This window comes from Atractosteus spatula, chromosome 2 (assembly GCF_055471065.1).
Source record: "Atractosteus spatula isolate fAtrSpa1 chromosome 2, fAtrSpa1.hap1, whole genome shotgun sequence".
Classification (NCBI taxonomy): domain Eukaryota; kingdom Metazoa; phylum Chordata; class Actinopteri; order Semionotiformes; family Lepisosteidae; genus Atractosteus; species Atractosteus spatula.
This window is the reverse complement of record NC_142707.1, coordinates 998,388-1,139,665: the sequence shown is the minus strand read 5'-3', so window position 1 is coordinate 1,139,665 and position 141,278 is coordinate 998,388. Positions and strand designations below refer to the sequence as shown.

At 50.1% G+C, this 141,278-nt stretch overlaps 4 protein-coding genes across 5 annotated transcripts; 1 reads left to right on the top strand and 3 right to left on the bottom strand.

Moving 5' to 3' along the window:
- The first annotated feature begins 25,367 nt into the window (after window positions 1–25,367).
- sema3gb (sema domain, immunoglobulin domain (Ig), short basic domain, secreted, (semaphorin) 3Gb) lies at window positions 25,368–75,373 on the top strand. The gene is made up of 18 exons (XM_088937965.1): window positions 25,368–25,697; window positions 46,050–46,177; window positions 60,619–60,779; window positions 61,479–61,541; window positions 61,928–62,047; window positions 62,929–63,022; window positions 63,937–64,056; window positions 64,486–64,625; window positions 64,707–64,821; window positions 65,167–65,236; window positions 65,357–65,501; window positions 66,742–66,964; window positions 67,476–67,564; window positions 67,951–67,992; window positions 68,767–68,924; window positions 69,061–69,128; window positions 69,291–69,424; window positions 69,556–75,373. The coding sequence occupies exons 2-18, from the start codon at window positions 46,081–46,083 to the stop codon at window positions 69,931–69,933; spliced, it is 2,217 nt and encodes a 738-aa protein (XP_088794091.1). The 5' UTR covers window positions 25,368–25,697; window positions 46,050–46,080; the 3' UTR covers window positions 69,934–75,373.
- Window positions 75,374–75,399: 26 nt separating this feature from the next.
- On the bottom strand, window positions 75,400–80,238 carry LOC148838932 (uncharacterized). The gene is made up of 7 exons (XM_088938011.1): window positions 79,725–80,238; window positions 78,558–78,585; window positions 78,173–78,333; window positions 77,090–77,164; window positions 76,556–76,673; window positions 76,016–76,112; window positions 75,400–75,548 (listed from the first exon to the last, which is right to left on the bottom strand). Exons 1-7 carry the CDS (start codon window positions 79,791–79,793, stop codon window positions 75,494–75,496), a joined length of 603 nt encoding a protein of 200 aa, XP_088794137.1. The 5' UTR covers window positions 79,794–80,238; the 3' UTR covers window positions 75,400–75,493.
- Window positions 80,239–81,508: 1,270 nt separating this feature from the next.
- On the bottom strand, window positions 81,509–92,588 carry LOC148838931 (interleukin-17 receptor D-like). The gene is made up of 13 exons (XM_088937976.1): window positions 91,941–92,588; window positions 90,798–90,864; window positions 89,922–90,080; window positions 87,073–87,191; window positions 86,300–86,423; window positions 85,847–85,882; window positions 85,578–85,622; window positions 85,192–85,337; window positions 84,974–85,051; window positions 83,682–83,742; window positions 83,290–83,394; window positions 82,407–82,594; window positions 81,509–82,046 (listed from the first exon to the last, which is right to left on the bottom strand). The coding sequence occupies exons 1-13, from the start codon at window positions 92,040–92,042 to the stop codon at window positions 81,525–81,527; spliced, it is 1,752 nt and encodes a 583-aa protein (XP_088794102.1). The 5' UTR covers window positions 92,043–92,588; the 3' UTR covers window positions 81,509–81,524.
- A 1,738-nt stretch (window positions 92,589–94,326) lies between these two features.
- On the bottom strand, window positions 94,327–132,221 carry foxp3a (forkhead box P3a). Of its 2 annotated transcripts, none has more exons than XM_088937989.1 (13): window positions 132,096–132,221; window positions 104,218–104,381; window positions 103,432–103,512; window positions 101,870–101,984; window positions 101,231–101,453; window positions 100,690–100,794; window positions 99,702–99,789; window positions 98,582–98,656; window positions 97,968–98,118; window positions 97,335–97,411; window positions 96,563–96,664; window positions 95,841–95,962; window positions 94,327–95,186 (listed from the first exon to the last, which is right to left on the bottom strand). In XM_088937989.1, exons 2-13 carry the CDS (start codon window positions 104,377–104,379, stop codon window positions 95,114–95,116), a joined length of 1,374 nt encoding a protein of 457 aa, XP_088794115.1. In that variant the 5' UTR covers window positions 104,380–104,381; window positions 132,096–132,221; the 3' UTR covers window positions 94,327–95,113. The 2 variants fall into 2 exon arrangements, with proteins under 2 accessions (XP_088794115.1, XP_088794124.1); XM_088937998.1 differs by having other exon boundaries at window positions 97,968–98,064.
- Window positions 132,222–141,278: the final 9,057 nt, after the last annotated feature.

The following is a 141,278-nucleotide window of genomic DNA, read 5'->3' as shown; positions in this document are numbered from 1 at the left end:
TTCACTGCCCTTGTAGGAGCATAGGAACAGTTACAAATGCAGGACCCGCTCAGCCAGTCTGGCCCTATTAGAAGTTTGCAGTTAATGGATCCAAAGATCTCAATCAGCTTCTTCCTGAAAGCACCAAAGGTATCGGCTTCAGCCACATAGCTGGGTACTTTTGTTCCACACTCCCACAACCCTTTGTGCAAAGAAGTGCCTCCAATCTCGTCATAAACAGCACTTGTGGCACCTGTTGTTTCCACCTGTGTGCCCTGGTTTGTGTTTCTCTGTTCATTCTGAAGAGGCCTACTGGGCTGAGGGTAATCAACGCCTTTGTGGACGATGGTGAACATTTTCCTGCCCCCAGATTGCTGTGTACTGTGCTCCAGCATCAGGTCCTCTCTGGAGCCAGGTGCGTGTAGCAGCCACTCCTCTGTAATATTTCATCTTAAAGCCGTCTGCCCCAGCGAGCACAGCGCACAGTCTGGAAATAAGAGCACTGCGCTGTCAAGACAAGAGCACGAGTCTGGCTGTGCTGCACAGCTCTGTGTTCAGATCGAATGCAGTTTTAATTGAGATTGTTGCCTTACAAATTACACACCTGCTCGGGGAGCAGGCTGCAGCTCTCACAGCGCCCCGCTCCATAAATCAGGCCCCCCTCTCCGGCTCCGAGCCAGTTCCAGCAGCAGGTCGAGACAAGCCCCCAGCTGATAGTTTGAGGTTGCAGAGCAAAGCTGGAGAAGTTCGGAGAAGCTGTCTGAGTGCTGCAGCCTGTTTCCTTTTTTTTAAGGGCTTCAGGATTCCATCACGACAGGAAGAAAAACAGATTTCCCACACGTCTGTCACGCAAGGCTGCAGAGCGCTGACTTTATTTCAAGACGCACTCGTTCTGCGACGTCCCTTCGGTCACTTCAAAGCACCAGCTCTCCTGGAGGAGCTGCAGCACATGGCAGCTCTGCAGCAGCAGGGGAACTCGACACCACACCGCTGGCCTTCAGCAGGTGGCCTTGCAAGGTTAATTTTGAAAAAGGTGTGAAAATGTGGCAAAAGGGACAGCAGATACAGTGACTGCAGTGCCTAAAACTATTACATTTCAACAGCTTTAACAGCGTACAGTATTTGTATGGGTTTTTCAAAAGCACGTATATTTATCCAGAACTTTAAGGGTCAGATTGGTCGCTCGTTTATGTGAAGAGGCCTAAATATCAGCAAAACCTGTCAAGAAGACTTATAAAGTAAACAATGCAAAGTTACAGACTGCATCAATATTCAGTCCCCTAAACCAGATCTTACTGGCAGCCCAGACATTGCTGCTGTCAGGATTTCTGAACAGGCCTGTATTAGCTTTGCACAGTGATGTGGTGTAGTTTTGTCTGTTCTGCCTGGCAAAATGGCTCCAGTTTGGACAAGTCAGCTGGGGTCTGAGATTGACTGCAATCGTCAGGCCTTGCTGTACATTTTCTGCTGGGTTCAAGTCAGGTCCTTGACTGGGACACTCAAGGCCATTCAAGACTGTTCGCTCTCTTCTTGCTCGCTGTCCTGCTGAAATGGGAGTTTTCCCCTCGGTTGTGACGAGCTTCCCTGTCCCGGGTGAGAAGCAGCCCCGCCCAGCAGCTGCCAGTAGGGGGCGCTCACACTGGGTGACGCGCTGGGCTGGGCTGGGGCCCGATGCAACTTTCTGCCTTACCTGACTGTAAAAGATTCTGCCACAAGACTGCAGGACGTAAGATGTAAGATGATTCTGGCAACTCGGCCATACAGACCATCTCTGTGGTAGGGGCGGGGATATTGTTGATATGTGAACAGTGACTCTCGTCTCACACATAGAGCATTGTAGATGTTTCAGAGTCACCGTTTGATCTGATCTAGGAGGTGTCTGGGTGGTATGATACACATTCCAGTTATTATGGACGTCACCTCACCCCAAGGCATGAGTAACCTTAGCCTGATCAATGTCTTCCTCCCTTCTTGGTCTTCCTGCTTGGATTGTCATGTTACTAGTTGATCTGCAGCTTGACATTCAGAATCAGACAGCTTACAGAGAAAGGTGTGTTTCTTTTTAAGTCTAGTCCAAGCCTCTTTGATTACAAACAGAGACCATCACGCTAATTTCATGACCTTCCAAGTCATTTGTTTGCATCTGAACCAATTTAGGATTGCTGTAGCAAAGAGTACTGATACAATCAGGGATCTTCTAATTTTCTTTAAAATCTAACTTATTTTCATGCTACCATTGTTTTTTTTAGCTTTATCGGTTTGGAGTAGCCTGTGCAGATTCTAATTCTCTCGCCCTGTTTAAGAAGTGTCGTGCCTGCAAGCTGAGACAATAGCAGGATTCGAACAGCTGGTGGTGGAGGGGATACTGCTTCTGAAAGGCTCTGAACACACGATGGAAAAGAATGGATTCATACTTTGCAGCTAAACCAGTTATAAGAGAATGTAGAAGAGAAGGGAAACCTCTAAAATCGAGAGGCTAAAAAGGAGTGGCATGTCCGTTCGAGAAGACAGTTTTGTGGAAAGCTACGGCCAGCAGTCTGGAATCGCTTAGTGAAACCAGAGTTTCTGACCAGAGGTGGCGCTAGCTTCCTACCGGTTTTTCCTTTCAGGGTGGGGTTCTGTGGCAGTGTAGGTCTGCGAGTCTGGATGGACTTGAAAGTTTTCTGTTTTGGAATGTGGGTCCCTTTCTCGGATTTTAGGCTTTTCCGAGGGGGAGGTTTTAATGGATGAGGTGACCTCAGATCCCCAGGCGCTTACAGCAGAACGGCCCCAGCTACTGGCCAGCTGCCCAGGTGTGGAAGTTCCTGTTCCTCTGCAGTGTAAACGGAGGATTGCCTGTTAGAAGAGCCCCAGGAAGGATCACTACAGCCTGAGATCCACAGGCTGTGGTTAACAGACCAGAGCAGCTAACAGTGATACTCCCCACTGTCTGAAGGGTGAATACCTGACGCTAGAGAAAGGTGTGTGACAAAGGAAACGTACTGCATACTGCAGGGAAACATACGGTAGCAAGATCCAGAGACAGAAAGGCAAAGAGCAGAAGTTTTGACAACTTTTAAACCCCTTCTGTACGTCTGTGGAGGCTCAGCAGAAAGCAGCTGTCAGAAGGGTTTGTGTATAAAAGAATGTAATTGAACCAGCATGGAAGGAGTTCTTCTGAAACTAGTGCTGCAAGTGGAATGCAGAGCTCTTATCTGTGTTTGATGGAGTCTGTGTGCACTCCCCATTCAGCTGGTATGAGCATCGAGCCCCTTTGCCGAATAGGCCAGTGGATTTATTATCTTTGGAGTGGATCCCAGGCATTTTTATTCACCTTGTAAATACCCCACTCTCCCAATCACGGTCCCCACTGGAGAGCTGCAGTGCTGGAGGAAACGTCTGCGCTATGTGGTGTTTTATTTTGTGTGTTTATTTTTAAAAAAATGCACACTTTGGCTTCATGCACATATAAGGACAGCATCTGTGTAACTGGTCCCCGGTCAACCCAAAAATGTTTTTTCTTCCTTTAAAAAAATGTAAAACTGGCTCTTCCTCTCTGTGAAGGGGAGATGTTCCGCTGATGCCTTGTCTGCTCTGCAGACGCTCAAGAGCCCTGACATCGGACTCTGAACGGCATCTCACAGCGCTCTGTCCCCTGGCTTCACTGTGCAACAGCTGTTGCAGCTGGGCCTTTGCTGCAAAGAGCTTGGACTTCCTGATTGCGATGAAAGGCGCTATATAGATGAGGACTGCTAATGAGATCATTCCCAGCCACTGTTACGCAGCGGGAAATGTTAAGGGAAATGACTGTTAAGGGATGTACAATAGCAGACTTCTCCTTGAATACTGGTATTTAAAACCAAGCCAGAGTTTAGAAGGTCCTCCTGGGGCTCTATGTCGTTCCAGAGCACAGTAAGGAAGTGCTTCCCAGTGCCTGTGTCCTCTGGCTCGGGCCTCACCGGCACGGACACAGGGGCCAGAGGTCAGAGGTCAGCTGCCTCAGCTCAAGGCCACCGAGACGGGGGGTCAGTGGCTTGGCTTTGCAGCCACAGCTCGAGAGCTTGGATTAACACAGGTGCCAAAGAGCCCGCTCCTGTATCACACCGCACCTCAGCCCATTCTGCAGCGAGATGAAGAAGGAGGGACCTCAGCAGTGGACAGGCAGCCTGGCTGATCATTTTCATTACCGCTGATGAAAACACTCCAGTCTTATCAGTCACAAGAGAGCAACAAATACCACTTGTATTTCTCTTGGAGAGCTGCCTGATTTCTGAGACAACACAAGTCAACAAGGTTTACAAAGAACAGAACCTAATGAGAGAGGGCCTTGTTTGCTTATTACAGGATTTTAGAACAGATACGATTCGACAACAGAGGCTCAGGCTCTTTGAAGCTCAGCTGTTTCCTGTCCTCTTGTTTACCTGCCATTCCAGTCCTCTCCTTTCCTGCTTCACAGACCTTCTGTTTTCATCAGCTGGAAGCTAAGAGCTTGCTGATAACCCAGCACAGCCAGAAAAAAACAAACCTCACCAGCTTTCAGCACCACATTTACTGAGACTGTCCTATGGTAGAGGTGTTTGTTACAGTGACCGCTGCTGGCCAGAGTGGTCACTAGTGTAGTGTCACTAATGTAGTTTAGCGTCATGGGTTGGAATGCCAGCCCAATTTGAGAAGTAACTCAGACTTCATAGAGATTATATGTTTAAAAAGAGCATATTAAAGTTGTATGTAGAACACTGTCAGTTGTTACCTTTTGAAAATTGTAGGTTTTTACAACCCTGTGTGTACTGCTCTTTCTGCTGGAGCTGTTGTGATATTTTCTTCAGGCGTAAAAACACACAACATGCAAAGACTAGTAAAAGTTTAGTCTCATTAGTGAGTAAAGTGCGGCAAATTTGAATCCGTAAAAGCACTGAAAACATCGAGTGGACTTCAGTAGTTCGACACTGAGGACAATCTATTTTGATCTCACACAGTTCCTCGATGAAGAGGAGTTTTAGATGCTTCCAGTGCTGTGGTGTCGCTCAGTGTCCTTCAGTAACACGAGACACACACCTGTACCCTCCTCACCCTGCTGCCTGGACAGGTAACCCTCTCGTGAGCAGGCAATGGGAAACATGCACCTGAAAATGAACAGTGTCTTTCTGTGGGGGGGACTCTTCTCTGCTTCTCTGCAGGAAAACACCTGTTCCTCTTCCCTAGGGTGAACCAGGGCCTGTGCAGAAGGGTCAGGCTTTGGGATTCATCAGCCTCTCTGCCCTTCGAGCTCGAGAAAATCCTAGCAATTCCCACTCTGCTTGAGTTTCTTTCGGGAGCTTCTGTGGGATGGAACACAGCACATTACATTGAGAAGTGTCCGAGTGTTCAGACTCCTCAAAGGCATCAACGGATCAACCCAAAGGAAGTTTTCAGGCTCTGGGGTCCCTGAAAAAATGATCTATGAAGAAGAGCATTAAGAGTGGAAAGTGGGAGGCAGTGCATGGCAGTGCACAAACCATCCAGCCAAGTTCCCGAAGCCAGCATTCCAGAGGCCTTGGAGAAGCAGCTGGATGACATCCTGAGGCTGATTAGCTTTGGACAGCCGAAGAAGTGCACTGGGTCAAGAGAGCCCCTGTTACCCACAGCTGTCTCAGCATTGTCACAGAAAGATGGCTATTGCTCTGCAGCGAAGATTTCCTGAAAATCTACAAGTAGAACCGTCTTCAGAAGCACTGAACCAGAAGCAGGTCGCAGTTTTCTGAAGCCACGAGCCCGTTGTCCAGTCACTCTCTGGCTTCAGAGAAACTCCAGTATGAGGAAGAAGTTACCCAAGACTTCACACTCCTCCCTTGTCCCAAGGAGTTATAAACAGAGGAGACACGGTGTTGATGATCTTTCAGTGGGCTGCCAGGCATTTGTTGCTGTACAAAGATTTTTTTACTTTTTCCAAGTGATGTAATAAAAATGATCAATACGCGACCTGTGCCCTTCTGATCTAAACAAGAGGTTTCTAATCAGTGGTGATGAAGTCTTGAAGTCCGGCACCCCCCCCCCTCCATGTGGTTTCTGCATAGATACACTGAGAAAAAGTGCACAGCTGGCACGAAGCCGTTATATTGCACCAGTGTGCACAAAAAATGCAGAAATGTTTTGCCAATGAAGAGACAGACCAAAATATGCAGCGTTCTTCAGTTTGCTGCTCTGGGTGAGACGTATTTAGACTCATTTTGATTTAAAACATGTGAAAATAGGCCCACCATACGCCCCTGCTGTAACATGATTGTACACAATCGGTTCGCTGAGCTGGACACAGGGCTGGTTTGAACGCTGATGCTTTCTTTATCTTTGGGATGGATTTGGAGTCGAGCTCACAGGAAGGTTTGGGTTCGACCCTCAGGGCTACACCTGGTTATCTCCTAGTCTGGAACAAAGCTATCCTGTCTCCCTCTAACAAAGAAGAATCCAAATACGGCTCCATCTGGCCAAAGTTGTTTCCCTTACCGCTTGTCATATTTCACTTTTCCCAGTGCTGCGGCTCGATCCAAGACACCAGGAGAAATGGAGGAAGGGTGTAAGAATGGGGGTAAGCAGAGAGACATGTGCAGGCGTACAGCCACTAAGATAAGGCAGCCCCAGCTCCGTGATCAGATCGTGCTTTCCCCAAACCCGAAGTGGCAACTTTTCAGCCAGAGAATGAGATCTTTTCATTGAGAGCCATCCATCTTCTGGCATAGCTCTGTCAAATCCCCAGGCGATGGGACTAATTAGGAAAAGCATTTATCTCCCGCTCTCATGTGCTCTCCTCCCCTCTCTCGTCACCTCTCCCAGCTCTCTCTCTCTCCCAGGGTCTGTGCTCCGGGATGGAATTCTTCGGCTTTGTTGCAGGATTGTAAAACGGCTCTGGCACATAGAGCCTGTGTTAATCATTAAACCACAACTACTCTTTCCCCCAAGAGGCAAACGGGTTTGATTTAACAGGGGGCACTTGCAGACATCACAGAATGCTTGGATAGAAAGAGAGACGTGCAGGATCTGAGACCGGGGAAGACATTTCAAAGCTCTACAATTCATCTGGAATATGATGCTGACCTACCGCATCGCACTTGCCTTCGCTGCAAGCGTCTCAAGGAGGAGAGATTTTCAGTGTCTCGGAGAAAACACAGACATGCTAAAGCAGCTTGTTCTCTTTAATCCGAGAGACGGGAGGTTATAGCGTGGTGTGTCTGAAGGATTCAGACATCCTCAAAGGTTCTGTCAGATGATCTGAGGAACTACGTCAAGATCATTGGTGCCAAAATGGAGTGGCAAGTGAAAATGGAGAGGCAGCCCCTTACAGAGTCGTGAGGGGGTCTCATATTAACTGCCTGGCTGTGTTGTCTCACTCTCTGGGGTCCAGCAAGAAACACATGGGTGGCATTCTGAGATCAATTAGCGACGTGCAATCGAATTAGCATGACAGTCTGAGCAGCCCTTGGCAGTCCCTGGCCTTTCCCATGTCCTCATGGTCATGGAATGGCAGTGCACGCAGGGACTCCTGCTCCAGCTCGGTATAAAATCCCTGTGGGATGAGTTTCCAAGCCCACCCATGATCAGTACCATCTTCGCCTTTTCTTATTCTGCGGAGCTAACGGTTGCATTTAGGTTTCAAACCTGCTCTGGCGGAAGGGGCAGCAAACATTGGCCTTTACCATTTTATTTCTATGTAATGTCGGTTTCCTGACATGATCTTCTTTCCGGAAGATCGCGGCATCAGTGACCTGACGCAGTCGCTGCGCTCCGGAGGAGGCACTCCTGTGATCATGCCGCCAGGAAGGCTACCCACCATGCCTCAGCGCCGTCCCGGGGCACTGAAGAGCCAAAGACCCCTCTTCTCCATAGACCCCGTCTGGACACCTGTGTTCCTCCGTTTCCTGAGCGGGAAGAAATGTTCCAGCAGGGCCAGCCCGGAGTCTTGGATCCGAGTCCTGGAGCACGTTTCGCTCTGAAGATGTCATTGTCTTCTTCTTAGGAAAGACAGGATGTTTTTCTGCAAGGGGTGGGATTGCTTGCCCCCCTTGTGTCTTCCGTGCTGTTCCTACGCACCTCCCCCCCCCCCTGCTTGGATGGCAAACTTGTATTTTTTGAGACCCCCCCGAATTACATGGGGTCTTTGCTTGTCCCTTTGAAATTCCAGATACCGGCCGGTTAAGACCTTACTGATGAGTCCCAGTCCCTGATGCTCCTGGGCAGGTCTGCCGGCGCAGGTGAGGAGCCGGACTGCGGTGTCGCAGACGTCGGGCTCGTCTTTCAGCCCCACAGGAGGCGCTGCGCAGTCGCGCGCCCGCCAACACACGGAGCCCCCGCCGCTGCTCTTCCTCTGTCACTCGTCATGTTGTCAAAATCTCTTCCCACTTTTTTCCAGCTCAAAACAGCAATGAAAAACAAACGCTCTCCCGTGGTCCCGGAGTGAGATCGCCTGGGCCTGTGGCTTCAGAGCCGGGGAAACTCCTGAGCGCGGTGCTGACAGACACCCGACCCGGCCGAGCTGCGCTGGGAGGGCGGTTTCTCTCTCTTGATCAAAGGCGTCACCATGGCAGTTTCAGGCAGGAGCCGATCTCAGCACGTCCCGGGCTCTCCCAGCCCTCTGCTGCTCCATATCACACTGCAGCCCTGCTGGCTCACCTTCACCCCCCTTTATAAATACTTTCTTTCAGACTTGCTGAGTAAACGATACAATCTGAACTCCTGTGCTGTAAATCTGCAGGTGGTTAATGGGATTTTCTGTGAGACGTGGTTTGTTTTCAGTGCTTTATTTAAATTAACTTTTATTTAGCTGATAGTGTTATCCAGAGTGACCTACACCTGTATCCATTTACCCTGTCAGGCATTTCACTAGTGCAACCAGAGTGACACCCCTTGGCCAAGAGTGGCACAGCCCTGCTTGGGATTTGAACCTGAAGCCCCCTGTTATGAGCCCAGAGCTATCCTCTATGCTCTGTACCGCTGCCTGGATGATGAGAAGTAGTTTATCTCAACTCTTATACTGACATCTCAAATCAACTATCATTTTTTCTAAGTAACTGAAATGTACAGTGTTTTTAGAGGCTGAAAATGGTGATAAAGGCCTTCAGTAAGCAGTTTATTAAAGTTTATTAAAGGGCTTTCTGAACTGACTGAGAGGAAAACCAGCTGCCCTCCAGGAGTGGTTTGGGAAGCCCAGTTTAAGGACTAAAGAACTCATTCGGCTGATCTGGCTTGTTCAGGCTCTCTGTGGCTAATCATTCTTGGAATCCTGGAATGACACTCGGACGTTTCTAGCAGAATCCCAGTGGACCAGCTTCAACCAGTTGGCTGGGCAGTTTGTTCTAGACACCCACATACAGTAGGGAGGGATAAAGATTCGAACACAGCAGAGGACTGAAATCTGAAAGCAACTTTGCCTTTTTTTTCCTCCGTCTCTGCCACACTCAGAGGTGAACTCAGAGCCACGCACACGCACACGGACACACCTGACAGTGTGTGTGAAGGTGACCGGGCGAGATCTCATTGGCCGGAGGATGTCTGTGAGCAGGCTGGGCGCGTTTGAACATTGCAATCGGACCTGTTTCTGGGCTGAGTGACTGGCCTGCTGCACTTCTTTCTGCCAAGAACACAGCACTGATTTCTTTCATGTGAAACAACAGTTTGAATGTATTTTCCTTCATAAATATGGAAAACAACAAGAAACAAATTAAGATAGCATAATTGAAACAATACTTCAGAGACAGTCGCCAAGGGGATTTTGGAACGTGATGCGCTAGCTAACTAGAACAGTCTGCTTGTGTTTGTTAGATTTTGCTTTTCCGCGCCAGAAAAATTGTATAAAGTGCTCATTAAATGCCTCCCAGAAATGCAAAGCAGATTCCTTTTTCTCTTTCGTAGCAGAGCAATTAGCAAAAGCTCGTTAACTGGATGCGTTTCTTTCTCTTCAGGAGTCAGTGTGTTCCGTCCCTGGGTGGGTGTTTGTTACGGTTCAGTTATTTGAACAGCTGCAGGAGCCTGTGAAGGGGCAGGGAGGTGCCTCTCTGAGCCCCATTACCTGCAGTTTGAAAGGTCACAATGAGCAGAAGGACAGAGGAGCCGTGCAGCCCAGCTACCCCATCTGGTAGTTCACAGTTACTCGATCCCAGGATCTCATCCTACTGGTTCTTGAAAGAAACCAGGGTACTTGTTTTGTGTAAAAAGGTGCCTGGGCTTAAATGCACTTCCCTCTGCTTCATGTTTCACTGTTGGTTCTGGACTCGCTGTCTTTCGTCTGGACCGGAGAAGGAGGAGACGGGGGGTAGAGGGTCAGGCCTGGGCAGCAAGCGGGGCTGCAAGCAGGGCAGGACACACTGAGCCGTCCAAAAGCACCGGGCAGCTAAGTCAAAGCTGCTGCTCTTGCTTTACAGTCAAGCGATTGGTCAGTCTTGTCAACATGAGACTGACCAATGAGAAGTATAATACAATGTTTAATTTTTAGGTAATTCCACGTTTGCATCAGATCACATTTGGAACAAAACATACTTTGAGTTCAACCCAGTCATTTCAAGGGGCCATGAGTACTGGGACACATTCGTTTTGAGTACCGTCAGTGTATCAGGTCTCATGTCCCTTCAAGGCAATAACTGCCTGAGGTCTGCTCTTCGTGTGATCCCTGGAGGAGCTGTACTGTAGATGCCTTGCCTGTTCTGGCTTTGCTTTCACTTCATTTTGTTTTCAGCGTGGAAAATGCTGCTTCCTCGGATTGAAATCTACCGGTTTAGCTTGTCAAGTTAAAGGCTTTCCACATTTTTCTGCTGACGAGCGCCTTGCTTGGGCTGGCCTGTGTGTTGGGTCAGTGTCCTGCAGGGTGGGGGACCCCCAGGTGGGTAAGGGAGCATTTTTCCTCTGCAGTCGTTACATTATCACTAATGAGCAGTGAGACCATTTCAGAGTCATCGATTTACCACCAAAATACATTCTATTATATATTATTCATTATATGGTACTTATAATTCATATAAAACTAATAATCATAATTACTAATTGTTTCTCCAATAAGCAACAATTTTGGCTTTGCTGTCCCTGTACTTCTGGAGGGGCTGTAGCTCTGACACTGATTTACACAAAGAGTTGTGGGTGTCTTGGGATCTGACTAGCTAACCATGATGTTAAAATTAATAGAACAGGCAGTTAGCTTGCTGGAGGGCGATTGTATTACACATCCACAGCAAAGCAAAAAACCATTTGTATTACTCACAGCCCCTTCTTCAAGCAGAGAAACCCCAGAGCCTCCCTTGTGTCCCAGTAATTGTGGGAATTATGTTTTAAATGGGAGGTTCTAGATTGTCTTCCTTTCAGTCAATGATTAAAAGATGCACCCGGTCCACCCTTCAGGGCCGGTGATAAATACAGGACGCTTGAGGTTTGCGATTTTTTCTCTTTGTTAAAGTAGGATTTGTTTTTGTCCCAGAATCGCACGAGATTAAAAACCAGATCTCCCAGCAGAGCGGACGGCATGACCACACAAGCGCTCTCCTCGATCCCTGGCCCATCTCTTCTTCACTCTCCCCCCAGGACGGTGGGCTCTGGCCACAGCCTCAGGCCCCACCTCTGCTCTCCTCTTTCCTCACTGCCAGTGCTGGCCTCTCCTACAGTGTTGAAATTCAGGGCTCGTCACTCTGAAAGCACTCATGGCTCCAGGCTTTCCTGAAGCAGATGTGCGCCGTGCTGTGTGTCCCTAATCAGTTCCATGGCAAGGAGCTGAGGTTCAAAGTTAAAAGCCGTATTTGGCATTCTTCCTCTCGGCTGATAAGGTGATATGCCTAAGCCAAGTGGATCCATCTTTGACTTTTGCAACGCCGCGCCTAGTTTAAAGGAGTAGTGCTCTTTTAATTTGTTGAATTGGACTTTAATTAGTTGAATTCTTACAGGGTGCGCTCTCTGCCAGGTGTTGTGTAAAACACTACTGTTCCCAATCAGGCTGTTGCAAGTCAGGCTAAATAACTACTCCAGTAAAAAAGTGACTTCTTACTGCTGAGTGAAAGGAAGTATATACAGTAGAGTAAGTGAGGCACAGTCCTCTGAGGTTGAACTTCAGAGACACAGTGCAACCCTGATTGCTTGCCTGGTACATTTCTTTGGGTGAATTGGGTGATACAGGTGATGCTCAGTAGAACATTTTGTCTCTGGAGAAAAAAAACAGCCACCTGAGACAGCTTTTGTGCTAGTTGCTACTGTCACCTGTGCAGAAGTTTGTTTTGTGACTGAGGTGTGATAAACGAGCTGCTCTCATTCTGCTTATAGTCTTTACGCCTCGCTGTGAGTCTTTGAAGAGCTCCCCAGGGAGCTCTCTGCTGACTGTCTCCCCAGAATAAACCGATTGTACCCCCCCACTAGCATTAATAAGACAGTTCTGGGTTTAGACCGCTCACTCTCCAAAAGTCCTCTTCAGGTGCTTTGTGTTAGTTTGCAGTAGGAAGGCGGCTCAGGAAATGCGAATCAGGAGTTGGAGGAGTGTGGGAAAACAGACCTGAGGGTTACTGTCTGAGGCTCTACTTCCAGTATGACTCCAAAAAAAATCTGAGTAAATTGAGGTTTTTTAAGATCAACCCCGATATCCACTCGGATATTATCTCTAACCCCCAAATTAACCAAAAGCTTATGTGCAAATTTATCTGGGCACACAGTTTAGGGTTCACAGCCGCAGAAGCTGGGAAGGGAGGGGGGAGAAAAGGATACGAGTTGAACTGGCCCTCAAGCCCATACTGCAAGTTCAGTTCACATGCTGAAAACGAGGCGCAGAATCAGAGCCATACTCAAGAACAAAGACAAGAACACCACCCAGAAGCACAAAAATATACAACCATAATTGTGCGACTCCAGTCCTGGTTTTAAATTGATTTCTGGGATTGTTGCGGATGATGATTAACATAGCAAACAGTTAATTTTAACTTGGCTGTTTAGAATTTGCAGCCCAGTATTTCTACATTAAAAATAATAAGTAGGATTCATATCCAACTAGAGAAAATCCCAAGATGTCCTCAACTATTTCCCAAAATTGGGCTCTTTGAGGTTACTCTCCAGTCCTGGAGTGATGTGGAGAGGCTCATAAAGAAGCCACAGCTGTCAGTTTACCTTCAGCGCTTAGGAAAATCAGGGGAACACGTCAATTTCATGATGGAACTGACTGTCCTCCCCCTTCACCCACAATTCGCAGGTCACAGACGGAGTGGGAGCTGAGTCACCAGGGACAGAGGAAACTCTGGGCATGCCTGCAGGTTCACTGAAACGTCACTCCAGATGTCAAACCAGTTGCAAATTGAATGAAAAATCTCATGACAGTTCAAACACACAGTGAAGCAGGTGTGCAAAGAGCTGGAAAGTCTCAGCGCTTTCTCCATTAATGGAGTGATTAACGAGTGTCTGGTTCTGGGTGTTTGAGCTGGAGACCAGTAACTGCTTTGGCAGTGGTTCCAGAACCTCTGCAGGTCCAGAGCCCCTCCACTGCGGGACCAGGCTGGCTCAGTGGGCCGGGCCGCAGTGTTCAGCGTGGCTTTGTTCCGGAGTTTTACTATTTTCTTTTACCAAGAGACCACAGGCAGGTTTTCCGGCACTATCAGTTTGCAGTGGGAGATTTTCTGTTTCAGAATTTTCTAGTTTTCAGGATGTGATGACAGGTTTTTTTTTTGCACCGTCTTTCAGGAAGATAAGCCACCTCCAGTCTGGAGGGTCTTTTGGCTCGGCCACAAACGAGCTTTCCTCCCGAACACAGCGAGAAGCTTCACTCGAGCCTCTGTCCGCACCAGGAGAGACTGGCAGGGTGTCTGCTGTCAGGACACTTCACCCCACACTCCACACACACTCCACACCTCACACTGCACACACTCCACACTCCACACCTCAGCCCCCACACTACACACACACCACACTACACACACCCCACATTGCACACACACTCCACACCCCACACTGTACACACCCCACACTGCACACACACTCCGCACACACTCCACACTCCACACCTCACACTACACACACACCCCTCACCCCCACACTACACACACAGCTCACTACACACACCCCTCACCCCCACATTACACACACAGCTCACTCCTCACACACACGCCTCATAAAGACACCTGTATGGCCTATATAATCATATACAACTGCAGACAGAAATACTCGCACTTTGCTCTTCACTCGGCTGCCCATTTTAAGAAATAATATTTGTTCAACTTTATTTGCCAGCGGTGCCTCTGAACACTAACACTCAGGCCCGCTAGTAGTTAAGGTGTTCTAATTAAACGCTAAGGTGTTCTAACTGGATCTCCCAGACACGAGCGCTGGCACTGAGTCTTGTCACAGCCTCTTGCAGTTCTCCCGGGAGCAGCTGTGTGGTTTATGAAAGGTGTGAGCTGTGCGTGTGATTTCCAGAGTAAATAAGAACCTCTCGTGTCTTTCCAGTGCGGTCTTTCAAACCGAATCCCTCTTCTCTCGGCACGTTTCAGGGTTTGATTTATAGAGCTACATGACAGGAGGGGAGTTCTTTCAGGGACTCATTTCAACATTATGGTAGCCCTGTCTGGGCCTGTCTGAAATGCCTGGCCTTGGGCTGTGTGTGTGTGTCTAGAGCGCTGGGCGCACGTGTATGTGGCCCTGATTGTTGAGCCTTGCGTTAGAAAGGCAGGTTGTTTGTCGCTTGTGCAATTGTACCATTGTGGCAATCAAATGGCAACTTCCTGTCTTTATTGTGTTTATATATAGAACATACTGTCCATATAGTGTAAAGTGCGATTGTTCACTGACATGGCAGAGAGATCCTCACGCACTGAGCTGATGCAGTGCAATGTGTCTTCGTCTCAGAGCTGCATGACCCCACTTACACTCCACGGGGTGTTGTAGACGTCACGTGTGGTTCAAATCTCCTCGCAGGAATAGATAGATAGATAATACTTTATTAATCCCGTAGGGAAATTGATGTGAATGAGGGGAGCTGTCTTATTCTTCTGGTTCTTCAGTGCAGAGGACCTCAGACAGTCACAGTGACTCGGCACCCACATCCTGACCGTGCAGTTCGTACCTGGCAGACTGGATCAGTCGCCCTTGAAAACGTCAGAAAGGTTACAAATGATTCGAGGCCATTTGAGCCATCAAGCTTGTTTGCCAGTTGCCAGCTTGCTCCCAGGATTTCATCTAGCTATTTCCTGAAAGACGCCAGGGCACCGGCTTCAACAACACGGCTGGGCTGCTTGTTCCACACCCCCACTACCCTTTGTTTAAAAACGTGCCTCCCGTTGTGCCTCCCGTGTTAAATTCACTTGCCTGCAGTTTCCACGGGTGACCCCTTGTCCTTGATTCACTGCTCATTCTGAAGAAGTCTGCTGCGACGACTTTGTTGATGCCATTTTTGAATACTTGTATCTCCCTGATTAAAAGCTTGGCTGGGCAGAGCCGGCGACCTGCTCTCTTCATCACACAGCGGACAGGCAGCTGAGGTCCCATTGCACAGCAGCCAGCTCCAGCTCCATCATCTTCTACAGACTGAACTCACACGGCCAAGAGGATCTGTCTGCGTGTCGATTCAGAATACACCATATATCTATTCCACACGATCCCGCAAATGTATTCTTGTTAAGAAAACGAGCTCTTAAAACGCCAGTGCCTGGTGATCTCCATTGCTCACAGAAGCAAACAGACCATCAACACTGTAGGTGACCAATGGTTTCTTGTGCTCTTGAGCTATTGCATGGAAGTCTAGTAGTGCGCATGTTTCGTTGAAACACTGAGATGATTGCTTTTAAAGGAGCAAATAGACTTTTATTAGGGCTGCCAGCTGGGCTCAGATTACCCAGACACCTTCAGCCCAGGCAGAAACACACAAGCTGATGTTAATTATCACTAAGCACTAAAACACTATTGAAAATCATATTGTTCTATGAAAAAAAAGGCAACGACTTTTGAGAGCACAGAGAGATTAGCCCTGTGCAGAACCCTCTCCACTTTTCCAAAGTGAATAATATAACAACAGCCCTGTCACCCTGCAGCTCACAGCTGGCAGCCCACTGGAGCTCAGCAGTGTGAGTCTGGCCAGTACCTGGAAAAACTAAGGCTGCTGCTGGAAGAGGTGTTCCTCTCAGTAGGTGGTGCTCACCCTGCAGTCTCTGTGGGTCCTAATGCTCAGTATAGTGATGGGGACACTGTACTGTAAAAAGGCCCAGGTGAGATGTAAAACCAAGGTCCTGACAATCTGTGGTCATTAAAAATCCCAGGGTGTTCCTCAAAAAGAGTAGGGGTGTAACCCTGGTGTCCTGGACAAATATCCCTCTGGTCCTTACCAATCATGGCCTCCTAATAACCCCCATCTCTGAACTGGCTTCATCACACTGCTCTCCTCCCCACTGAGAGCTGGTGTGTGGGGAGCGAACTTGAGCATCACCCAGGTGGGGGTACACACTGGTGGGGGTGGAGAAGATCCCCATTACCTGTAAAGAGCTCTGAGTGGAGTGTCCAGATAAGCAATTATTATTATTATAAACTAAAAAACCAAGACTCTCAATATGTCTTTAATTTGTGTTTTCCAGTGCTTACACACTCTCTCTTACTAGATCTGCCTTGTTCGGCGCTCTTGAGGAGCAGGAAGCCCTGAACCTCGCGCCGGCCCTGATCCCGGACGGCTGCGCCTGCACGCTGGGTCGCAGACTCCTCTCGGGCCCGGCGACCTTCTCCAGCCGGAGCCGGACGCTGTTCCGCTGTGCACCGGGTATTTCAGAGCTGCGCAAAACCGCCTCTCGACGACAGCAAGGTTAGTGTTAGAGAAACCTGCGCCTCTTAAACCAAACCTCAGTTTTACCTGGGGATTCTATGACGCAGCACGCAAAGGAGCACAATAAGACGTGAACTGTAGACGTGTTTAAATTGTCCTGGAGCTGTAAAAGAAGGAACGAGCAGACTCATGGCCTGCAGGAATGAAGCTCCTGTGACTGAGGTGACTAGCAGAGCGGCCGGCAGGGGCAGCTGGAGCTCTTGGCTCCGGGTGCGAGAACGCCGTAGGCGTAGGAAGCCGTCCTGATTCGGCAAGTTGCCAGATAGAGCCGCCTCTGCCGAAACGAGCTGGCAGCCTTTCCTACGTGCTTCCTGGAAACCTGTCCTTTGGAGATTTCCTAGCGCGGCGCCAGCTATCTCTAGTCTGACGCCCCCGAGCCTCGGCCTCTCCCCCGGTAACCGGCGGTCCATCTGCGCGCTTCCCGCCGGCCCTCCCTGCTTCCCCACGAGCTCTACTCCGAGGGCGCGCTGCCTTAATTGCTGATTACAATTTTGTAGCGAGAACAAGGTGCTTTTCTTCACTCTAGCTGTGGGCCACGAAGGGCTATCATTTCTGCAGCCCGCCTACGCGTATAACTACACGGTGACCCTGGAGTCAGCGGCAGCCTTATCATTAGCCGATGAGCAGGCTGTAAGGGTGCCAGCTGACAGAGAAGCAAGTCTCCATCCCCCAGTGCGCCAGCCTGCTTCACCCCCAGTCCTCCTCCTGCACTGACACACATCTCTGCCTGCTTCCACCACTGACACAAGATTTGCGGTGCCACAAATGTGGTTTTGTGTGTTTTGTAATTGTTCAGATAGCTGAAGGACCTCAATTCATGTTTGGTATTTTGTGGGGGGTTTCTTGTAGACAATACCACAGACTCTGCATTTCACCATGTGGACAAGAAAGAAGCCCTGGTGTGTGGGATAAGTTTAAATGGTTAGCAGCATATAATAATAATAACAACAACTTTATTTTTATATTGCACTTTTGAGAGTGGCTTCTCAGTGCTTTACAGTAAGAAAAAACACACAGTGAGAGGAGAGAGCAGGATTACACCATTGCAATTAGAGTTTGGAGTTTAAAAGACGCAAAGGGGCAGACTCAGAGCCAGTTAAATGAAAGCCCTTCTAAAGAAGAAGGTTTTGAGTCTGGACTCGAAAGAACTCAGGGAAAGTGACTCTCTGATATTCTTGGGGATCAAATTCCAGATCTCTGGGGCGCAGCAGGAGAAGCCCTGTCACCCACAGAGTGTAGACGGACTTGGGGGACAGACAGGAGACCAGAATTAGAGGCTGTGAGGTGGGGAGCAGGACAATAGTAACTCAGATGGGTCCTGAGGTGCCGCATCATGCAGAGCCTCATAGCTGAGCATCAGGATTTTGAAGTCCACACAGAATCTGATGGCAGGTTTTCTGTGCCACTCACAGAGCGAGTCTTTATCCTCATTCCAGAAGCTGCCGGCTACAGGACTGTGTACGGAGCTCTCCCAGGACTGATCCACTCATGTCCCGGAGCAACTCCTGAAAAAAGAGTCTCACTCAAACAGAGGTGGAACTGCTCTGTCGCGTCTCCCGCTGTCCCCAGCCCTGGGAAGAGGCTCATTTCCTGCGGCCCCGCCCTCGTTAGTCAGAGCATCCGAGGGTCAGGCTGGGATGATCCAAGTGGTGTGGATGTCATCAGCCTGGCCACAGCCCAGCAGCTCGGAGCACACAGCCCTCCCTCCCTGGCGCCCAAGCCAGTGAGCGCAAAGACAGGGGGGAAAGAAAGTGTTTCGATATGGTCTCTGTAGGATAGAGCCTTCTCTGCAAACATACGTGTTCTTCAATGCTTTCTTAAATATCTAATCAATATCTCATAGATTGATTATTATTTTATTTTGTATTATGGACGGAGCCCTTACAATGCACTTGCACATTGTTACTCTCAGAATCATGTTCTGATACCATGTTTTTTACTCATTTTATTTGGAGTGGGTTGCACTGCTTGCTGATTAAATTGCCCCTTGGGGAGGAATTAAGTATTTTGAACTTAACTGAATTTAGCTGAATACACCTTACCACAGTCAGTTCCAAACTTTACTCCCAGGATTTTGGTGGGCACCTGCAGTACTTTGCTTTACGGAGGTCTTTGTGATTTCATGTGTAACACAGCCCAGGGTCTCCTCGCGCACTCCTGTCCTCTCCCTGCTGGGACAGACCAGTACGGGATGAGCTACAGTGCTCTGTCCCCCAGGCCCATCGCAACGCTTAGAAAAATAATCAGACGTGTTGAGTAAGCTGCCGTTCGTGGTTGCTAATTCTGTAATGCTCATTTTTAACACAGTAACTAAAACACATTTAGCTGCGGCTCCTGTATCTACGCTCAGTTGTTAACACCTGCGTTTCCTGTGCCTGTGTGAATCAGGGGGCTTCTGTGAGCGGCTCCTCTAAACCAGTGCAGGTCTGGGCCTGGGTGGGAGACAGGGGCTCACCGGTGGGCTGTCGATGGGCGCGCAGGGGTGCAGCAGGGGTGCAGCAGGGTCCATCACGTCAGTGCTCGACCCAGGTGCCTGGCAGGGCGGCGCGTTGCCCCAGCTGCAGGAGAGGGGGTGGCAGCTGGGAGTGGTCTGCGTGGTGTTCCTGTCAGGTTGGCGCGGATGACAGCGGTGTCGGCGCGGGGCCGGGGCGAGGAAGGGCGGCTGAGCGCGGGATGTGTCTCACTTCCTCCGATGGGAAGACGGTGACGTGTCCCCTCCCCCACAGTGAGAACAAAGGTGACTGGAGCGCGTGCCAATGTGCAGCCTTTACCCACGGAACACCAGGTACCCCTGCTGCTCCGTCAACAGGATGTCCTGCCCCAGAGCTGGCAGGACAATACTGGGTCCAAAAATATCCCCGCCGAATCCCCGACAAGTCCATCGCCTTTATTTTTTCCTCTTCCTGTGCAAGAACTGATGCACTCTTTACAGTAAACTGTGACATTATTGAACATCGTGTTTGGTGTTGCTGTGGAGTTCTATAAATATATATCTGTATTCCCTTCTCTCCCATAGCTTACTCCTGTGCCCTGTGCCATAAGTGTCAGTGCTCTGTACAGGCCCTGCGTGACACACGGGGCAGCTCTGTCCTGGTTCTGCTGCTCTGGTGGCTGTGCAGCACAAAGCTGGAGACGGGGATATTTTTTGCAGGACGGAAGCTCGCCCCATTCTGGGACCCCAAGCCCCCGCAGAGCGCGGCTGCTGACGCGGCTGCCCTTCCCAGCATGCCCCTGCGCAGCGGCAGGGGGCCGAGGTCCTGATAGGTGCTGGCGTGCCAGTGTGACCTTTAGACAATGAGCAGCGTGACAGCCTGGGAATGTGACCGGAGCTCCGAGGAGCACGGCAGGACTTTCTCCTGACACTGTCGCTGGCTCCGGCCCCCCTCCTCTCTCGCGCAGCACCACAGCGCTGGACTTTGTGGAATCCGTGGAATTCTCTGCCGGTTTCTGAGACTTCTCACATTCTCGCCCTCGGCTGCCTTTCCCAGCGAGGGCCCAGTCCTCCTTCAGCCTCAAGCCTGCAGCTCCTTGCCTTCCTCACTGTAGCCCAGCACTCTCCTAGCAAACTTTGCTCACTGGCTTCCACTGCCTTTTCTTACTTAAAAAAAGGAAAACGTTTCAAATGAAAGTGGCACGTTGAAACATGTATTCCAAATCTCCACCTTTCTGCACCTTCGCAGGCTCAGGAGCTGTCCTGCTGCTGACATCTAACACACACTGTACCTGTGGTGTACAGTATGTCATTCTCTTTGCTCTGGGGGACAGAGAAGGCTGTCAGTTTTAGAAGATCTTCATTCTCATCGCTGGCACTTGTGTGGGCTAATATTGCAGCAGTCTGTGCTGAATCTCTTTCCTTCGCAATGGGAGCGTCCTCTCCTCAGACCATAAGAGCAGTTGCAAGTGAGAGGAGCTCTTCAGTCCCTCCAGCCTGTCTGGTAGTTCACAGTTAATAGATCCCAGGATCTCATCCAGCTGTGTCTTGAAAGAATCCAGGGTATCGGCTTCAACAGCATGGCGGGGCAGCTTGTTCCACACTCCAACAGCCCTTTATGCGAAGAAGGGGCTCCTGCCCTTGGTTTTAAATGAGCATCCATGTAGTTTCCACTAATTTCAGTGATGGTTCCTCAGTCCCCCTGATCAGGCTCTTGCTTTCTGTGCAGCAGTCTTTGGTTATAAATGCGTTTCTGTGTCATTTTCACTTGTGTCCTCTGGTCTGTGTTTAACTGCCAGTTCTGAAGGACTCCACTGGGCTGAATTGCTGGTCCACTGGGTTGGCTTTTTGAATACTTGCCCAGGGTTCCCTCAGTCTTCTGTCTTCTAAACTAAGGAGGTTCAGTAAAGAGCCCGTCGGTGCAGGACATTCCTTTGTGCCTGTGAATATACCTAGTTGCTTCTCTCTGGACTGGTTCCAGAGATTCTCATCTGTGCTCCTTTTCCAGTTCTGCCACAACTGACCAAGACATCTTCAAGGGTGGGCTGAGCGCTGTCAGAGGAGGGCGGCGTGGGACGGCTGCATCGCAGCAGGAGAATGATAGAGGCGTGTTTCACATCAGTGTGTTGCTTGTGGAATTTGTGCTGCTGTGGGGCTTTTGGCTGAGGTGGCTGATTTTGGGGAGCCCCTGCGGCTTGTGTGGGTGTGAGATCCCCTGCCCAGCTCTCTCTCACACAGGGGCTGGTGTCAAGGGGAGTCCGTCAAAATGTGTAAAAATGACCATAGGCCCCACCTCTGCGCCCACGCTGCCCTCTCACCATTGTCCCCACTCTGTGTGCCCGCCCAGACACGTGAGAAGACAAAGGGACGAAACAGGCCGAGCACTAACCCGCTTTCGAGCGGCGCTGTCGCTCGGGAGGGAAGGATAAAAGTGGCCCTGCCTTTGCAAACCCATGGGTGGTGGTGGGGCTGGGGGGGGGGGCGTGGGCAGGCAGGAGGGCTGCGGGCCTCTGTGCTGCTTCACAAGGGCTGTTGGACGCCTCCACACAATTAAATCAGGAAGTGGGAAGATGCAGAGACTGAACTGGGAGATTCTGCAGATCTGAGCCTCATTGTCCAGCTCTTTTCAAACCTTCCTCCTACTTTAATCGAGACAGAGCTGGAAGAAGTCAGTCCAGGAGCTCCTGTCAGCCCTGCACAACACAACATGATGGATATGGTGGTGGTATTTCTGCAGCCTTTTTTAATAAGTAGGCTTATTGGAAAGATAAGGCATGCAAATCTTAAAGGCGCAGATACAGTGTAATCCTCAGTCCTGTGCTTAATTCTTTCCCATCCTGTTGTGCTTTTCATTGGTTATTCCCTGATGTTCTCTGTACTTATGCAGCTACTTGACATGCTGCCTAAGTAATCCCGCGGAAACGGAATAAATCTGTGAAAATCAACGTTGCAGGGCAGGGAAAAAAACTGGGTCTAGTTTATCCCTTGCATTCTCATCTCCAAACCCCTCCCTTGCACAGAGCTTAACAGATGTTTTACAAATGTCACCAGCTAGTAAGTTCCTCTTTGGTAATTATTATACACAGTCGAAGAGCCATGAGGCAGCAGTGTTAACCACCCAAAGGGCACTGGGTTCTGTCGATGTGTTTTCAGGTGTTGTTTTCCAGCTGATGATTGTGACTTAAGTGTTCAGCATCAGCTCTGGTCTGCCTGTAAGAGACAAAGCACACCTGAGACCCACCTACTGTACATCTGAGACTCCTAATGGTCCGCAAGCTCTGTAGCTGTCACAGCTCTGTCCTTGGGAGCTCACTTCTACAGTATATTAGGCTCAAAACTTTTTTGGAATTACATAAAGTTTTCATAAAGATACTATTTATATCAGTGGAAGGCGAATCTAAGCCTGGTAGCACTGAGCTGATCTCTTTTTAAATGAACACGAGAGAGTGACTCATCTGCTCAGCTCTTGAGGACTATATGGATATGATGGGCTTACCGGTAAACCTGACTTTATCTCCCAGGAATATTAATGCTGCTCATTCCGCTGTATTAATATTTCATGAGAGGCGTGTCAGATCTCACGGAGCCCCAGTGGGTAGAATGATGCCAGCCGGGGGGGTAATGGCTTTTTAATGTTGCAGAAAGCAGGAGTGCACACAGTGAGGAAGCAGGAGCTCACAGCCATCACCTGCAGTGTCTCGTCTGTCTCTTAGGGCAGCTGTGCTGTGGGGGGAGTGTGTGAGTACAAGGGTCAATTTGGACGACCTGTCTTCTGCTGTTTCCAAGCTGCAAATTCAAAGAGGCTCCATCTACATTTGCCCTGCTGGGGGGTTTTGGGGTGACTGTGCACTGGGTGGGCAGGGCATTGGGGTGCTGTGGAGCTCTCTTCTGCACAGGCTTCTTAGACTCAAGCTCAGCTGCGGTTGGCACAGGGAGTCCAGCCAGGCCAGATTAAAGTAAAGGCCTTCAGCTTCAGCCATCCCACCATCTCAGTGTGTGTGGCCCTTTGGACCTCCACGAGGGACGGCAGCCGTAGATCCAAGATAAGGTTCTTCGGATGAAAGTGTGAAGAATGACTAATTACTCTATTGTGATGAGACATGGTTCCCGTGTGAGCACCCATATTCAATACACTGTAAATGGAAAGGAAAAAATGCACAGTGTGGCGAGAAGCAGTGCAAACAGAAACGAGCTTCACAAGATGTCTGGAAGACGTGCATCAGGCAAATTCGTGTCGCACCGTGTTCTGGTGAAGCCCACTGGGGACACTGATCTGCTCTGACACCTGCGCAGCGCTGTGCTTGTCGGTGAATGTGTTGTTGATCGCTACTGTGGACTCTCAGCCCTCTCTGCCAGATTCCAGGGCGCAGAGACAGAACTCTGGGATAAGGCCACCTGGAAGGAGCGGTCCCCACTTGAAATGATTAAATTAATGTGCTTCTAAACGTCTACCCTGTTATGAAGCTTGATCGTGGAAGGAAAAGGCATAGACAAGCAATCTGTCTTCTGAGGGGGTTGCAGGTCGCTGAAGTGTCCATAGTGAGATAAGTAGGCTCCATTTTAGATTCATGGCACATAAAAAAAATCTTCCTTAACCTGCCCATTATGCAGCTACTGCTCTTGGGTTCTGTGCTGGTTTGTGTTTTCGGTGCCTCTCGGTGTGCTCCAGCGAGGCAGCCTGGCTGTGGGCCTGTCCCATTCTTCAGAGGTCAGGCTCTCCGCTTCGAAAGGAAAGCCCGTCTGGTCTCGTGAGCCCCCGAGACTCGCATCTGTTGCGATGGCCATGAGCCCCCGAGTCCGATCTGCCTCCTCCCCTCCCCAGGTCGGAATTTTCTGTGTCCAAAGCCCGGTGCAAGCAGTTCAGGGACATGAGAAAGGACGAAATCGAGAGCAGGACTTCAAGACCATCTCGCTCACACTTGCTAGTAAACTGAAGATTTTTCCCATCTCTTTGTTTTTAAAGGTCCAGTAGAATCATCTCTGGCAGAATGCTGGGGCTCGTTGCTCCAGGCACCCACCACTCTTTGTGTAGGGAGGAGCTTTCTGTTTTCAGTCCCAAACAGACTACCTCTCAATTTCCAGTTTTTCCCCTGGTTAAGCAGACAGACACGGGCAATTTGCCCATCTTTTACCCACAAGGAGAAAAAAGGGCCCAGACGTTCATATTTGGCAGAAGAACTGAGTTTGTATAATTGCAGGATTGCTGTTAGGCACAGAACTAACAGAGCTAATATTAGGATTGGAGTGCCTCAGTATGCTCAGGCACACAGTAAGGGTTCCCACAGAGACCTGTGAAACTTCCGACCCACAGACATGTTCTAAATGTGGGGAAGGTGTGCTTGTGTGGCAAGGCTGGTCTGTGTAGCTGGCGACATCATTGATGTGGTCTCTGCAGGTTCTGAGCCACCCCACACCAGTGCGCTGGTCTGTGCTGTCCGGGGTCTGACCACAGCTCCTCCCTGCTCTCCCTCTGCTCCCTTCCTCTGGGCCGGTGGCTTCGGAGAACCGTTCTGTTTGCCCCTGCCAGGTGCAGAGCATCAGATGATAAACTCTGCCTCCCGCCTCCAACGTGTGGCTTGGGGGTCTTCCAAAGAAAAGACGGCCCGTGTGCTTTCTGGGCGCAGAGCAAAGCTGCAGACCCGCTGGACTGGCTCCGCGGATGCCAGGAGAAACAGTGCGATTTCGAAAACAAGAGGAATCCAAGCTGTTCCTCGTGACAGATCCTGTTCCTGTTTTGCGCCGCTCTGGGGCTGAGATCAGGGTCGGACTGCGGCCGGCCCGGCCAGTTGCAGTTGCAGTTGCAGTTCATTTTCTTTCCTCTTCCTTTGTTTTCAAATTCGCACCTCTTGGGATCCGCAAGTCCTGGCGCGAAGCTGGGCTGCCAAGACAATCCGGTACACGGGGTTTCACAGCGAGTCGATCTCGCCCGGCAGCGAGGTAGTTAACCGAAACACGTCGGGATTGCTTGGGCAGAGAGAGAGAGACTGGGAGAGCGAGTGAGAGGGAGAGAGAGGGAGGGAGACAGGGAGAGAGAGGGGGCTTTAACTCTGCGCTGTCGACACCTGTCGGCACTTGACTGCACAGACTCGTGCTGCGGCGGACTCCTTCGTGCGGAGTTCAGGTGGTTTTCCGTTCCGGCGTTCAAAACCCTTTCGGCTTGATTGACATCCCTCGGGGACAGGAGCCCTCTCCCCCTGACGCCCGCTGGCAAGTTTCCACTCGGGGAAGAAGAAAGAGATTCCTGCTCGGTGGAAAGTCAGAGACCTTGGCGGACCGGGAAACGGGGTTTGCTGTCCGGCGTGGAGCTCCGTGGTCATTCCTGCTCGCTTCCACCCAGGACGGGTTTAAGGATTAAGGGAGAGACTGGTAATATTTCATCACGGCGGGGGAGGAGGACGCAGAAGAACATGCAAGTGTTGCGTGAGGAGCGCTGGAGAGGAATGTGAAACTTTTTTTTTTCCACCTGGGTTCAAAGTAAGCAAAGTTTATCTCCGCCGGCGGAGCACGATCAGTAACGCGCCACAGGTATGTCGCTGTTAATCCTCTCTTTCCCCTGTAGCCTGGTAATCCTCTCCGGTGCGGCGTGTCTGTGGGTTTGTGCGAAGAGACGAGTTGGCTCCGGTCTCAGCCGGGCAGCCTTCGAAGGTCCGGGCTGCGCTCGGACCGCGGTCCCGACGGAAGAGCGAGTCGCCCGGACCGTGTCGCGCCGCGGAAAGTGACCCACCGCTCGGCCTCGATCCCAGCGCCTTTCTTACTGGGACTGTGTGCGAGTTTCGTCGTGGGCAGAACGGGGTTTTATTCCTTTCACGCGTTCGGTACATGACAACGCTTACATCAGTTGGTTTTTTTTTTTACATGGGGACGGCATTTTTATTCCTGGCGTGCGCTGTACAGAGGATTGTTAAAACGTGCGATTTCTCGAAGTGTGGATCTAACGAGATCTGTTTGCGATCTGTCAGAGATCTGTCCAAGTGTAGAGCGAGTTAGTGTCATCTTCACCCAGATCAGCGGACAGCAGCAGTTCAGCGGTTTCTGCTTGATGAATTACTGTTCATAACCACCGTACGAACCCGCGAAGACATGTCATATATCAGGCTTTTAATATTTATAATTCATACAGAATCTTCTATCGCTGATGAGGTGCTTATCCATAATGTAGACATTCAAACGCAAACTGGAACTCCTTGATTTGGCTCCCGGAACCACCCTCCTGACAGCGAGAGTATAATCCGCCAGGTATCGCAGAATTAGTTTTAGCAGCACTAACGGTCGTACCTAAAGCGTCCTTTAGAAATCGGCAGCGTACAGGCGTTTATTTAAGAGCAAACTTAACGAGCTCACATTGAAAACCGCTGCAGCACGGGGTAACTGACCCCTTTTACAAACCTAAGGGACACGAGTGGCATGACTCGATATTAAATCGCTCAACTCATAATTACAATACTTCCTTAACGTTGCTAAATTCTCGTAACGTAGCAGCCTAGTGGTCATACACTGACAGATGATGCTGAGTACATGACATGTTAAGTTTTAGTACATTTTAAACACTGGCTCCGGGCTGTAAATACGCTAATTTCGCCAAAGGCTCCCTCAGCCACCAGCAGCGCGGAGAGGACTTGTTAGTAATTACGCAGCTAGTTTGACAGTTCAAGTCGGGATCTGCCTGCTTCTGCCTGCTTTCGCCGTGTGCCTGGCCCGAAAATGTTTTGCAAAATGTCACGATAAATACGGACAATAATCGCTTTATTCAATGGAATAGAGACGGGCTGCCTGGTCTTTGAAATCCGATGCCTGCCCACACCAGCACACAAAATGGTTCGGAAGCCTTTGTCTCGGAGCCATTGTTGCCGACGAGTCTGCTTCACACGTAGCTCTGGAGCTGTTTGAGGGATTCTGTCTGTCCTCGCTTCGGCTCGCAGGCAAGTCGTTTAGGTTGTTTAGCGTTCACGTCGTCCTGCAGCTGCGTGCGAGTCGCAGAGCTGGCTGGCCGGGACTCCAGCAGCCTGCGCGTCCACCTGGACGCAAAGTTTTAGTCCGTGGGCCGGTAAACGGGAGGGAACGCGCAGTCGCCCAGACTTCAAAGCCGAGGAGGCCCGGTCCGTCCGTGTTCCCAAGTCGAGCTGGAGTCTTCCTGGGAATTCGCGCGGGAAGTCTCTTTGAAGACGCGGGGTGCTGGAGTGGGAGGCAGCCGTGGTGCCGGTGCTGAACTTGCTCGCTCGCCGGGCGCTGCTGGAGGCCGGCCTGCGAACCGCTGGGGAGAGAAGGGAGGCGGGGGGGGGGGGGGGAGCGCACTTTGCACAGGACACAGTCTACCTTCTATTCGAAAACACTAGACGCGTTTCCAGAATGCCTGACTCCCAGAAGGGGAGAGGAGCTCCAGTAAACGGAGAACAGGCAATCAGGCGTTCAAAAGCCCTCAGCCAGACACTCGCCAGCTTAGACGAGACCCCGGACTCCCGCTCCAGCAGGCTACAGTTGGCGCTTTCTCCTGTCTCTCCGGTTAATTCCTGCATCCATACCGTGTCGCACAAGGGGACATACTGTATTACACACAGCACAGCACAGGGAACAGAGACCAAGAACAGATCGGCTTGCAATCGCGCGGAACAGGGTGAATGTGCTGGCTCACACGCAGCATGTACCGCCCGGGCCCCAGTCAGAAAGTCAGAAAGAACTGCTTGCTGGTGATCGGACCGGCAGCGGGGGGCTCAGCGCATCGAGCAGAGTCGTGAGTCTCAGCCCCACAGCGCTAGCCTCTGCCAGCACGCCCCGTCACCGCTGCTCCTCAGGCTGTCGGTGATGTTTCCGCAGCCCTGTTGCAGGGCTCTGCTGTACTGGAGGTACACGTCCATTTTGCACGGAGACTGCAGAGGGTGATGAGCTCAACTCGAAACCCATAGACACCGATGTTGTCAAATCCACACCAACAGGAAGGAAAGCGTTCCAGGTGGTCACGACTGTGACAAAGACAAGAACCTCGTTTGGATTTGGAACATGAGTACTCTGCATTTATCTCCCAGCCCCATCCACTCATTCTCTAGCCCCTTTCCCCAGTACAGTTGCGTGGGGGAGCTAGAGCCTGGCCCAGCCTGGCCCAGGCAGGGTTAGGGTTCGCTGGGCAGGCAGGCAGGCAGACAAACACACACCAGGGCCAATTTTTCCAGAAGCCAATTAGCCTACCAGTATGCATTTGGACTGTGAGAGGAAACCAGAGCACCCAGCTCCACAGAGAGCAAGGCAGCAATACTAACCTCTGTGCCACCGTGCTGCCCATCTGCGTGTCTGACACTCATTGTAAAAGACAAAGCACAATGAGGAACAAAGCAATGCAGATTAGTGCTGGTGCTGTCTGAGTCGAGTCAAGGTGGACTGGAAGCAGCAGCAACCACAGAGCTCCGAGTTTCCTGCTGTCAAACTCTTACTGCTGCCCCCACAGCACAAGCTACAGCACAGCCCTTTTTTTGTGAGATTCAGTTCTGGCCTGGCAGAAATCGTTTCAGTCCTTGTCTTTCTAATCTCCTTCCATTCATGTTTTTCCCTCCCTCTCCTCCAGGCTCTGTCATGAGCACTGTGCTGAAATCTGTGGCAACAGCCAATGGCGTTAATTGTAATTCCAGCAGAGTAATTGTTTCCTTAAGGTCACAGTTAAAATTAATTGCGTCACGCTGGGCAAAATCCATAGGCTCTCACAGGCCTTTCTGTAGCTGCTGAACACTGCTGTCACACTGCCAGGGCTCGAGTCTGCAGTCTGAGTTGCCCCAGTGTTTCACTGACAGAGTGTTAAACCTCACTTTCAGCACCTGTGAACAGAAAAGGCCATTATTTACGAAATAAGAGGAGTGGGTATTTGTACATGAGCTCTGCACAAACATTTGTGTTTGATTAGCATCTGGTTTTGACTATATACAGTATGTGTGTGTACGAATGCAAGCAAGCCACATGGCATACTTAGAGTGGCTTAGAAATCCCAGACACCATCTTCTGTTACATGTCATGAGCATCAGCAGGTTACTCACACGGGTGTTATTAATTTCTGTTATTAAAACAACTGCGATTATTATTAAGACAGTTTAGCGCATGTGAGAAGAAACCAAGCTTGTCCTTTAGGGATATTTAATTTGCATGAATCTCCATCTTCAAAAATTTGATCACAGCTCAAGGCCAACTATATTGTACATGGGCATCCAATACAAAGTGTAGTAGAAACTAACTACTCCTTCACGTTTACCAATCAAATCAAATTGGTTCATTGCCAGGAGCTCATTCTTGTTGTTAATATCAGTTGTTCCATGGGACATATCCATAGTGCAGAATGTGCCAGACTCTTGCAAAACGCCTGCAGTTTAACAAGTGTGCTTGCTGTGATAGCAGGTTAGACACGCTCATAGGGAATGCACAGGGAACTCCTTTTGAACTGAATGTGCAGGTCCCCATCTTGTCCTGGGAAGGCTTTGGAAAAGATCAACAATACAAAGATAAGAGTTTGCAGTAGGCAGTGGTCAGGGGAGGGGGCAGGGCAGGGCAGTTGTTGAAACATGCATACTGCATGTCTGGATCAACGTGTGTTGTACCTGCCCCTGTCACCGCTGCACTGTGCTGGTCGTGTTTGTGAAGGGGAACCCCTGGCCTGAGCCTCGATGGGCAGAGACATCAGCGGAGCTGGGAGGGGTCGCCTCTCATCTGGCTGTGCTTTAATCATTTCTGTTCACTGCGTTTCAAAGGAAACAGACTCACACAGTGCCTGTGTCCAATCACAGTACCTCCCAGCTGCTCTGCTACAATAGGGCCTGATTTGACAGATCAGGGTAGTCAAAACAGCCTTTAAGTGGGGAGCAGAAGGGAGCGAAGCTGGAGAGAGACTTGCAGAGAAAGGGAATAAGCTGAAGCCACCAGGGGGGAAATACAGGACCCGTTTGCAGTGAGAAGGACAACAAAGTTTGGTCATTATGTGCAGAAATCCGGACTGCACTGACCCTGAACATGTCTGGACAGGTCACTCTGATTCGCTTGGACCACCTCAAGTTAGTCATTTATTGACCTCTGTGCACACACCACAAGAGATGCATATCAGTAGGTAAATTAGCATTTTTTTGTTTTGCGAACACATCTTATACAAAATGATTACTCAAAGGGTTATTTCTAATTAACCATTTTTTAATAGGTGATCAGTTCATGCTGACCAGATCCAGGGAGGAGTGACTCTGTATTGGACACACCCACTGTGGGAGGGGCCATGTGTTGGACACACCCTTGTTGGGAATGACATCATATTGGGCATGCCCACAAGGGCCGTGTGGCCAATTAACAGCGGTACCTTGCATCTGGCACGCCTACAGTGGGAGGGACCCTGTGTGGGAGTGACAGACACGCCCATGTCAGTGTTTTTCTTTCTGCTCAAGTTCAATTAGTTCATGTCAGCTGTCGCATGTGAATGAGGGAACTCACTTGTTAGCACAGGATTCATAACAATTACAGAGCCCATTAAGCTTTTTATAAGCTACAGTAAAAGCAAAATTTATCGAAGGTCTAAAATTGAAAATTGAAATAAATTTTCAATTTCAGGCCAGGATTAAGAACTTGGAAAGAAAAACAGCCAATATAGGGGTCACTCCTGAACAGGATCCTCCTTAATTAAAAGTCTTGGGGATGAAGGGCATTCAGTTGAGACTCAGACATCACAGAGCGGTAGCAAACTGTCTTATGTTTATTAGCCTGCTCATCTTTGTGTTGAAAGAGCACCTCTTTTCACATCTGTGTGGGACTTCATGACCTTGAGAGGTAGGATGTATTGTCAGCCTCCATGCAATTACCCAAATGAGAGTCAATGTGTTTTCCATTCTTAATAGCACAACTGCATCTTTAAATTCTGATAATGGGACAGTTTTCACAGCAGGTGGGGGAAACAGAAAATTTACTTAAAAGCTATTTAATAATAATTCTAAACCATCAAGTTGTTGAAATGTAGTTAGCTGTTCATCTGTCAGTAGCTGATCCCTCTTAATTACTCTCAGCAGTCAAGTGAGGTTTGAAGTGAAACGGGATCAGAGCTGCCTGATACAACAGCTTTAACAACAGAGCTGACATTCAGTAAGCTGTGGCCTATATAAGGTAGATGAGAGAGAGGAAGTTAATAGAGGGTGAGACTGTTGTGTGGTCAAGCTGAGGCACTGGGAGAGAGAGAGAGAGAGAGAGAGGCAGTGTGGGCTAGTGGTTAGAGCTGAGGCACTGGGAGAGAGAGGGAGGCAGTGTGGGCTAGTGGTTAGAGCTGAGACACTGGGAGAGAGAGGGAGGCAGTGTGGGCTAGTGGTTAGAGCTGAGGCACTGGGAGAGAGAGGGAGGCAGTGGTTAGTGCAGAGAGAGGGGGGAGGCAGTATTGTAGTTCTGACTGAGAGCAAGTTGTCACCACTCAGATAATGGAATGTGAAGTTATAAAGTAGAGGATGTATTTTAGAAAAATGATAGAGCCTTATCAACTTGAAAGTTGTTTCTGCTTTTGTAATTAAACCCTCATCTGAGTCTGGATGCTCATTCCTTGAGAGCTTTGAAAGAAAGAGATCTGTTTACTGTTCAGCCAGATTGAAATGGAAACATAATAATCTTAAACATATCTTTTCCCTTTTATTATGCTTTGATAACGGTGTTGTTCTTAATTATATGAAGGTGCTGTTTTATAATTGCTCTGCAATGGAGCAGTGATCTGCACTGTTCTGTGACAGTGTCTTTGAATTGAAATTATAACTTATTCGTCCGCGCAGCAGGAAAGAATCCTTCGCTCTTGTTCTGTACAATTAAGCGCTCGCTGGAATGCTTTTGTCTTCTCTAGCCCTCCTTCACCGTCTGTCTGGCGAAACCCAAGACTCCTGGCGTCCCCGCCTCTCTCTCGAGTCTCCGGCTGGCAGCGAAGCGCCGGGCAGGCCGGGCTGAGGAGTGAGGAAGAGGCGAAGCTCTCGTCCAGCCGGCGACTTCGTCCGAAGTCTGTTCGGCCCGGGCCCGTTGCGCTCAGACCACCGCGTCGGTCCCCCTGCCCCTTTAAGTTCCGCAGGGTGAGAGTCAGAGCTCGGACTTTTCACCTCTCGGTTTTCACCACGGAAAACTTACTTCGACCTAATTAGTTTTCGTCATTCTACGCGGAGCGAGCGGTGGAGGTGGGGGTGCGATTATGAAACTTTTAAAACTTGCAGGTTAAACTCCCCCGGAGCTTGAAGTTTAACTTTAACGTCGCCGGTGTCCACCCCCTCCCCCCACAGCGCAAAGCCGGCGCCGAGCGCAACGAGAGCGGCCGCGGGGGCTCGGTTTTGATTGAAAGCTGGGGGTCCTAATCAGTCGGGCTAACGGGTCACTCCGGCTCGTCTCCGAGCGCCTGGCCCGGGGATGTTTCGGCGTGTGAGGAGTCCGTCCTGAGCCTCAGCTGCTCTCCCCTCGACTGGAGGACGTGCCCGAGGTTTAGCCCTGAAATGAGACGGCAGACACGCTAACCGCAGGCCCGGCGGTGAAAAGCTGCAGCACACCGGACGAGTATGATGGGCGGATACCGCCTCCTCTCGTTCGGGAAACTTAGGGAAAAAAAAACCCCGATTCCCGTTCCGTGATTAAGATGCAGGGCAGGATTATCTGGAGGTGAGACGGGAAGAGTTCTCCCGGTGCTCCCGGAGTCCCGGCACTGCGGGTGACCTCTCCGAAATGCGTGACAGGAGTTTCGCACTTTCCCTGCGCTGCCCAGCGCGTCTCTATGGCAACGCTGGTTGGCACTTTCACGGGTCACCGCTGTCGGCCTCGCTGGGGTTTGAAATGTGAGGGGATGTCAAGAGGAGAGAACAAGCTAATTAAGTTCAACAAGGCGAAAGGCTGGAGGGTAGAGCGCCCCCTGTGTGGTCACTGTCTTCATTACAAGTGCATCTTGGTTGTGGTACCTTCCCTGTGCGTTCACCCTCAGTGAGGTGGGAGATCCAAGAGGTGCATAAAGCAGGTATAGAATCTGTTGTAAAATCCCAAACTGAGAACGTTTAGAAATCTACCTGCTCTTCTTCTTCGCTGGTACCGTTTCTTAACGGTGGACCTCCGCCACATTGGGCTGGCCTGCAGGCGTGATTCTGGTCCCTCGCAGCCTGGAGTGAGTGGGGTGCAACAGTCCAGGCTGGGCCAGGGGCCAGGGGGCTAGTCTGTGGGCGGGGCAGGGGGCGGGGCTAGTCTAATGGACAGGGGGCAGGAAGCTAGACTGTGGGTGGAGTAGGGGACGGGGCTTGTCTGATGCCAGGGACAGGGGGTGGGGCTGAGGGTGGAGCAGGAGGGTGGGTCAGCCTGATGACCAGGAGCGGGGCTGGGGCGGAACAGGGGGCGGGGCATGTGCTGGGCGGGGGGCGGGTGTACGGGCCGGAGCAGAGCCCTGACCATGGACGCTGGTGCGGGCTGTGAGCTGGCACCTGCCACCCTTAGCCGCAGGGACTTCAGACGGGCTCCGGCGTGTCTTCAGAGAGAGGCCTGCCGCCGGGCGAGCGGGGCAGCGACCACGAGCGCGGCTCACTAATCCCTGGCAGCTGCCAGCACGCTGCGTCGAGCGCCCATTCCTGGGATTCATGAGCTGCGGCCAGCGGCGGGGACAGGCGTGTCTGAGCACGGGGGGGACGAGCGCTTTCTAGGTAGCAGCGTCAGTCACCCCAGAGCCGTTGTGGGGGGGTCAGTCACCCCAGAGCTGTGTGGGGGGGTCAGTCACTCCAGAGCCACTGTGGGGGGGTCAGTCACCCCAGAGCGCTGAACGAGCCGCGCAGACACACACCCATCTGTAGGTGGACCAGTCCGGCTCTCTGCCCAGCTTGGTGCAGCGCCTGCGCTGGTCACCGCTGGCCATGTCAGAATGTTCCAGAAGCGAAGGCTGACGCCGCTCACAGTGGGCAGGAAGGCCTTCATCCGTTGGGAGAGTCCGCTGTGAAACACGTTGAGGGCTTCCGGAGGCGGACTGGCCGGCACACTCAGGTGCCCGGTTTAAAGCAGCGCTGCCAGTCCAGAAGGTCTCCTCGCTGAAGGTGAAAGTTGGGGAGTTTGGTCTGCTGTGACAGTGGAGACGAGCTCCTCACCCAGCTGGCCCAGGAGGAAGTGGGGCTCTTATAAACGAGAGGAGCCACTCTGCCCATCCAGCCTGTGTGGTAGTTCGCAGCTTGCTGACCCGAGGACGCCATCTTTGAAAGATCCAGCGTATGGGCTGATGGGACAGGTCGTTCCAGACTCCCACAGTCCTTTGCGTAAAGAAGTGCCTCCTGTCCTCAGTTTTCAACGCACTTCCCTGCAGTTTCTGTCTCCCCTGGATGGGGTTTGTGGGTTTAACCACAACCTTCCATTTCCAGGTATCGAACCCTGATCCCAGCTCCGCACTGATCCCCTCACAGCAGGATTTCTTGCTGAGGTCTTGCACAATGCGTGACGTAGATACTGTCTGGGTTCGAAGCTTACTGGTGATGAGAATGCACAACCTGGATTAGTTGTTGGCAGACCCGTACAAGAAAGTTCAGCAGAAAGAGACTGGCTCAGCAAGTACAGATTAGCCTTAGATTCAAATTAAAAGGAGCACAAACCCGTTGAAATGCGGTCTTTCCACAGGGTGGGTCTTCTGCTCTGGGCTTCGGGTGGTGTCTTATCTTTACTGCTTTGAGGGATGATTAGAAATGAAAGCTGTCCGTGGCTTTGGAGATTAGTCTTCGGCTGTGTGTGAGCTTTCAGGAACAGGGGAACAGCAGAGCTCTACCTTTGCTCAGTTTCCTAATTATGACATTGCTGCTCTGGGAGTGGCTGCAGCAGGAATGTGCTAGTATTCTCGATTCTGGTGACTTGTGATCCTGCAGTGGCTCCGTCTTCACTGCCCCCTCCCAGACCTCTCTGACTGCCCCTGCCTGGACCAGGACTCGCACGCCTAGTCCCTCTTAAGGATCACTGGGAGCCCGAGGCCACTCGGCCTTTCTGACCTTTCTCTAAATCTCTTGTCGTGTCCAGCAGGACTCGGCAATCTCGCACCCTGGTCTTGATCCGCATGCATCTGAAGGCACACATCTTCGCGGACAGGTAGAGAAGTGATGGGACACAGGAGGACCCCCTGTCGGGCCATGAAGAGGCTTTTAAGATTTCCCTTGTTTTCAAGTACTGTAGTAGTCTAGTCTCCTGTTGGCTTTAAGCAGTGTAAAAGCAGAGATTCGGGTGCGAGGGAATTCCGAATACTGTTTGAAGGGAAATGTCAGATTCAGATTCCAGCTGAGAGCAATCCCTCACAGCCCACAGCCGATTCTACAGGGTGCATTCACTCCTGCGCTGATGTATACAGCTTTTTAGAATTGGCAAGAAGGTTCCATACCTATCCGATTTGCCCAAATAAAACCAGTGGCCTGCAAGTCTGTTTCTTATGATTTCAGACAGCAGGCACTGGAGCTGAGTGGCTGTGGGTACTGTACTGGCAGAGCCGATCTCGTTGCGTGTCTTGTCCGGTAAAGCACAGACATGCTGGACAGGCGTGTTCCTGCCTGGGCCTGTGCTCCAGTGACCGGCCCCTGCGCCACGGCCTGCGTGCCAGAGGGGTTCAGCAGTCCCTGGTAGTAGTTTAAATGTGCACAGCAGACACCTCCTTCCTGCTGCCCACTGCTCTGACAGGGGGTTCGAAATCAGAACCCTGCACTGCCCCATCCAGCTCAGTGCTACAGTGCTGGGCTGCAGTGTGTTCAGTAGCTCAGTGTTGCTGTGCTGGGCTGCAGTGTGTTCAGTAGCTCAGTGTTGCTGTGCTGGGCTGCAGTGTGTTCAGTAGCTCAGTGTTACAGTGCTGGGCTGCAGTGTGTTCAGTAGCTCTGTGTTACAGTGCTGGGCTGCAGTGTGTTCAGTAGCTCATTGTTGCTGCGCTGGGCTGCCGTGTGTTCAGTAGCTCAGTGTTACAGTGCTGGGCTGCCGTGTGTTCAGTAGCTCAGTGTTACAGTGCTGGGCTGCCGTGTGTTCAGTAGCTCAGTGTTGCTGCGCTGGGCTGCCGTGTGTTCAGTAGCTCAGTGTTGCTGCGCTGGGCTGCAGTGTGTTCAGTAGCTCAGTGTTGCTGGGCTGCAGTGTGTTCAGTAGCTCAGTGTTACAGTGCCGGGCTACAGGGTGTTCAGTAGCTCAGTGATACAGTGCTGGGCTGCAGTGTGTTCAGTAGCTCAGTGTTACAGTGCTGGGCTGCAGTGTGTTCAGTAGCTCAGTGTTGCTGTGCTGGGCTGCCGTGTGTTCAGTAGCTGCCCACAGACAGTGAGAGGGGTCTTTAGCAGCGGCTCCAGCTCTGGATCGACAGAGGCAAAAGCAAACATTGATGTAAAAGCAGCAGAGAGGAAAGAGCTCAGTCTTAAGCCAATCTGACGCTGAAAGACAGCTGTGGTGTATTAATAGTAGTGACAGAGGTGCTGGTAATTGGAAAGGAATCTCCTGTTTATTGTGCGAATGAGAAGCCCAGGCCACTGAGACAGGTGTGGGAATGTGACTGGGCCATTTATTTCGTGCTGTTTTTCTCCTCTGTGCGTTATCAGTGAAGCGTGCTCTCGAGATCACTGCTGCTCGTTTCAGACCAGTACAGCGCGAGACTCCCGCTGGGAAAGAGAATCCAGCAGATTTCTGACCATCAAGTGCCTGAAACAGGATCTCCCCTGGAAGAAGGGAGAGAGAAGCACTTGGCTGTTTAAATAGTGAGACTGAGCAAATAATAAAAAGGAAGGAAACAGGTTTTAATGAACAATGAGCTTGGCAGTGAACTTCCCAGAGCTCAGCTGCTGGCCTTGCCGGAGGAGTCTGTGATGTGAATCCTCTTTTTCTTTTAGAACTTCATAAATCAAGAAACATAGAGGCTTGTATATTGCGGTAGAATTCTACCTGTCAGCAGGGAGCTTAGTGAGGAAAATGATCTTTGCAGCAGTGTAACTTCAGAGTGCAGGAGGAAACCAGCCCAGGGAGCAGTCTGGGGGAAACAGGGAGAATGTGGAGTTTTTTAAACTTCATCAAGCAGCTAAACATGAGACAATTCTAATAATTTCTTTAGTTCTTTTTAGTCCAGTCCAGGTGAGCGTGTGATTGAAAACGTCAGGCACTGAGAGGAAGATTCTGGAGAGAACGTGCAGCCTATTTGCCTCTCCAAAGTGACAACAATGTAACCCGAATCCAAGCATTTTTATAAGACAAGCTCTCAGCTGAACTTGAAGCATTATTGCACCCCGTCAGCTGGAATCTTTCCGGACCGGGAGGCTGTGCAGCATGTCGCTCCCGGTGCCGGAACAGCGCCAGGCGTGACTCCGTTCCCCACACGGTGGCGCGCTGTGGGCTCGGGTGGGACGAGTGGTCCAGGGTGCTCTCTGGAGGGATGGGCGTTTCCTCCAGCTGGGGACTCCAGTCGGCCCTAAATCCACCTGCTGCCCTTCTCCATTCCTGTCCGGGCGCCCGCTTCGCTGCGGAGCTCACCTGAAGCCCCTGAGAGAGGAAGGAGAGGAATCTTCGGCTCCGGTCGGGAGCAGAAGTCTTCCGGAATGCCGTCTCTTTATTCCCTTGGCTGCATCCATCTCCAGGCATCGATTCCGAGCGTCTCCAGGAGCAGCAAAATGAGCGCAAAAACGCTCCCCTGCTCATTGCTGTTGACGGCCCCTGGTGCGCACGGTCTGGAGAATCTCCTGTTCGTCCCTCGCGGAGGGGACAGGGCAGCAGTGACTCCAGTGACCAGTCAGCCACCACCCTCCCCTCCTCGGGAGACCTGCCTGTGGCCGAAGGCAGGGGGGTCCGTGTCCTTGGGGGGACGTTAGAGCCCCCAGCTATTTGTGAGTGAGGTGCAGTGATTTGCCTGTGGCTCAGGGGCTCCAGCTGTCAGCCTGCTGCAGATTCAAACTTGTCACGTCTCTCCCTTCACGGCAAAGACATTCCAGACCTCTTGGAATGAAATAGCTGTTGACACAGAGGGAGGGAGAGAGGCGAACAGGGAGAAGGGAGAAGGTTGGGCCTGGGCTTGGTAAACGGTTAGATTAGATTTTGCTCTGCTGATGTCAGAATTTGACCCCCCTCCCTGCACTCACGGGATCATGCAGCGGCCCTTGTCGATGGCAGATTGTGCTAATGTTTTCCCACATTCCCCCCTGTCACCGACACGTGCTGCATTGCGGGACTGAACTCCGGCTGGACTTTGCCCCGTCAGTGGGAACCTGGCACGAGATCAATGCCCAGGCTTCTTTCAAGAAACGTCTGGAAGAAATCTTCTATTGGAGCAGGAGTCACCGCTTTACACAGTGGGTTGCGGGAGTATGGAACAAGCTTGTAAACCTCTTTCAAGAAACAGCTGGATGAGTTCACTGGATCCATTAGTTCCTAATTTGGTCAGACACTGTGGGATATATGGGTTCCGCTCATTTGTAACCTGTTCTCAACAGAGAACCATGAATATGCCAGCTGTTGAGACAAGCAAGGAGATGGGGTGTGGCTCCCATACACTCTTCCCACAAGCAAACGGACCCTTTGGCCTGCAAGAGCCTCTGGACTCCAGTTCTGGTACTGATGGGGCAGGAGCCTGGTGGCTCAAGTCCTGAAGCCTCCAGCGGATGGGTCGGCTGGGTTCTGGGTGACCAGGTGGAACCGGTGCACAGCAAGGGCCCAGGTGCTGCCAGGACTAGTGGGTGAGTTTAGTCAGGATACCTTCTGCCTCTGATTAGATCTGGCAAATTCAAAGATCCAGCCTGCTTGTGCTTCAAGGACCACAATGGTCCATCACTGAGGGTCTTTCTTACATTCGTCTGGCGACCAGGCCTCAGGGAAAGTGGTGTTTCTTCTCCAACGTGTGACTCTTGCCACACTCCATGGAAGCTGTCTGGCACTGCCGGCTGGAGCCAAAGGACCAGCAGGAAAAAAAGTCTGAGCATCAGCCTCCCGGTGCCCAGCTGTTTGCTATAGACTGCAGGCCTCTTCCAGCACAAGGTCATGGAGATTTCATGTTCCCAACCTGCTTCTCCTGACATGGGCTTCAAATAACGTTTTTGAGAAAGAAATTGTAGGCTTTCTTAAAATAACGTGCAGCACCTAAACCCTGGAATGAATCAAACTGCTCGGCCTTGTGAGCCTGTCTGGTCTCGGGACTGAAACAGCTGCACTGCGTCTGACGCCATCGACGAGCAGTTAGTTTAAATCTGTGTTGTGAGCTTTGTTCTAGCCCTGTTGTGACCCACTTTTAATTCGGATGGGCAATTACAGAGGCTGGCTGTACAGAGCGGTGAAGGGAGTCTGGCAGGCCTCCTGATGTTTGGCATCTCTTCCAAAGATGGCTTTAGTCCCGGAGAGCCACGAGACGTATCCGGGCCATTGTGTTGCTGAGTGAAAAGCCCATTTGTGCTGTAAAGACACACAAAAGCCTGCGGTCGCACAATAGCACTCCACAGCACGGTCTAGTGTAGGGCCAGCGAGCCATGTTTGCCGAGGGAGAGAAGGAGGCGTGGCGCTCACCTGCATTGCAATGCAGACATTCTTTTGGTTTCACACGAGGCAAAGAGTGCATTCCGTTTCAAAAGAACGCGCTTATCGCTTATCTCCCTCGCTGTGCTCCTGGTAGGTGTCTTGGTTGTGACCCCTGTCTTGTGTCTCTGGGACGAGCTGCCCTGACAGACATGTCCGCAAGACGCGGTGAGGAATGTTGCAGAGCGAGACTTGTCTTTTAATTTCTCCCCTACAGACTGTCAGCACCTCGTTTTCTTTTTGCTACAGGTGTCTCGTGTGATTTTAAAGGAAACTGGCACTGCTGTTTCTTCCACTTTGTTTTGCTTCATGTTTGTGACCATTATAGATACGCAGGCCCACTGTGCTATTGTTATCGTTAAAGTCGGGGTCTGTGTGAGCTTTTTGGGATCCTGACCAGCCCCACACAGCCCCACTCCTCCTCCAGCTCGGCTCTCCTCATCTAATGTTGAAAAGGAAAAGTCCCCCCAGCCTCCAAACTGCATCAGTCACCAAGTGCCTTACGGCACAGATTCCTTCTCGTCAGAGTCATAGAAATACATGGAAACTTCTTGCAGATGGGAAGGTCTGTTTATGTGAGTCAATCACAGAGACTTCTGTCTGACCTCTTGCGTTTCTTTGTCATTCTGGAACTTGTTTCTTGCAGGAGTTCAGCATCAGTCCTATGATTCTGTTGCAGTGACTTGTGGGACAAAATAGAGATTTAAAGCTCAGTGGCTTCATAGTTGAACAGTTGTATGGGTTTTGGGAGCTTTTAGATGAAGAAGTTCTTATGCTTGTGTATGATATAGATTTCTCCATACTGAAACGAGTGGCTCTGTGGCTGTTGCTGGTGAGGTTTGCTGACGAGTCCCCCTTTTTTTACAGTGAACAGCCTTTCTGTACATGAGCCATGAGCCATCAGTGGGACAATCCCTAGCACAAAAAGGAGACGGCACTAACACCAGCTTTAGCTGCCAGGGTGGCCTTGTGCAAGACACGTGCAGGGCCTGACTCAGATGCTCAAGCAGCAGGCTGACATTTCAGCGTTGTGGGAAAATGCGATGGCTTTTCTGTGTTTGGAAGGGGACTTTGGCAGGACCTGTCCAGTGTCAGGAAAGGGCTGTGTACTGATTGGGTGAGCGACTCTCGGGAAAATGCCAGCATAAACAAGAAGGAAAGATGTGGGCTGAGAACTTTTTCTCTGGCTTGTTCCTTTGTAAACATGGTGTTCGTAGAAACAGCTGGCCTTCTGAATTGTCGTTCAGTGTGAGGGAATCGCTTTCATATGCACGCACGTCTCTGCTTTCTCGTGTCTGACATGGTACATATTGTTTCTGAACTTTCCAAGAGCTGATTTGCCAAAGACCCTCTGTAATTGATTACCACAGAACTGCTGCCAAGGCGTATAACACAGTACAAGAAAGTGAAGTCTTTTCTGCAAGCAGGTTTTTTATTTCTGGCTATCTCAAAACACAAACAGGACTGTGCCAGTATATTGCTCTGGAAGGGAGAACATTTCCCCCTCTCTCTCCCCCTGCCTCTCTCTCTCTCTCCCCCGTCTCTCGTTTATGTTAAACCTGGGGTGGTGATGATCACACCCCCAGTGGTCTTGAAGAGCCAGTGTCCTGCAGGTTCCAACAGGACACCTTGCAGCAGTAAAACCACTCCTGTCTCTCAGGGTGAATTAGGGGGACCTGCAGGAGTTCAGGGCTCATGTTGTGTGAGTGAGCTAACTAAGGCGTTTTTCCTTTTGATTTTACTGAACGCTGTTGCTCCATGGTGGGATTATAAGGACCCTCCTCCCTTTCGATCCGGGCGTGCGCACGGCCAGCTGGTTTTCGGGAGAGCAGGAGCAGAGACCTGACAGCGGCCGGAGACCGGTGAGGCCGCGCTGGTCTTCTGGGAGCAGTGCTGGTCCTGGAGTCTCACTCTGGGCTGGGGAACGCTTTAGCTTTCCGGTGTTGTGATAAAAATCTGCGTAAGAGGCAAATTCTTCTCTCTCCAAAAAAAAAAGACAAGTTCTGCCGAGGAAGCCAACTTGTCAAGACCTGGGTCAGCTGTGATAATAATAATAATCAGACCTGCAGAGAGAGCTGGGCCTCCTGTTCTGCCCTCGCCCCGCCTCTGCCTTGGGGAGAGGAAGCCAGCAGCCCCGTGAAGAAACATTCTCCTGCAGACAATCCTGACGGATGTGCTGCTTGCCGAACACAATGGGAGGTTCCAGTTCTCACAGGTGCGTTCATCCCTTCCGGAGCTGAGCACACTGGTCTGGAGGAGTAACGGTATCTGGCTCTGTGGTAGCTGGTGGCGATGGAGCTCCAGCGAGGCTCCGCGCGGGCAGAGCGCCACACCCTGTGCTGGAAGGGGAACGCGACTCCCTTACAGCCGATATCCCCAGATAAAAGAAGAGAAGGGGCTGTATGATCCTGGTTTCATGTTCAAAACCCCTGACTTCCCTCTCACCTGATAGCCCCTCATGCACCTGGGTTAGCTTTGAAGTGATCAAGGAGAAGCCTGACTTTAACCGCAGGGTGAGGATCTGCGTTCACCGGGGGATAATGTGCCTGGTTTAGGTTTAGATCGGCTGAGTGGCCTCTTGATAGTCGTTTAGTCTCTTACTCGCTTTCTTCCCGGGACTGGGTGACCTCACCAGGTGACCCCTCCTTCAGCTTCATGCTTCCTGACTTGTCAGATGAAGATCCTCTTCAGTCTGCCCCTCCCAGCTCTCTCGCAGCCCAGGGGGCTGCAGGGCTGGATCAGCTGAGGTGTGATATCTCCTGCATCAGAGTATCTGCTATTCAGGGTCTGAGGCTGTTTTTAAAACTCTGCTAAAGTTCGCTTAAAAAAGCCCTGGCTCCTAATCAACTATGATGTCTTAATTCATTTGTATTTATGTTGGCCGTCTGCTGTGTGTCTTGGAAGTCTTATGTGTTTTTAATGTTCTTCCTAACTTCCAGTTTGCCTTGCGCAATGCTGAGATGCGGGTCGTGAAGTGCGGTTTTTGAAGCACCGATACTGTTGGAATGGTCTGTTGCAGGAAGGTTTTCCCTGCCTGTAAGCTGCACTGCGATGGTGCATGAGGATGTGTCCTAGGAATCTGCAGGGACGTGATCAGGAAAAGCAGGACTGAGAAATGCGTGAGGGCTTTCAGCTGCAGCCCAAGAGGAACTTGGGTGATTTTGCAGCAGGATCTGTGGGTGCACCCAGGGGTGGGGCAGTGGTCCAGCAGTGGCAGGGACAGGGAGTGGACTGGTGTCTGGGTAAATGGGGGGTGAAGGACAGATCACACGTCTCGGTGATTTAAGCTGAACCTGTACTTGCAAAACAAACTTTATGACATGACTTCACTGGAGCCGAACACTGCAGGAGAGCCCCCCCCCCCCTCCCAGACTAAGATTATTTTTAATGTTAAATAATATGGTAGTTACAGATAGGAGAGAAAAACGTTTGTGCCAATACAGCATCAATGTCCCCAGATACTGGCTTCAAAGGGACGCAATGTGTCATTTTGTTTCTGCAGGCCCGATTATTCATCCATTTTCTCACCACTTTATCCAGTACGGGGTTCATCCTGCTCTCTCCAGGGTTGTGGGGGAGCTGGAGTCTATCCCAGCAAGCAACAGGCATAAGGCAGGGTTATGGGACAGCAGTCCTTCACAGGACAGACAGACACATACACAGCAAGGGCCAGTTTTCCCAGAAGCCTGTTAACCCACCAGTATGTCTGTGGACCCTAAGGAAGCCCAAACAAACATGGGTAGAGCATACAAACTCCACACAGATAGCATTCCAGATCCAGAATTGAACCCAGGGCTGTGAGGCAGCAATGCTGAGCACTGCGCCACAGTGCCGCCCTGCAGGTGAGGGGCGGTGCGGTGGCTCTCTGGTGAGGATCTGCACCTGTGGCTGCACCTACTGTGCAAGATTCTTATCTGACCTAACGCCACAGACAACATGAGTAGTGACCAGACAAACAGAAAAGGCAACAATGAAAGGAGATGCACGTACCATGATCTAACTGTTCAACTCTATTCCTGATCATGACTCTTCATGATCTGTTGAGGAAGCTGCTGGTTGTTCTCGAGCCCAGATGTGTTTTGCTTCACTTGCTGAGTGCGGGAAACAAAGGCGCTTGATTCAGGTTTGAACAAGGGCGCTGTGCCTGTTCTACACAGCTCTGCAGGTTGTGTCTTCGTCACATGGGGAATCTCCACTCCGATTCATTGCACATGATCGAACGAGCTCTGTGCACAGAGAACCAGATCTTGATGAATCACAAAACACTTCACCTCCGGTAGCTATTGTTAGATGTGAATGCATCGCAGAAGGAATGCAGCCGGCCTGCAGCTCATTCCTGCTTCAGGACATGCTGGCGGGGAGTGAACAGAGACAGGAATCCCATGCAGCAACAGAGGCCGGTGCTCCCTTCTTTCCAGTGGCCCGCCAGTCCGGTCAGGCGACTTCTGAGCCGCCGGGAGAAAGAGGCCGTGCGCCCGAGCGGATCAGCGATGGGTTCAAAGCCAGCGTCTTCAGAAACGCCCCTGTGATCTCCGGCACATTGCACAAGCTGGCCGGCTGCCCGCAGACACACTCCTCCGCGCAGGAGAATGGGACTGATTGCCGGGGAGGGGCGCTCGCTCCTCCCCCCGAGTCCCAGAGCACGCAGGGCTGCTGGGGTCAGGTCAGCGCGCCTCGGCCCCGAGCCGCATCGCAGGACATGCCGGGCACCACGCCTTCCAGACACACGGCCTGCTGCAGGACCGGACACTGGTGCGAGGGAAGGCTCGTAGTGGAGCCTGCTGCTGACCTGACCTGTGGTCAGCGCTGCTCCAGATCAGTTCAGTGCGGTTTATTGTCATCGGCACAGGTGCAATGACATGCTTATTTGCATGTGCGTTTCAACACAAAGACGTTAAAGGAATCACCAAAAACACAGACACAGAAGAGCAGCAGCAACAACAAGTTAAATAACATACAACTTAAAAAGCTCATCAGTGTGAGCCAGTGGTAGGGGTAGAGTTCAGTAATCTGACAGCTTGTGGGAAGAAACTGTCTCTGAATCTGGAGGTTCGAGTTTTTATGCTCCTGTAACGCTGACCAGAGGGGAAGGGGGAGAAAAGTGAGAAACCAGGCTGACTGAGTGATACTCCCAGCCTTCCTGAGACACTGAGTTGTAAAAATATACCCCAGTTATGGACTGGGCTGACCTGGTCACCCCCTGTAACGCCTTCCAGTCAGACAAACCACACTGTAGTCCCACACGTGAGCGCACTCTCATGGTGCACCTGTAGAATGTGGTGAGGACAGGCGCTGCAACAGCAGACGAAGTCCTCGGGCAAATGTCATTTCAGAGCAGATAGTTTTATCTTATTTATCTTCCACATGAAAAAGTTAGTTCCACACATGCTTTCCATTCTCCTTTAACTTTTTAATTGCAGAGACAGGACGAAACAGAAACAGGCTCACGAGTCTGTGCAGAGCCTGCTGCTCTGAGCAGGGTTGGCCCGTTCGTATACACAGGCTGCATTCTGCCACACTCCATGGGCAGGACCCGCTGCCCTGGTCCGCAATTCCTTAGACGGCACCCCTGGGAGAGCTTCGGGAAGAGGGTTCATTGTGACTTCTTACTGATGGAGTGTGACTCACGTTCTTGTTCCCAGAAGCTGGACAGTCCATGACCTCTCTCTGCTTGTACCCAAGACTGGTCAGCCCATGGCCTCTCTCTCTACTCGTACCCGGGACTGGTCAGCCCATGTCCTCTCTCTCTGCTCGTACCTGGGACTGGTCAGCCCATGGCCTCTCTCTCTGCTCGTACCTGGGACTGGTCAGCCCATGACCTCTCTCTCTGCTCGTACCCGGGACTGGTCAGCCCATGACCTCTCTCTCTGCTCGTACCTGGGACTGGTCAGCCCATGACCTCTCTCTGCTCGTACCCGGGACTGGTCAGCCCATGACCTCTCTCTCTGCTCGTACCTGGGACTGGTCAGCCCATGACCTCTCTCTGCTCGTACCCGGGACTGGTCAGCCCATGACCTCTCTCTCTGCTCGTACCTGGGACTGGTCAGCCCATGACCTCTCTCTGCTCGTACTCGGGACTGGCCACTTTTTTCCCACTGGATGGTCCCACCTGGTCTCATTTCCTCCTGGTGAGTTGGGGTGTGTGCTCATACTGAGATTTACGAAAGATAGTTTTCCAGCTGATTCGCACAAAAAAGTATTACATTGTGTCATTGCAGTGTCTTGCATTTCTTCCTACAAATAATGAATGAAAAGTTAACCTTCTAACATGCTCTCTAGAGTCCTGTGTTATTCATTCAGAGGGTGTGACACAGCCTGTGCTCCTGATAACAAAACCCAGGGATGTATCCCACAGGATCGGCAGAGGAATCCTCACCTGTAACAGAACCTTTTCCCTCTTTCCTCTCCCAGGCCCCCACTGGCTGCCTGCGCCGCTGTTACCATGGCAATGGCCGTGCCCATCCTCCTCCTGAGCCTGTGCTTCAGTGGTATCTACGGCAACCGGCAGAATGCTCCCAGAGTGCACCTCTCCTTCAAAGGTGAGCTCTTGTGAAGGGTGGGCAGCAGTGTCGTTTTGGCCCACAGTGACCGTGAGCACTTTCTTCAAATGCTGTACCAAGATCGTTTTGCGTTTTTGTTGAGTTAGAAATTTCACACTGGAGATTCAGTCTGGCCACTCCTGCCATTGGGATATCTGTCAGAAAGCATTTCATTGGCAGGGTCTGGAATACTTCAGTGGAGCTTGTGCTGTTACCGCCTAGTTTCCCCTCGGTGTGCCCCAGTCCAGCGCCAAGGCCGTGCTGCTGAGCGGTGCGCAGAAGGATGGTCCCTCTCACACCTGAGGCGGGCTTAGGTTGAGGGTTTTAAAAAATGCGAATCATCCCGATGCACGATTTTGTTGTCAATACCTGACAATTACCTGGGAAAAGCCATCTCCCCTGCCTGCGCGTTGAAACCGTAAATCACGCGAGGGGAAGCGCTCAGGCCTCTCGAGTTACATCGCCCGGGCAGGAACAGGCAGCAACTTAACAACAGGCTGGAAGGGAAGCAGTTAATTACAGAGCTGTGCTGTGTTTGCTGTGTCTGTGTACGGCCCCCAGCCATGTCTCTCCCAGCCTTGAGTTAACGAGCTCTTCTTGTGCCCTCTGAGCTCCGATCGCCGCTGCTGCGCTGGGCTGTGAGCCCCGGCCCTGAGACCAGGCGGCATCTGTCTGGGCTGAGACCCTGCCAGCCCGCGTCCAAACAGCCCTGCAGACCGCCGACGAAACAGGCGTGTTATCTGCGGCCTAATTTTACCCAGGCTGTCGTTAAACATTATTTTATAAATAAAAAAGGTGAGACCCTGTCTCAGCTCCCAGCCCCCCGCCGTGTGTGTGGAGGTGGGGAAGAGCTTGTCCTCTCCGAGCGGCTGACCGCTGTCCAGTCCGGATCGCACAGGCCTGGTGTGTCCCAGGAGAGGGCTCAGGGGCTCTGCGTGTTGGTGGGCTGCCAGGGGGGCAGTGGTGCGGTTTTATCTCTTTGCTGTAATGCTTGTCTCTTGACAAAGGGGATTTGTGTGTGCCTTAATAAATCACGAGTCGGGAAAAGGCCGCGCGGCCTGGAATGGAGAGAGAAGTGTTGGGGGGGGGGGGGCTCTGTGCGCGTCTGTCACAGCAAAACGGGCAGCTCTTCTGAGAAACGAGACGGGCCGACCGCGTAAAAGGTGTAAAAATACCCCTGGGGGCAGCTTTATTTACCTCCCAAGCGCACAGGGAAGCCCCCAGAAGTATGCCGGGGCCGATTTCCAGCAACCTGTTCCAGTACCCGGGAGAGTCATCCCGGCCGCGCTCGCTCGCTGCCTCGGCCCTTCCCAGAGCGCACTGGCGCTGGGCCGCCCCTGAGGGGGACCCCTGGGGGACTTTCCAGAGAAAGGGGGCTGATCAGGGGTGTTCCCCCGCTGGAGAGACCCCCCGCTCGCTGCTCTCCCCCGGCGTGACGGTCCGTTGTACAGAAAGAGCCTTTCCGGAGGGAAGGCCTGGAAGTGGGCCTGAGCCCGGTCCGGTGGCACAGGGCCGGACTGAACCCAGGACCGGACATCAGTGCGTCGCAGGACGCACACTGGGGCTCCCAGACGGCATGTTGCTAGGAGGTTGGAGGAAACTGGAATCATCCAGATGAGGCCACAACATGCAAACTCCACACAGAAGGCACTCCTGTCTGGAATCCAGCCCAGGCTCTGAGTTATAAGATAGCAGCAGTAATCACTGTGCTACTCTGCCAGCTTTGCAGAATATGTGTTAAAAATCAATTAGACCATTCTTCCATCTCTGACACCTGAGTCAATGATAAGGCAGTGCTATTTTGTTTTACAGTGATGAAACAGTTCCTGTAACTCATGAGTACTGGAGGTTAAGTTCCTGCCTGCTGCTGGCCCAGTCTGGTCAGGAGAGCAGCCCAATTAAACCAGTGATCCCTGAACAAATGGGCCCAGCTCGTGCACTGATACTTTCAACTCCCTCCCTCGCTACCCGTCACCTCGGCACGCTGCCTCACAGACAGCCCAGACAGGCAGGGTCCTGCGGCGCTCCAGCCTGTGTCGGCAGATGACTGGTGAAACGCTCTGGCCTCTCTGCTGTGGATCTCTCTGATCCTGGCTGATGTGATCATCACGCTCTCCGCCACTGTGGACTTGGGTGGGCTGCTCAGGAATCCGTTAGCTTTACAATACATTTTGACCCGGGTTCGACGCAGGCGCAGACGTGTCCTCTCCAAGCAGCCGTCTCTTGGCCTGAAAGGAGACTGCAGATTGTGTGAGAAGCCGTGTCCGAAACGGCACCTTCTGAAGCCAGATAGCACACGTGTGTCATGCTCCTAGTCTGTCCTGTCCCCAGTTTCCCTGTGCTTTGCTTGTCTTTCCGGTGTGTCCTTGTGTGGGACTATATATTTCCAGGTCACCCTTTCCCTCTCGCTCAGCATTGAGGGTTCGGATGTCCTGACACCCGCCTAGCACCAGGTCGCCCCACGTCCGTGGCCTGAGGGCATAGGTTTCTGCCTCCTGAGCTCGGGCTAACCCCCATTTTGCTGCTACTCATAGAGTCTTTATTGCTCTCCTGGCCATTCCACGGCTTGCCCTTCTGACGTCCATAACAGCGTGCTTGTTTTTCATTCGCCGTTCTTCTGGGGCGGAATTTAGGAATATAGACCCACGACAGGTTTGTTGCGTCAGAAGGAAGGGGAATTTGCTTTCTGCCCGCCGCAAGACTTCTTCCCCGGGAGCTGGGGGTCCAGCGTGGGGCCTGTCAGAGCGGAGAGGCGTGCTCGTGTCGGATACACATGTATTACCCAGCAGTTTGTCTCCAGGCCATGGTCAGGATCTTTCTAGTCCCCGTTGACTGCTCCGGTGGCACTGAGACACGCCCAGTCTTTCTGCGGGCGCTGCCCCTCTCTCAGCTGTCCGCCGGTCACTTCAGCTCCAATCGAAGTGAAGGCCACCGAGTCCTCCTGCCTGGAAAACAAAAGGGTCATTTCGTGCACCGGAATTGGACAATTCCCAGTTCCCATATTCCCGGAATGACAGTGATGCTCTGCAGCGCAGTTAGACTGGGCACTTTGTCAGCAAGCGCTCTTCTATGGAAAAACTGAAACCAGAGAGAGGCTCCAGGGACAGAGAGGCTGTGTGTTAAAAAGCGGAAAATGTGATAAATCACTTTTAAACTAACGACATCCCGAGTGAGAAGAGCCTCCTGCACTCCCGGACAGCCTTTCTGTGTCTCTGTGAGTGACGTCACGCCGCCAGGTTCCCACGAGTCCACAGACGCACTCCGAGAGGGAGTTAACGGAAACTGCGCCTTCCTGTTATCCGGTCCCTCTCTTCTCGATCTTCTGATCGGGCTGTAATAAGTCACAGGGTATCAGGCTGCTGGGACAAGGCGGAGTCTTAGTTCTGTCTGTATGTGTCCGATAGGCAGGATGCTCACAGTTTCAGGAAGAAATGGTGCTTTAATGTCATAAGAACAGTTACAAACGAGAGGAGACGTTCAGCTCATCTGGTAGTTAGTGGTTCGTTGATTCAAAGATCTTAGCCAGTTGTTTCTTGAGAAAAGCCAGGGTAGCTTGCTCACACTCCCACAACTCTGTGTAAAGAGGTGCCTCCTCTTCCTTTTCACCTCCCACCTTCTTCACCTCCCACCCGTGCCCCCGGTTCAGAAAATCTCACAGTTCCTTCCCTAGATTTCGCTGTCAACCCAGTGAGTGATGAATAGAGCCCTGGAGCTTGGTCAAGTCACTCACTGTGATTTTAACGTCTGATGCAGAAGCCCGCTGTTCCACACGGCAGCACAGGGGTGATCTGGGAGGTCGGACACCTTTCAGTCCCAGTACATGAACAGAACCTGAAGGCCCACTCTCGTTTTCCACACGGATTGGGAAAGTCAGTATTGTCCCTGTGCCGAAAGGCTACATGCTGAATCAAGGGAAATTAAAATCATACAAAAATGATTATGGTTCAGGTTTTGTTGCCAGGTTTGGAGCAACATGTTTTGTTTTAGGCAAATATCCTGATTCTACAAGTGTAAGAGCATTAAAACGATTGTTTAAGGCTCAGTTTGTCACTTTGATTAATAAAGTGGGCCACAGCTCAGGTTTGCATGATTAAATTCAGCCATCTGGGTGTCTTGTCCGCTCTCCGTGTGGTGCCTGTTCTCAGGTGTGTTTTTTTAATTCTGTGTGATCAGAGTCACAAGAGCATACAGACTACGTGACAGGCTGAGGGGTGCAGGTAGTCACACACACACATTCACACACACCGGTGAACCCATGTGTTCCTAAGCCATTTATGATGATAATACCTGTAAGAAGGAAGCCAAGATTCAGATGGGTGTGTCCTGGGAATTAAATTGGGGATTAGGTTGATCTCTTGGCTGAAATTATTAAGGTAAGCCTTGGAAAAAATAGCCTTTGGTGAAATAGCATTTTAGAGCACACTGAAAAGGAGCATTGAGTCAAATGTCTGAATGTTCTCCAAGTTTTAAAGCCTTGTATTCAACATAACTGTCGTGCTTTTGATATTATGGGTAGTCTGAAACCCCAGTACAAAAGAACAAGGGGGTATTGTTAGCTCTAACCATTAGCCCACACTGCCTCTGTCTCTCTCTCTCTCCCAGTGCCTCAGCTCTAACCACTAGCTCACACTGCCTCCCTCTCTCTCTCTGTCCCAGTGCCTCAGCTCTAACCACTAGCCCACACTGCCTCCCTCTCTCTCTCCCAGTGCCTCAGCTCTAACCACTAGCCCACACTGCCTCCCTCTCTCTCTCCCAGTGCCTCAGCTCTAACCACTAGCCCACACTGCCTCCCTCTCTCCCAGTGCCTCAGCTCTAACCACTAGCCCACACTGCCTCCCTCTCTCCCAGTGCCTCAGCTCTAATCACTAGCCCACACTGCCTCCCTCTCCCTTTCTCCCAGTGCCTCAGCTCTAACCACTAGCCCACACTGCCCCCCTCCCTCTCTCTCTCTCTCCCAGTGCCTCAGCTCTAACCACTAGCCCACACTGCCTCCCTCTCTCCCAGTGCCTCAGCTCTAACCACTAGCCCACACTGCCTTCCTCTCCCTCTCTCCCAGTGCCTCAGCTCTAACCACTAGCCCACACTGACTCTGTCTCTCTCCCAGTGCCTCAGCTCTAACCACTAGCCCACACTGCCTCTTAGTCTTAGCTCAAACTTAACATTGTCATTTGCAGTTTACCCCGTCATAGCAAAAGAGCTCAATTTTTTGTGCCTTGTGGATATTGAACCCTACTCAGTCCCCATTCTCCTCTTTCCCATTGTCTTGAGAAGAGGATGAAAGAGACCCCCACTTCCCCGCAGCCTGTGCCTCGTGGTCAGCCTGGATTGTAGCTAAGACTGCGGCAAGAGTATCTTTCGCAACTGTCCTGGGGAATTTGGCACTCGGCCACGGATTGTGCCCCTCCCCAGACTGTATTATAACATTTTCAAAAACCTCGAGTTCGGAGCTGCAGGAGGGAGAGGAGTGGCGTTGTGGGGGGGGGGGGTTCGTCCCTACTGAGACTCGATCATTTGTTCATTTGGCTCAAAAGAGCCAATTCATCGCCGCCTTAGAGAGGTCCAAACAATAAAAAGCCCCATTGAGCTTGTTCTTCCTGAGGTTCAGTAGCATAATACATTTCCCCAGCTCTTCAGGAAGGGCTGCTGGCTGCTCTCGGCTTGTTTAGTCCGCCAGAGTTCGTCTGCACGAGGAAAGACGAGTCTCAGCCCGTCTCGGGTACGATCCCTCACAGGCTCAGAGCTCTTACTAAGGCTCTGTTTATACAGTAGTGCACAGTAGGTGCCTTTAATTTAATTTTTGTTTGTTTAATGAGAAAGGAACCCAAGAAATGACTTCAGAGCTGAATCAAATCTAAAGAAAATAATCTAAGCTCTCTGAATGCAGTGTCTTCTTGGCCAGGCCTTTTAGCTTGTTAGTATGACCCTCAGCACACAAAGATTGTTAGAAATGATGACAATAAACCCTTTTCGCATTCACGTTTTAATAAGGGTGTTGGAAAAAAGCACAGAGGAGGCTGTTAAAGCTCTTAGAGTCATCCTGCTGATCCGAATGATTGGAATCGCTTTCTTCACCTCCCGGCTCTTCCTTTCAGGGGGATAAACTGGTGATGGAGGAGAGATAACTGATCCCAGAATCCCTTCCAGCTGTTTCTTGAGAGAAGCCAGGTCATCGGCTTTGACAACATGGCTGGGCAACTTGTTCCACACTCCCACAGCCCTTTGTGTAAAGAAGCGCCTCCTGTTCTCTTGAGCATCACTCAAGTTTCCACTTGTGTCCTCTGGTTCGTGTTTCGTTGTCGATCCTGAAGAAATCGGCTGGGCTGAGTCTGTCAGAGGATCGGAGGGCACAGCGATCTGGGATCGAGGGGGCGCGGCCTGAGTCTCTTTAGCAGTGCTTTCCTGCGCTGGCCCACTCATGGCTCAGAGATCCAGGAGCAAAGCAAGGCGCAGCCCCTCCCAGCGCCCGGCGCACATCAGAAAGCAGCTTGCGCTCCGAATCCCACTGGCAGAGACGGATTGTTCATTGTGAGCAACAGGAGGCTCATTGTTGCACTTGGCGCCTGCACAGCGGCTTCTGTGGGTCCAGGTTCTCCCGAGGAGTGGGGGCCCCCCTCGGCCCTCCAACGCACAGCAGTGCTCTCTGGTAGGATTTGCTCCTGGCGGAGACTGTCGGGAAGCCTGTTGGACTGGGAGGTGCCGACGTGTGTCTGGAGGGAAGACGTTTCTGCTCTGGCTGTGTCCACTTACAGCTCGCAGGGCAGCTGGTGTGGCATCCCAGCACTGCTCTGGCTTTTGTATCTGTACCTATGATACATGGTTCATGGGTCATGTAATCTCTGGTTTTAGATCAGGGCTGGTAAAAGTGACAGCATTGGCATCAGCTTGTGGCCTGATCATGTCAGATCTTAGAAGCTATCCAGGCAAAACCAGGCTGCTGCTGTGAGTGGTTCTGCAGGGCCAATAGGTGGTGCTCTTCCCATTAGATTAGAATTTCCAAACTATTGGACTTGCATAATAGTCAGAAACCGCCCTTCAGCTGAGCCATGGAACCGAGTCCTCCCTATCTGGTCTTCAAAGATGCAATGGTATTGTTCATAAGACTGGGCGTTGTAACCCCAGGGTCTGGGCTTAGCACCACTCTGAGTCTGTTCATTCTGTCAAGCCTAAAGTTCCTCCTTAACTCAACTGGCACAGCAGTTTCTCTCTCATCCCCCAATCTGCTGGTGCAGAATGGTTGCTGTGCCTCATCCAGGTGGGTGTGAGGTGAAGTGGACTGAACACACTGCAGCCCAGGGCTCTGACATTGAGTCACTGAACACACTGCAGCCCAGCGCTCTGACACTGAGACACTGAACACACTGCAGCCCAGCACTCTGACACTGAGACACTGAACACACTGGTCTCATTCTTTCTTCTTTCTCTGAAAATCCCTTTCTTCCTGTCTTCCTAACCACAAAGAGCACCATATCATACACCAGATTCCCAGTGGAAAAGTCAGGCTTTGAAGCAGGGCGGAATGATACTAATAAATCCTATTATACCATACTATATGTCTAACTTGCAAAGCCCTTTGGCCTGGCAGAGTGGCACAAACTAGTCATCACAGCTGGCACATGACTCGAGCCAGTTGGCACCTTAAACCAAGTTCGACTTTTGGCAAAACTCTGACCCCTCACTGAGCCAGCTCCTGGACAGACTAAACCTGGTTTTTGGCTCAAAATGTCCTGGCATTGAACCCAGATGTATGTAGTCAGTTGTTACTTTTTACTGCTGACAGAGTGTTAAGAAAAAAATCCCATTACTGTCAAAGGGGTAGTTTATATAATTGAGCTTTTTTATTTCATTTCCAGCTACCTCTATGAGACTATAAAAACATTTCATGAGGAAAACAGGCCATCCAGCTGATCAGAGCTCTCCATTTTCCACTGGTGACTCTCATAGCATCCAGCTGAGTGTTGAGAACTCCGATCTTCCACAGTGTGGCTTGGCTATAAGCCGAGCGTTACTAATTCTCTTTTTTTAAACAAGTTTTTATTCTGGTAACTGTGCAGAATCCACTCTCAGCGTCCTCGCATCCTCACCGTTGAGTTTGTGACTGACCTTGGTCAGTCTACTGAGTGACCGTCGGTGTAGCACAGCACTCTGAAGAGAGCCCTCCTCAGACAGGACGAGAGTCCCCTGGAAACACAGGAACTGCTTCCTTGTACCTCCCAGTGATCTGCACTGTTCGTTTTCCCCTGCTGGTTTAGCTCTGAGCACATTGCTCACTTCCAAGGGTAAGATGCCAGTGCCCCACCCCCCCTTGAGAAACCAGAGCTCAGGGAGTTCAGGCGCACGCTTGTGTGAGCTTCCCAAAAGACTTCAGCTTGAGATGGATTCAGTTTTTCTCTGCTCGTTCCATCAGCGTGTCAAAGGGAAGATGATTCCGATGTAAACCTCTGGGAAGGAGATGTTGCAGTCCTGGGTACCGAGTGCCCTTCTGTAGGGACCAGCGCCCGGGCTTCATTCCCTGCTTCTGCAGCTTCAGAGCTGCTGCCTGCGCTGAGACCTCCGCCTTCCTGGGGTGTGCAAGCAGGCAGGCGAGCAGAACAGCACTTACAGACGAGAGGCGCCAGCCGGCCAGTTTGCTGGTCAGTCGCTAGTTGATCCCAGGATCTCCTCCTGCTGTTTCTTGAAAGAAACCGGGGTCTCAGCTTCAACATCTTGACAGGGTATCTTGTTGCCACACTCCCACCACCCTTTGTGTAAAGAATTACCTCGTTCTCCTCTTGGTGAGCTCTGAGCTCTGAGCACACCCACCACCGCTCCCTAGACAGTGGATCACTGTGAGTCCTACACCGTCTCTCGCCACAGGGGGTAACATCAGCTCTGCAACTTGCTCACCAGCCGCTGGGAGCCTGCCCCGCTACCCCACCTGCCCCATCTGCCCCGCCTGCCCCGCCTGCCCCATGTCGAAACTTCAGTTCGGTTTTCTTCTGTGGTGCTCGGTGAGCCCAAGACCTTGCCTTACCTGGGCGATTGTGAAGCGTTTCAGAGCGCTCTGCAGCCATGCAGGCGTGGATTTGAACCAAACCCAGAACTGTCCTGTAAAATGACCTTTTATATCTGGAGTTTCAGATGGCTGTAAATTCAATCTACAGTATGTATAAAATAGTGATCTAATGATAATGAGCTTCTTCTCTACGTTATTTAGATGTTAGCAGCAGGATCATGATCCAGACCATAAGACGAACATGACCCCTGACTTTATGACTTTTTTTTAATCCCTTCTAACATGTTATTAGATTGTAAATGTTTAGATTCCTGTCTTGCATGGCTAGGATAATGAAGTGTTGATTACCTTCAGACTGCAAGCTGTGGTTTAATGTCGTTTAAACCCTTGATGAGAATGCAGCCTGTATCAATCACAGCTGTGTATATATGGCAGTGACGTGTCCTGCGGTCGATGCGGAGAATTGCACATCCCCCTGGGACAGACTTCGGAGCGATCCAAGGGGAAGAAGACGGATTCAGGATTTTCTTTTTGAGCAGGCAGTTGGCTCTTGCGTGTTGGAGGATCTTTTTTTTGTTTTGAATACACAGGGCCTGCAGAGAGCTCCCCTGTGGTGAGGGGACATCTCCCAGGAGCCCGCCAGTTTAAAGCCACAGCAACACATGACTTCCACAGGGCCAGTCCCCGCCTCCAGGGTCAGTGAAATGTCCCCGACTAGCGATGTTCGCTTCCATCATCACTGCGCCAATATACGTCTCATGCTCCTAAACTTGTGTTCTTCACCTGCCTCTAAATACGAGCTCTAAGGCGGCGTGCTACTAGTGAATTGGTCTACACATACCGTATACCGTACCTACAGTATCTTTAAGAAACATGTTCACCTTATCTTAAGGATGTACTGACTACAGTCACAATCGTACTGACTCGTTCATTCACGGCTGTCCTCAGAGGGGTCTGTTCTGTGCAGTAATGCTTTGTCTTTACACGGAGGTGTGACTCTGGAGCTGCTGTATTGAATGTACGCCGAGCAAGCTGATGCCTGGGGACACAGGAAGGCAGATGCTGGTGCTTAGACAGGAATACCTCGCACAGTGTGCTGGGGTAATCTACTGAGTCCGAATATTGAGACTCTATTGAGTCAGTTAAGTATTTGAACCCACTTCTGCCTTAATAGGTCAATCCCCATAATGTCCCAGGACTTTAGTCAACGGGTCATTAAACGATTCCTGTAAAACCTGCACAGCTCCGGCTTTCCAGGTCATTTTCCATGGAATTCTCTGTCTCCAGTTTTGAAGGCGCCACTTAGCCGCGCACCGCTACATCTGGATCCGTCATTTTCCTTTTTCCTTGCCTTTCCGGGAATTTTCCAGTGTCCCTCTCCGGAGTCCCGAGGCAGGGGCAGTGTAGTTGACAGTGTCTTTCCGAAAGAGAGTCTGGGAGCTGTGGAGCTCTCTGCTGGATCGCCGGATAATCCCCGGCTCTCTTTGAAGCCCCGCAAGGCGCATATTTCACACCCTGTTGTTTGCTTTCGCCCGGAACGAGCTAATTAGATCACAGGAGGGGGGTACTGACGCTGCAGTAGATAATCCCCCCACACTGGGCTGCCTGCCCCCCCCCCAGGTCCTACAGCACAGCTCCTAATGTCCAGTCTTACGGCATCCTGCCAAATTAAAATGAGCACCCCTGGTTGTGGCAGGGTTGCCCAGTTTTCGCGAGAACCTCTCCACGCACCCCTCAACACGAGTACGAGCACCTTTGTCAGGCCCTGCACTGGCAAGCTTGCCCAAACTATGCCCGTCCTGCTGCGTTTGTGTCCGGATTTTCACTTGGAGCTCACACACCTTGTCTGGCTTTCGAATCGCTGTCCCGCCTGTTCACCAGCCACTCCAGCGCAGCCAGCACAATAGCCAGGTTCATGCCGGGTCATTGTGCAGCACGTGGACGATGATCTTCTGGCTTTTGTTGCTAAAGGAGTGGTCACCTGACAGCAGCCCAAGCCTTTTCTTGACCGTCGGTCAGCTGTCACAGGTGCCTGACTGGAGGAATCAGACCAATTGTCTGGTTCTACCATCCAGATCGTTTCTTCCTTTGGACCAGACCTCTCTCTGCTCTGCAGGTCCAGAACCTAGCAGAATAATGTTTCTCAGCTGGGAATTACTTTTAGAAATCCTACAGACCCTTACTCCAGAAGTATTGAGGCACCAATTTTTATATCATTTTTCAACCCGAAGACCCCTCAAGTGCTTCACATATAGTAGTGAACCCAGTGAACCACATTGGTACGGCTGCACCAGTTGAATGAAGTGAGAACTTTCGGGTTTCCAGACTTGGATTGAGCAAGGACACAGGGGTTAATACTCCAGGTCTTCTTCAGGCCCGGAGGGAAGAGCACCACCTGCTGGTCTACCAGCGCCACCTACAGCAGCAAACAGCTGTTCCTTGGAGGTCTCCCCTTATGGTCCTGGCCAGGCCCAGCCTTCAGACTAGAAAGTGTTAATACTGCTGTCACTAGGGTGCAGTAATTAAGTACAGAACATTAATTGCGAATGTAACGAGACTGACCACTGCTGCTGTTGGATAATTGCTAGTGGCTTTACAGACAAGGAGACAAGGTGACAGGCAGCTGCGCAGTTGAGTGCTGGAGCTGGGAGACCTCTGGAAACACCTTTGCTGGAATAGCGGTGGAGACGCTGTCCTGACCTTTTCAAACAGCAGGTGCGTCCTTTCAAATGCCACCAGTCCCCGCTCTGTGTCTGAAGAGAGGGGTGGATTTTCGGGATAAACCCTCTTGGATTAGGATGAGAGGGCCCTGAGAATAGAACTCCACGCTGGGGCAGTGGCATTCGGGCCCTGCGGTGACCCCCTGGTCGCGGGATTCCTGGGATATTCTCTGGATCGTCCTTGGCAGCCGGCAGAGACACACAGGCTGCCGCACATTGCCACTGACTTAGGGATGGAGCTGCAGGCATCCCAGAAAACAGCAGGGATCAGAAAACAACAAAATCAGAAACTATATTAATCACGGCAAGGGCAGCCAGAGCTCCCCGGCCGTGTGTCTGTCTCTGCCTGGCTTTATTTAAAAGCAGCCCGCTCTGGTAGGAGCACAGTCAGAACGCGGGCAGCTCTCGCTGAGCTGCAGGGAGGAAAGCCGCTGGTTGGGAGTTTGTTTGTCACTCCCAAGCCATGATCCGCAGTTTATTAAGGACAACAGACGTGCCCTATCACGCCGGGAGGGCTGCCCCCTGCCAGGGCACGCTGGCAGGGGGGTCAGGGTGAGGCTGGGACGTGCGCAGGGCAGCCCATGAGCACGAAGCCCCAGCAGAAGATAGTTTCTTGATTGTGTAAATATGTCTTCCATTACATGCTGAGCGAGCTGCCAAGCCATCATTATAGGGGTTTCCTCTGCCCCGGCCTGCCAGCCATCTGCTGCATTGCTAACCTTTGTTTATCGAGGGAGAGTGGAGCCTGATTCCTCTGAAGTCACGGCTCGCATGAAATACTGCTGGACAACGATCTGACTCGGCAGCCTGTGTTGTGTCCAGGCCTCTCCTCTGACTGACCTGCCTACAAGATGTCCGTAACTGTCATGATCTGGGTCTTCTAACAATCGTCTAGCCAAAACGCTTTTTCAGCACTAATGACTGTAGCTTAATTTTACGTACTTCCAGGGGAAGTATATCCAGGGGATATGAAGCATTTCAGCTACACCAGGGAGACACACAGCGGCCACCCTGCACCACTAGCTACAGTACACCAGGGAGACACACAGTGATCATTCTGCACCAGCAGATCAGGGGGCAAAAGAGAAACTGCTGCAGCAGGTGAATTAAGGACGAACATGAGGGAGGCCAGATGGTGTGAATTCAGAGTGGAATTTAGTAAGATCTATGATCTTGCATGCTGGCTTGTCATCTGCTTTGGCTGCCTGCAGATTCATTTTGAACAAGCATCTTTTCTCCACATGCAGATAGATCTTCCTGCTGTGAAGTTCACTGCTATTAATTCAGTTTCGCCCATTTCCTCAGCTGAGTGTTATTACAGGCGTGGTCAATGAAGTGCTTTTACAACGGCAGTGTCCCACCAGACATTTGAACCTACAACCTTTCAGTTATGAGTCCTGACCCCTCCTCCGGCGCCTAACCCACACTGGTGCTGTGTTTCTGCTCCACAGAAGGTGGCCTTCTTGTCACTGGGGCATGTCGTCTGTGGACTGCACTGAGCAATGTCTTCCATTGGCAGAATAAGACTGTTCCCCCCACCAGCTTGTCTCTAATTCTTTGCCGAAGTCTTGTTGTCTCAGTTCGCCCCAGGATTGCTCGAGGAAAAACCATTTTCCACACCGTTTTTTAAAACGATCTGCCTCTGCCCAGCTGATTCTGAGCTGCTTTCCAGCTAAGCTACTGTTTGAGGAATGTCCTTGGCCTCCTTTGTCTCAGCCCAAACTCCAGCCCATCTCTGGTCCCAAAGAGCCACGTGGTTTTGGTGTTTGTGCTGAGGTCCGTCGCTGTTTGTCCTGGTCCAGAGAGGGCGGAGACGGAGCAGTCTGGCTGTCCTCCGCAGGGCTGGAGCCCGGAGATGTGCGGAGAAAGATGCAGAAGTGTGCCAGTGCTCTGGGCAGCACAACAGAAGGCTGACGCAGACGAAGGTTCCCAGGAAGGTGGCACTGCTTGTCCAAGGACACCAGGATCGCAGGGTGACCTTCGGATACCCACAGGCGCCCCCAGTTTCCGCCTCTCTGTCCAGGCTCAAGCCGATCAGCCCTGCGGAGGGGACAGCAACAGCTCACAGGACAGGAGGAGCCTGAGTATGATGTATGTGGCAGTGCCATCCCCCAGCAAGCCCTGCTAATGTCTATCAGGAGAGACACTCCTGCAGTGTCTTTGTCATCACACCCTCATCAACAGGGATTTATGGCTGAAGTCAGCGATTCCTCTCTGACACTGCAGCTCCAGCGGCTCAGTTTGTCTTTCATCTCCACACCTGCTTAAGCTCTGTTAAACCCGGGATGAAGAAAAGGAGCATAATGACTGGCAGCTCTTTGCCTGGCTGTTTGGCGCCCTCTTCTGTTTCTGAAGGACCAGTGCAGTTCTGTAGTGACCGGGAGCTCCGCTGTGATGGGGTTCAAGGAAACATGACTTAGTGTATAATGACTCCAGCCTTATCTAGAGTGTGCCTCACTATTGATTAGTGTTTTTTTATTGATAAGTGGGTTTTGGAGATCAACTTCATGTTTGCATCGAGTTTATAAACGGTGCCTTTCTTTCTCCACTAGTTTCATTTCAGGCTGTACGAGATGCTGGCTGTTGTTGCCAAGCATGGGGTTGTCCTATACAAGAGCAGGCAGCTCATACAAAACTCAAAGTGGATCAAAGCTCCATGCCGCTGGTGTCTTAGCGGCTCCCTGGGTTGAGGGTCTCTCTCTCCTGACTGGGGTTTGTGTTTGTCACAGGACTGCTGGAGACCCGGACTGTCCGGCCGTTCAGCTTCTCCTTCAATACCAGCGACTACCGGATTCTCCTGATGGACCAGGACCAGGGCCGCCTGTACCTGGGCAGCCGGGAGTTCGTGGTGGCTCTGGACATGCAGAACATCAACAAGGAGCCGCTCATAGTAAGACCCTGCGCTCGTGTGTGACTGTGCACGGCGAGGTCTGGCTGCCTCGGATTGCGAATGTGTGTGTGCATGCTTGTGTGTGTTCGTGTACACGTGTGTCTGTGTGTGCGTGCTTGTGTGTGAATGTGTGTGCATGCATGCTTAAGTGTGTTTGTGTAAACGTGCATGCTTGCATAAGATTGTGTGTGTATGTTTTTGTGTGTGTGCATGTGTTGTGTTTGATCATGTTTGTGCGTGCGTAATAATAATAATTGTTTACATTTATATAGAGCTTTTATGGACACTCCACTCAAAGCGCTTTACAGGTAATAGGGATCCCCTCCACCACCACCAGTGTGCAGCCCCACCTGGATGATGCTACGGCAGCCATAGTGCGCCAGAACGCTCACCCCACACCAGCTCTCAGTGGGGAGGAGAGCAAAGTGATGAAGCCAGTTCACAGAGGGGGATTATTAGGAGGCCATGATTAGTAAGGGCCAATGGGAAATTTGGCCAGGATGCCGGGGTGCATGCTTGAGTGTGTTTGTGTATGTGTGTCTTTTGTGTGCGTACATGTTTGCATGTTTGCGTGTGTGTGTGTTCCACGTGCACTGTGTCCTGTGAATTGCTTCAAAATCTGCAGATTATAAGACCAGCAGGATGTGGCCATTCCCTCAGAGGACCTGGCTAAGTGCTTGCTTCCCTCTTGCTCCTCAGATCCACTGGCCTGCCTCCACCCAGAGACAAGCGGAGTGCAGGATGGCAGGGAAAGGGGAACAGGTGAGCCTTCTTCTTCCTTCCCGGGGGCAGGGCTGCAGTTTGTGGGCATACTAATGAAAATATAACACTGCCGAGAATAAAGCCCAGATAACAAAAAAGATATTGAATCATTAAATTATCCTTCCTCTGCTCTCATTCAGTTGGAAATTTGAAAACTGTCTTACAGCAGTCAGCACCTAAATACTGTATGTGCAGCTGTGAGAGCTCATGGTAAATATAGTTCAATTTGCATCAGGGGACTCCTTGACAAAATGCTAGACTCTTGTAACTCAGGACTCCACAAACCCAGTGCAGCAGGTTTATGGGTCTTTAAATGGTGAATACCAGCACTGCAGCCTCTCTGCTCTGACTCCACACTGTAATCCTGTCTTGCCTTGTCCTCACAGGGTGAGTGTGCCAACTATGTGCGTCTGATTGAGCCCTGGAACAGGACCCACCTGTACAGCTGTGGCACAGGAGCCTACAGCCCTGTCTGCACCTACATCAACAGAGGCTGGAGGGCAGAGGTACGGTTCAGTGCAGTGCCAGGCTGGTCCCCATCGCACACAGAGCATGGTGAAAAACAGGGCATGCACAGCAGTAAAAATATCAAGGAAGAGCACTGCGTTACATACATAGGCACATAACTAACAAGCAAGCTGGTCACATGTAGATATGATTCTGGCCAATCTCCTCATGCAGATATACAGACTTTAAGCTTCTTAGTCAGTAAAATCAATAAAGACTGAAAACTAGCAGGAATCTGGAGAGCTGATGGTGGTTTATGAAAGAAGGCACGAGACAGCCTATGGAAACTGATAAAAGATTCACACTTCCTTCATACAGAATTCTGAATGACTAGAATAAAGTCCTAGACATGTTGGCCATATTTACATGTGCCTCCAAGCTGTCCACTGCGATGTACCCGCCTCCTGTCCAGTGTGTGTGCCAGCTTGTACCATGTGATCAAGCAGCTATAGATGAATAAACAATGGGCTGGATGGATGATTCATATATGAATGAATTAGTGGGTGGGTGGATGATGGATGAATTATGAATGAAGGGTGCATGGGTGAAAGAATGATTGATGAATGCATGATGAGTGGGTGGATGGCTGATGGATGGATTATGAATGCATTACGGTTGAGTGGATGGGTTGTTGATGGATGGAATCACTTGTCAGACAAGTTTGAAAAGGCTGATATTCTGACACCACCCCACTCGGAGTTCGGCTCGGCTGTCAGGGAGAGACCAGGGATTTGCGGTGAAGTGTTCTGTGTGTCCGCACTGTCACAGTGCTGCTATCCACAGCCTGCTCGCGAATCCCTGTGGCCACCCTGGTCATGAATCCAGAGTCCCCCGGCTGCAGGCCTGATGCCCCCTCGTCTGTTTCTCTCTCTGCCTGCAGGACTATCTGTTCCGCTTCGTGCCTGGAAAGATGGAGTCCGGGAAAGGGAAGTGTCCCTATGATCCCCGGCAGGAGAGTGTTGCTGCGCTCATCAGTACGAATCCCTTATGGTGCTGCCTTTGACGAACCTGTCTTGTCTAGTACCAGCCATTCGGGCCTGTGTGATCTAGGACCTAAAGCCCAGCGGGTACAGGTCCCTGAGGAACAGTAGCACTGCTGCTGGAGCCACTTGCACGGGAGGGAGGTCGAGATTAGTACTGACGCAAAGACACCAGAGTGGCTCCAGGGTTCAGTCTGGGTCTCAGACTGCCGTCTGGACTGTTGTTGTCTGACGTTTCTTGTCACACAACAGTGCCCCCCTGTGGCAGGAGGGACACCTGCAGCTCTGTCAGTGAAAGAGTTCAGCTGATCTGCCAAGCCAGGACTCCAGATGTGAAAGTTTCCCGTAGTGCGTAGCTAAAGAGGCAGCCATCTTGCGCTTTGCCGTCAGCGTTCTGAGCCTGGAATAATTTCTGCCATGTGTTTGCAGTGCACTCTAGTGATGTGAAAGATGAAATCTATTATTATTAAATGTTACACTACTACTAATACAAATAACAACAGTTGAAAGTGAATTTACAGCGTAAGAGTGCATTCGAACTCATATCAATTTTGGTGCATGTAAGGCTCTGCAGAATAAAACCTTGCGTAAATCAGCAAGTATATTAGAAAAAGCTGTAGACGCTTGGCTGAGGAAGACCTGGATATACAGGGTAGCGGGACGGCTTTTGAAAACTTTTGCTCTTATGCAAAATTTCACAACTCGAGCACCCTTCTCTAACCTCAAAAAGAAGCCGAGGAACGTTCGATTTTAACAGAAAGGAAAGAGAGTTCACATTTTGTCCTTTGGCTCCCAAAACCTCGGCAGTTGTTTTTGACAAAGGTGTCTGTAAAAATGCTCAGCCTTTTCTCTGGAAGAGACAGATGCACCAGTCCTTATCCCTCTCCTCTCCGGCCCTCTGTCTCCAGGCGGGAATCTCTATGCGGGAGTCCATGTCGATTTCATGGGGACAGACGCAGCCATTTTCAGGACGATGGGCAGCAGGCCGGCGGTCAGGACTGAACAGTACGACTCTCGCTGGCTTAATGGTGAGGGCCATCGCCCACCCTGTCCCACCAGCAGTCAGACACAAGCAGTCCTCATTAGTCTCTTCACTTTATTGTACAAACCCACACTAGGAAAGCTCCTGCACTGCAGGATTTGAGTTATAAGCTGTTATTGTGCTGTTATTCACTATTGTGAATTCATTATGCTTCCTGTGCATCTGGCAGTGAATTTCAATGACTCCAACACTCATTAGCTGCACTGTATACAGACCCCAGCAGATGTATAGATCATAAAGAATGATAATGCCTTTCGAAATGATAAGTGCCAATAAATGGCAAGTCTGAAAGGGGAAACAACCATCGATTTTGACAAAAAAGGAGGACAGAATCATGAGGAACAGTACCTTCTGAAAAGGAGGAATGCAGACCTGCCTTTTGGACTAGATCCCTGTGTCCCTCTCTGCTCCTCAGAGCCTGTCTTCATCCAGGTGCGAAAGATCCCAGACAGCACGGAGAAGAATGACGACAAGCTGTACTTCTTCTTCCGGGAGAAGTCTCTGGAGTCCGGGAGCAGTCCCAGCGTCCTGTCCAGAGTGGGGCGCATCTGCCTGGTGAGGGCCCCCCCGTCCTGCTGCCTGAAGTTCCTGGCACCAGCTTCCCTCAGCCATGTGACCATGTCTTCTGTTGCCTAGAACGACGACGGGGGTCAGAGGTCACTGGTGAACAAGTGGACGACCTTCCTGAAGGCCAGGCTGGTGTGCTCCGTCATCGGGGACGATGGTGTGGAGACGTACTTCGATGAGCTGCGTAAGATGGTGTTTCGTAGGATAAATCCCACTGTCTCATTTCTGACCCTCTCTGTCCCCCAGGCTCAGTGCAGTGCTAGAAAGTGTTCATGTACAGCCGGTGGTGTCCATTCAGAATGCTGGAGCTGTACTATAATGAAATGAGCTCTGTCTGCCTCTCTCACGCTCACACAAACTCCAGATTCACTGTTACACCTCCTGCAGTATCCAGTTACTTACCTGCTCGGGGGAGAATAGGGAGAATGGGAAGCACTTCTTTGCACAGAGAGTGGCGGGTGTCGGGTTGTGGAAGCCCTCTCCCCCACTCTGATGCGCGTGTCTGTGTTGTGCCGTGGTCTCCTCGCAGGAGACGTGTTTATCCAGCCCACTCAGGACGAGCGGAACCCGGTGGTGTACGCAGTCTTCTCCACCGCAGGGTAAGTCCCCACGCCCCACGCCGTGAAGGCGGATGTGTTCGTTTGCCATCATGGGCAGGCGCTTCACGGCCTGCCCTCTCCTGGAGCGCTGACCCGGCCTGCCTGTCCGTCTGCCCGCAGCTCCGTGTTCAAGGGCTCGGCGGTGTGTGTGTACTCCATGGCCGACATCCGCAACGTCTTCAACGGGCCCTTCTCCCACAAGCACGGGCACAACTACCAGTGGACTCCGTACGCGGGGAAGATCCCCTACCCACGGCCGGGCACCGTGAGTACACGCTTACTCGTCTCAAGCCCACAGCCTGCGTTGTGTGGGACTGGAACACACTCATGAAGCTCGCAGCCGTGTCCAAAAGGTCACCTTTTGTTGCTTCCACCTGATTTTGGATGTAATGAAGAGATGCAGGGTTTCGCACTTTAAAGAAGAGACAGAAAATCTGAAATCCTCTCTCCCCGAACACCCTGTGCCCCTTATCGAACTGTTTTACTCCCTCTGTCACTCTGTCACAGAGGGTCACTCTCAGTTCCTCAGGCTGTATATACTGGGCTATAAACTCTGTTGAGCTTCCTCTCCCAGCAGGATTGATAACTCCTGTGATTCTGGCAATTGTGCAGAGATTGTTATTTGGGTTGTCTAATCCCAGAGTATTACTCCATGGCAGCACAAAGTGAATCTGCTGACAGTGGGAGCACAGGCTGTCTTTTCTGGACAGCCAGGTTTGCCTGTGTCTGGTTTCTGTGGCCAGGCTGTGGGCACTGAGCCTGTCCCCTCTGGACAGCCAGGTTTGCCTGTGTCCAGTTTCTGTGGCCAGGCTGTGGGCACTGAGCCTGTCCCCTCTGGACAGCCAGGTTTGCCTGTGTCCGGTTTCTGTGGCCAGGCTGTGGGCACTGAGCCTGTCCCCTCTGGACAGCCAGGTTTGCCTGTGTCCAGTTTCTGTGGCCAGGCTGCGGGCACTGAGCCTGTCCCCTCTGGACAGCCAGGTTTGCCTGTGTCCAGTTTCTGTGGCCAGGCTTTTAATTGACTCTGTGGTCACTGACTCTCACCCTGGTCGTACACCTGGCCAATGTGTACAGGGGTGGTCATGCCTGTGAGGCAGCCTGGCAAAATGGACGTCTCCAGCTGGGAGCCTGAGGGTCTTGAGGGTGATGTTCCATATGACCTGCTGAAGAACTCATCAGGGACGCCACCTGGTGTACAGACTGAAAAACCTGATGGTGTTTCATCATCTGCAAACCTTTCTGATAGCAAAAAAAAGAACTAGTTCCAGAATCACTAATTCACCCTGAGTGTGTGTTGTTTCTTCAGGGCCTGTGGTATCCTCAGCCCCTGACCTTTAGAGTTGTAGCTGTGCTGTCCTGAGGCTGGCTGGTGTCAGTGAGCTTGGGAACCAGCTGGCTGAGGGGATCTCTGGGCTCCGGTGGGCCTTGTCGTGCCAGGAATACTGTCTCTCTCTCTGCACGCCTTTGTCTAACACCTGGTCTTTCTCTCTGCTCCCCTCTGCTCTCAGTGTCCTGGCGGGACCTTCACCCCTGGGGTCCGGACCACCAAAGACTTCTCAGACGAGGTGGTCAACTTCATCCGCACTCACCCCCTGATGTACCTGTCTGTCTACCCTCTGAACCGGCGCCCTCTGGTGGTGAGGACTGGGGTGGACTACCGCTTCACCACTATAGCGGTGGACCTGGTGGATGCAGTGGATGGGAGATATGAGGTCCTCTTCCTCGGCACAGGTGAGGAAGAGCACACCAGGGCCTCACTTACATAGGGGTTTGAGCTCAGTTCCCCGGGGCTGCAAGCAATGACAACACCTTCCCTCCTGCTGCTCGAGCAGGCTTGTATAGAGCTCATGCCCAGAGAGGGCCTTGACCTCCCTGGACTTAAACACTGGTGTAATATCTGTTATATGAGACTGGTGGCTCAATGCATTATTTTTGTCTCGGTAATAAAATGAAAAAATGAAACGGAGACAGGCTAAGCCAGTTGCAGGTGCCATATATTCAAGTCTTGAAATGCCTTTCCAGGTATAAATAGTATAAGGGAGGCTGAATTTAATAGACAATGATCTATTCATTGTCCTGCACCCTAAGCCTGTGGGGTGGGCTGCCTGGACCCTCCCCAGGAACGAGAGGCTCTGTGATGGGTGACTGGTGGACGAGCTGCTCATTGTTAAACTGCTACACTTCTGGACAGACATGACTTCCTCTGAACTGCTTCTCCCCCAACTCCTGCCCCCTGCTTTAGACCGAGGGACGGTCCAGAAGGTCATCGTCCTGCCGAAGGACCCCAGCACCACCGAGGAGCTCACCCTGGAGGAGGTGGAAGTGTTCAGGGTAACAGTTCTCTTTCTGCACCACATGTCCCTTAACACCACTGCAGGGCCTCACCAAGCCCAGTCCCTTAACACCACTGCAGGTCGTCACCAAGCCCAGTCCCTTAACACCACTGCAGGGCGTCACCAAGCCCAGTCCCTTAACACCACTGCAGGGCCTCACCAAGCCCAGTCCCTTAACACCACTGCAGGGCATCACCAAGAGCAAATGAGCCCATATAAACAAATGTAAGAAGCAGCCAGAAGAAAGAGGATCTATTTCAGGTAACTCTCATACCTGCTGGTGGAGAAATTCCTGATTGCAGTAGAATCAGCAGTGACAACAGCAGCAGTAAAAATCATCACGACCCTTTGTTTAATGTTTCTTTTATGTCACGTTTCTTTTAGACTCCAACTCCAGTCAGAACGATGAGGATATCATCCAAAAGGGTGAGTTGAGCTCTGTGGCCCTGGGTGCGAGTGCCAGGCTCTGGGCAAACCTCTCTTACTGATTCATGGTCACTCGGCACTGCTGCCCTCTATGGGACACATAGCATCAGTGTCCCGCGCTGGCACTGGGCCGGCTCAGGCAGGGACAGCAGACCCACACACTCTCAGGACGTCCTGCTATGGTACAGCGCCACTGAACGGTCGCTTTTAAGGAAGACTTGTTTGCATGTTTTGATATAATTTGATGAACTTCAAAGTGCAGTATTTTGCAAAGAGGCACAAGGACAGAGGTTCTCATAAAGGAGCTTAAACCTGTTCTTTTTTAGAGAAGAGAAGAGCTGCAGTTACTCTTGAAGTGACCATAATCTGCAAGCTTATTTTGAAGTTATTTTAGGCCCAATCTAAATCTGAATGATCTCTGTGGATTACCAGCTTTTTCAGCAGTGCATGCGGTCTACAGGTCTTGAATTTTCAGTAGGACTTTCATTATGGCCCAGAAAAAAAACACCATGATCCTGTTGGAGCAGGTTTGTCAAAGATTTTTGTACGAGAGGAAGAATTCTAAATGAGCTGTGCGAATTTAGCAGTGGCTGTCTGTTGTACTGATTTAATTCCTCACTTCATTGCTGCCTTGTAAGTGATACAGACTGTGAGCTCATGGGTCCTTCCGCTCGGGCGTCTATCAGGATGCCTGTTTCAGAGGCGCAGCAGCATGGGCTGTGCGGTGGGACACGGGTCCGAGTTTGACAGCCTTTCTTTCACTCCCGCTCACAGCAACAGCTCTACGTGTCGTCGGAAAGCGGGCTCTCCCAGGTCTCGCTGCACCGCTGTGGTGCCTACGGAAAAGCCTGTTCGGATTGCTGCCTTGCCCGAGACCCCTACTGCGCCTGGGACGGGGAAAGCTGCTCCGCCTTCACCCCCGCCACCAAGAGGTGAGGACCCCTGGGTTTCCAGTACGTCTAGGTCAGCTCTTCCAGGCAACCCTCCAGGGGAGAACGAACGGGGTGTCTGCCCTGTACCCCTGTGTCCTGCTCTCGGGTGACCCCTGCTTGTCTTTCTCCCGGGCAGGAGGAGCCGACGGCAGGACATCAAGCACGGGGACCCCTTGCGCCAGTGCCGGGGCTTCAACGCCAAAGGCAAGTGGACACGCCCGCCGCAGGGCACTCGCTTTGACCCCGTGAACGCGGACGGGGGCCTGGGGCCCCAGCGCTCCTGCCCTGTTCCTGGGGCGTTGCTGTAAGAAGGTGGGGTGGGACCAGCAGAAGGAAGGGAGCCCTAACCCTGTCCTCTGTCCCCAGTGGAGAATCGGCTCCGGGAGACGGTCCAGTTCGGCGTAGAGGGCAGCAGCACGTTTTTGGAGTGCCAGCCGCGATCGCCGCAGGCCACCGTCAAGTGGCTCTTCCAGAGAGACAGCACGCAGCGCCGGAAAGTGGTGAGAGACTGGAGAGCGCCTCGCTCGAGTCTCCCTTCCTTCCCCCTGCTTCTCGCGGTTTTCCTGTGTAGCCAGGGGTACCAATCATCACTCTGTTCCCTCTCCTCTCCCTGCCTCTCCCTCTCTCCCAGCTGAACCGGGACCGGCAGGTGCTGAAGACGGGCCACGGGATCCTGCTGAAGTCGGTCCGGAGATCGGACGCCGGGATCTACCACTGCCTGGCGACGGAGAACAACTTCAAGCACACGGTGGCCCGCGTGGCCCTCAGGGTCCTCGACCGCGAGATCATCGAGGCCCTCACGGCTTCCGACCTCCCCGGGCCTGCCCACTCCTCCGCGGAGGCCACGCCCCTCCGCGGCTCCCTGGCCCCGCCCCCTCACCTCGTGGGCCAGTCGGAGATCCGCCTCATCAACCAGTACTGCGAGTCGTACTGGCACCAGCTGAGCCCCGCCCAGAGGCCCAAGCGCACGAACAGACGCCACGTAGACAGCGACCAAATAAGAGACTAAAAACACAGCCACCTGACTGTTAAACAAGAACCGTCACTTTATAACTAAGAGTAACTGAGCTTCACTGTTCTGTTAGTCTTTTCCTGTTGAACTCCTGAAGGGGCTCGCCAGTGGTTGCACTTCCCAATCTGCACATTAACTGGTGCTGTGACAAAGGATTTTGGGCAATTAATTGGGAGCTAATTAGCATTTATTAGTGACTAGTTTTCAACTGATGGTGCTTTTTTAAGGAGCTCCACAGAATCCCTTTCAATTGCCCATGGGATTCTCTTGTTTTGAGCTCTGTTGATTAAAAACTGATCCTGCTTAGATGCGAAACATTTTAACAAGACATGAGAACTGTTAAAAATGGCACCTTCAAATAAAAACAAAGACAGACGTTATGCAAACTATTTGCTCATTAGTACTCAGTGACTAAATGATCTGAGGTCACTGTTGGCGGAAAGAGATGTGCCCACCCGTGCCTCCGACTTTGTCCGATATTCCATCATGTCTCCGACTCGAGCTCCACTTGTCCGACACTCCACCACGTCTCCGACTCGAGCTCCTCATCTGACACTCCACCACATCTCCGACTCAAGCTCCGCTTGTCTGACACACCACCACGTCTCCGACTCGAGCTCCTCTTGTCTGACACGCCACCATGTCCCGAGCTCCTCTTGTCTGACACTCCACCATGACTCTGACTTGAGCTCTGCCTTTCTGACACTCCACCACGTCTCTGACTCAAGCTCCTCTCATCTGACGCCACCACGTCTCTGACTCGGGCTCCTTGTCTGACACCCCACCACGTCTCCGACTCGAGCTCCTCTTCTCTGACACCCCACCACGTCTCCGACTCGAGCTCCTCGTCTTACACCCCACCACGTCTCCGACTCGAGCTCCACTTGTCCGACACTCCACCACGACTCTGACTCGAGCTCCGCTTGTCTGACACGCCACCACGTCTCCGACTCGAGCTCCACTTGTCTGATGCTTCACCCCGTCTTGAACTCCACTTGTCCGACACACCATCACCACGTCTCCAACTCGATCTCCGCTTGTCTGACACACCTCCCCATCTCAAGCTCCACTTGTCCGACACGCCACCACGTCTCCGACTCGAGCTGTGTCTGACTCAAGAGCCAAAACAAAGTGCCTTCCAAAACTGCCTAAAATCCTTTAGCACAACAGAATGGGAAGACTGCTGATGGTGGAGCAGAACCCTCTGGCTGAAAGGAAAGACTACAAAGCAGAAAGGCTCAGTCACTGTGTCTTGAACTACTAAGCTTTGAGGGTGTTGTAGTCAGTGAGCTCTTTCCATTAGAGTCCACTTGCACCTCAGTTACTGATCCGTTCCTGTCTCGAAGACAGAAATTCTGGGATAAGCCGTGAAATCCAGAGGTGTTGAACCCGGTATCTGGAGGAGGTGCGGTGTGCAGCCCCTGGAAGATCCGGACTTGAGGTGAGCTGGTCGTGTTCGCGAGTCCTGATGCTGACGGCATGGCTGGTGATTCGAACCTTGTTTGAATCCGCTACTGTGACTCCTTTGTAACACACCGCTGTTTTTACCTGTGATGATGCTGCAGTATTTCTGCAGCTACTCTGGTGTCCAAAGCGTATCCCCGCCACTGCAGTGTGGAGGACTGGCAATCTTTCACGCTGCTCCGCTGGGCTGCTGGTCTCACTCAGAACCAGGAGGCTGTACTGCTCTCCCAGCAAAACCACTGGCTACCGGTTCACAAGCACGTGCTGCTCAAACCCACGAGGAGAAAATAGGGTGTTCAAATCCAGGTGAAGCCTTTAGAAGAATTTCAGAATAAGAAGTATGAGGGTTTGTTGTGCTTTAGATGGTTTCAACTGTGCAGAGAGGGCAGCAACCTTCACCAGTGAGAAGAAGAATGATAGTACGCAGTCGTCAAGAATTACTCTTCTCGGTGCAAACATGCGCACTGCCAACTCAAACGTAAAAATCTGCAGATCTAGCATACCTGATGGTCAGGGTTACAAACAGCAGCTTTACTTGGGACTGGGGGTTCTTCACTCAGTGAGCACCCCCACCGAGGCCCACCTGGGTGGGGCACAGACCCCAGCTGTCCTGGGAGGACATTGCCTTATTCAGCTGGTCTAGAGGACCACCTGCCAGATTCAAAGTCGCCTGAACGTTTCATTCCTTCCCCTTCTGAAGAAAGTGATCAATTTGTCTCTTTGTTGGTTCTGAGCTTGGAACCCTTGGGCCGGCCCAGCTGACCTGCGAGCTGCTCAGGCTGACTGGGGGCAGGCACGCAGGAGCAGCACAGGGCAAAGAGCAGAGAGCTTAGCTCTCACACCCGGGGCTCAGAGCCAGTCGCTCTCCCACCCTCGGGAAATCAAAGACAGCCTTCTGCTTCTGTGCCCTGTGCAGTCCACAGCCAGCAGTTGTGGTGAATTTGTCACTCATACATTGAAAAAGAGAAATTAAGAAATAACAATATTGAGAAAATGTCTTAAAAAAGGTAAAATGAGTAAGCCAGTGTTGTTTCAAGCGCTGATGGGTCTACAGTTCTCACTTTTGACAGTTTGCCTGCTGACAGACAGGAATGTCCTCTTAGATCGCAGACCGGCACGATGCCAAAGAGCCGCTGCAAGCTGGAGGGGAATAGGAGCTGTACGGAAAGCAGTGCTGCTTCCACTAGGTTTTACAGAAAAGTCCAGGTTAATGGCCCAGCAAAAAAACAACTTTAAAATATATTAAGAAAACCATTCAGACCAGCGGTTCCCTGTCCTGATCCTATGGGGCTCCTCTGCATCTCCTTTGAGTTCCAGCAGTGCTCTTCATTGTGGGCTGGTTGAGTTTAACTGTCCCTCCAAGATTTTTTAACGGGCTTTCAGCTCTTACAGCACTGGGTGGGTTTTGTAGCTGGTATCACCCCAGTACTAGTTTCTGACGCCTGTGCAAAGGAAAACCCCTCTCACTGTGGGCGTCTGATAGTGTCGTTCTCGCCGGTCTCTGGTCAATGTGACCGGATCAGCTGTCAGACAGAGAGAAGGGAACAGGCTCTTGCTAAACATTTGAAGCCAGATCTCCAGGCTGCATGTTGTTGGACTGATCCACTTGAAAGTGTGTTTTCAAAAACAAGGACCGAGAGTAGGAATAGATCTAGTGCTGTAAGCAAGACCATCAATTAACACCAGTGACTAACAGCTCAGCTGGAATGAAAGCCAGCAGGCAGAGGGACCCCCCAGCAGCAGGGCGGGGGACCACTAATCTAGACCCAGCAGCAGGAGCTGAAAGCATCATCATGGTTTTGACAAAATCGAAAGTTCCTCCGGCTTCTTCACTCTGGATGGTTGAGGAGCTTGGAAACACTATCCCAGAAGCCTGTGGTTAGCTACTGAGGGAGCAGGTGGACATTGGGGACAGATTGGACACTGGAGGTTCTGGGGCCGGGGCCCAGGGCTGGACTATATATACTGCATCTGTAACACATGCGGTCCGCCCGAGGCCGTGCAGGAAGGATGTCGCGTACGGTTTAAGAAAACCGCAGAACCGCAAGGCCAAGTACCACCACACTCTCTCGCCTCACCGACTCCATGACAAATATTTATTTTCAGGATGTAAATATTCCTTTGAGCTCTGCACTTTGGTGTTGTGGGTTTGGGGTGGGGTTATCTGTGTATATTAACAGGACCAGTGTTCACGGAGGAGGAGGAGGTAGATTTTCTCAGTGGAGCTGCCAAACACGGCCGCCGCATCGCAAAACGGAGACGAGCTCCTCCCAGGTCCGAGGTTGCTGTCCCCGTGGAAAGTGTTGTTCTCTGTGTCCTGAGACGCTGTCTGCTTCCTCAGCTTCCTGTTTCTGAGAGCTGCTTTCGGCACACACGTCAGGGTGGCCAAGAACAAAGCTGAAAGAGCAGCTCTGAGCCACAGATAAAAGAGCTGTAGCAGAAGGGACCATTCCCAAGACATTCACCTTGTGCAGAAGTTTATGGAGTTCGAGTTCACTCGGCAGGGTCAAAGGAGATCAGGGCGTGGAAGCTGCAGTCTTCTGGCCAGGCCCCCAGCCACCCATCCCAGAGAGAATGTCTACCTCCTCAGCGCTCCGTGGAAAAGATTTTGTACCAGAACAGAAAAGCAAAATAAAAAGATGCTAGTGACCATATTCTTTCCCCTGCGGACAGGCCATTGGTGTTGCTATAACACAAGCAAGTCAAATGCGAGAACCAGGAGGAATCAAATCTGTGGCTCTCGCTAGTATAATGGCCAGGGATCTTTTAAGAAGCTGCTTGAACATTTGAGGCATGAGGTGGAATTACAGAGTATTAAACCCATCAGCATTCTGATAAGAGCTTTTGAACTTGGAGCTCAAAGTTAAAAAAATAACACACCTGTCTGGGCTCAGTGCAGCTGTGTGATGAAAAATGCAAACAGCTCCCCTCAGTGTCGATAATGGGGGAGCTCAAGGCCAGTCTTCTTGGCCTGCAGTCCAGCAGGTTTTCAATACCTGCCTACGTCACAAACGGTCCTCACCTGGGGGCACGTCAAACTGATCCAGCTGAGCTTGAAATGGACCAATTCATCCTGCTCCACAGCCTCGCTGCTGCTGGCAATTCCAATCCCTACAGAAACCCTGCTGGATCAGCCTGCTGCTGGGGGCCACACTCCTGGACCCTGGCAGCCCTGCCCAGCCCCGTTCCAGCCCCCCACAACCTCACACTCCCACGGTCCAGCCCTTAACTGACTGACTGTGAATAACCTGTTTCCAGTTCCGAAACAAGATACTACTGCATTAAATAAGCAACATGAAATCCCTAAGTTCTGAGCAGGAAAAAAACTCATCCAAACATTCCAATCAAACAAGCAGTTAATGCTTCAGTGACGTAATTAAGCCGGGCCAGCAGAAATGAAGCTGGCCTGGGGTGTCACGCTGGGCCCATACTGACCTCCCTCAGCTCATTCAGGGAGAAGCTGGATCAGGATCAGACCTGCCCGTGCTTCTGCTTTCAGGAGACCCGCGAGAACTGCAAGCACACTGACAGGCACCTGGTCTCAACTGTCTAATCAGGCATTAAGCAAGCTTCATTGGATTGATTCAATCCTTCTTCCCAGGTAGGATGTGACACCAGGAGGCAGCGGCTGGCTGCTTTCAGCTCCTTTTGCTTGGAATCTGGACTCCTGGCTTCCCATTCCTTATCCGGCATTTCATCTCCTAGACCTGTTTGCCAACAAGAGCACACTGGGGGGGTGGGAGGCAGGTTAACTCCTTTCTTGGAAAGAATATGGTCCTGGCACCGGTTTATTCTCTTTTGTAGCTATTTTTCTGTTTGATGTTTGTTGTTGGACTAAATGACCTACAATACTCCTGTTTCACACGTGGAGATTTGTTTCTTGTGGTAGCTTAAATTAATAAGGTTATTTGTAATTATTATTAAGTTTTTTTTGCAGTTTGTATAGAGATAATAAATATGTTTTCTAAACTTGGAGACAGAAGGGCCGTGCGCACTCTGTTGGCTTGCAGGAGCTTTATTGTTTCCGGGGCCTCCCGCGCAGGCAGCGCGCGGCTATCTCGGCGCAGGGCCGTCCTCGGGAGCGGCTCCGCTGTCAGGCCTGCAGGACAGACGTGGTCCCCGGGCCGCCCTGTCCCCAGCAGCACCACCTGCCAGCAGGACAGCAGAGACAACAGGGACCTCAGAGAAGCTCTGAGCAGAAACAGCTAGAAAGGTGAAGGGGGGCACAGTGGTCAGCAGTGCTGGGGCCCTGGGTTCAATTCCTGGGGTGCTGTCTGTGTGGAGTCTGTATGTTCTCAACATGTTCATGTGGGTTTCCTCCCACAGTCCAAAAACATGCTGGTAGGCTAACTGGCATCTGGGAAAACTGGCCCTGGTGTGTGTGTGTGTGTGTGTGTGTGTGTGTGTGTGTGTGTGTGTGTGTGTGTGTGTGTCTGCCTGGGGAAGTCCAGAGTGGCTCCAGCTCCTCTGCACTGAGGATGAAGTGGTTAGGAACTGGATGGATGGATGAAGTCATGGATGAAGTCATGATAATCAAAAGGAATCAGACAGCTTGCATGTGGCGGGGCACCGAGGCGCTCTGTAGGCGAGTGGTGACTCATGAAGCAATGCTGACCTCTGGTCCCTGTGGTAGCTGAGTGCCCAGACCACCATGTTCAGTACCAGTAACAGAATCAGGAGGCCAGTAGAACCCACAATCCAGGGCAAGACACCTGCAGGGACACGGAGAAGTGAAATAAATGCCCAGGAAGTGAAGGAAGTGTGGACGAGCAAGCTGGGCCAATAACGATCAGTCTCTTCACCTCGTCTCCCCCTTTCCATACAAGACAGAGAAACATAAGAACGGACTAACTTAAAAACAAGGTGTCATGATGCTCAAGGAGCACTGCTGTCTTACCATGTGCCGCTCTGCCTAATCTACAGATTACTGTACAACTTAAACAGATCAGTGATTCCAGCACGTAAACATCCCAACAAGTCCGAAAGAAATGTCCATTTATCCACACCTTTCCCTTCTTGCTGCTTATTTGTAATAACTGTTGTATAAATAGCGATTTTGGTGACTTCCAGGATTTCCTGTGACAGTGGTCAGTTGTGAAAAAAAAAAGAAATCTAAATTTCCGCACAGCTAAGAACCCCTGCTATTGAGACTGACCTTCTAAGCTGGTGCAGTTATCTTTGGTCCCGTTCACAAACACGTTGTTCTCATCTGTAGCTGCAGGAAAAGTGAAACTCACTGCTTTCCTTATAGCATCCTCAATATCAGCTGCCACCTGTCCCAGAGGCCAGAGTGGAGAAACAGGTCAAGAGCTCAAATTGCACAGTGTGCAGAGACAGTTCCACACTTTTAATCTTCTCCACCACTCTTTGAATCTGGTAATGATGCAGTGTTAATTACACCTGACATAGCACTTTATAAAATGTATTGCACACTTACTGTGACGGACTGTACTATCTGTACTCTTTTGAAATGCACACTCACCATGGTGGACTATACACTCACTGAGACAGGTTGCACACTCACCATGGTAAATGGATTCTCACAAGTGCTGACTGCACACTCATTGTGACGGACTGCACTCTCACTGGAACTGCACACTCATTGTGATCGACTGCACCCTCACTGTCACTGACTGCACTCTGGAACTGGAGCTGACTGCACACTCATTGTGACGGACCGCACACTCACCATGATGCTGTAGGTTCTCCCTGGCTTGAGATTGTGAAGCACCATCTGTCCAGTGATGTTGAGAGGACTGACCAGCTGCCAGAGACCGGACAGGGTCAACATTTCTCATGTCGCAATGAAGCAGAGCCACCAGCCACCCACAGATTCCTCCCCACAATCAAGGAAGTTCACCCTCGCATAGAACATACTGACACAACACTAATAAAATAGCCCGCTATAAAACAGCTATATACAATAATGATGATCTTGTACAGGTCATTAGAAGCTTACACAATTGAATTGACAGATAGTGGAGAAAGGAAATGTCTGTACAGCAGGTCACATCAGAGGCTGTTGATGGTGATCAGACTTCACCTGACTAATCCAGCCATCATCACTCAGAAAGTCAGCAAATGGTGTCAAATCATTGTCAGGATCTGAGATTTTTCTTGGGAGGATCAGTGTGAGTGTCTCCAGAGCCGAGTGGATAGATGCTAGATTAAGCCAGAGGTATTAGTGTGTCTTCACTTGTGTTTTTAATCAGCTCATTACAGCTGATCTGGGCAGTTTAAAAGCTTCTCCCAGCATTTCAGATGCTGGTGATATAAAACAACATAGAAAATGCAGAAACACTGACCAGCCCTCCAAGACCAAGAAATTGTGCAAGTGAGACACTAGTGAAGTTCTTCCAGATTTTAGATACAATTTTTTTTTCCTAAAAGTTAAGAAGGGTGCTATCAAGAAGAGAGAGGTGACAATTAGGCATAAATCTGGGTAGGTTGGGACACTCAGGGCGTTCACAGGAGGAAGAGGCATTAAAACACTGTACAGAAATTGGGGGATAGAGGACATGGATACAGTGGTTGTTGAAAGTGTCAGGTACCCTGCGGGAGCATCTGAAATCTCATCAGACACAACCTCCTTCCGGCATCGTGAATCCCCTGTAACACGGCTCGTACCCCTGAGACGATGCACACGCTTGCACGAGGAGGAGAAGGGTTGGGCACAGGGCTCTCTCCATCACTGAGGAGCGCTCCTTAGACTGCGTTAGCAGTGACACCGCAGCCCTCCCACCCATCGTGCTCTCCTGCCCTCTGCACTCACCACTCGAGTGGCCTGGACTTTCGCAGGCTTGCTCTGTCCCTCCCTCACTTCTCCGTGAAACACGACGTACTGCAGGATGTTGAATTCCGCAGGGGCGAGAGAGAAAGACACGAGGACGTCGGCTCCTCGTGCAGTCACGTTGATTTCCTCTGGATACCAGGCTGGGCAGAGGCAGAGGGAGAGGAGGGGTTAAAGGTCAAGGGCCCGGCCCACACAGTCATTTCAGCTGCGGACACTTACACGTTAGTCGAGATGCCCTGATTCATCAGAGACCCGTGTGTGTCCCACCCCTCTCCAAGAGAGGCTCGGCACCCTGAGGAGCAGAAATTCACCTCCCGCCTTTGCCAAAATTCCCGGATGGGGTTAAGGAGAGAGAGGGAAGTACCGTTTGCGTGCATGGCCTCCAGTCCGCTCTGCGAATGATAAAAATACAGCATGAGAACTTCCATTAGGAGCAGGTGTGATCGCCCTCGTACCCACAGCCGACGGCCAGTGTGAAGGCAGGGGGTCGTAGTGCTTTCAAGAGATGTACAGCTGATGACCAAATACTGAGACTGCACTGGTCTGCCTCAGGATTAAACTATTTGTGTGGTAAAACTCACTTCCTTTGCTCTGTACTCTGATGCCCTAATTGGATACACACTAGGTTTCAAAGCTGCAGGGCATGAACTAAAACAGCAAATAAAAGAAAAGGTAGTTAAGGAAACCAGAAATGCTTCATTAATGAACTTGGCTTTCAAATACAAACATTTTATGAACTAAAACTCATTTTGCTGTGGAGCAGAGATTCACATTAGGGCAGAGGCATCGTTGCTCCTGGATCCGAGCCCAGCCAGGGGGTTAAACCTCTACTGGGTCAGCTGAACACTTTGGCCAGGCCAGCCCTTTCTAACAGGCGGAGACATGGAACTCTGAGGACTGGAGCTGGAGCCCCACAGTCACAGCAGAGAGAGATGCTGACGTCAGGAGTGACATTTATACGCCTTTTTTCCAAACTGTTGCTCATTTTTGTTAAACCTTTCTCAGTAGACCAGGATATACTGCACGTTTGTTTACAATCGCAGTTCGCAATCTGCAGGCTTTATAAAAAGCGGCAAGACCAGCTGGTTGGTAAGTGTTTCAATTAGGAGCAATAAAAATCAGAGGCCCTGCCTGACTCTCCCAGACCAAAGAGACCCATCAACTAGTTTATCAGTCAGATTCCTGAGGTACTAGAAACGCTGCTTCTGAGTGGAGTGCAACTTAACTGCTCCCATAATCCACACTTAAAGGACAAGAGGAAAAACATGACAAGCAAAACCTACACTGCTCCAGCCAGTCTCTGCATAATTAATATGAGATTATCAATTTACAGTTATTGATATAAAACGATCAATACAGTTATTGACACAAAATTCTGCTCTTGATTCTGGCAGATATGTTTTTGCAACAACCCAGACGTTAACGAGCCTGATCGGTCTGACTGATGACCACACCACCATTGGATATAAATCAAACAGCACAGCTCTCTGACAGAGCAGAAATTGTATGATGAGAATTTAGAATCACTTACGGTCGCTGGCAGAGTTGCCACGCACAGAGCACAGATAGCAGAAAGGAGAAAGCAGCGAGAGGCAGCCATCCTGCACACCCGCCTGAGGTTAATCTGACACACTTTCAATAACGCACTGAACCTGCAGATGTGCTCTGAGCTCTGCCCTCCCCTTTTCAGAGAAGATCGTCACACAGAGGCGAAGACCTTCTTCCTCAAGCCTTCGTCCAGATCTGCAGGACTGCCTTGGCAATGCGGTTATCTTCAAGAGGCAGAGTCTTCAAGAATTCTTGCCTCTGAACTGGAGTTCATGCGTTGGCAATCTGAAGTCATTCATCAATTCTGATTAGATGTAGCCCTCGGATCTGCACAACTGGGGCAGCATGTGGGTCTCTCAGTCAACACTGCGGACACACTGGTGCTCAGCACGACCCACAGCAAGCCGATGGCACCCCAGTGAGATTCAGAAGGTCCAATGCAATGCTTGATCAGTTCTGCACTCCTGCTTATAGAACCTCAATCACACTTGATGGGAGCCAAAGATGTCCGGAGCAGAGGGCTCAGCCTGCATTCCAGACGGGGCTGTGGGGGTCTACGACAAACTGCCCAGTTGTGTTGTTGACAGCAGACACCCTTCTGCAGGACCGCAGATGGGAATACATCTGGAAGTGAGACTAACACAAGAGAAGCAATCTCATGCTATTATCCGCTCGAAAAATTATTTCTGCCAAGATTACTTCAAATAATATTGAAATACTCTAGACACTTCCAAATCAAAAAGATTGAAGAGACAAGACTTGACAAGGCACAAAACTGTATATTTCAAAGCAAAGACCAGTCGAGTGAAAAATATTTAAAAAAAATCTCAAATTCAAATGATCCTCTTGTGGTCTTTGTAAGAGACCTGCTCTGCTGTGGGAAATGACACCGCGGTCTGAGATCACAGGTCTTCAAACCACTGGCGCTCCTTCCTCTCAGTCGCAGAAAGAATCTGCATCTGCCTCAGCCGCAGAGTGTGAGCGCACAGTGTCTCGAAATCAGAGTTCTGCAGAAACAGGATGCGGACTGGACTGACAACGACACTTACATCACCAAAAGGAAAGGCCTTGAAGTTCTTTTTACTACAACATTGTATCTAATTAGAGCTCTTCTTTCCTCAGCGTTGTGTCTAAATACAGCATGTCTTTCCTCAGCGCTGTCTAATTAGAGCTCTTCTTTCCTCAGCGCTGTGTCTAAATACAGCATGTCTTTCCTCAGCGCTGTGTCTAAATAGAGCATGTCTTTCCTCAGCGCTGTGTCTAAATACAGCATGTCTTTCCTCAGCGCTGTGTCTAAATACAGCATGTCTTTCCTCAGCGCTTTGTCTAAATAGAGCTCCTTTCCTCAGCGCTGTGCCTAATTAGAGCTCTTCTTTCATCAATTAGAGCTCATTTTCTACATTTCTGATTAGGGCTTATCTTTCTAGAAAGCACTGAATCTAATTAGAACAATTTTTCCTCAGCACTGTGTCTAATTAGAGCCCATCTTTCCTCAGAGCAGTGTTTAATTAGAGCTCTTCTTTCCTCAGCACTGGCTAATCAGAGCTCATTTTTCTACATTTCTAATTAGAGCACGTCTTTCTAGAAAGCACTGCGTCTCAGCGCTGCGTCTGATTACAGCATTATTACTGTATTATAGGCTCATTAGAAACATGTACCTGAACTACTTGGAAGAAGGTTATTTCCTAGATTTCAATAGCAACAGGCACTCTCACACAGAGAAAACCGCTCCCGTAGAAACGCCAGGCTCTGCTCATCCTGCACCTCACTGGCAGGGCCCGTGTCAGGGGCCTGCGGGGTGAGGGCAGTGGGCAGGGGACTGAGGAGTCCCGTTGATGGCGCAGTAGAGCGAATACCCTGAGCGGACGCAGTAGTAATCGTCCGGGGCGATGTTGCCGACATGAAGCCTGTACCCAGGCTGGTCCAGGCGCAGGGAGTGCAAATGGGAGAAGAGTTTTGGGAAGTCCTGCATCAGCCTGTAGTGGGTGGCCAGCTCCAGGACGCGGGGGATCTGTGTGTCGGCGCCGTCCTGAGAGAAACTCACAGTGATGAACTTGGAGAGGTCCCCGGAGGTCAGGCGGGCCTGCAGGAGCTGCTCCCCGGCCAGAGAGGTGGCGGCCAGGAACAGGCGCTCCTGCTCGCTCGCCAGAGGCTGGGGGCCCGGAGGCCCTGTCTGATCCGCCGACTGCTTCAATCTCTGTGAGCAGAGCACCACCACGAACCGGCAGGAGCCAATCCGTTCGCTCAGCCAGGTCATGTGACCTTCCCTGGCCATGGACAGCTCCTCCCACAGGTCAAGGGTCACCTGTGACCAGGAAGAAGCAGGCTCCCATCAACACCTCACTCAACCGTGCTGTGGCTCATGTCAACTCATTTCACATCTCCTAATGAATATATAGGGAATATTAAATTCTAGTTCCGACATTAATGGAGATGTAACAACACTAAATTTGATGCAATTAATCTGACTATAAATAGTGGGCATGATCTACATCTTAGGCTGCTGATTAAAGTAATGTTTTTCAGTTGAATAATTTGAGAACCCAACCTTATGATTCTTTTTCTTGTATCTCTTGGATCTCAGTGGATCAAGACCCGATCCTCCTTCTATCACCTACTAGACCTGAGAGAGTCTGGGACTCCCGGCTGCCTGCTGGGTGCCCACCTGACAGGCGCAGTGCAGCTGCAGGTAGGAGGCCAGGGCCAGGGCCAGTCGGGTGTGCTGCGGGCCCCCGCAGGGGGAGTAGCAGAGGAAGACGCTGGGCGGTGAGCTCTGAAGGCAGCTCTGGGGCACTGGAGAAGAAGGGGAGCCCAGGGATCCGAAGAGACCCGTTTTCTCCACTGCCAAAGGTCCTGCAAGAATCCAGTTTGTTCAGTTCAGAATCCACACAGTCAAGTGTCCATCAAGCAATCTTGCATTGGCCTCTGGCCCCATCTCTGCCCTCAAAGCAGCCCTTGTAGTTTGGCGTGCCAGTCCCTGCTCAGGGGCACTATGGCGCCACTCTTGCTTGTTGAAGAGCTAAAAAGCTATGGGAGACTGGAGAAGAGGGCGAGAGGCTGTGGGAGACGCCCTTTGTGAATACGGGCTGCTCCCGTGGGCGGACGAGGAGTGTGATGAGGTTAACTGTAAAGGCTGCAGCTCTCCAGTTTCAAATTAACTGCGTGCCTGGCTTTCAATCAAAGGATACCTAATAAAAACAAGGTTTAAAGGTCACTGATTCATTGTACTTACAAAATTACACAACCTGGAGAAATCTGTTCTTTTGCAGGAAAGAGTTTGAACCAACTCTTTCCTGTAACAGTGGTAAGAGACAAGGACAGATGTCATTTCTCTTGCTCAGTTGTCTTAGAGCCCAGACGTCTTCCTGCAGGAAATGTGGGCCATTCTGACATGACAGAGGCAGTATGACCTCTGTTCCTTTCTCAGTGCGTGGGCAAGAACGTGTGCAGAGGCCTTCAAGTCTTTAATCACACCGAGCGCCAGTGAAGGTCTGCTTCCTGTCACTGAAACCACAGCAGAAGCCCCTTCAGGCTGAGGCTGGTCGTACCTTTCTGCATCAGGCAGCGTCTGTGCACACAGACCTGCAGAGCCACAGCCAACGCCACCAGCAGCACAGATGCCACAGTTACTACAGCAAGGATGGGAAACTCATCTACAACATTAGAAGCAAGAGGTTAATTATTCGTAGACGTATTATATCTACAGTATGTGCACAGACATACTCAGTTCCAATTCCATGATATGAAAATCATCACACTTAACAAATTGACAAAACACACAGGTTTGGATCTCGAGTGGCATCATTTAAGGTTGCAACTGACAATTATTTTTTTCAAATGTTTATTAGTGCCTCACTACTAATCAGAGCTCCAGGAGCTCTCTTCGGCTGGGCAGCTCTGTAGCGAGCCCTGCACTGCTGTAGCTCTGAGTGGGACTCACATGGCCCTCTGAGATGGTACAGCACCGCTTTGCGGGTGGAGTCAGGAAGACTGGAAAAGATCTGCCGGGAAAAGAAACCAGGGGTGCCCAGGTGCAGAGGCATGGGCTGCATTTAACATCTTTCATTAAAAGCACAATATCTTCCTGAATGCTGTCCTGGTGTGTACTGGTTTTCTAGGAAATTCTGCAAAATGCAAGTGGGAACTTTAAATACAGCATGAGAGTACTGCTTAAACCAGAAATATAATACACATACAGTAAACAATCCTGTTGTATTTGGGAGCTATAGTAACAATACAATAAAAAGTCCTGTTACAGTAGGAGCTACACTCCCAGTACAACAGGAGCTCCAGTCCCAGTACAGTAGAAAAGTCTTGTTATAACAGTCGAACAGTCTTGTTACAATAGGAGCTACAGTCCCAGTGCAGTAAAACAGTCCTGTTACAGTAGGAGCTACAGTCCCAGTGCAGTAGGACAGTCTGTTACAATAGGAGCTACAGTCCCAGTGCAGTAGAACAGTCCTGTTACAGTAGGAGCTACAGTCCCAGTGCAGTAGAACAGTCTGTTACAATAGGAGCTACAGTCCCAGTACAGTAGACCAGTCTGTTACAATAGGAGCTACAGTCCCAGTGCAGTAGGACAGTCCTGTTACAGTAGGAGCTACAGTCCCAGTGCAGTAGGACAGTCCTGTTACAGTAGGAGCTACAGTCCCAGTACAGTAGAACAGTCTGTTACAATAGGAGCTACAGTCCCAGTGCAGTAGGACAGTCCTGTTACAGTAGGAGCTACAGTCCCAGTGCAGTAGGACAGTCTGTTACAGTAGGAGCTACAGTCCCAGTGCAGTAGGACAGTCTGTTACAATAGGAGCTACAGTCCCAGTACAGTAGACCAGTCTGTTACAATAGGAGCTACAGTCCCAGTACAGTAGGACAGTCTGTTACAATAGGAGCTACAGTCCCAGTACAGTAGACCAGTCTGTTACAATAGGAGCTACAGTCCCAGTACAGTAGAACAGTCTGTTACAATAGGAGTTACAGTTCCAGTGCAGTAGGACAGTCCTGTTACAGTAGGAGCTACAGTTCCAGTGCAGTAGGACAGTCCTGTTACAATAGGAGCTACAGTCCCAGTGCAGTAGGACAGTCCTGTTACAGTAGGAGCTACAGTCCCAGTACAGTGGAACAGTCCTGCTATAACAGGGGCTTGCCTGAAAAGCCTGGAAACAGAATGAGGACTGGACCTGGGGCAGTGTGGTGATAGACGTGCTGAGGAGCAGCAGAGCGGGAGCAGCTCACCTGAATGCAGTAGTCAGTGCCAGGGCTGAGGTTGTGCAGCAGCACCTGCAGGGCGCCCTGGAGCTGCAGTGGGTGCTGCTGTCGGAAGGAGAAGACAGGACTAGCAGGGAGGACAGCTGTGTGCACAAACACTGGTTTTCTGATAAAAATGGATGGACATTACAGATGTGATTGCAAATGTAAGCATATACTGTATATTAAGGGTTCCAAACACCTACCACAGTCACTCTTTGCCAGTTGACTTCCTGGTGTCTGGTGTACAACACAGTGTAGCTGGAAATTCCATAGCTGTCTGGGGCCTTGGAAAACGTGACGTTCATCGTGGAGCCCGTCCCTGACACGGTGATGTTCTCTGGGACCCATTCTACAACCAGAACAGAACCAGACAGGCCCACCTGAGTGCCTGAGCTCCCTCTTGCTTCTTCTGCCTCTTGTCACATAGAAAACACTAAGACACTGTGCTGGCCTGGAGCCAAGGGAAACCCTTTCAGTCTTTGGACTGTGGAGGACTGGTCACACCTTTGAACTACAGCAGATGAATACGGAAACAGCTCTATCACCTTTACTTTTTTTATGGTGAAGTGTGTTAAAATGCAAAACTTACTTCTGATGCAGGACTCCTTGGCATAACCTTCATAGTTCATGCAATCTGCAAGAAACAAACAGGTGAAAGGATAATGAACAGACCTGCAATATTCATCGTATGACTTACAGCCCTTTTCCTATGCAAGACCTTCGCCAATCCCAGGCACAGTTCACTGCAGAGAAGAGGCAACATCAGGAAAGCCAGTCCAGCTGTGCACTCCCATCCAGAGCCACACACTAGGCCTCGACTGCAGCACTGTGCTGAGGCTGTGCCGACTGTGCACTTACTCCTGCAGTAACCAGCATCATGCGTGTCTTCACATGCTGCAAGGTAAAGGAATGAGGTTAATGCTAAGTGTACATATAAAGACAATCAAGCACATAAGATATACAGTACTGCAGCCTAGTACTGTAACCCCGAGCTACTGAACACACTGCAGCCCAGCACTCTGATACTGAGACACTGAGCACACTGCAGCTCAGCACTGTAACCCTCAGCTACTGAACACACTGCAGCCCAGCACTCTGATACTGAGACACTGAGCACACTGCAGCTCAGCTCTGTAACCCTGAGCTACTGAACACACTAGAGCCCAGAACTCTGATATTGAGACACTGAGCACACTGCAGCCCAGCACTCCCACAGTTTCTCTTTATTACACATCTTCATGCTTCATCGTCAAGCTTACAGCTCTCTACTCAGTGTTGAGTAGCGCCGGGCAGCTCTGAGCCTGCTCCTACCTCGTGATGTGTGCGTGGCGGCGGCCATCCGCAGCTGGTATGTGCTGTCGTGTGGAAAGGGGTACGCATACAGCAGGAGACTGTACACAGTGCTGAACCGGACACACACGAGGGCGCTAAACTCCTGCACAGAGAAGCAGAGAACCCACAGCCTGAGATGTCGGAGAGGAAGAGATTAGTAAGGTTACCTGCTCTGTTACACACTCACACACCACAGGAATTACAGTCTTACTGCCCCGACTCATCACGTGCAACAGCACAGAGTAAACGTGCCTCTAAGCAGAGCTTTCCAGGTGAGATTTGTGTGTTCAATCTCAGCAGCCCCTGACAATGCATGAAGGAGACTGCTAAGTAAACCAGAGGCAACATTTTTTTTCTACTTACTTTACTGACACAGCTTCAAGACTTTAACAGGTTTTACACTAATTTACTGCTTCCCAAACTTCATGGCTTCATGAAAGCTGAACAAAAAGTACTCAGTCAAAAAATGAATAGCGTGGGACTGTGATCATCATGTGAAGACCTGTCAGTGACGGTTATCTGTGGCCTTTCACAGTTCAGATGATTGGTTTTAATAAATAAAACATAAGGTTTCACATTTCAGACCATTTTGGACTTCTGACTTCTCTGCTGAGCCTTCAGGATAAAGACTGTGTGCCACAGCTACAGTACAGGATCAAACTGTGGTGCAATGGGAGTCTGATCTTCAGCCACCACCTCCGTCAGGACTGCAGCTGGGACTCAAGCAGCTACAAGAAAACCAAACATCTCACCATACTGGCGTCTCTGGCATCCAGCTCCGCCGCTGTCCTGAGCGCCAGCCTCTGGCACTGAACATCACTGCCGTCTTCCGAGTGCACCCGCACGTAGAAGCCTCTGAGAAACTCAATGCCTAAAGATCCGCTCGCAAGAGGAGGAACAAAGCGCTGCTTTAATCTTCCACGGGCTCTGCTACATTTATTTCTCTGCACACATACTCCCAACAGTTTCATTCTGCCTCCCTGAACAGTACGGAAAAAGACACAGTGAAAAATCACGACAGCCTCATCGCAAACCCAGCGGCGGCTCGATTATTGGGGTTTTCAGCATGGACATTAGTTCTTCAGCTGCACCAACTCATTTTGCATTGCAAAGTGCTGGGGGTCGATGTCTTTATCCCTGCCACCTGGGCCGTTTCTGTCTGTGTCTTGTGTTTGGAATTAATTCCAGCTGCGGTGCTATAAAGCGCCTGTTAAACTTCGACATTGCACAGCCAGTCTGGTTTTAACATTCGCTGGATCTTTTCAGGGTTTTTTTATAGGAAAAGGAGAAGGGTTCCTTGCGATGAGGGAATGGACCAGGTGAGAGAAGAGCAACTGGGTAGAGATCAGGGAGACATGAGCGGAGACAAAGAGCAGGTGAGACTCTGCACAAAGAGGTGTGGGAGTCTGGAGCAAAAACAGACCCTGAAGCTGGATTTGGATTCAGCAGCGGGCTGCAGTGCAGACTGTAACCAGTAACCAGGCTGCAACATTCTTGTTCTCAGCCTGCCTTAATAATTCACCTTGCCTGTGTGTGTCAGTTTAAACTTTTTTGGTCTTCTAGAACCACAGCTTATTGCAGTTTTAGATTCTTTCAGATAAACAATACATATTTCTGGTTCAGACATGTCTGCTTTCTTACGGGTGGGGCCGGCAAGACCCCAGACTTGGCTGGACAGCGCCTGGAAGAGGAAGAGCTCAAGCCCCCTGAAGCCAGGTGCTTGGATGGCTGCTCGCCAGCAGGGAAGTTCCTTTGTCCCTTTCACATTCAGTCTGCTGCGTGCACAGACTGGACCCACATCCCTGCCCACGGCTGAACCAGCAGCTCGGGATTAGAGGCACTCAAAGCACAAAGAGGGAGAGCAGTCAGCCCAAGACCATCTTTTCTGCATTGCGAAACTCCTAATCCCGTTTTTATGTTTATTCCTCCGGCTGAACCGCAGGTTACATGCCTACGATCCATTATCACCACAGAGGGACACCTGAGCTGTCTAATCTCCCTGGAGCGCTTTGCAATTTCCAGTCTTTACTCCCGCCTGAGGCGTCAACTGAAGACAATCAACGTCATTATTTTCTGAAATAGCAGGATTTTTCTTAAGGTCGTCATTAAAGGCACAGACGCCTAGAAATCTCCTAGAGCCTGGTGCCAAGTACGACAGCTATCCAGCCAATTGAACAATCAGATGGGAGCTGTCACCAAGAGGCAGAGGAAACAATCTAGAGGGTGGTGATCTGAGGGTGTGCACACCAGCGGGTGGGCTTTCACTCCATCTCCGCTCTTGTCGCCCATCAGCTGATCGTCGGCTCAATGGGACCAGTTAAAAACGTCCCAAAGGCCTTCAAGGTCTGGCACTGTGTGGCACAACCATGTTTGAGCTTGAAGAATAAAAGAAAGGTTAAAAAGAGGAGGTCATTCGGGTAGTTTCTTATTGATCTGTGAAGGTAATTCTTTGAAGGCCTCTGGGAGACTTGGACGGCGTGCCTGGGCTGTTTGGTCCAGATGCTTGTTACTCTTTTTGGCCTTCTGTTTTCAGTCACACGTTTCACATTCATTTCAACGATCTCGATTCCATCCTTCTTTTTGAATGCTAGCATCCATGAGGGAGACCTAGAAGGAACCCTGAGGTACTGGGACACAAAGCAACCACCGGTACCAGACCATCGGGTTTCCTTTCAGAGCTGTGTCAGAAGCCCTCAGAGCTGCAGGAGAACTAAGATTCACAGTGAAGACAGAGCGAGTCCAGCTCTGCATGTTGATGAGGTCCGGATCTGTGAAACAAGCTGTAAACAAACGTACACAGACATGTCTAGCAAGTTATACACTGCGTGAGATTGATGGGTTTTAAAAGGTTGTCATTTCTGTTTGTTTTTCACATTATGTTGAAAAAGAAGGCAGTCTGGGCATGTTTGGCCACTGATCTTGGCACTCAGAGTACACAGCAATGCTTTTCTGAATAAGCACAAAGAGAACTGAAGGCTTGTTGCACAAAGATTGGCACAAGGTGACCTGCCCTCACAACGTTCATACAATAAACTAAATTTCCATGTCAGAGAAGGACATTCGTTCTCTTCTTCTCCAATCTGGCACATCTGCACCCTCGACAAGAAAGCTTGATGATTAGAAAGGTAAGAATGCTTATCCCTGCAGGCACTGCTAAGAGGGAACAGGCCCTGGGGGGGGGGGTTCTGCATGAGTTATCTGTACGTGTCCCTATTCTATCTCTGCATTCAGCCTTCAGGAGCTGGGTTTGCGATGGCCGAGAACAAACACACAACAACCACACGCACAGCCTTGGACAACAAGCAGGAAAGACAGCAGACCCTGATGCAACTCATATTATGGCCTTGTCAATTACAGCGATATAACAACGACATTACAAGGTACCGCATGTCAGCTAAGCATGACAGTAAAACATGGGCATGGGACACTGTAATTGGGCGCAAGCACACGTGAGTGCTACAGTAAGTGCTTGTCTTACTGTAATGGGAAGGATCTGTCAGAGGAAGCAGAGCCCAACTCAATCAGACCAATCGGGAGCCCAGAGCTCCTGAGTGCTTCCTTCCCCAAACCCTGCCCTGAGGCGCAGTGGTCAACGCCTCACCTAGAGGGCTGGCCTTCCACCCCAGGAGCAGGGCCTCTTTCCTAGGGCACTGGCTGCTGCTGGTGCTCGTCACGCGGAGATCCTCTGGAGGCCCAATCGCAACATGGCACTGCTCACTAGTCCCGCCTTCTTCGGTACAGGGTGAGGGAGTGCTGCAGCCTTGGGGGGCAACGATGAACACATGAGCCTGGCGTAGAGAGCCCCCGCGCGCTTCCGTGACGAGAGGCCAGGGGGCAGTAAAACACTGGGCTTCTGTCTGTGGTCAGTGAGTGGGGGGAGACAGTGCTGGAGCCATTGTCTCCAGTAAGGTGTCTGTTTCACGGCCGTCAGCGTTGTGTGTTGGAGCACACGTGAAGGTTTGCAGTGGCTGTGATGCAGACCCAGTTTTTGGGAATAAGAGCACAATAATAACGTAGTATTCACACCTCCCACCCCCAGTCCTAACCCCCTCTTGACTCTCACCCTAAATCCATACATGGTCCACCCAGGTTCCAGAGCTCATTTCTGTCTCTCAGTGTATTTACATGGCAAATCACTATGAAAGTGCAGCTGAAACTCTGCACGCCTTGACTGAGACAGCCCAGTGCTTAAACACTCTCACCCTCTCTGTTCCAATTATCCTTCTATCGGCAGCCACACTACCACCCAGACCATTCACGGAGACTGATGACCTGGCTCGCTGGCGAGAGACGCCCCAGCCAGCACAGGCGGACTGAGTCAGGGTCAGTCACCACTGGGCATTCCCATGAGGCCTTGCCAGAGAGCGGGTGTCCACCGCAGGAGAGAGGTCAGGCCCCCCCAGCCCCCCAGCTGCAGCCGAGCTCGGTCAGAACTGACCGCGTCCGAACTGCAAGGACTTCGCTGAAGCTCACTTACTCTTCACGATGACCTGCACAACCTTGCCAGTGCCACTTGTTCTGCGCCTGTCGTCCGGTTCACTGACCTGGGGCGGAGAGCAAACAGAGCAGTCCTGAGCAGCTGGGACTCCAGCATCAGGGTGAATTAAAATGCAGTGTCGTGCCCGCCCTGAAGGGGGTGCACTAGAGTGAGCCAGCTCTGCTGTGCCAGTGGGCCACGCCCCTTCCGCCTGTCACATGAGGACGGTTGCCATGGATATGCAATAAAAACAGGCAGCTTGCGTTACCTGTGAGTAATTCCATCCTCCCCCATCTCAGGTGAAGCGAGCTTCTCGAGCTCTGAGCCAGCAGTGCTCTGGACTGCTGTGTCCCCAGTTTCCTAAGCTGTGTCCTTCAATTTTCTTCCCAGATTCTTAGCCCTCGGGCCTCCCTTGTGCTTCGCTACAGCGCTCTCCCGATACGGACCTTTCAGCCCCGAGCTGGATTGGGGATGCCCCTGTGTGCTGACCTCAGTGCCTGCCTGGACTGTGAGCCTGTGTTGTGTCTGCCTGCTTCCCTCCACCCCACCTGACTCCCTGCCTGCTCGCAAGTCCACCTCTCGAACCTCAGACCGCTGCTTAGATTCATCCCAGCTCCCCAAAGTCCCCAGCTGCTGTTTGACAGCTCTGTTAATACTGCATTCTGGGCACAAGAACAGGGGGACCTCAGATGACTTAAATACAGGGGACACTATTTCAGGAAACCCAAGAGTCATCTTCATCTTAAATCGTCGCTCTTAATTTAGCAGTTAAAGTAATTTTCTTTCATTTGAAAATCGGCACAACACCCCGGACAAGACTGCTCCTCGCTTTGCTGCAGTGGGTTTCCACGGGAGCGGAGCTCCTGCGCACACAACCCTTGTAAGTACAGTTACTACAACACAGAAGCTCAAGGCGACGCGCGTTGCTGCTTTTCAACCGTGAAACCTCGGGAATTTCGCAGCACAAACAGAGCGTGTTCATCGTTACAGAATGTAGAGCTTTTCTTCAAAGAGCACAACAAAAACAAGGTTAAGAAGGAAGAGTACTCGGTTATTTAAACTAGCAGCCGGGGTTTCACCCGGAATCCTACCTGTGGGAAACGCTTCCAGTTTCTATTGAATAAGGTAAACAAAAGCCGTCACCTCTTTACCACAGTCGCCAGGACAATCCGCCCCTCTCGCCAGGCCGCTGAAAGACGCCCACAGCAATCCCCAAAGAGCAAAGTTAGCGAAGAGCTCTGCCATTTTATCCAGGACAGCCGCTCCCTGCCCTCGGCGACCCGTTCCTCCGCCGGCAGGAGCTTCGGCTCGGGAGAGCGCCGCTGGGACGAGACTCAGCCAATCGTAAACCCGGACACATTACCAGAGGTTTTAAGTTTCCTGGGGGAGGAAACTTGAGGTTTTGTGTGTTAGCTACTGCCGAGCAGAGCGTGTTTCCTGAAGCCAGTCGCTCCTCGCTCCTCGCTCCCCGTCTCCCTCTTCTGCGGTTCGCTCTGCAGACAGACCCGCTTCTTTCCGCTGTTTCAATACTCAATCATCCCTGGTCTAATTAACTTTACGCTTGTTTACGACAAAGGCTGAAGATGTGGGTTATAAGATCTAATGAACAAACTACTTCCAACTCCAATCGTTGTTTTTTTCCCCAAAAAACAAACAAAAACGCTTTGTGTTTTGTTACGACACGGGCTGAGGACTCCAGGTTCAGCTCTGATTTGTGGAAGCATTCAGCTGAAGAAACCCAGCATCCCTATCGGACAAGGAAGCTCGCAGAGCTCTGCACTGCATGATTATGAGAGTCTGGGCTGCAGTGTGTGGAGTCTGAGGATTGTAGGTGGTGCAGCAGAGTTGTGAAATCTCATGTCGCTGAATATTTTCACAAGATCTGTCTCAGCTGATGGTTCCCCAATAAGCACCCCCCACCAGCGCTGCAGCAGCTGGAGTGACCAGGCACGGGGCTCTGTGTCCAGTCACGGGTCACTCGCTGTGTCACTACGGAGCGCTGCACTGGACGGGCAGCACAGCTCCTACTGGAATGGTTGATCGTGTCACGATGAAGGAGTTGCAATTGTTTGATTTTTTTAAGGTTTAAAATCTTACGAAAGTCCCCGTAACGCCAGTCAAAACAGCAGTTAACATTTCAGCAGGCGAAAACACGATTTCAATCTTAACCGTTTAACGACACCAATTAAAAACAGTACCGCGAGACGAGCAATCAAAAAGGACCGCACACGGAGAGGATCTGGGATTTATAAATCCCGCACTGACCCGCTATAATCCTCCAACCAAGCGGGTGCAAAACAAAGCTCGATGCGACGTGACCGTTCCCCGTCCGTCCGTCCCAACTCCCAACTCCAAACCCGGGGCCCCCCGCTGCTCTCCGCCAGCCCCCAGCGATCAACCCCCATCGCCGCAGGTCATCCGGGCGACCCGGCCCGGGGACCGCTCGTAACAGCAGAGAGAAGAGAGCATCAGCCGCTGGGACACCCCTCTCCCCTTACAGGTGTTTGGGGCTCCGGGAGCCGCGTAAATTCCTCTCCACTCCCCGACCAGAGTGACGCGTGTCTTCACCGCTAGGAGGCAGCATCGCGCCATTTTCTACCAGCGGTGACCCTCCTCTCTGCCCGGAACTGACCGCGGCGGACTCTCCTCAGGGTCCAAGCCCGCTTCCGCACACCGGCCCCCCGGCCCTGTGCGATGATGATGGTGAATTTTTCCTTATAATCGTTACATTTCTCTTTGCGTGTTACGCAAGTCTAGATATTGTTTTTAGTTTTGTTTGCAAAAAAACAGAACTGTATCGATATTCCGTTGGGAAGGCAAGAACGGTAGTCAATAGAATCAATTTCGTAAAAAACGCTCAGGTTAACGGACAATATTGACATACTCACTGAATATTTAAACGGATAATTTCACTGTCGATAAAAGCCTTCTTATTGACACTAATCTTTATTATCGATGTAACTGCAAACCTACCAAATGCAAGCTTGTGTTTTTTACGAACCCATGCATATGCATTTAATAATAACACAGTAATGCGTTATATTATTATTGTTGTTGTTGTTTATTGTTTTTATATATTGTTTTGGTCGTCGTTGCTTTCAGGAACATTATCTGTTGCTCTGTCTAGGGTTTGGTCACGGCAGGCCCGCCCTGTTCTAGCGAACCCGGGATCGAGGCGACAGACGCGCCGAGCCCGTGCGGCCGGTGACCTGTGACGCGGGAGACGTCGGCGTGCGGCGTGCGGCGTGCGGCGCGCGGAGCGTCAGGCGGCCGCGCTCCTTCAGCACCGCGGACAGTTCCCGCGCGCCTCCCCGCTCCGGCCTCGCTCTCTCTGTCTCTCGCGGGCGCGCGCTTGCGCGGCGCCGACACGGGGAGCGTGGGCCCGTGAGGAGGGCGGAGGGCTCGGTGAGGTGAGACCCCAGACCCCAGCGCGCGTGTAGAAGACTCCACCCCACAGCCCTGTGTTCTCCTCTCTCCCTCCTGCACCCCTGCCCAACCCCCCCACACCGCAGGAAGCTCTCCCTTGACAGCCGTCCTCAATGTACACCTTTATTTGAGCAAAATAATAAAAAAAGATACATCAGAATCGTGTATTAAAGCACAGTCAGACAAAGCGCTGTGTAACAACGTCTCCCTTGACAGAGGTCCTACAACCGAACAAGTGTCACCCCTGAAGCTGGCAGAGGCAGCGGTCTGCAAACAGAAGCTGCTCTCTTACATTTAGAAAATAAACCTTATTCAGGGCTCTGGTTTGAATCCCATAGGGCTTGCTGTGTATCTACAAATGTAAACATCAAGCGCTGTGTTTCCTGCAGTTTCCTCAATGACATTAATCCTGAGACTGTCTTTATTATTTCCTTTACAACCTGCTTTAGTAGCCAGTTCTTCACTGGGAAACACAGTCTTTACATTTCATGGTTAAAATAACCACAACACCTTGGTAGGTTTGATCCAATAAAGGATGAGAGAAATACTAGAAATATCCTACGTGAAGCCAGAATTCCTTTCAGAAGAAAGATGAAGACCCTGCTGGGCGGTGGTGCCCTGCGGTACCGTGTGCCCCAGCGCCTTGTGTACAGTTTGCCTCAGCGCGGGGGAAGGAGAGGAGAGGGGACAGCCATGTGGATCGGTCCTGACAGCAAAAACACTTTCACGCGATTACACTCCGAGATAAGAAAAAGAAAAGCTCGAGGGACTCGTCTCAGACTTCCACAGCTGCCCGTGCGTGTAAACGTGGCGACTGGCTGGAGGAGGTCAGGTGTGCGGTCAGGGCGCCGGGGGCGCGGCCTGGCTCTCTGGAGGTAGTGGTGCGCGCCTCAGCTGCTGCCAGCCCACGCTTCCTGCGGGCAGAAGTAGGCATAAGGGCCCACCCACTTCACGTCGTGATCCCTGCAGAGAGAGCAGACACAGGCCCCTGCCCGTCAGTCCTGGAGAGGAGGCACAGCGAGGCCAGCTCATGCCTGCTCACATCGTACACGATCGTCTGCTTCAGGCCCTGCGCCGTTACACAAGGCCAGGCCAGCAGGCCTGCTTGGAGTTTGCACCCTGGTGCTCTGTCACTGCTGGGCTGTCCCTGTGCACGCTGCCCATTTCAGTGTCGCACTGTTCTGTCGTATCCAAGCAAGTTTGCAATTCTTGATTTTATAGCCTCGAACGACCATGCTTAGGAATGATCATTTCCCCACTCATTTCATATTATAAGACAACATTAGCATTACTATCTTAAATATTATCTTACTGTATTATCTTATAATAATGCTCATATATAAAGAGCAGAAGTGGTTACTGTGACTCTGCTGCAGCAGGGTAGCAGATGTGACAGATATTCCGTGTGCTGCCTGTGCAGGCACGGCTACATTTGCCCTCAAGACCACAGACTGTTGACCCATGTGTTACTTGGGCTTCAGACAGGTCACACGATTGTTCCTAACGGGTGTGTCCCAATTATTTTCCCCAGGCCGTGATAATTAGTAAGAGGATTTAGTCCCAGCGTTCCCCATGCTTGTCCTAGCGCACAGCTCCCGGTGGAACAGGGAGCCTCACCTGCTGAACTTCTGCCCTTTCCTCCTCTGGAATTCCGTCTCGTCCACCGTCCACACCGCCCCCTTGCCTCCCTCCACGCGCACGAAGCACTTGTGCAGGCTCAGGTTGTGGCGCACGGCATTCTGGCAGGACGAGGGAGGATGTGGGAGTGAAGGAAGAGAAGCAGGGAGGAGGGAAGAGAGAGAGAGAGGTTCCCTGTGTTTAATCTTGACGGCAGTAATCTGTCCTGTCATATCTATAGTGCAAATTGTAACATCAACTAACCACCTATGATTACAAGTGGTGTTATGATTCAGCCAGGGCCAGTTTAGTAATACAACCCTTCAAGAGACAAAACTCTTCAAAACAGTGTGCTGCATGCACAGTCATAGTGCGAGTGGGGCACGATCAAGAATTAATGGAGAGTAATTTCACGATCACGTCTTGATGTTTTAATGCGCAGTGTCTGTGACTCAGCACGAGCGCTCCGGTCTGCAGAGCGCTGAGTCGCTGCAGCTCATCTGCCGCTGCCTCTGGGCGTGGACTTGTTATTTTCCTGTGCTGGGCTGCGTGGGGCTGCCGCAGGCCGCAGGAATCGCCTGCCAGTCTGGGGCGGCCCGCTGCTCTGTACTGGACACGGTGTCCAGTGTGTTACTGCTGCTACTGAACTCCTGACACGCTCTGCTGCAGCGCCACGTGGCCTCCCGAGCTGCGCGCTGTGGCCTGTCCCGAGAGGAATGTACCTTCCACGTGGCCGTGTTGTGGCGGAAGTAGAAGAACATCCTCATGAACCAGTGGTAGATCTCATTCAGGGTCAGCTGCTTCTCTGGGGATTCCAGTATAGCCTGAGGGCAACGAGGGAAAAAACCAACGATTTCTCTGTGTCAGGTTAGCAAACCAAGACAAAGCAAGTCTGTGCATCAAGGACTGTTTAAAAATCACTTGAACAGACGGCACCTGGCTGATCAGGGAAGTGATCAGGGCACTGAGCTGTGCTCGCTGTGCTTGCTGTGTGTGTTGTACTGGAGTGGTATTTGTATGAGAGGTGAACTAAAATGAAAATGGAAATAAATAATGTTATTTTCTTTATATTGCTGTAATTGTGTTACCTCTTGCACCTTTCTGTAGGCATTGGTGAGCTACAAGCATCTGGTTAAGTTAAGTTAGGTTAAATCACTTTGGGAATTTGAATAAGGCTGTTAGCTAAGGAATCTTTGAAAGATGCTGTGCTATGGGTCCTGTCCCACTATGCAAGGACAGCATGCTCTTGTGTGTGCGTCGACTGTATTGTGCTGAATTGTGTTATTGTGTTGTACTGGACACTCAGAAGCTCAGTGTTACAGAAAGTCAGTGTTGTTTTCTCTCTGCCCCACCCCACGATAAACAGTGTTGCCATGCTAATTGATGTGTTTAGCTACAACTGTTCCAACTAAACATGCAAATAAGGAAATACAATTCCTATATTATAATAAATACGTTTCCTATATTATAATAAATACAATTACTAGTGCTCACCCATCTAATCAGAGAGGCGTAGGTGTATGGAGGTCTGATGTTGGTATACTTGTAATATTCAATGCTGGGGACAATTTCTGTAAAACAAAATTTACACAGTTAAATGCAGTAAATCCATCACCAGCATCACAGGGATTTGTCATAGTAAATAACTCCTCCTGTGGCTTTGGCTGTTGTCTGATATGAAGCCACATCAGCAAGCTGGCCTATAAAACTCACTCTAGTAACCCACTTCCATAGCTCACAGAGCCTCACAGAGCCACAGACAGGCACTCTGGATCAGACACCTCTCTGGCACATCTTCAAGCTTGCTTCTTTGTTGAAGCCGGCCAGTGTGTTTCTGCTGGTATGATCTGGGACAGATCAGACTACAGAGCAATGAGATCCTGGTCCTTGCTCCTTGTTAATGTGATCCAACAGAGCAGCTCCTGCCTGGAGAGCTCACCCTCAATCAGCACAGAGGCAGCTGTTGCAGCCCGTGCAGGAAGAGGAGCTGGCAGAAGGCACATGCCCTGTATCTGGTCTGGTAGCAGAGGAGAAACATTTTCTACGTTGCACATTTTTACCAGGTTTTCACCAGGGCTGCGGTGACGCTCAGGCGAAGTGCCAGCGTAGCCCTTGCTCTGACATTACCTGGCATGAGATGTGAACTGGGCACGTGCCAGTACCCTGGTCGGACCAGTTCTGGGGTGTCTTTGGAGCCTGTGGGGGAGCCCTCCAGGAGGCGTGGCTGTGGGAGAGTCAGAGTGTAGTTGTGAGGCCCCTCAGACAGCTCCAGCGCTTTCTGAAAGAGCCAAACACAAGCCCGTTCACTCCCACACCCCGCCACCGTGACGAGCCCCACAGCCCCCCTCAGCCACAGACTCGGATTCGCCGAGCTCACCGCCGTGGGCTTGAGAGACCAGTTTCAGAAACGCTTGAGTGTTTTTCGAGAAGGATGCCTCCAGCTGTCATGACACCAAATCAATTCAAGTGTTTCCTAAATCACCGTAGACATACTGTAAGTGAAAAGATAGCTTTCATTTTTATTTAAACATCTCTTGCTAAATTTACTTTATTTTACCGACAGTAATTGTATAAACGCATCAGATGCAGATAAGCTGTACTGCTGCTTTAAACAAGGGATCAACCCACAGGCAGCGCCGACGGGGTAAGACACTGCCTTCTCAACCTCAACATGAGCTACTGCTCTGGCGTGTGTGATCTCGGGCTAGCAGGGCCTGACGCTGTGTGTACAGAGCACTCACCGAGCCAGCGGAGCGCTGGTCACACAGCTGAAGGTGGAGTTGCATGGCCACTAATCGCTGTTTCTCCACTGCGAGCTGGGAACACAACACAGATTGGTCCATTCGTTAGCCCTCTGCTGCATAACCCAGTCTGCTCCTAGTTTGCATTCAGTTTGTGAATTTGCTCTCGTAGTGAATGGGAAAGCTTGTTGCACTCAGGGATAGAGCTCAGCTCTATCTGAAATCATCAGATCTGAAATCAAGGGACTCAGACTGCCTGCAGGTTGCAGGTGTGTCTGAATCTCTTCACATTGTAGGGATGCAGGCGGTCACAGCGCAGGCCAGTGAAGGTTTGAGATGAGTTTAATTGCAACGAAAATAGACGCTTCCGGAGAACACCGAAGGAGACACACATGAGGTGCACAGTATTTCCCACAGTGCCCCGATTGCAACAGTGCTACAGAGTCCAGCCGTGTTATTACATGAATGGGGGTTTAAGAGTCCACATTCTACTCTTGGTCCAGCAGCTGTTCTTGATGATATTGTCCTGACTTTCAGCTATTGCTGTGGTGTTGTGTGCAATAGCAGGTGCCTGTTCAAAATTTGCTCAAGCCAGGTCAGGAGACCAGGTCAAAGACCCCAGGCCAGAGCCACATTTCTACAACCTGACGGGGCTATAAGGAGGAGGCTTTGGACAGAAATTGAAAAAAAAACTGATTCCATCTGAGGAATCCAAAGATCTCCAGCTATATCCTGAAAGAAGCTATCAGCATGGATAGACAGCTTGTTCCACACCCCCACCACCCTTTGTGTGAAACTGCGTCCAGGTATGAGTTTTAAATGCACCTCCCTATGGTTTCCACTGTTATTGGCTCATCTGATATGAGGGTGGAGGTGATGTGTGCATGTAGGCTGGAGCTGGTTAATGTTCTATGCATTCTTTGCTGTCGATGGCCACAGTGGACTTTAGAAGGCTGTAAAATACTGTATAGCTAAACTGGACTCAGTTATTACACTTCAGCAGTGAGATCTACATATCCTGTGGAATGTGGGACAGTCCAATAACTGGGCAGGCCTTATCCAAGCACAAGTGGCTCCAGAGCTCTGTTCACATCAAGCAGACGGCTGGGCAGCAACTGACCTGGTTCTCCATCTGCAGAACCACCTGCTTCTGCACTCTCCACTGCGCCATGCTCTTCTCCCCAGGACTGTGTTCACTGTACAGGTGCCTAGAATTGAGCCAGTGATGATCCCATGAGCCAGGAGCCCTGCGCCACCTGGGCTGTCCCTGCGCCTGGACAGCTACAGCCTAGCAGGTTCTCCTGGTCAAGTTACAGCCTGAACTGAAGAGATAACCTGCTACAGTTCTCCCTGATCTTCATCACAGGATGGCTTCATGTCGAGCTGGACTAGCCTGCTAGACCGGGGCTTGAGGAAACAGCTGATGAGGGTGGGGTAAGATCTGACAGCTCTGTGAACAGGGGAGAACTGGACAGTGCCTGGAGATAAGAAGACTGCTGGAACTTATCTCCAAATGTCTTAAAAATGTCCATTAATTGCACATGTGCAGCTCAAGGCTGTGTAACAATCTTCCCTAACACATGACATTGGCTGAGTTTGAACACCAGACGAGAAAGCGATGAAATTCCTCTGTGGTCCCTGAAACCACTGGTGTCAGCACTGCTATGAAAGGAGGTTTTAGGTAGAAAACATCTTGAGCCAGATAAGGCAAATGATCCCGTGAGCAGCCACACTGACATGAGGAATTATCACTAACGCCAAGGTGCACAGGTCTGTTTCTCTGTCGTCACCATATCTGCTTCCTGCGCTGAAAGACCGTGTCTCACGTCAACTTGATTTGTTCAGAGATTCTTCAAAACCACACTGATGCCAGACTGATCCTCAGCAAATCATGTCTGGACTGTGAGCGGGTCATAATTCACTACGGGCCCACAGACCCATTTTTTTTAAGCAAAGCTGATTATGGAATAATAATCATATTAACAACAACAATGATAACAACAGTAATGGGACATTCCCTGGATCTCCAGAGCGAAAATGCCGTGGCAGCTGGTCGCACTGGAAGTGAGACAGTGCTCAGAGGGGGTGTGTGCTGGCCTCATACTTACTGAAGAAAGAGTGAGTATTCCTCAAACAGCTCCTCACAGCCCGGCCACTTGCACACCCCGTTCACAAACAGCGTCTTGGAGCTCTCTGGCACCTGCTGCACAGGGCTAGGGGAGAGAGGACCTTCGGGTGAGCTGAGAGGGTGATGACTCTGCTATGCAGTGGGAGCTTCATTTGCGTCACTGCTCCTGCTCTATCCTGCTCTGTCCTGCTCCATCAAAGCACTGAGAGCTAGATGCATTAGAGAGCTACAATGTAAACCACATGGAGAGTTGTTGACCCCGAGGCTGCACACATTCTTACAACCGAGAGATTGTGTAGCGTAGCCCGTTTTCTAATAAAAAAAGAAATGAATATAGTAATATTTCCAAGAAATGACCAGAAAAGTCTGAAATCAAGAAAACTGTGTCACTATATCTTTATTAAAGCAATCTTACTTCTTGATTTTCAATTGATTTATTTCATAAGGGGATCCAGGGCTGCAGGTGCGCAATATTTTTGCAGGGCTTTCTGCCACGATCTAGTCAAGAACAGGACACTCACCCATCATTTCTGCTGTTTTGTGTTGAGCCAAGCTTCACAGGAGGGCTCGTCTTCCTGGGCTGGGGGGAGGTGCTTGTGTGCTGTGGGGAGGAGCTTGTCTGCCGGTGGGAGGGTACAGCAAGGTTCCCATTGGCCTCCACCTTGCACTCTGGGGCAGAGTCAGATTTGGGGGCGGGGTTTACACCAGACAGCGGCGAAGCCAGACTGGAGAGGCTGGACAGGGCTGCAGAGACACCGGAGTCACGCAGGGAGGAAAATAGACAACATACTGCCTTGCTCCATTTGAGGAAGCAGGTTCCCAATTTTGCTTAGCTTTCCACCAGAATTAGATATCGAACTGATTGCAACACTGCACTGGCCGTGCGAGAGCAAAAGGTGAGAACTGTTTAAACTGTTCATAGCTTCTCATTTACAGCTCCAAGAAGGATGAAAAGAGGGGAAAAAATCACTGGCAGCACTGATTTAAAGCTCAGGGCTGAGGAGAATGAGGAGCAGCTTGAAGAACTCAAGCGAGGAGGGGCGTTCTGATAAAGATGTGTTTTTTTGCAGTTCAGGAGAACCTGTGCTGTTCGTCTCATGGTGCCATGAGCCCAGGCAGGGCAGGGGAGCAGCTCAGACCAGTCTTGCGATGCTACTGACCTTGGGGGACCAGATGACCGCCCCTTCGCAGGACTGAAGGTCTGTGCTGCCCAAACTGGAGGGGGTTGAGTGAGACCAGCTGCAGCAGCTGCTTGCCCACTTCTTCGTTGGCATACTGAAAGACAGGATTTACACCTACAGTATATAGCGCCTTTCAGCACAATGTGGATCTTGCAGCACTTGAGAGCCAAGCCCCAGCTGGTGCACGCTGAAGAAGATACGTATGTGTGGGGAGGGGAAGGAAGGTCAGGAAACAGGTCACTACCCAACAGTACAACAGAGAAACACGGGCCAGATTTATAGCTACAGTACGTATGAGTTTGTCACAGAACCAAGCCTCACCAAACCCTCAATACCCTTTGTACTGAAGGAAGATTATCGTCCTTGAATTTGAGGGACAGCCAGTGATTCCCACGTTCTAACCAAAAAGCTCATGTTTCATGCTGGCTAAGCATCAGCCTGACAAAGATTGAGGGTCTGAAGCTTTAGCCATTGTCCTAATGCAGTGAGGCCAACAAAAACAGCATGTCCGTTAAAATGCGCTCTATGTCCACAGTGATCCAGACCTTAGTTTAGTGTATGATCAGAAAGAAAAGAAGTTAGTACAGATACAGTGCAAGATAAAGGCTTATTACTATTAAATTTATTGCTGTACTATGCCTCTTAATCTTTACCTCAATGATTGATGTGATCAATCTCATATCTATGTGACTGGATACTGAGTATGGGACCACTTCTAACGGTTTCTGGCCCACCTGCCAGCAAGCTGCTAGCACAATGACGTCAGAGCCACCTCCTCTCTCAGCTGCTGTTTTGACACATTTCCAACAGAGGGGGCTGTTTCAAACCTTTGCGGCAGATCACCCTGGAGAGAGTTTGAATGCAGTTCAGCAGCAGAGAAACAGTGGTCTCACACTTGTGGCTTTGGTCCTCAAAGAAATCAAACTAGCAGAATCCTGCTGCAGAATCCCAGAGACTGTCCCCAAACAGCATGTGCGTCTGTTTGTGATGCACACACTTCGCAACTGCACTCTACAACAGTGTTTTATTTAAAGATGGAAGATATAACAACAGATTAGAAATTCTGTTTCTTTTTTCACAGAACAGCTACCCATCCTACTGCATTAACAGAGTTTACTGTCCAAACGCAACACGAGTCTGGTGGCGACTGTGGCTGCTGCAGGGATGGCTTGGGAGACCTCGAAAGAAAATCAGGCTTCTGACAAGTGTAGAACAGTGCTGGGGGATCAGTGGGTGTCAGCTCACACTTCCAGAGCTGCGCCCCAGACCAGGGAGACATGAAGGGGCTGACATCCAGACCAGGCCCTGCTCACGTTCCAGACCATGAGCACCCCAGGAGCCCCTGCCCCCCTAGTTTTATTACCCGCCCTGAGCTCAGGCTCAGCTGGAAATAAACTTTCATGGATTCAACAGACGGACTTCACTCCTGATCGCAAAACCCGGAAAGCCTCAGGGCGTTCAGCCAAGCGCGGCGGAGGGCTGGCGCACGAACCGTCTCCGCTCCAGCCCCGGCCAGAGGGTGGCGCAGAGGGGGGACCCACCTGCTGGAGGAAGAGGGCCTGAAGCTGGGCCGAGCTGATGAGGGGTCCTCTGGGCCCGAGCAGGACTGGAAACGCCCCCTGCTGGTGCGGATGGAAAGGCGGGAATTAATCTGGGGCTGGGAACCAGGATTGCAGACAATACGAGACAACAGGAATCTAGTTTTTCCTCTGTGATACTCCCCCGCGGGCTTTAATACTGTGTGGGAGTCCCCACTGGCCTGTGGCAGAGCCCCCTGCACAGGAAGACCCCTCAGACCCCGCCCAGCCAGACGGCCAGGCAGCTTTTCACGAGCTGCGTGTGGCAGGCTGCAGGTTTCCGACCCACACTGGCAGCGCCAGGGGCCTGCGTGCTGATTGCCAACTTGGCAAGATCGCCCCAGCTGGCCAAGCTGGAGAAGGTAGAGTCAGCGGAGCACGGCTGCTTGGGCGATCAATGGCATGGCCCAGGTTCGAACCCGTGACACCGGCAGCGCGTAGGTAGCTCAGCCTGTGCCCAGAGCCGGTGCGGCCTCAGATCAAGAAGCTTTTCGGACACCTGCTTTGCTGCGTCTACACGATGAAGAAGAGCAGGACTTGCTGGCATTTGGGTCCCAGTTCAAGATCTCTGTCTCTATGTCGCCATCAGGAAGTTACAGCGATCAGCCTGAGCTCCGTCTGCCAGGTGTTTGAAAGATCAAGGCCCTGTTACTGCTGACTCTACAGCAGCTGCAGACATAGACATCACCCGCAGTGAGAGCACACACCTTTCCCACACCTGCTAAATTCCAAATTCTTTTTTATCATTACCTGGCCAGCGCTAGCTTGGCTAGCTTGAGCCTGGTGCTGTGGGGGGCTCCGTCCAGAGGATTGAGGAGGAGCCTGGGAAGGCAGCTCCGGCCTCTCGTTCTGCTGCTGACGCCCACTGCTGGCCGCCGCGCTGCTCTGCGTCTCGCTTTCACTGCCCGGCATCCCTGCAACGCAGGAAATAAAAACCCGACCCTCAGTTTTGCTCAGTAGAACTGAGAGGTGGTATCTGATGCTTTTGACCCAGAACAAAAATATTTCCCAAGTTTACCGGTACAGAAAATACCGAAGGACAGCAAGAGATGCAGAAAAAGAAATCTTCTGCTTAAATTTTGTTTTGGAAATTTATATTTGGCAAGTATTTGGAAAGAGGAAAATGGACTTAAACCTGAAGTGCATTCAAAAGCTCTGAAAGTCTGTCTTCTCAACTGATTGCTGCAGCAGACACTGCTGGTCAGCCTGACTGTGGCAACAGAAAACGTCAGCTCTCGTACCCACAGCAGTGAATGCACCCACAGAAACTGGCCTGACAATACACAGCCATGGGTGCAAACTGCAGGAAAAGTAAGTAAACACTATTGGCTGGTGCCTTCCCTGAAAATACAGTACTTAATCACGAAACAGAACGGGGCTCCTCACAGGAGGAGCTCAGCAGTTTGAGTCAGGATCTACACAGGCAGAATGCAAGGAGTCCAGCAGGCTCTGAAAGCAGCCTTTAACAGTACCACACATGGGTGAGCTGGTGGAACCTGAAATGGATCAGACTGCTAAGACAGAGGCTTCCCAATCCCCGGGCAGGTACAGATGTTCCTTTAATTCTGCAAACCGTCAGAACGCACTGAGGGTTTGGAACAACGCTGTCTGAGTGGAATTCCCGATATATACATTTGAACTACCAGTCTGCTTTAGTTCAGATGCCGTGCAATCTGATCGTGCTGGCTGTCGACTCGAAAGGCCCAACTTCCTGCTCTTCTGCCCTGTGAGCTGCACTGCTGCAGCAGACACTCGGAGGTGTCTTTCTGGGGAACACTGTAGGCTCACACGTCTCCCCTGGCCGCTTCATGTCCACACAAGCCCCAGCGCCTATCGGCCCATTAGATTCGGCTCAAAAACGAACCCAGTCTTCGACCAGCAACTCTGGAGCTGCAGGGCCCAGTCTGTGCCAAGGAACTTAGCTCAGCTCATCTTGTTCAGTTCTTCAGGGCTACAGAATAACTTGAAGGTCACCATGCTTCAGACCAGCTGGACTGTGGGAGATGATACTGTAACGGAGTCTCTCTGCAGAGTTATACCGTATTTGTTCTTGCCTCAGCCTTCCTCGTCAGCGCGGTACGTCTCTCCTCCCTGATCGATGCTGGCGTTTCCTCTCTCCCTGATGCCACAGCGTGCTAGACTTCCTTCAAGCCCAGTCAGACTGGGCCCGGACTCCCAGACAACCAGGAACACGGACCACGCAGGAGGGGAGACCGAGGAGACCTGCGGGAGACCGCCCAGAGCGATGTCCTCAGATGTCAGGGCAGCCTTTTCTTGCCATTTTAAGATGCCACTCAGAGGCGCAGTGTTTTTTCCTACTGGGTGCACGCTCAAGTGTAACATGAAAGGTATCAAAACACTGCAGCAGCGAGGAGCCCACATCTTTAGGGTGAGCAGGGCCCTGCGGTCGTACACAGGTGCATTCCAAGACTGCGGTGAAGTGTGCAGATCAGCACTGGAGACACACAGACGCACAGCTGCTGTACAGTACAGACACGCAGCTGCTTCAGAGACGTGTCTGAACCCAGAAGGGGTTGGGGGGGCAGGACAGGTTGACTGAAAAAGCAGAAAAGCATCAGGGGAGAACAGAGCTTACAAGTGTCACAAAAACCTGTTTCTATTCCACCGACTTCAAATGCTACGTCTAACAGGCTCTTCCAAAACTGAGCTCCTTATACAGTTCACAATCGAGCCTTATCGCACATTCAAAAGGCTTTCCTACTTTTGCAGATATAAAAATAAGTAACTGTAATTGCATTGTGCTTTTCGTCTATTTTCTTACACGATTCACCTACAGAGACATACACACCCACCTGGGTGACAGTCCACAGCCATTCTGCACCTGCAGCCCCACTGCACAGAAAGCTAGGGGGAGGACTGAGAAACTGCAGCACCAGCTGGGTACAGGGGAGCTTAGATAGGTCTGTGTGTACAAGCTCAGGGTGGAATTGAGCCAGAACGCCCTTGCTCTTTTAAAAACATCAAGAATTCATTTCCTGACCAAGCCTCATCCCACCACCAAACCCTTCAGCTTTAAACTGGCATTAACAGTCCTGCTGCGGCTGGCTGCATTAGTCTAAGCCTTACTTGTATTTTGACTTTAGTTAGATATTAATCCATCTTAGTCTAGGTGGGAACAAAATGATTCTGTCATTCAGCATTTTTAACTCTCACTGATCACAAGAGCTTAAGGCCAACTATACATGAGCAGCCAATATGAAGTGTTGTAGTAATTAATCCATCACATTTACCAATCAGATTGAATTGGCTCATTGAGCACGTTATTCATATCAGTTGTTCCACAGTACACATTCACAGAGCTGCTACAGAACACACAGCAATCAGAATTAGCATGAAACAGCATCACTAAAAGGAAACACAGTAAGAATTATAGCCCAGCAGTGTGTACACTCTACACCAAGAATATTATTAAAATATTTCAGATAAAAGCCTTTTAGGAGATGGAATGATCCCGATGCGTCTGTGAGGACGGATGGCCACTGTCTCACTCTGACAGTCGAGCTCAGCCCAGGAGGTTAACCCTACAAACCCCGAGTTTCACACAGCCCTCCGTCACTCTAGGAGACAATAATGAGCACAACAACAAAAAGCTGCTTTTTTCCCCTCAGCTGAAAGGGAGCTGAAAGCGAAACCACCAGTGAAATGTGACCAAAGTGTAAAAAGAGCTCTTGCTCTGTCTTGATCTGTCTGAGGCGTTTTGAAGTAAGTGTCTAAAACACAAACAATTTCGCTCTTGGGGGAATTCCTGTACACAGTTCTTCACCTTCGAAACCTGAAAGGAAGATTTTTATGTTCTCTGCACTTTCCTGTTTGTTAATTGAGTCACTTTTGCAGACGCTGCTGTGTGTGTTACTGTCCGCGTGATGTGTCTTTTGGGCAGCAGCTGATGTACGTTCTGAATAATCCCCTTGAAGAGGGTTAAAGCCAACAGCTGTCACACGACAGCGCCCGTCGAACACCTGTACATTACAGCCTCAGTTAGGCTGCCTAGCTCTTTCATTGCAACCTGCACGTTTTTCTTAAAGCACTGTGAAGAGGTGAGAAAGCACCTTCTGGCCCTCAGAATTCAGTCTTTTCAGTCTGTATGTGGTTTGCCTACTAAGATTGTTGTTTAACAGGCAGTTTAACAGTAAAGGATGAATCTGATATTAATTGAATCATAAGTACAGGTAGCTTTGCCCATATAAGTAGGCACATGTCAGCGAGTCTCTTGGTAGTTTTAAAATGACAGCTCCCAGGTTTCAGGGGCTGAGCAATCCTTTAGGAAAAGGAATCTGACAGTGTTTCACTGGGGTTTTTTGTTACAGCCCATGAATGCCAAGCCTTGTCCCAGACTGCTGTGCTGCTGTCTTGCAGTGAGCGAACAGCAGGGGAGGCCTCAGACAGGGGAGGGGTGCAGCTCTCACACACAGACACCTGGCCAGCTATACAGGCCCGGGAGTCATCGCCTGACTCCAGATCCAGCAGCACGAGGATCGCTGCAGCTTGGAGAATCCTCTTCCAGATGACCGGTGCCAAGTCCAGTTTAGTCAGTGACTGACCGGGTGACCTGATTTAACCACTAGGCACTGATCTGCACCCCTGACCGACACCGGCTGGCAGTGATTAATAATTGGGCACTGCAGATTTGAACAAATTGTGGGAAAAGGAACCAAGCTGTGCCTGCAGATTTTAAATGTACTTATTATATTATGCATTATTGGGTTTTTTTCCCTCTTAATGCTTTCATAGTATGTTTTTTTTTAAACAGTGTTGTGCAGGTTTTTTTGTTTTGCTTTTTACTGCTGTTACTGACAAACTCTCACCTATAGAACAACAGATTCAAATGTCCGTGCAAAATGAAAAATACAGACCTTTCAAGAGTGATTCTCAAGATGGAGAGACATATACTGTACTTGCTTTTTAAGGCACAGTGTTCTAGCCAGAGGCTGTCAGATTGCAGAAGGTAGGCAAGGCTGGGCCTGGTCAGCACTGAGGGGCGAAACCAGGGAAAACCAGCCTGCTAATGTAAGAGGTGCTGGTGGACCAGTAGGTGGCGCTGTTCCCTCTGGTCAGGAATTTCCAATCTTAGGCCTCATTGTGGTGACTGGAGACAATGTGTTGTAAGAGGTGCTGTCCTTTGGCTGAGATATTAAACTGAGGTCCTGATTTTTTTATCATGAAAGATCCTATGACCAATTCTTGGCATTGGGAATGTGCCCAGTCTGGTCTTATTGGTTAAATCCTACTCCCTCTGTGTTTGACACTTGTTGTATTGGAAAGATACAAGACTCGAAACCGCTAAGAGTTCAAAGGCATTTTGTAAAACATGTTGCAAATACCCCCACACCCAGACAGACACACAGGCCAGGAACTTCAAGAAGCTGACAAGCCTGTAACCTAATTACCTCCCCCCTGCGCCCAAGCAGCTGGCACGGCTGGGCCTGCTTCTGTTCTTGAAGCTGCCTTTCCTAAACACGCAGAGCATGTATTTCTGTGCCACAGGCGACAGCACTGTTCCATCCCAGTGTTCCCAGATTGCACCTGCCCTCAGCACCTGCGGTGCTGGGGGCGCGATGGGAGGGCGGTGAGAGAGAGCCCACTGCCGGCTGGGTGTGGCACCCTGGGGTGAGCTGGGGTGCGCACTGCAGCAGGAGAGCTGGAAGGAAGGCGAGAGAACACACCCAGGCCTACTGACAAAGTGCACTTCAGGCGCTTGCGCATTGCAGAAGGCAAAAAAATAACTTTCTTGGCTTCATGTTGCTGAAAGTCCTCTCTCTCTCTCCCCTCCTCCACTACGACACCCCCCCATCCCCCAAAAAACCCAGCCCCACACACACACACGCATTTCACCCCAGCACAGGAAACAGGAATCCAGCACAGAAAGAAAGAAAAAAGGCGTACTAAAAAAGTTGTGGTTTTTAACCTTTTTCACTGCATTTCAAGAAGAAGAAAAAAAAAGAAAAACAACCCTGCCTCACGTTAAAAAAAAACGTTTAGCTGTGAAAAGGTTAGCCTATTCCTTGGTCTTTTTCATTGTCCAGTGGAGAGAAAAAATCAGAAATGTAATATCTGGAGGAAATGACGAGAACGCCAGAGCCTGGGGCTTCGCAGCTGCTGCTGCACGAAGGAAACGCCTCACTGTCAGACGCGCAGGCACGCTCCAGGCTAGGGGCCTTGGGATGCTGCTTTGTTTTCAATAAGCCTAAATTTGGGAAAATCTAATAGCCAGTGCCCTCTGGATACCATGGCCTTTTCAGTCTGGCAGGTAAGACACGTTTCCAGTATTTCCTGGCCCTGAGGAAACACCCCTCAGGCTTTACCCTGTCTCTTCAATCAGGCTGCCCGGGTCCTGGCACTGAGCCCTCGAGCCAGCGTGCACACGGCCAGCGGAGCACTGCAGCAAACACAGAGCCTGGCTCCTAACCCCAGACAGCAGCTCACTAACCCATGGGCTTTTGTGGGTACAGCAGACAGTAGATCAGTGTTTAATTCTTTGTAGTTTTACCTGACTTTGATCGGCCCTGGAATGTTCTGAGCTCAGGTGAGGAAAAAAGAGCTGCAGGGGTTCAAATTCAGTCTCAGGCTGCTGAGTGTTTCGTTGAGCTCATATTATCTATCATAAGGGAGCCCTAGTCAGAGGGCTGTGGGTTTACAGTCAGGTGTGGTCATTCGATCTGATCACTCTAGAAAAGGCTCAGCTGTATCGATGGGTCTCCAGGTCATCACTGCAAATGAGAGTTTATTCTCACTTGATTTACAAGATAAAACAACACAAATAATAAATAGAAACATACATGTATTACGATAAATATACAATAATATAAACAAACATGTAGAATTCGTTGTCTACCCAGTTCTGACATCTGAGTGCCTAAGTGTTCCATCTTGGCCCTTGTTAGAAATCCCTGTGTTTGAGCCTCCTGGGTCTCAGTAAGACAGGTCCTGGCTGGGCTCTGTACAGCAGAACAGCTTGATCTCAAATCAGCTAACAGCTTCATTCACCATTCATGTTCCACTAACACTCTGTTCTATTTATTATTATTTCTAATTCATGTTAAATAATAATCTGTCCAACACTTTAATCCAGAGCATCTTTCAGGGGTTTTCAATGGACCGATATGTTTTTTACATACACACGGGGGCAGTCTGGACACAGCATCTCGCTCTAGGGTACTGCAGCACAGCTTCCAGCTGATTCAAACCCACGACCCTCGGGATCCGGGTCCACCGCTGGCTCTACTGCTCCTTCAAACCAGACAGTTCAGGAGAGGAGACAAACTCCATACCCACACACAACTAAGTCTGGTGGCAGGTGGGAGGCATTCTGCTGTCCCTGGCCCTTGGCCCTTGACACCACTCAGGTCAATGCCAAACTGGCACATCAAATCACTTGACTACCGAACAGCTCTACGGAGCTGCTGTGAAGGTCTTAGTTTTTACACTTCTATTTCAACCGCCTAGTATAGTGGTGTATGAAGTGATACAACCCTTCCCATGTGCACTTCAGCACACAGAGGGGCCCTGGAGATTCTGTCGCTGACCAAACCCAGTCCAGTGTCCTGGATTCCTCCAGGCAGGTACCAGGCCCTGCTGGCTAGAATCCCATCAATCCCTCCCTCTCTTACCCCAGCTCTGAGCAGGGAAAGCTTGTGTGTGTGTGTGTGTGTGTGTGTGTGTGTGTGCATGCGTGTGCGTGAGGTTTTGTGTGTATTGTTCTGGAGAAACAGTTCACAGCTTGTTAACCTTATCGAATGGAGTGTTGCGGTTTCAAATGTCACATCAGTACGGCACCCAAGCCTTCTGTTCCTTGTAAGAGAACAACATCCTTCCCACTTGAACGGTTAGTTTTTTTTTCGACAATGCCACGCAAGATACAGATTTGCTTTTTTCGCAAGGGTTAAAAAAAGATGTAATTAAGATCGTATCTGAAGAGCAAACCCAAGCACAAGAATCCACAGCATGTGGGGGAGGCTGATGTCAGACCTCAGCTTATTTGGCAGGGAATGCTATTTTATTTTTCACAGCGCCTTTCAAACAGAACTGACGGTACAAAACGAGAACAAGACTAGATGCAGACAGGAATCCTGCATACCGTTAGAAAGAAAAATCTTTTTTTTTTAACTCAGTGCTACATTTAATTAAGGCAAATGAGAACAGATTCTCCTTCACAATAAGGACCCTCAGCCCAGGGGCACCCAGTCCTGGTCCTGGGGGTGCAGAGACCTGCTGGCTCCTGTTCCTGCCCAGCGGACAGTTCCACAATTAAACCCTTCATGGGCTCATTAATAGCATTACTGTGAACTGTTCAACTGTTTTCAGTTCCTAAACATGTAGAAGGTTGTCTAATTATTGCATTTCATAAATACAATGCAATCCCAAATGTTGGAGTAGAAAATGCTGGAGTAGTTGTTCTAACCAAACAATGTGTCAGTTCAATTAAGGTTTCAATTAAGTAATTAAGCTGAGCAGGGACGAAAGCCAGCAGGTCTTTCAGGATATACTGTGATATATATTTCACAATATGCAATAAACAGTAGGAAATCATAAGTGTCTGAGAGATGGGCTTTGGTACGTGATTCCCAGAAGGCCTGCAGATGTCTTTGTCAAAAGAAACCCCAGCCCAGAGTTGCTGTAGACTGTAGGGGACCCCACTCTTCTTCACAACCCCAAAAAACCCTTCCAACTCAGGTCCCATTACAGCATGTCTGATTAGGAATCATGGAGCCAATTAGATGGAATACCAATATTTAATATTAGATCAAAGTGATACCGCTGTTCTGGAATCTTGGAATGTACTCTTGAATGGAGAAGACTCTGAGGAGACCCGAAACAAGTACTCACAATCCTCAACGTCACTGACAAAACCAGCACAGTGGCTTTCTTCAGACTGGACGGTGGAATGTGGACCAGAGCACACAGGAAGTGGAAGTGTTTTCAAAACAGGAGGCACTTTTTAAACAATGAGCTGTGGTACATGCCGCCCAGCCACGTTGTCGAAGCCATTACACGGGGCTTCTTTCTTTGTGATCTTCCCCACGTTCTTAATATCCGTGTCTTTGAGCTGGACGTTCTCGGGAGAAACTCACACACCGCTGAACCATTCGCTCAACGCACTGTGGCAGGCCTGAGCCCAGCCTGCTACATCCGAGCAGCTCGGTCCAGCACAGGAGCACAGAGCCTGGAAGAAGAAAGCAGCTCCCAAAGAAACTGGACCTCCGTGTACAGCTCAGCAAGTAAGTCCCGAAAAATGAAAAGAAAAGCAAGCAGAGCCCTTCCCGCAGGGAATGCTGGGTCATGGACCAAGAAATTTAAAAGAGGTCATTCGGCTGGGAACAGGTCACATTTAGGTCATCCATCCACCTGTCCATCTATCTTCTGACCCGCTGGTCCAGTACAGGGCCGCGGGGAGCCGGAGCCGACCCCACAAGGCAGGATACGCCCTGGGTGGGACGCCAGTCCATCACAGGTTTCGGATATTTCCATCAGATATTTAAGACGCCTGAGGACCCACAGTGCTACCCCAGCGGGGTCCCAGGACCAGATGGCACAGGAGGGTGCTAATGAGAGCCCTGTCCAGGGCAGGGCGCGCCTCCCTCTTCCGCTGTCACCTCCCCGGCGCTGGGGCCACCTTCACCCCGCTGGGCGCGGCCTCTCCACCCGCAAACACAAACAGGGCCCGGCTCGTTCACCGGCGCCGTCACTGGCGGCCCACGCACGCGGCCCTCCAGGAATGACTGGCAGAGAGAAAACTGCCTCTCTCGTTGACAGGATCGGGCGAGGTTTAATATATCTACGCCGGGTGAGCAAAAGCGCAACTGAGTCATCGTGAGCGAAACTGAGCCCATTCCTGACTGCGCTCTGCGGAGCTGCCCGCCGATGACTAACTCACGCCGCCAGCAGAGGCTTTCAGTCTGGAAGTGTTGTCACGAGACGGGAAATAACAGCAAAGAATCATGATGAAAAATCCCGGCTGCTGCTCTGCGTATCGTTTTCGTTTTCTGTGCAGGCGCGCGTGCAATAGCAGGGCCCAGCTATCTGAGCGCCGCTCGCTCTCTCTCTCTCTCGGCGAGAGCCGGGAGCGAGCTGGAAAGACACAGTGGATCCTGCTAGAGAGCATCAGGGCCTTGTTTTCACAGCAACGCCAAAGAAATGGCACAGCAACCTAGTCATCTAGAGAAACTGCACACAGCTGACAGAAAGAGACATCACTTGGCCTGCAGGCTGGAGCTGATGCTGTCTGATAAACCAGCTCAGTGGAAAAGGAAATAAAAAACATGCTGTCTAAAACTCCAGAAGCCTCCCACTGTTGCACGTCTGCTCAGGGTTCAGGCCTCTCCTCTCTCCTCTTCTGCGCTTCGCACACTCAGCGAGAGAACACCGGGCTGCAGTTCACAGGGCCAGTTGTGTTTGTCTGCGAGTGGGAAGAGTCCCCAGCTGGTGGAGAGTCAGGGCGGCGCTGCCTCGTCAAAGACTGCGGGATTCTGTCAGCTGCTGCTCATCCCTGCTGGGCTGGCAGGAGCCGGGAGTTTAGCAAGAACCCTGACCACTGTGCCAGCGCTGGGCAGACGCTCCTGCCAGGTATTGCCACTGCCAGAGAATAAGAGGTAAACTGCAGAGTGACAAGATGCTGCCGCAGGTCACTGACACCGGCACCAGGTTTCTGACCGCTGCACACAGAGGATCGGGGAGACGAGCAGGCCTCCAGGGCGAGAGCAAGCAGCTGAAAGACACCATTAAGAGCTGAGAGCTGACGGGGACTTTCTGCAGGTGCAGCTCAGTAACATGTCTCTGTGGACATGCTCTTTCCTGCACGGTCTTGATGCATGTCATTATATTGGGTTGTGTCCATGGTGGCGTTGCAATGGGGTTTTTAGCCTCACTGTGAGGCAAGGACACAGGATGCCCTGGAAAAGGAAGACCTTGGTAACAACACATGGCTCAGAGCCCTGCGGAAACAGTCTGATGTAAAACCAGCACACAGCACAATCTGAAGGATGAGTGAATCTGTGTATCTGCCTGGTCAGCGGTGGGCTGTGCCTCCTCTCCTGTCGACGGGACGGGAGAGCGGACCCCACACGCGTCCCGTTGTGGCAGCGAGACCGCGGCACGTGTACCTGTCCAAGCCGAAGCCTGGAGCAGCGTGTCCAGGACACGGGGACGAACCCACCAGCCGGGGCTCAGGGCTGTTAGCAGGTGGAGGGAGAAAGAGAAGCGGACAGCTGGGCGTGGTCTTCACGGGGAAGACCCAGGAATCGTCTTACCCGCGAACACAGGAGAGGGACAAGCCGAAGGGAGTCCAGGACACGAGTGAAGGTCGGTCGCTAGTCAGGCCTGGGAGAGGGAGGCAGATTCCGGGAACACGCCGGAGACTCTTGGGAATAAACCGGATGGCTGAGCACTGCACAGGGAACGAGGCCAGGCTTAAATACCAGCGGGATGATGACTTAAGTGCTTATTATTTCATCAGAGGCACTGACAACTGCCCATACCGCGAACGGATAGCTCCGGTGGCAGTGCGAGCTGGAATTTGTATGGGAATCACAATCCTCCTGGAAAACCAAGAGTTCCAGACTGTCCCGCAGAAACAGAAGACCTGGTTATCCATGTGCTGCTGGGCTTCACACTTCCACTGCCCCACCCGCTGGCTTGGACTCATTTCCCAAGAGCCCAGTCAAGGGCTAAATGGCAAAGTACTCCATTACTGTTTGCCTCTACCTCCGATGGTCTCTGGCCACAGTGATGTCCTCTGTCAGCTCTCAACACGTGACCCCCGATCGGCCTGTGAGCAGGACGATCACATTCATTCAGAGGACCCCCTGCTCTGGACTAGTCTGCTGACTGATGAGGCAGAACATCTCACCCATCTCACCCACCAGACACCTTCTCTACCAATGTGCCTGGCGACCAGACGATCTTCATTACTCAAGCAGGGTGTGGTCATATCTCCTGCTGTCATTGCTTTCATTAAAATCATTGTCTCACACCTGAAGAAGGCTTCACAGACTAAATGTTGTGTTTTCTCTCTTCTCTTTTCAGCATGGAATAAACCTATTACTTGTTCCTTTGCAGACTACGCATGCTGAAGCAGCTCCCCACCTGAACTACTTCATTAAAATCATGTCCATCGGACTGGTGGTCTCTACAGATTCTTAATCACTTCATGCTGGAGCTTCAAGTCAGCTCAAATACCCAGCACTGAACACCTGTCATGACAGCACACAAGCTCAGTATTTCTTTAGCACAAGGAACAGTATTACAGCCATCAACAAAAACTATCTGCTTCCATATTTAAATATGGACAAAAACAGCCTGTATTTTTCCAAAGAGTTACTGATGTAAAACGTAGACGCTTGCATTTTCATTGTGCATCAGTCTGCTTTTTGTCTCTCGTATTGAGGGCATTTTAGTGCAAAACATCAATCACGCAGAAAATGCACTGGTTTTACTAGAAACAGCGTCACTTTTCTCATCTGTCGAGAAATTATTCACGTCTCTCCTTCTGCACGGGTAGGTGGGTCTAATATTGTCACACACAGGAAACCCACACCTGAGATATCCGTCAGCACGATACTGATTGTAACACCTCAGTTCCAGGCAGCCAGTGGGTAGCGCGTTGTAGTAATGGAGTTTCATTCTAGTGCATCTGCCGTGAGAGGACACGCCCCATGTGAGCAAGAGGCTCAGAGGCACGAGGGCTTGGTCCCACGATCATTACGAGACCCTGCGCACGTTGCCTACCGCACCGCGTCTGACCGTGCTCAGCACCGTTACTGCGCTGGCAGAAGAGCCAGTCAACACTGGAACATAGCAACCTTGACAGAAACAGCAACAGAGAACAACACCGGACGCCCACGGCGGGTTACACAGTCAGGTGGCGAAGCCTCGTTCCTGTCATGGCTCTCGATCACAAGGGATCGTCGATATGACACGAGCTCTCACCCTTTCCGGCTGCTGGCGGCTGACGTCCCGGCAGCAGAAATATTCAGCCTCTGCTCGTCTTGGCAAACTGAAACCCAGCTCGCAAAACCTCCGGTATCCTTACGGCACAGTGCGTCCCGAGCGTGCCGGGCTCATCTCGGGACCACACCGGGCCGAGGCCGTGCTGTTGAAGGGGAGAGCGAGCTGGGGACGGCGCGGGGAATATCCCTTCTCGCTGGAAAATGTGAGGCTGCCGGCGCCGCAGAGAGGCTCGAAACCCAATCGGTGTACAGTGCACAGCCACACGTGAACGCGAGGAAAGGCCTGGCCTCTGCGCATCTGTTTTTCACAAGCTGCATTGTTGATGCCGGGAAGCAACACGATATAAACAGGCTGCAGTGATGAATCACTTTCAAGGCACAGCCCACGGTCTGCAAAATTAAAAAAAACCTTTGTCATCTAATTATTAGAAGCATATTAGCAATTTCGAGAAGGAGTTGCTTGCCACTAGTCTGACTGTGTAAGCGCTTTCGACGACGTGCAAATTGCAGAGCCCTAGTTATGGTACGCCCTGATTTCTGTTCCGTTTTATCCAAGAATAAAACACTGCACAAAAGTTAGTGCTCCAGAAAAGCATCACAAGTCCACTGGAGTCTTTATTCTAAATTTCATTTTGTGTTTTTCTTTCATTGTGTTAAACAACTGCACCACAAAGGGCGGAAAAGCAACCTGCAGGCACCCTGAAAAGCTTGCGTGAAAAAGCAACAAGTCGCAGGTAAACTCAAGGGACAGTGGAGAAGAAGAGGGAGGGAGAAAAGAGAGAGGAGAATAGGACAACGGGTTTCCAGCAGGTCAGAGCAGAAGGAGACCAAAGTCACTCAAAACAGGACAAGGAGAGCAAAACCCATTTCTCCAGTCGAAGCATCTGCATACGATCCCTGATTCAGTGGACTTTCCAAGAACAGGCAGACAGCAGTATATTTAACACACTCTTTAAATAAAAAATAAAAACGGAGTATATATCATAATGGTACTCATGCAGTAAACATACAAAGGCCAGCGTGTCAGACTGGATGTCACCCATTCCAACTACTTTAGGCAATGTGACTAATTAAGGCTTGTTTAATCACTACACAATCTAGTAACACGTCACCTCACTAAGCATGCAAACACAGTGGTGATGTGGAAATTTATGAGGTAGCAGTAAGCGCTCCAGAGTTTCAGTACGGCGGCTTTCACGGCCGAGGTGCCCTCTGGAGCGAACGGAGGCCATGCTTTGCTCTCTGGGAGTGATCAAAGAGACTTTCACCTCTGTGTGAAAACACTGGAGCTGTCGAGATCCATCCCATTATCAGCAAATAGTTTGCAAGAGCTCTGCTTCTTTTTCTTACCAGTTGCATGCTCTACTTAAACAGATGCCTTTGTTTCCTACCTGTGGCTGCACCATCTTCACAGGCGAAGCGACAGTAGGCGTCCAGTTGTGCTTGTATACACGCGAGGGGGAAAAATGAGCCCTGCAGAGCTAAAAAAAGTGTTCTCGAATCCCATGAACTTTCGAACTGTGGTTTTGCCATTATGTGAACATCCTCTGCACTCAAAAGAGATGCGATTAAAGACAGCTCACCTTCACAGTTCTCTTCAGCTGCCAAAGGACTGAACTTTAACTTTAACGTAACAGTTATTAGCATAGTTAGTCCCTTTTTCCAAAGTTTTGGTTGAAAGGGTGCTGCAATCAGCCTCTTTCTGGTTAAAAATGTCTGTGTCCTTTAGAAGATTCTGACATTTGCGCAAATGTCACTTCATCTGTTTGAGGGTTTCATCAAAGGCTTGAAGGCTGAGGTGCCAGAGGAAGAAAAGATTCTTCTTTTAACATTTGAAAAAGCAGAGGAATTGTGCTGGGCAGGAACAGAATGCAAGAACTACCTTTAATTTAATATCTAACTGACCTTACACCCTATAGTTAGCAGTCTATTCCTATAATACTTAATGCCATTAAACCTTTCCACCAAAAACTGGTTCCTCACATTCTGAGGGCTGGGAACAAATTAAGCCTTTACAAAGTGCACTGAAGCCTTCTGTGTCAAGCACGGTGCACTGAAAATTATATAGCTCACAAACAAAAAATGCACCACACTTTACAGATTAATTTTGGAGAGTTTTCTGGTCATTCTGCTTATTTTATCAAGTGAAAACTAATTGAATTAACCGAGTATTTGTTTTTCCTCCTTCACCTGGTGAAGAAATTTCACAACCGATCAAGAACAGCTCTAACCACTGTTCTTCATTTCTCGTCAAGTGAACATCTTGAAAATACAATCCTGATAATCATCTTCACAGGTCTGCCTCTTGAACTCACATCTTGGTACCTGTTCAAGCAAAACAACAAGCTACAAGTGCAATGCCGCTTAAGAAAATGGAAAAGCTTAGTAGCAGTTAGGCCTAATTAGCAATTAGGCAGTTAGTAGCTAATTGATCCCAGTATATCATCCAAAATTTTCTTCAGCTTCAGCAGCATGGCTGGGTAACATGTTCCAGGCTGCCACCACTCTTTGTGTAACGAAGTGCCACCAGTTCTGGGTTTTAAATGTGCTTCCCTGCAGTTTCCTCTTGTGTCCCCTGGTTCGTGTTTCACGATTGGTTCTGAACAAGTCCATTGGGTTGACTTTGGGGATTCAGAACACATGTGCACGTGCCCTGGACTGAGCAGCACCGGGAGATGGCCAAGAGTCCAAACGCCCATTCCCTGTTCCTCCAGGACTCTTGAACCCGAATCTAACCTAATTAAAAATATGAACGGTAAGGTTATTATGAAGGAAATGTCATTCCTTTGTAGTTATTTTTCTTCGAGGGTTTTAAAATACCTGCTGAACATGCAGTAGCTCTTAGCACAACTGGAAACAGCAGGCCTTAAGAGTCTTCTCCATGTGGAGGGCAGCCCTGTGGGCGTTCCTGAGTGGCAGTAAGTGCAAATGAGGGCAAAGACACCGTTGCGCACGACTGTAGAAACCAGCTAGGAAGCTGTCCCTGCTCGCCGCCAGCCAGATGGAAATGAGCACGAGAGCGTTCCTCTGTGGTTTGATATTCAGAGACTTTCACACCGATTTCATGTTTACTCCTGAAATCAATTACAATAACCAGCCCCTTTGTCTTCTTATTACTCATAAGAACACTCTGAATTGCAAATCAACATCTTACCATGGGAACCTGGGCAGAGAGGAATCATGTCATCAGCAGCGCCTCTGTTTTGGAGACTTTCATCGGATTGCTCTTATGGGCCACCAGTCGCTCTGATTTACTAAGTCACATTGGTGTAAGGCAGGTGCTGAATCACAAAATGCTTTTTTTTTAGGTTACTCCTAAACTCACAGCCCTTTGGCCTGCAGGTCTGAAATGGGGCATCTGATGACACAATGAGTTTTAAAATAAAGCCCTGCGTGCTCCTGCAAATGTGCAGCCACCCACAGGAAGAAAACTGGACAAGGCATGAAGAGAGTTAAACTTTTCCTGGAGGAGTAAAAATCAGAACAGAATCGCTCCATTGTACCTCTCCAGTAGAAGGTGATTCCAGGCCTTCTGGGCTCGTTTTAAAACATGTGATGACAAGCCTGCACCACTGGAGTGCTGTTCCTTCTCAAAACTAACTGATCAGGCCGGTGTCCCTCGATCAGTGTGAGAAAACACAGGATCTTCTCAATTTCTCATTAAGTCACTGAAGTGAACCAACTCACTTTCTAGTATGAAAGCAGCTCTGATACAATGCTATTCCTCAGGGACCAGGAGCTGAAGATCACTGGACTAGATCTTGTAAAATTCTTGCACAGTTCTCTGCAGCTGCCACAAGAGCCTCCATCACCAGACCTTGGCTTCGCTCTCCTGGAGAGACTGTTCAGCCAAATGGAGACACTTGCCAGCTCCTCATTCGCGCTTCTGTGTTGCAAGTTCTCAGCAGCCCTTTCCAGGAATGCTGCTTTTACCTGAACAGCTTTGTTGGCAGATGGAGAAAAAACAGTCAGAAAACAACAGGCAATAACTGCTGTTGAATTCCAGTTATGACAATTCTTCTTAACAGTGCGATGATGCACAAGAGGAAACACACAACAGTCCTTCACAAGAATAGACTGCTGAGCACACTTTCTGACTCGAGGAAAAAATGTGATTATTTGCATTGCAAGAATCAAATACCTTATCATTTTCAAAATGCTTATCAAAGCTGGGTTTACAGCAGACTTTCAAAAAGCTTTCAAATGATCTTGTGATTCATTTGAAAGAGAGAATGAAAAATTGAACCGATTCACCGTGCCTCGGTATGCATATTCATTGACCCCTTTGAAATCAGGTCAGTCAGACCTCATCTTAAGAATGACTGATCTCATTGTAGAACCCTGCTCAGTTACTTACAGGAAATGAAGATGACAAATCCCATGCTTTTATGCTTTAAAAGACTTGGCTCAGAAAGAGAACCACTGAGATTGAAAAAAAAAACAGTTTCGAAGATATACCATGTGGAGAGAGAAAGAGAGCGAGAGAGAGAGAGACAGGAATGAAATTGCCGAGCTCAGCTGTAGAGGCTGAATTCAGCTCAACACACATGTTGAGACAACAGACGGTGTTGTGTTACTGAATTTGAAACAAACTCATAAAGGGCAACAAATACAAAAATGGTCATAAAGGGTTCTTGTGTTCTTAAAGGTCTGACATGATGTTTGGGGTGACCTTTTCCATTAAAGCAGGCTTTTAGAAATACACCAGGATCCATTCTAACCCAAACCAAATACCCCTCCAGGGGTGTGTATAATGTTAATGGGCAATGAAACAGTGTTCATTTTCAGGTACTGAATCAACAGAACAAGCTTAGCACTCCTGTGCTAGAAGCACTGCACTGGCTCCCAGTGTCTTGTAGACACACTGTTATAATTTTAGAATTTCTACATCAGACAATTTAATTGCACCTCGAAGAACTGGGCCCCCTCAGTATTTCCTCAATGAATACAATTGTGTCCCCCATGTTACAAAATGAATAGTGCTGGAATCAGTTCAGGAACGTCCTACACTGACAGGCTACAAGGACCGAATCTCTTTAGTCTTGAACAGGGAAGACCACCAGGGTCTTGAGCCACTTGAGCCAAGTATTCAAACTCCTCAGAAGGCATTCGCCAAGTTAACACAGTGGACATGAGCAGGATCAGTAGTGAAACACAAACACGGGACACAAATGGACACACTTAATCTAAAACCAAGCACAGGAGGCAGGTCTTTACTCAAAGGGCAGTGGGAGTGTGGAGCAAACTACCCTGTTGTTGAAGCCAATGCCCTGGCTTCTTTCAAGAAATGTCTGGATGTGATTCTGGGATCAATTAGCTACTAATTCTTAACTTTTGTGTTCTTAAGTGCCCTCCATTCAACCGCCGGTCATCTAGTGAACTTTCCTGTATCTCATCAGAAGACCACAGGGAGCAGAGCTGAGGGATTCTCTCTTCATGTCCCTAAGAAAAAAACTTCAGCTCCTTACATTGTGCTTTTAACCTGTTTCTAAAGCTTTGAATTAGACAATGACTTGCACACTTTCATTAAGAAAACTTTACAATTTACAGCTCAAAAACTGAATTCCACAAACAGTACTATCTGCAAACGGTATCGCATTAGGGTGTATTATACTCATACAGAGAATCACTGAGATTGGGACTTTGGTGCCTTCTAATCCTGCACATCGTGTGAGTTATTTGCAACTAAAGGAGTTCAGTTCATTTAAAACTGAAATTAAACCATGCTGCTTTGAATTGTGTTCTCTGTAACACACTGTTACGATGACTTTGAAGACAGAAAGTTGTCTAATGTAATATTAAGTTATAAACATTGTAGGAGTAACATTATGAAAAGTTAAACAGTGAAGGAAAACAGACAAATATGGCACTAGTAGAAATGCTTCAGTAGTTTAACAATACTTTGGACTCTACAATGAAAAGTGCTATACCACTGTCAGCAAGTTCCTGATTAATCAATTAAGTGTATTTATAAATATTGAGGAATAATATGGTTGCACTGTATTAAAAGGCGCTGAGGCAAATATAAAAACTTTGTTCTCTTTAGAATACTTACATTCTATATCAAAGATCACAAAGACGGCTACCAGAAGAACTGGTGTAGATGCTTTAAAGTGAACTGATGGAGAGGAGTACAGCAGTAATTCAAAGCAGCAGCTAGACTGCGCTGTGTGAGCCCTGTGCTGTAATGGGCTCTACTGTCTACTGTCCCTTCTGCACATACAGGTGCGCGGTTCCTGGCAGCTGGTGTAGCAGCGCTGTCGGTTCCTGTCAGCTCTTCTGCTCTTTCTGACCTCATTTATTTGGCTTTTCCTTCACACTTCACACTTTTTACTGCTGAAAAAAGCTTTGAAGGCAGTTTTGAAAAGAAGAGCGAACCTCAGACTTCAATCTGGCTCTTTTTACCAGCCAACATTTTTCAGACGGAATGGAATTCTTAATTTTGGAAACTGATGTGTCTGGATTCAGCCCTTGTCCAGCTGATGCTGGTGACAGACCAGAGGACTCGAACCCTCTGGATCAAAGACAGCAGCCCAGTATGTCAGAAAAGTTCTCACCCTTTCGGAGCAGGACACTCGACCTACACTGGTCTCCCAGTTCTACTGTACCTCGCAGACAGCTTTCTCGGACAGACCAACTATTCTGACTTCCAACGTCTGTAATTGCTCAGAGAAGCTGTACTCAGTTTCTTCCTCTCATGGGATCTTTTAGAGCTAATTACTGAAAAATATTAGCAGCAGGTAAAGGTTACAGGATCCCAAAAGCTCTGAAACTTGCTGACCCATCAGCTCTTCTGTCTATATGTCACAGCTTCTGTCTCACCTGGGCTGATCTACGGTATGTAGTCCTGGTTAATCTACGACCCACTTGGATGTCTTAAAAGGTGCTGCCTGTGTTTCTTGATTCTAGGACTGCATGTGGAGCTGCACCACATGAGGACTGAACCTGCCGGAGCGGCCGGGCACGGAGTTTTCACACGGGGAGCTGTAGAGACCTGATGGCTTGGGCGATGGATTCAGACTTGTAGAGGTCTTAGCTCGCTTTTATGTTGTATTTCTTGGTTGTTTCAAATTTTGTGCCCTCACCCTTCTGGAGTACGAATCAAGACTCGTGAAGCCATTCCAAGGCTGACTCCCAGGGAGTCACAGGGTATACTGTGGTTAACAGCCATCAAAGTCTGCTAGTCAAGATCACACAGTCTTAGAGCAGCAGGAAGAATTGTCGTAGATGCTTTAAAATAAGTGACACACATTAGTAAAGCAGTAATGAGAAGCAGAACTGTGCTGGGTGCCCCACTGCCCCTACCTCACCTCAGCGGCAGTGTCAGAGAAGCAGACTCCCACTGCGCACTGCTGTACAGGGTGTCAAGGGGAAACAACACATTCTCCCAGCAACCGGCACAGGAGACGGAGCCCGGCACCGGCACCGGAACCGGCACTGGCGGAGACGCTCACGCCCCACTCCGGCACCCGGGACCCGAGACCGAGCTCAGAGACGAGCGGCTCGCCCCACCGGGCCTCCGCAGACACAGGCGATGGAGGACAGAGGCAGTTTGTTTTTCTGAAAGAGGACGGGGGAAATAACTCTTCCTGTCCCCCTCTTCTGACAGCGGCGTGTGTGTAGGAGAGCTGTAAGTCTTGAGTCACCCAGCTTTCATTTTGTCAGAACTTCCATTTTACCCTTTGACTCATGAGCCTTTGTCTGCTTTCAGTCCTCTTCTTTTAACAGTATTTCATCCACTTTCACCTTTTCAGCATTATTCTGGCCTCAAATTTGAATTTCCTTAGAAAAACAAAGCAGAGTTTTCTCTTTTTATCTTATCTCCTAATTCTAACATACTTTCTTTTTCTTCTCAGTAATTTTCTTGAGAATGCATTATCTTATTACATGATATTTGGGACATTTTGTTTTTTTCAAGATTTCTCCAAAATTGTTGCAACAGTTTGATGGTAAATTTGTGAGATAACGTGCATCTCATGCTGACACGATAATTGTTCTGTGTGTTAATCAATATTTTTATTAAAACCATAAAAGCACTGGCATCTTCTGGACAAGTAGAACCAATATTTTTATTTAATCACAGAATTCAGACAAACCCATCTAAGCATAATACCTTCCACACATAAGTGATAGAAAAACAATTCAACATACTTACAGACGAGCACTGAGCCCCACACACACAGAGCAGACAGGAGCACTGAGCCCCACACACACACAGCGCAGACAGGAGCACTGAGCCCCACACACACAGAGCAGAGAGGAGCACTGAGCCCCACACTCACAGAGCAGAGAGGAGCACTGAGCCCCACACACACAGAGCAGACAGGAGCACTGAGCCCCACACACACAGAGCAGACAGGAGCACTGAGCCCCACACACACAGAGCAGAGAGGAGCACTGAGCCCCACACTCACAGAGCAGAGAGGAGCACTGAGCCCCACACACACAGAGCAGACAGGAGCACTGAGCCCCGCACACACAGAGCAGAGAGGAGCACTGAGCCCCACACACACACAGCGCAGACAGGAGCACTGAGCCCCACACACACAGAGCAGAGAGGAGCACTGAGCCCCACACTCACAGAGCAGAGAGGAGCACTAAGCCCCACACACACAGAGCAGAGAGGAGCACTGAGCCCCCCACACACAGAACAGACAGGAGCACTGAGCCCCACACTCACAGAGCAGAGAGGAGCACTGAGCCCCACACTCACAGAGCAGAGAGGAGCACTAAGCCGCACACACACAAAGCAGAGAGGAGCACTGAGCCCCACACTCACAGAGCAGAGAGGAGCACTGAGCCCCACACACACAGAGCAGACAGGAGCACTGAGCCCCACACACACAGAGCAGAGAGGAGCACTGAGCCCCACACTCACAGAGCAGAGAGGAGCACTAAGCCGCACACACACAAAGCAGAGAGGAGCACTGAGCCCCACACTCACAGAGCAGAGAGGAGCACTGAGCCCCACACACACAGAGCAGAGAGGAGCACTGAGCCCCCACACACAGAGCAGAGAGGAGCACTGAGCCCTACACACACAGAGCAGAGAGGAGCACTGAGCCCCCACACACAGAGCAGAGAGGAGCACTGAGCCCCACACACACAGAGCAGAGAGGAGCACTGAGCCCCCACACTCACAGAGCAGAGAGGAGCACTGAGCCTCACACACACAGAGCAGAGAGGAGCACTGAGCCCCACACACACAGAGCAGAGAGGAGCACTTAGCCCCACACACACAGAGCAGAGAGAAGCATTGAGCCCCCACACACACAGAGCAGAGAGGAGCACTGAGCCCACACACACAGTGCAGAGAGGAGCACTGAGCTCCACACACACAGAGCAGAGAGGAGCACTGAGCCCCCACACTCACAGAGCAGAGAGGAGCACTGAGCTCCACACACACAGAGCAGAGAGGAGCACTGAGCTCCACACACACAGAGCAGAGAGGAGCACTGAGCCCCACACACACAGAGCCAAGACACACCTTTCTGACAAACTTAAGACAACCTTTTGTTATAATTCCAGACACATATTTTATTCTGAAGATTATTCCTAGATCGTTCCTATGGCAAAACATGAAAATTATTTTATTCTCTTGACTCTTCTGGACAGGCAATTAGCAGAACACTACAGAGCAAAGTAGGACACATAAAAAAGCCCTTGTGTCATGGGAGCTGATTAGAAGGGGCTCTGATTTAAATATACAGTATCCTGAGGTCTCCAACGTAAAGTTCTGCATCTCTGCACTTTATTTAAATTAAGTCATCCATCAAAGACTTTTTAACAGTAATTTCTCGTTTCCTCTGCATGGTGCCAAAAAATACCCCTGCAACTGTACATGGACATAAATCTGTATATATGTTTCTAACATCTAGGATCTCTCTGTTCGTGCAAAAGAATGGCTGAAGTTCATTATGTCAGCATCTCCCTTATTACTAATCAGCACTACCTGTGTTTGGGTGTGTACAACAGGAATCGAGGGTGTCTGAAGTATTACAATGGAACTCAAGACGGATCAGAAATCGTGCTCTTATTTGCATAACGAGATCTCGGCTCTGTCATCTACGATGTTTACGTTTTTGTTCTTCACACAAAATCGATTTCCCCTGGGTTCTTTTTCTCCCACACAGGCCAGTATCACACCAAGATCTGCCACTTTCACATCCACTGGTCAAGGTGACACTGCTGGTGGGCTCTGTGCCCCTGTAGCCCACAACAGATCAGAGCCGTGCTCTTCGAGACAACCTTAGTGGCTCACAGTGCTTTCAACACAGAACAGTGAACTACATGAAAACAAGACAGAGGTCCTGCATCTCGTTATTTCAACAATACACAGTACTTTCCAAAACACTCACTGTTACTTTTACACTGTTACTGAGGAGAACGAAATGTCAACACATATCCGCGCTGATAAACTACACTCATCTTCAACTGTTCAACTCTTAATGTTTATAAACCTTTAAAACTCACACAGGAATGAAGATGACAAAAGTTTCAGAAATCTTAACATTCAAAAGTATTCATTATTAAGTATTAATAATCATCCAGAAAATATTAATTATGTGTTTAATTATCACAAAAGGATAAAACCCAAAAGTAAAATATTGTGAGGATCACTACTAATTTCTAAAACAGAGATAACCTGACTGCTGAATTAAAACCAACAGGCGCTTTTGTTTGCCAGCATATTCTTAGTGTTAACTGACATTTTCTTTGTTGTAATAACTGAGTAAAATGGATCAAAGTTGAGTGGAAAATATTGTACTTCTCCCATTTGAATGAAATTCTGTATTACTGTGATACAAAGAGTCACTGCCCACACAAAGCCCGCACACTCCTGCTTCTTCAGAAAACTCCAAAACGCCATCGGCTGGGCATTGCCACAGACACGTCAGATTATTGTCCATACGTGTCTCCAAATGTACTTTCAGCAGCCCGATTGTTATTTATGGTCCATCCAAATGTGTCTACAATGTCATTTCTTGTTTTTGGTAAAACGTGAAGTCTTAGCGTTACTCTACTGTATTAAGTAAAGTCTTGTTTCTAAAGAAAATGTGTTTTCCTGCTTGCATGATGCTTCAAGATTTATTCTGCTTTGGAGCCTTCAGATTTACTATTTAATATTATTATTACTCAACATTTTCAGAAAAAGACCAGAATAAAGGCAGAAACTGAACTGATCAGTTGATTCAGACGCAGCGTGATAAAAATATCCACATTCAACGGCAATTCTGAAGATCATCAAAGCAATTCAAGAGTACATGTATTTAAGAAAACTGAATATTTAAAATGCGTTAATAAACATGAAAAAAGAAATGACTAATATGAGTGAATAATTTCATATCAAAAACAATCTGGAGAAAAAAATGTGTCACAGATTTGGTAGATATAAGTTAAACTATTAAGCAGCACGGTGGTAAGAAATTCTTTGGTTTCTTTAAGCTGTTGGATTTCAAGTCAAAAAATTATAATTATATTAAAGAATAAAACATTACTATAAGTTAAAACATTAGTATTAGTATTCAGTTATTAATACCTAGTTGTAAGAGTTTAATTAATACTACCATTTTAAAAAATGCTGAGCACATGACAAATTCTAGTTTTTCTCTTCAGCAACAAAAAAGCCACTCAGAATGTTAAAAAAGCAATAGAAGAGTGCACTTTGAGCCTGTATCAGTGCAAACAGAGGACTGACCTGCTACTGTTGAGGTCTCAGAGGTATTTGAGGTTTGATTTCCCACTGGGCAAACTATGGACTAATGGCACGTTTAATTTCATTTCTACAAAGCAGAAACATTCTAACAGTTTGCAAATCATGTCTGAAAAAATCAGCAAATTCAATGTTTTGGGGTTCCTTTCTCTGATATTACCAATAGTACACAATAGTACTTCACGGACCAAGCAAACACCAAACAGGGACACACACGGGCACAGGAACATCTGAATGTACTGCTTTGCCTTAATGTATCACGCAACACCAAAACACTTTACTCCTGCTGTAAACCACCCTGTTTCTGGGTACTGCTCAATCCGAACCAATCCATTGTAGTCAATTCAGTTCAATACAATTATTGTGCAAAATGTAAGTCATTTCAATTAATTTAAATGCCTGAGTATTTGAAAGCCAATATACTTTAAAATCCATTATCAGATTCATCAAAGAGTTTGGTGGAAGTGCATGCAACCCCTGGTCTTTTTATATTCTGCACTAATGGAAAAAACCCAACTATGACACCATCTTCAGGAGCATGTGTGTCGGTAGATGGAAATGAGTAAAAATCAGGGTCCTATTGTCTCGTACCCTGTCTTTCTGTGTACATGAGCACAAGCAGGCTGAGCAGACGTGAACAGTGGAGCACACCTGCTCTGGGGCTGTGTGACGCAAAGCCGCCAGGCAGAAACAACACAAGCTCCTCTCCTTCCACTCATGTCTCCTCTCCCACTGTGGGTGAGCAGGAGCTGGCAGGGCTCCTGTGGGAATCCCAATGCCACAGCTCGAGCAGCACCAGATACTGGTGACGTTTCCTGAAAACACCAGTAGTGGAATATTCCAGAAGCCACTGAGGTAGCTGCCCCCATGTTGTGCTGTTCATACGCCTCACTGCCTCGGTCTAACACTCCCACAGACTCAGTCCCTCAGTCACGAGCACAGCGCCAGTCCCTCTTCCCAGCAGCTGGTGGGCACAACAGCCCTGCCTGGGAGGCAGGCTGGAGCAGTGGTGTGGGCTGTGGGCTCATGATTGGGCGGCTGGGGGTTCGAACCCCAGGTATACTCTTGGCCCAGGCTGATCCTGCCGTAGGAATGGGTCCAAATGAAAGTTGCTCTGGATGAAAGTATCAGTGAGTGGAAACAGTTTCAAGGTACAAAGAGGCTACAGTTTGCTATGGAACAGCAGGCACACTCTAATTCAGATATCTCTCATGTTGTGAATTTAAAGGTTTTGAAATCCCATTACCTAAAGTCAACCAGCAGCACAGTGACACCCGCAGCTGTGTGAGAGGTTGTTAGGTTATTTAGCCTAATGCAGCTCAGCAGATTTGCAATATTATACCACACATCTTCTGCACATCAGCTTTGCTCTGAAACTGTTTGGCCCCCTCAGAGTTAGGTCATGCTGGGACAGCTAAATGACACACTTGAGAAACAGGTACAGACTGTGTCTGGTGGGATAAGAAAGTGTGATTTCGTATGAGTAGGATTTGTTCCAGACTGTGTCTGTTTTACACTGCAGAGGCTTCTAATAGTGGCTGTGCTCCCTAAAACATTCTACACTCCTTCAAGAATTTGGAGATTGCTTGCTGTGCATCTCAGTTGCAATTGACAAACATCTATCCAGGTTAGGGACGCAGGTGAGACAGAATCTATGCCAGCAAGCAAGGGGTATAAAAGCAGGGCACACCCTGGACAGGACACCAGTCCATGACAGGGCCACACACACACACCCTGGACAGGACACCAGTCCATGACAGGGCCACACACACACACCAGGGCCAGTTTTCCCAGATCCCACCAGCTTGTTCTCGGACTGTGGGAGAAAACAGAGCACCCCGAAGAAACCCACATGAAAATGGGGAGACCATGCAAACTCCACACAGACAGCACCCCAGGTCCGGAATTGAACACCAGATGTTTTTCTGTTTCAGAATTACTATGAAACGCCCACAGTAGGATGTGCAACTTGTAAAGAAATAAAATAACAGGAAAATGAAGAAATTAACCACTTCTACACCGCTGTACTGTACATCAAAGGCACATCTGTCTATGGGAACAGTCTACTGTAAGCGAATGCAAAAAGATCCTTATAAACACTGTTCACTACATCCCAGCTCACACCCAGTCCTATAAGCCATACGCAAGATCTTCTAAGCTAAGCTAAGTTCTATTTCAAATGATCAAATAGATCAAATTTTATTTTATAAATGATAACCCTGTTTTCATTTTGAAGCCCTTTAGAAGTTCTTAAATAAATGTGGAACAATTTAAGACGTTTATAAAGCCCGGTATTAATGTCTGTCTGTCGTGTTTCTGATCCAAGAGGATCTTTCCGTACTGGAGTGGGCTCTCCTGTTCACTTCGTTCTCCGAGCTGGAAGCGCAGCACTCACAAACAAGCAGGTGGTCATTTTATTTTCATGATATGAATCTAACACACTGCGTTGTGGCTGCATCTTGACCACACAACACTAGTGTTTTTAATTTCCTCCCATTCAGATTCACCACCCAGTCGATACAGAAGACAGCTTTGGTAGGAAGAGATAGGTTGTTTTTTTTTTAAAATGCAACAACAAACAGATTTCAGACATGTAGAGAGAGCAGCATTTCTCTCTCATCTTGACATCTATTGTCAAAGGAGCACTGACAGTCGCCCCTGACGTGACAATGTGATATTACAGTGAGAGCACGGCCAATTCCCTGAAGCCCTACAGAAGAGGTGCCTCTCCAACACCTGCTGTTATAAGACTGTACCTCCAGTCTAAAGGTCCTTTCTTTAAATGTTCAAAATGAAGTCTTTCACCTCTTTCAATCTGCATAAACACACAGGGAAGCCACAGTACGGCAAGGGCAGCAGCAACCTTGAGCCACACAAAGCAGATCAAAGGGAGAAGAAGGAGAAGCCATTCAATTTCTCCACAGGAGATGCACTGTGAACCGAAGGCACTGTGCTCTGTGGTAGCAGGTTAACCTGCAAGGGCATTTCCGAAATTAACAAAGTCTCCTCTATGTAAAGATCAGTATCCGACTACTTCCTCCCTTGCACAGCAGAGATTTCCTTTACTATGCAGAAGTTTGCAATAGATTGTGGACACAAACTGATTTAGCACACAAGCACTCAGGGGTGCAGAGAGCACACTGCCTCAGGTGCTGCTCTGGACGATCTATGGGCCTCCAGAGGCACAGGTGCTCCCCGCTACTGCAGACCCCTGGGCGGACACACTCCCCACCCCACCGCACAGCGGCTTCTCCTGGACGGCTTAATTTATTTTATGAAGTCACAGCATTTTGACACAGGATTGTGTGAGAAACCGAACTCTCAAACAAATCTAACCCAAACTTCCCGCTAATAGAGAAGAGATAAAAACGCAAATTTCTTATAATACATTCCGTTGGCCCACTTGCTGCGTCTGGGACGACCTAAGGAGCAGTAAAATGAGAGGACAGCGAGGGGGTGAAGGGGTTCCTTTTTCTGAGAGTACAGCCCCAAAAAAGGACAGTATTTACTGATCATACTGTTTCAGCACAGTTCCAAAGAACTACAGCTTTATTTTCAGAGCTTCTCAGTCTTTCTGCTGATACACACACACACCCTGCAGAGCTCCAGGCACGTTCTAAGTCTGCGCTTCTCAATCCTCCTGGACTACATTCTGGAGGACAAAAGAAAAGGCTGGGAGGAGATTCAGGCTGCCTTAAAAACAAGCTCGCATGTGCAGCACCTATCTCTCTCCGTGACCTCTCAGCCAGCGCCAGACAGTGGCCTAGCAGAAACAAGAACAACGAGGTGCTCCAAACCCCTCACCACCCCACCCCCCCCTCCTCACCCCCGTACTCACCAAGCACACCGTGAGCTAGACCCCTGGCCGTGACCGAGCACTTCCAAACCAAACGCTACCCTGGAAAGGAAAAGAAGAAAACTAAAAAAGAACATAAAAAGTGTGTCATCTTTACCTCACACCTTCTCTCTCTCTCTCGCTCTCCCACTGCTGACGCGGTGACAAACTGAGGTTTAGCGTTGCAAAAGCTTGAAAGGAGATCCAGGCTGCCTGTTATCAGAAAAGAAGAGAGAATCTCATCACTTTTTTCCACCCCTGTTTGCTGCCTTGTGTTCATGCGTGTGGTTTTAGGCAGCTCTTGGCCACATCCCCCGGGCGAGCAGGGGAGCTCGGGAGCCGGAGAGAGGCGCGGACGGCTTGGCGCGCGAATGGGAGGGATGCAGGGGCAGGCTCGGGCCCCGCGAGGAGGGGGCTGAACTCAGGCGATCTCGCCGTCTGCTCTGGGCCCCATGGCTGAGAAAGGAAAGGAGGGGGGTTCGGCACGGCCCAAGCGGCCAGGCCCTTCGAACTCGCGCGCCACCCACGAATCCAGCGTGCAGCTCGGCGGGAAGGAGGGGCAGGAGCGGACAAGCGCCCTCTGCAGGCCGCACACTGCGGTCGCATGCAGGGGTCCCATCAACTGCACCCCCCGAGCCAGGTGTCTACCGCGACAGGCACCCCAAACTCTCCTGGGAACGTGAGATCAGGGTCTCTTTTAAATCCTTTTTTAACTGCCCCATCCAAAATATTTTTTACCCTCACCTCACTTCCCCTTTACCTGCGCTGCCTCTCACAGGGCCGAGCTTCAGGAATAGCACAGCCACTTTCAGACAAACTCAAACCGCAACCAGTTTCTTCAGTTCATTTCCACAGAGATCTCCTGTCCCCCTTGTCTAATAAATAACAGCCCTTCCCTCACGATTCCGTAAAAGACCACACAGCCAGTGATGTGACAATTATTAATCTTGCCAGTTAGCATGAATGTCTCCATTGTTACCAATAACTTCCTCACCAAAAGCATTTTTATTCACGCAAGAGAAAATTCTGCAAAATTCTCAGAAATCTATAGTGAATGCCACATACTGAACGTCACACTCCTTTCATCAGAAAACTGGACGAGCCCTGCTAAGACGTATGATATCTGCTGACATCATCCTGTCTGCAAAGCTGCGCCCCTGCAATTATAAACTTTTTTAAACTGCTACATGCAAACGTACGGTGTCGCTCAACACAAGGGGCTGGCAAATCTGTGGCAAGACAGCCACTAGAGAGGAGAACAGGGAAAACGATTCGCTCTGCTTTCGTGTTTCAGCGTGACAGCTTCCCGATCAGTCTGTCGGCTTGCTCTGTGGAACGGAAGCAGCCGCCATCATTAATGCCACTTGAGTACGCAGCGTCTAACGAAAATCAAGGCGCCGCCCGCTCAGATACGGGTTCAAGAGCTGTCTCTGCAGCGAAGCTCGGCGCCAGTGGTGAGAAGGAGACAACGCCCTGAGCGGACTGGATTCTGTGTCCCTGTCGCAGCAGGACGGCCCGAGCAGAAACCTGACACTGAGCCACCGGGGCGGCCTGCAGTACTGGGAGGGCAGATGGCACCAGCCCCGCACTGGCTGTGCTGTCTCCCAGCGGCCGGTGGAGCTCTCTCAGCTTGGGGACCTGCCCGCTGTGAGAATCGCACCTGAAACTGCGCACAGCTCCTCTACAGAAGACAGCCCAGTCACACTGCCAGCGCTGCCCAGCATCAACGAGAAATCAACACACAACCCCCTGAAGCGTGCTTCTGGACCCAAACATCGCCACTCACACACTTAGACACTCTGAACAAACTTCAGCGTCATCTCAGAAACCAGCACAGCTCTCCCTCAAAACCTCCAGAATTGATATCATGTTCTGCACTTTCTCTTCAAAAACAAAGGTAACAGAAATATCTCCACAACACCCCAGACATTCTGGCTTAATGATGTTCAGAATGAGGTCAATTGAAGTCATTTAGAAAACAAGTAAATAACAAGTCTAGTTTAAGGAACTCCCTTGTCCTGCTTCATTAACTTAAATCTAAAATTACATGTAAGTAAAAATACAATTAGTAAAAGATAAACACAGAAGAACAGGTAATTAAATCTTGCCCCAGAATAAGGGCACGTTGTGATAATAACAATATTCTATTTTTGAAACACGTTTTTCATAATGTTGACAAAATACAGCAATAAGAAATTATTAGCTATTTATTTTACATCTTTTTGATTTTACTAGGCAGCAGTATAGTCTGTTCGAAAAACAAACAAACATTTACACAACAGATGTTTTTATAAATCATTTAACTAATAATGCAAAACTCCTCTGCCTTCTAACAAGTGCCCATACAGTCAGGTTGAACACTCATTTTGCATTTTGTAGAATCATTTTTTTTGTGTAAAAGTGAGAAAAAAATGAACAAGCTGGAAATGTGCCCAGCCTTGAAAAAAAATATTTATTTTAATTAGCACTTTGCTCAAACCAGTCTAATTTGGAGTAATGTCTGTTTGATCTAGTAAGGCTTTATTTTAAGGCTTGTCATTAGAGACATACAATACACAAGTATAGATCCGTACAGTATATGAAACAAAGTGGTAAGCGTGCCCTTTCCTCACCACTACATTAGTCCCACGAGAAATTTATTCTGTTCACATTTTGCAAGTGCCCAGCACAAATATCAAACTATTCCATGTCACTAGACAGGGTTGGATTTCAACATTGTCCTGAACTGAAAGAGATTACCCTAAAAAAAAAGGAGATCTTCTGAGACAAGCTGTAGTGTTTGTCTGTTCACAGTATACATGTAATAACAACCAGCCAACTGCTATTATAGCGATTACAGCAAACCAATGCTATCTGTACTGGCCAGGAAGAGGTAAACTGAGTTTTGTATAAGATTTATCATTAACAAAAACTAAATAGTCACTTTGGTATCTGCAACCAACAGACGTCAGTGAATACTGAGAATAAGCACACTTATAAACTTCATAAAATTATTGTTGCTGCTGCTTGTCTTTTCCTGCTGAGTAATTAAGCTACAGTTCTCGGTTTAGCAAAGGTGTAAAGCTTAATGCAAAAACTATTGCAATTCTGTTTAAGGGCAATTCAGAAATTCCACCCTGCCTCTCAGTGCACCAGTTTACAAGGAGTCTCATGTCATGGTCACACTGATATTAGCAAGAACTGCATCTCACAGGACCTTCAACCAGGTGTGGAAAATGAAGCTAGGAAAGGAGATTTCTAAAAATAACTGGCAACACACTTCTGCAACACAAGGTTCAGCTTGCTTGGGAACAGGTCTGAGAACACACAGACGAAATAAACAGGTTCTGAAAACATTAACGCCTTGCCTTAAACCGACAGGCACATACACCAGTCTGTGACAGCACGCTGCCTCCTTCCTCAGTCACCTCCGGAGCAACGGACTGCTTCTGCAAAGGACGGACAACAGTCCTACAGCTAACTACAGCAAGAGAGAAAACAGGCACCTTAATGTAGACCTGCTAAAAATCTAAAAGGGAGGACAGGACATAACGAATGAGTGGAAATGAAGAGCTAAAAAACACATGAAACTTGAAAGCTATGATATAATAAGAATTTAGACAACTGCTGTGAATTGCTTTTTAATCTCAAGAAGTTAAAAACAGAGCCATCAATTTGCTAGGACGGTGTTTCATTCAAGAGAATGAAAAAACAATACGCTTCTAACCTATCCAGCTGCAGGAAGCCAGAAGATCGAACTCTGAGATAGAAAATCCCATTTTTTCCAAGGACAGGAAAGCTCGTGTCATGTGGCACAGCTGCTCACAGGCGATTCTGCTGTTGTGTGTGTCAGGCCCGGTCGGGTTGCTGTGTTGATTTCTCGGCAGTCCAGCTCGAGGGAAGAGCCAGGCCTCTGCCCACCTCATCCCTGCCGTGTGTTCCACGCGTCTGGGCGGCAGGGAGCTGCTGGTTCGGGGGGCAGGAGCGCAACTCTGAAACACGGCCCACCCTGCCCCCGTCTCGCCCAGGGCCCGGCCGAGAGAGGCGGGCGGAGGGCTTCCCGAGCGAGGGACCCCTCGGCCTGCCCAGGGACCTCGCACGGCCTCGATCCGTGGCCACGTCCGCCGGGGGTCACGGCCCGCGCCCCATTAAAACCAAGAGACAAGAGACGGGGAGAGGCGAAGATGCCGAAACTCTCAAATTTGCCCTCAAAGCGAAACAGGGCCATGGGTCACGCTCAAGGTCAAAACACTTCTGCAGCTTGGGCAGGATTTGACTATTATTCCACTGGTGGACTATCTGACTACTTGGCCTCCGCATGGCAAGTACAGTGAAGAACTACTACAGATGTCTTTACAAACAAAAGAATCTCAGAGGAAATGTATTTAAAAAAACAAAGCCAGACCTACTTCTTCACGTTTTCACCAATTCTACTTCACTTACGATCCTCCAGTCCTACAGCTATAACCATATATTACTGGAAACCCGGTGCACAAAGAAAGCCGATTGCTCACTTATCTGTTAAACTACATTTAATTATTTCTAGGATGAATCATCATCCCGTTGATTATGGTGCTCTCATGATCTGAACAATTCCAGATCCAGGGCACAGCCAGCATGTCTTCAGCTTGGTGGTCAGCTGCTTCTGGACACTGACTGCGAGCCCAAAACGTCCCTCCGAACACGCTGCTGATCAGCTCTCTCAGCATCTCGGACAAGCACCAAAAAGACCTTGAGATCCTCTCGAAAGAAATATGACACACTGACTGAGGCAGACTAAAATAAGCTCCGAGTGTGGACTGGTTTTCATATATATATTCTGGTGAAAGACAGACTCGTCTGAAGGCAGACAGTCCCTGCCTCTTCGACATACCGCTGTCGAAGGCTACAGAGTGAGGCTCTGCTTTTCAAGATCTGTGCTAAAAACCAGAACTGATAAGGAACCTGAAAGACTGGCAGGATTGGAGATGAATAGGTAAGGTTCACATTCACCGACGCCACCACTGTGTCTTATCACAGCAATAATACGATCTCACTATACAACAGTTAAAGCAACAAAGCAATATTACATAAAAATAATGCCAAAGTAATAAAGGATCAATAACAGCAATAGCTTCTTATCTGTTAAGCTACTTAAAACTCACCTTGAGGTCTTAACCACGGCAGCGGATGAAGTGATCTCACAGACCGAACACCGAGCGCCATTAGTTTTTATAGCAAGAAAAAAAGGGTTTCATTTTGACTTCAAAGCGGAAATTAAATTTGAGCCTTTTTCTGCACTTTCTCCAGTCCCCCAAAAAGGTAAAATAGGAAGTAGTATCACACTGCAGAGCTGCAGAGTTAAAGTGGGACAGAGCCCAGCCTCCCCTCTCTCAGACCCACCCGGGTCAGAACCTCTCCCAGTCCGGGCCCTGAAGCACCAGGCTGCCAGAGACACTGGCCCAGCAGCAGAATCAGTGACTGGCAGGGGAACAGGGACATCGATACATATTGACTGGCCGACTGGTTGGTTAATTGGTTGATTGGTGGACTGACTGTTATCTATAAAATAACCTTTATAAATAATAACCTTTATCAGGTTTCCAGATAAAGAGGCTGGATGGCAACAGAGGAAGATAAAGTTTGTGACTGGCAGAAAGAAACTTATTTAGTGTGCCTTCTAAATGACATTCTTATCGGACACATGGATGAAGAAATTAAGTAGTGAATCAATGTGTTAATTAACCAGTGAATGTCTTCTCCTTGGAAAGAAGCTTTTTAAGGCAGTGTTGCTGTGGAGCTGACAGGAGAGATGGGGTCACACGTGTCTGTGTGGGGACCTCACTACGCCAGAGCCCCACAGATACCCCCTCGCTGGCTGCCAAGGTCCTGCGAACCGTCACCCCGCTGTGCCAAGGCAGCGTTAATCCAAGAGACCACAGATTCCGCAGATGTGGGCAATCTTTCCAGACCCGGGTCAAGGAGGTTGGAACTCCCCCCACAGGCTGTTCCCTCCAAACAGGCCTCCGTCCCGCCCACTGGACTGTCCCAATAAGGCCCGGCTGTGCCGGCTGCCGGGACCCTCGCCGCTGGTGACCGCTCCGGGGGGAACTTCAAGGTTCGCCTCTGATCCCAGGCTGCGCCGTCTCCCAGCTGGAGGCCTCAGGCGCCCCTTCACCGACGGCCGTCTGAAACCGCCGCACCCCGAGCTTCGCCCCACCCGCACACCCGCGACCCCCGACCCCCCCCACGGCAGCTGGGCAGCCCGCTCCGACCGCCCCATCACGCTCCCCCGGCAGGCGCGGAAATTGTCTAGAAATATTGCGTTTGGAAATTAGTATACAGAAATGTGTCAACACTCAGCACATTCATCCTCCTGAACACTGAGGCTGCTAAGAACACCTACTCTGACTAATCTTGGGTTACGACTTTCCATCGATATTTCCTATTACATTATAGAAGTGAGCACAATTCTTGACGATGCAAATATTAATAACCCAGGCGGGGTGACTGTGCTAAAACCAGCACTGTACTGCTACAATAAAGCCCTGAGACAAACAGAAAACCGCAAGCTGAAGATCTGGGGAAAAACATCTCGCAAGAAGCTTCTCCCTGCTGAGCCTGCAGGAGGCTGCCGGCGCTGTGCTGGGCTGCGCCACTCGGCTGCTTGTCTGGAACCCGGGACAGAGGTGTGTACTGGCCCCCTGCTGTCAAGGGGTTGGGGCGGGAGACCTGCAGTGGGAGCAGTGGGAGAAGAGTCAGCCCCCGCTGAGCGCAGCTGTGAGTGTGGAGAGTCTCGGCCCGCCTCCTGTGCCCAGCTCGCCCAGCCCGCCTGCCAGTCTGGACCGCAGTGACTGCAGCCCAGCGGCTCTCTCACGCCCCGGTTCAGCCACACGGGCCGGGCCCTGGGTCGCGCCCCCTGCGCTGCTCCTGCGACAGGGGCCCGCGGGGAGCCCATCCGGCACCGCCGAGCGCCGGCCCGCAGAGACGAGACGGCGCCGGCGCCATGCCCCCCCCCCACCAGGGCACCGGGCCTGCGGCAAGGAGGGTGCCCAGGGCACAGCGGGGCGGGAAACGGAATCGCGTGCGTCGACTTCCGGAACCTCTGCCGGCTCGGAGCGCGTGGCGGCAGCCATGGTGCCCCCCGGAGCCCGGACGCCATCCGCCCCACATGGGGAATCTGAAAAAAACCATTACGCCGCGGGAAAGTCCGCGGCCGCGCGAGATGACGCGGCTGTGCTCGGGCTAGGACACCGTGTGTGTTTTTCTTGGTACATGGCATGTCGGCTTCGAGCATTATTTTTAGCAAAAAACACTCCAATCTGTTCTTTTTGTGGTTGACAAAGGTCAATCTGCTACCGTTGTGTGAAGAAAAACATTTTCAAAAAAGCGCCCCTTTGCCTCGCTCCAGGAAGCGTTTGGGTTAAGCTTCTTGATTTCCTTTTTCAAAAAACCTGATAAACACCAATTTTTTTTTTCCTTCGTGTGTGTTTTATTACCGTGAAGTGACAAGAACAGCCGCGCGCTCGTGTTCACAGGAATCAGAGGCTCTCGTCACCGCGGCGCAGCGAGACACAGACGCCGGCCCGGTTCCGCCCGGCCCAGCGCACAGAGAGCCCGCTAGCCGGAGGAAGGGCCCTGCTGCGAGCCGTGAAAGCTGGCTGTAGAGATCTCCCACCACAGCTCCCCGGCGACTGACCGCAGGCCCACGCGCGCTGCAGCCGGGCCTGGGACCGCCAGCCCTGCGTGACCCCGATCACCGACCACGTCAGGTGCTCAGCAGAGCTGACTAACCTTGCAGTACAGCATGTTCGAAAGGAGAGAGGGCCGGTCGCTCCGTGTGGATCGATCGCTTGGCCAGGAGCAGGGACGATCTCCCGCCTCCACAGGCGCAGTGCGAGCCCTAGACAAAGAGAAGCACACAGCCTTCACAGCTGAGGAAGGACAGGGAGGGCTGCACTCAACCCCACGTACGCCTGCATGAAGACGAAGATGCAGCGCAGGACTCTCCTTGCTCATCCCTGTCGCACACCAGCACTGTATGGCGTGATCATGAAGACCCGGGCTGGGTCTCCGTCTCTGTCCCGGGCTGGGTCTCCGTCTCTGTGCCGGGCTGTGTCCAGTAGGACACCGGTCCGCAGAGAGTTTGGGACGAGCGTGCAGGGCCCTGCGCCTCACAGCGCTGGCGATGCGCTGCAGGCATCTGGGTTAGTTCACCCGTCTCTCTCCCAGTCAGGAAATGTCAACTTGTGAGCTGCGGACTTTCTGACAGTAGTTCATCACACACAAGATCTTTTTTCAATCTTTTTTCAGTCTTTGTCATCGACATTTCGAGTCTCTTGGCTTTTTACTCCATTGTACCTATTTTACGCGGTGAGAGGTTCGTATCTGATCTACAGCTAGGTGTGTCACAAAAATCCCTAAATATCTAGACAGGCATTTCAAGCATGTATTGAAATATTGGGGCTTTGGGAAATCCCTGGTTAAATATTTAGGGATAAGGAGAAATTGTACTATATCTACAAGTCCCTCTGAAAAGCAAATCGGCCACCAGCTGGAAAAAGCGCCATTTTGAAGAAGTGATCGTTCTGCTGCGTACAGCCCTTACTGGCTTCACACTTGCTGTAGATCAGACTCTGAGAACTACCCACCTCATCGAGCAGGAACTAAGTCACATTTTCATTAGAGTAGAAATGGATGTCTTGGCACGTCATTGTGATGCAGTAGTAGGTGCGATGGAATTAGAATAACCACCAGAACCAGTCGCGTTACTGACACAGTTCCAATCATCACACACACGGACCTTGTTTTTCATGCTATTACCAAGTATTCTGTGGCGATGCCATTGACCCGAGAGGCTTGATACTTGACTTACAGTAGTTACCTTTAAGTGAATGCATAGACAACCGTTAGTCACTTCTAAATAAAGACATACAGGTCATTTCGGTGAAACAGAAAACAGGAAAAGGAGAATTGTACTTGTGTTCATGTGTAAGTGCACATGTCCACTGTTCATGCTGTCTCAGCACACACACACTTGCAGACACAGTAATACAGATTCATATCTGCTGTATATAAGCAGATACCTACAGTACATGTGCGACGTGCCCACACTAGACTCTTCAAAGCGAATTCCCTGAGCCGTTTTTCAGCTCTGAAGCCGAGCTGTACAGAAATCGCAACAAGAGTTTTAATCTTCATTTTACAGCGATGACCCTGTATAGCCAGTCTGTTCTACGTGAACCGGTTCATTAACGCCAGCGCGACAAGTATCTTAGCAAGGCCCGAGGTGGAGAGAGCGGTTTGAAAAGCAGTTGCTCGGGGTGAACTAGACACACTTCGA

Excerpts from the sequence above, each read along its gene's own strand:
- foxp3a (XM_088937989.1), bottom strand. The coding sequence starts at position 104,379 with ATGCCGGGCAGTGAAAGCGAGACGCAGAGCAGCGCGGCGGCCAGCAGT. Across the intron at positions 100,795-101,230 it reads CAAAACAGCAGAAATGATGG|CCCTGTGCAGCAGGTGCCAG; the intron begins GTGAGTGTCCTG and ends TCTCTCCCCTAG. Across the intron at positions 97,412-97,967 it reads CAGTTCACATCTCATGCCAG|AAATTGTCCCCAGCATTGAA; the intron begins GTAATGTCAGAG and ends TTTGTTTTACAG.
- LOC148838931 (XM_088937976.1), bottom strand. The coding sequence starts at position 92,042 with ATGGCAGAGCTCTTCGCTAACTTTGCTCTTTGGGGATTGCTGTGGGCG. Across the intron at positions 85,883-86,299 it reads CGCCACGCACACATCACGAG|CATGTGAAGACACGCATGAT; the intron begins GTAGGAGCAGGC and ends TTTACCTTGCAG. Across the intron at positions 82,047-82,406 it reads AGCTGCACTGCGCCTGTCAG|GTGACCCTTGACCTGTGGGA; the intron begins GTGGGCACCCAG and ends TCCTGGTCACAG.
- LOC148838932 (XM_088938011.1), bottom strand. The coding sequence starts at position 79,793 with ATGGCTGCCTCTCGCTGCTTTCTCCTTTCTGCTATCTGTGCTCTGTGC. Across the intron at positions 78,586-79,724 it reads TGGCAACTCTGCCAGCGACC|AGCGGACTGGAGGCCATGCA; the intron begins GTAAGTGATTCT and ends TATCATTCGCAG. Across the intron at positions 78,334-78,557 it reads GGAGGCCATGCACGCAAACG|CCTGGTATCCAGAGGAAATC; the intron begins GTACTTCCCTCT and ends GCCTCTGCCCAG.
- sema3gb (XM_088937965.1), top strand. The coding sequence starts at position 46,081 with ATGGCAATGGCCGTGCCCATCCTCCTCCTGAGCCTGTGCTTCAGTGGT. Across the intron at positions 62,048-62,928 it reads ACAGAGGCTGGAGGGCAGAG|GACTATCTGTTCCGCTTCGT; the intron begins GTACGGTTCAGT and ends CTCTGCCTGCAG. Across the intron at positions 64,057-64,485 it reads CGACTCTCGCTGGCTTAATG|AGCCTGTCTTCATCCAGGTG; the intron begins GTGAGGGCCATC and ends TCTGCTCCTCAG.